Below are 144,179 nucleotides of genomic sequence, written 5' to 3' on the forward strand. Positions count from 1 at the left end.
CATAACTTGAGGACAACTTATGGAAGACTTTAAAACATTAAAAAAATGAGACTCTTCATTTTCATAACTTATGGAAATTTTATGAGTTTTAAAATTCATAAATGAGACTTTTCATATAACTTGAGGACAAGTTACAAAAACACATATTATGAACAACTTTTAGATCAATTTGGATTGAAAACAATTATCACATAATTTTTCTAGCAATCTAAACTAACTCATAAGAGCAAAATAATTCATATCATCAATCTTTAAGAAATTAGCATAAACATATAAACTAATACAAATCTTGAAATTATGACAATTATCTTTTATTTTTTATTTGGACAAGCAAGAACATGACCCTCTTGGAAAACAAATTTCTAAGTTCAAAAAACAGTTTAGGTAATGATCCTCATCCAATAGCAATCCAAAAACCCAAAATTCTGCACACAGGTTCATCACCACGTAGTGGTAAGGACAACCACGTCGTAGTGAGCAGTTAGATGCAAAAATGGCAGAATTTCAACCTTGGAAAAACATGTAGCATCAAGTATAATAAAAAACAACACATGGCTCTGATACCACTGTTAGGTTTTAGTATACTACAACATCCTATGGTGCACATACAACCCTAAAAGCTTTGGATCTATTTTTCTCTAATTATACATGCAATATTTTTTCCAAAGCTTTAAGCCTACAATTAGCATACAAATGATATAAAATACATAAAATACTAGTTAGAAGTTTACCTCTTTGTGTAGCTTGTAGAACTTGATGAATATGGCCTTTAAAAGTTTAGCCCCAATAGTTTGGAAGCCTCAAATGGAATCGCAACATATCATGTACAAAGGTAGAACTTGAGAGAGAATCCTAGCCTCACCAAACCGTCCATATCCTCCAAGAATACATTAGTGGTGATTTTGGCTATGAAATAACATATTTATATGTGGGATTCCAAAGGTCATGGGTTAATCCAAACACATACCCATGGGTTTTATGATCCATCGTTCATGTGTCCCAACTCTTTATGTATCCATACATAAACTTAGTCCAACATGAATCATACATATAAATATTACTAATTACCATAATTAGTCCCCATAGATTTAATTAGTCTCTTTTGATCACTACATTAATTCCAAATTGATTCTCCATCAATACTAATTCAAACATATAATTTCATATTAATATATTATAACTCATAATATATTAATAAACAATATATATAACCTTCTCTCAAGAATCCATCCTAACAAATTGTCCTGATGATATGCAACCCAAATGGACCATGCTACTCTTGGGTCAAGTACATATCAATATTAGTTTTGGGCTTAGACATCCAATCCAACAGTTTCAAATTTGAGTTTCTCTTTTTCATCCATTCTTTGAGAAACATCTACTTTTGTAGCTTTAACTTTATTCTATTTTAACACTACACTGATTATTCAGAGGAGGTACTTCCATTTAAGGATTCATTCATGTAATTCTCATAAGCCTCATGGATTTGTTCTTGAGAATATTTTTTTCGACTGAAAGTGTCTTCCTTTTCCCCCCCAACCAATGATTAATATTTTTAGTGTCATTTTTGCCTTTGACGAAAGATACTTTCGGCTTTTGCTTCAAATCAAGATTTTGGAAATTTTGGACCATCAGGTTTGAATAGTACATTTTTCTTTGCAACATTTGTCATTTTTTCTAAAATTCATTTGTGATGATGGCTTTTGTGGTCGTTGTTGAAAGCGATTTTCGTATCAATTTTGATAACCAAAATGAAAATCCTTTTGAAAAACATCATTCTGTTGAAAGGATTTGAAGTTTCCACATTCTTTTTCTCATTCTTTTTCTTTTTAATAACTTTCGCTTTTGGCGAAAACCACTTTTATTAACAACATTCCTTTTGACATTTTTCAAATTACTTTGAGAAGTCTCTTATGAAGTATGATTTTTAGATGTTTGAGAAAACTTCTTTCCAAAATTTTGATTATCCTTGTATTTAAAAAACTTTTCCTTTTGAATTTCTTTTTATTTATTCCAATAAGCCTTGTTTCGTGCTTTCTTTTTGGAAATTTCATTTTTCAAATCAGATTTCTCAGCTTCTTTATCTTGATTTTGAAATTTCCCTTTCTAATTTTTGAAAGGTACTTCATGTGAAACTGATTTTTCATTCTTTTTGAAATCATGAGTTTTAGCCTTTTGATTACTAGAATCATTAGGGAAAGGTTTCTCAAAATTTTCTTCCTTTTTGCTTCCGATATTTTGGTTTATCTGTTTTCACAACCCAAATTTTGTTCAATTTCTTTTCATTTTCTTTGGAATTTGTTTTTTCCTTTTTTGACGTTGAGAAATATGTGACCTTTTGTTAAATTTGTTTTCTTCCATATTCTGATTTGAGTAAAAACCTGCATCAGTCACGTTTTCATTATCTTCTTTCAACAAGTCATTGATTTTTGGATCAAAATTATCAACATTTCTTTCGTTATAGAAACTTGATTCAGTAGACCTTTAATGCATGTTGGATAAAGAACTATATTCATTTCCAAATAATGTTTCCCTTTTTCATTCAAAATTTTTGTAAATTCCTATGTATCATCATACACTTGAGCATCCACAACTCATGGAATTTCCTTCTCACAAGAATCATTGCCACTATCACTTTCGTTGTTTGTTATTTCCTTGACATTAACTATCCCCTTTTGAGAATCAAAAGTTTTGGTTGTCGAAGAAGACTCATCGTTTAACTTTGTTTTTTGAGTCCTTATTATCTTTGTCCTTAGCTAATGAAGTGAAATTGATGATAGACAATTTCGAGCAATCAACACATTCCTCTTCCTCAATTTCACTGATATTGTCAAAGTCATCTTTTTGTGTCAAATTCTCGATCTTGTTCAAAATTTTGATTTGATCATTTTTGGTCAAAGTCTCATTCACAATAGTAACAAGTTTATCAGTATTTAAATAGTCATTTATAATTACAAGATCATAACCATATGAATAATTAGGAATGGTGGCATAGTCAACTACTTTACTCTTACAGTCGAAAGTAGTCTCACCAGCTACTTTACTGATACAGTCAAAAGTAGTCCCACCAACTAACTCTCTTTTGAAAGTAATGAAGGGAGGCATATTCCTATGTTGTTCAACAAAAATATCAACAGAGTGATAAAGATCTGTTAATTTACCATACAAGCATTTGTAGTATTACAGTAAATGTTATGCTGCTTGACTAACATCATATTATCCATCTTATGACCATCCCTATCACACATGATATTAGTTATTTTAAGTGCTAAACTCTCTATCTTATTGTTCTTATCTTCCAACATATTTTGAGCTTCATAAAGGGATACCTTAGATTTCTCAGCTTCACTACTCATCGAAATCAGCAAGTCATTCAAAAAAGAGCAAGTTTCATCAAAATCGCATAAAACAACATGATAAGAAATTAAAGGAATATTAAGGGAAAAAAACACCTTCTCCACATATTCTTCATCACTTCCCTCATCTTTAGTATTCTCCTCTAATTCATCATCACTGTCTTCCTCATCTTTCCCAGATAATATCTTCTCGCCAGATCCACATTGTGACATCCCCATTTTTACGGCCAGAAAAGACCGATTTTGTTTATGCTTTATAAAAATCAGAGTGCCTCTTTTAATAAAAATGTTGCGGAATTTGTTCCCAGTAAAACATGATAAATACGTTATCAAAGCGTTTCCGAAGAAAAGTATTTTTATTCATTTTAAAATATTTGAGATGTCATCGTCAATACAGAAACATAAGCATAAACAAAACTTACATTCATTATCACTAGTGATCTATATCTCTTTTAAGTCTCTCAGTGTAATGTGACTTCATCTCAACACCTGTAATATAAATAAACTGAGTGGGTCAGGTTGGGAAACCTGGTGAGTACATAGGGTTTTCAACCCACAATAATATAATTATTATGTTTAAACAATCAAATAATCAACCCAATTACCCATCCCCATTATCGTCTTTATCCTTAAGGATCTACCCTAAGAATCAGCTATTTCTCGTTCATTTATTCCTAAGGAGTATCCTAAGGAATAGGTACGAATTCCATCGTTGTAAATGACACATCTGTCAAGCACAACTGCTAGTTCTGTCACTAGGGTGCAGTTGCCAAAATTGTGACATTTTCTATGGGGCGCATCTACCGAAATAGTCCTTTAGGCGCATCTGCCGGGGTTATGAGGTTCTCTATTAGGCGCTTCTGCCGGTAGAGTCCTTTAGGCACATCTGTCGGGTTTGATTGACAGTATCATTTTCGAGAGTCCACTCGCAATACATATCAATGGGTTTTTAGAGTACACCGGTGAACACGTCGTTCACAACACCTACAGGTTGCGAGCCTGCTAGTGTTCCACTGGACTATCTAGAATAGTCTGTGGTTGTCATCCATACTCTGTTGAATGACGGGGCCATCATTTGGGAAAAAAGCTTCTCACATCATCCACCTCTCACCCTAAACTCACGGTCTATTTCACCTCTCAACATATCATCCAACTCATATTTCATCTATTACATCTACCCATGTCTTACCCCAACATTTTCGTAGATATAAAATACATAATAATGTCAGAGTACAAATCCCATAATAACTCATAGTGTGAAAAACAAAGAGTGTGTGTATGATGTGCCGCTACCACGTTAGCTCCTTCCCCTTCGCTGAAGAGGTACCTGAAACCAAAACTGTAAACTGTAAGCACGAAGCTTAGTGAGTTCCCCCATCGTACCACATATCACACAATCACATAGCATACATACTGCCAGGCAATTATGGGGTGCCCGACCTACCCGGTACAGCCATTCAGGGGTGCCGACCAACCCGTACGGCCATTCTGGGGTGCCGACCTACCCATGCGGCCATTCTAGGGTGCCGACCTATCCCATGTGGCCATTCTGGAGTGCCGTCCTACCCATGTCCAGCCATTCTGGGGTGCTGACCTGCCCTGCCAGTCCTAATAACCGACCCTCGGGGACTATTCCACCCCCTACTGCTATTATCACATATATCATAACATAAACATATTATCAGACATATCTGGGGTGTCCGAACTACCCTTCGGTCCTAACAACCGAACTTGGGGACTATTCCCCCTCCTACTACCACTATCACATATAACATATCATTCCAGCATATAAACATATCATCATGTACTGTCAGACATATCTGGGGTGTCTGACCTGCCCTTCGGTCCTAACCACCGAACTCTACTACTATCGCATATAACATATCATGCTAGCATATAACATATCAGGTAGTAGCAAACCTAGATGAATATCACACAGACAATCATCTAACATACGACTCCTACTAGTGGGTCGGCATTGTGGCCGTAGACCCACCGCTACTGGAAGGTAACTCACCTCGTAGTAGCTGCTGATCTGTGTGGGAATCCTCTGACTGCTGCCGCTGCTGCTCCGGAAATCCTCCGGCTATAATTCCCACAAAACACTTAGTCATAAACTGCTAACTGTTCTTAGGGTAAAATGACCATTTTACCCCCCCCCCCCACCACCAATTTAAGTCCAAGCCAAAGTCAACTTCAAGTTGACCCGACTCACCGAGCTGAGTCATCAACTCGTCGAGTCCCTCACTCTTTACTCGTCCTTATCCAAGACCCCACTCATCGAGTTAGGCCGTCAACTCGACGGGTTCTTACCTCATATGAACATCACATGAAAACTCATCCGACTCGCCGAGTTGATGAGCAACTCGTTGAGTTCACCTTCATCTGAAGAACAAGTTCTGTCCTCGACTTGCCGAGTTGACATACAACTCGTCGAGTTCATCTTCATCCTTAGAAGCTTGCCTTGGACTCGCCGAGTCCGTTCATGCACTCGCCGAGTCCCATGAACTTCCATAACAATAGCTTAGTTTAGAACATTGGGTCACTCCTCGGGACTCCCTAAAACCTTTCCACACTCAACTGGGTCCTTTTGACCCATAACTGATATGGGACAGAAACCTTGGACTCGTCGAGTAGGTCACATCCACTCACTAAATCTTCGATTTCTGATGTACATCCCTTGATCAAAAGATGGATTTATGCTTCTACAATCGATCTAGCACGTAAAGTTACAACCTTTACATGCTTGCATGGGACTTTGAGCTTAAAAGGTCCTAAAACAATCTCTTACAATGCATGGGGCCTTCTTTGAGTGCAAGAGCCACTCCTTTCTGCTTTGTAATCCCTCTAAGGACCCAGATCCGAAACATCAACCCCAAACCATGCTTGCAATCATGGTTGGTGACCAAAATGGCTTAGAAAAGCCCTAAACCTCCACAAAATCTGATCTATCAAAGGAACAAACAAGGTATAGACTTTATACCTTCTGTAGACTGCAAACGATGCTTAGAATCGGATCCTTCTAGCCTCCTCTTGATCCTTCAAGCTTTTCCTTCCTTCCTTGGGTCACAAAAGCACCAAAATCACTCCAAATGCCTTAGATTGCTTCAATAATAGCTAGGGTTTTCTATGGGAGTCTTCTGGGAGCAAATGGGACGAAGGAGGCCGAGTTAAGGTGTTTAAATAGGGTGTAAACCCTCGGATTAGGGTTTTTGTCAAGACAGGGCCTACTCGCTGAGTCCGAGACCCGACTCGTCGAGTCCACTGCTTAAACCCCGTGTCTCATCCAGCTTCTACTCGGCGAGTTGGTCCTTCAACTCGCCGAGTCCAAGGCCAAAATGCAAAATATTTTAGAGAATTAATACGTACCGAGAACCAGATGCTACAAATCTCCCCTACTTATCTTAGACTTCTTCCTCGAAGTCTGTTGCTCGATCCTGAAACAGCTCGAGGTAATGCTCCATCATCTCGTCCACCAGCTCCCAAGTCCACTCCGACCCCTTCCGGTGCTGCCATTGCACATTCACGAGTTCCACTCTCTTGTTCCTCAGATCCTTCGACTTCCGGTTGAGGATCGCTACTGGCCGCTAAATGTAATTCAGGCTGCCATCGACCTGAATGTCCTCTAAGGGTACCACTACTGAGTCGTCCACCAGGCACTTCCGCAGCTGGGAGACGTGGAAAGTGTTGTGGATCTGGCTGAGTTCGGTTGGCAGATCCAGCCTATACGTCACCTGGCCCACCCGGGCTATAACCCTAAACGGTCCAATGTACGTAGGGCCCAACTTGCCCCGCTTCCTGAATCGGATAACGCCTTTCCATGGAGACACCTTCAGGAGAACCATATCCCCAACCTGGAACTCTATGTCTGATCGGCGCTTATCGGCATAGCTTTTCTGCCGACTCTAAGCAGTCTGAAGCCTGCTCCGGACCTGCTGCATCTTCTCTGTCGTCTTAAGCACTACCTCATTGCTCCCCATCACCCTCTGGCCAACCTCGCCCCAACATATCAGGGTCCTGCACTTCCTCCCATATAGCATCTCGAAGGGAGGACGATCAATGCTCGCATGATAACTATTGTAATAGGAGAACTCTGCCAATGGAAGGTAGGTATCCCAACTACCACCAAAGTCTAATACGCATGCTCGCAGCATGTCCTCCAGGGTCTAGATGGTCCACTCACTCTGACCATCCGTCTGCGGGTGAAAGGCGGTGCTAAAATGCAGACCTAGCACGTCATGAAACTTCTTCCAAAACCTGGAAGTGAACCGCACATCCCTGTCTAAAGTCACAGAAACTGGCACACCGTGCCGCGCCACCACCTCCCGGATATAGTGTTGGATTAATGTCTAAGTCCATAACTATATTTGGTATGTACTTGACCCGACCCGGCATGGTCCATTTGGGTTGCACTTCACCGACACAATTTATATGGATAATCTTTTGAGAATAGTATGTTTATGATTAATATTAATATATTATAAGTTCTAATATATTAATATGGAATCATATTATTTAATTAGTATTGATCAAGAATTAATTTATAATTAATTAAGTGATCAAAAGGAACTAATTAAATATGGACTCTTATATATATGGAATGGGCCAAGTTCCTTTAGGTTGGGCTAAGCTTTCATGGATAGTCCATGGAGTGTTTAACCCATGGATCCTAGGAAATGAAAGGTCATGGGTATTAGGGTTTAACCCTAATCCTCCACACTATATAAAGATGTCCTTGGTTGGTGAAATTGGCACTAGTGTGTGGTACACTAAGAAGGGCTAGCCAATTTCACTAAGAGAGAACCAAGTATTCATATTCTCTAAAGTCTTCCAAGGTGTCTTGGTGATTATTGATTCCACTTGAGGCTTCCACACTATTGGGGCTAAGCTCTTAAAGCTTGAAGACATCAAGCTACATCAAAAAGGTATGTCATCTAACTAGTACTTTGTAGTATAAGAACTTCATAATATGCTAGTTAGGATTAAAGCCTTGGAAAGTTCTTATTTGCATGTATTATAGAGAAAACATAGATCCAAGGTTTATAGGGTTGCATGTACACCATAGGAGTGTTAGAATGCTCAAAAATCAACATATAGATGTCGGCCAACTTCTCGGCCGAGATGCTCTCCTGAATCGGGATAAAATGGGCGCTCTTGGTCAATCGATCGACGATGACCCAGATCAAATCCACTCCCCGCGCGGTCCTGGGAAGCTTTGTGATAAAATCCATCATGATGTCTTCCCATTTCCACAGCAGAATATCCAATGGCTGCATCTTGCCGTGAGGTCTATGATGCTCAGCCTTGACCTTCGTGCAGGTCAAGAACCACTCCACGAACCATGCCACATCCCGCTTCATGCAGGGCCACCAATAATCCAAACGAAGATCCCTATACATCTTCGTCGCCCCGGGATGAATGGAGAACCGAGATTTGTGAGCCTCCTCCATCAGAACCTGGCACACACCCCCGAGGTATGGCACCCACACCCTATGGTGTAGTGTCAGTAATCCTCGGTTGTCGTAGTCGAAGGAGGAAACCTGCCCCACGATCCGCTCACTGTTCCGATGTTCCTCCTTCATGGCCTCCCGCTGGGCCTCCCGAATCCGCTCCAACAGCGGAGCCACCACTATCATCCTCGAGCAGATATCCTTGATCGGCGCTTCCTTGCGGCTAAGCGCGTCGGCCACCACATTGACCTTTCCCGGATGGTAAAGGATCTCGCAATCGTAATCCTTTACCACGTTCATCCACCGACGTTGCCTCATGTTTAGATTCGGCTGATCCATGAGGTACCTCAAACTCTTATGGTCCGTGTAGATAGTACAGCGAACCCCATAGAGGTAATGATGCCAAATCTTGAGGGCAAATACAACAACCCCCAGCTCCAAATCATGCATCGGGTAGTTCGCCTCGTGAGGCTTCAGCTACCTCGACGCGTAGGCGATGACATGCCCTCTCTGCATCAATATTGTAACAACCCGTTATTTCCAAGCATTATAAACCGAGTCTTGTAACCCCTTTTGAATGTAATGGGAATATCATCGATAAATGAAAGTCATGGATAACATTAAACCGTGAGCATACACAAAAAGAACGTCCAAATCTGACTTCGCATGAGGAAGTTATGATTTTTCAAAGAAATTCCTTAAAAACGATTAGTTATAAAATAAATAATAAAAATAATTTTGGAATTTGCCAACGGAGTCTAAACGAAAGTTGTAGATCGTAGTCTCACCTACGCGTGGATATAAAGACCATCGAAAACGGAGTTCGTATGAAGAAGATATGGATTTTTGAAGTTTATTAAATAAATTAATTATTTATTTAATTCAAAATTCGGATATTATCCGAAGAGGAGTCAGCGTCCTTCTCCGAAGTACGCGCTGCGTACTCCTGTACGCCCCGCGTAACCGAGAGGATTGGCCTCGGATCGTCCACGTCGCCATATCCGAGGAAGCCGACCCGTCCGACCCGACGTCCCATCCGACCCGGCGTCCCATCCGACCCACCTCCCCAGCAACCCGTCCCATCCGACCCGAGAACCCAAGAACCCGTCCCATCCGAACTGAGGCAGTCGAGGCTTCGGTCATGCATGACGTACGCGTACGCAGCGCGTACGCGCGTACGCCCCGCGTACCGAGGCAGACCAGCCTTGCTATAAATAGGATGCGAGGGTTTCCAAGAAAAGGGCTCATTTCTTCTCTCTCTCTCACAGCCTTGCCTCGTTTTATGTGTCCGCTCAAACCCGAAGCTCTGGTCTTTTTGCTCAAATCCCGAGGCTCGATTCTACTCCCGAGATTCCCGAGAATCCCGAGAAAAATCAGTTTCCCTAGTCGAAACTCTGCCCGGTTTTCCACCTTGAAATCTTCAAACTATCAAGTGAGTTCATATCCCCTTCGAACACTCTTTAAATACATTTTAAATGTTTTATACTCTTTTTGGGGAGGAATACAAGTAAACACATGACTAAAATCGTGTGAAACATTAACCTTTTGATATACTTTTCATACTGTTGTTTTAACTATCTTGTGAAGTTATTATGATACAAAACCCCTCACAACACAGCTTTACCCTCTTGGGATATAATATGTTATAAATAGAAATATGTTTTATTTATACGTTTACATACAAAACACATCATATCAAGGGTAGCATTCTTTACTAAGTCATTTCATGCATTCAAAGAACTTATGATTCATGCTTGTCAAACATTGTGAAAGAGGTTAAACTTTGCATACAAACTACTACCTTATTACAGACTTAGTTGAGAATCCATGAGTCGTGTATATCTTCAAACGTTACTTTCTTTATTAGAAAATAATGCTGCAAGTCCTGTCTATAACCAGAGTCTCCCGTTCGGAGAACGTGTCAAATGTGTATAGATCTATACGGGAAGTCATGATCCCGCGCCCTGACTGTTAGCTACAGTCCGTCTTTTGGGGTGACAGTTGTCATAACGCTACGACGCCTGAAGAACGTCGCTACAGGCATATTATGTTTAGTATGGTTATAAAACTCATCGGATATACAATTATTATGGTATTATGCTTTTATGAACAAGTAGTCATTAAAACTATTCTTCATTTAATAAGGGCGATTTTCGTATAGCTTTACTATGTAAAACTATGACACGACTTACAAGCACGTCGCTTGCTTGCGATTTTCGGTCTTAAAGACTGCCAGTTATGTTCAGGAAAATAAGGGTTTTTCCTGGATACAAACCAAACAACTAATAGGAAAATAAGGGATTTTCTCGGTGCAATTAGTTGCAATTTACATCACGAACATTCATATGCATTTCATACTTTTATAGGAAAATAAGGGTTTTTCTGGAAAACATGCAAACACTTTCGAATGGCATACATCTTCTCAAAACACCACTTATGAATTCACCAACTTAAATGTTGACACTTTTTCTTTGAAATAACTTGTATTCACAGGAAACCGCTAGCCAGGTAGCAACTACTTCTGAAGACTAACGCACTGGCGTTAGTAACATATTTTGGATCACCATTTTATATTTGATTTCTTTTGCAAATATGTAACATCTACAATCATGTAAACTTTTCAAACATATTTATATTATGGTGGTGTGTACTTTCCTTTCTATGAACTGTTATGATACTAAATATGACGTCCTCCGCCCCCGAACGATTCCGCCGTTCTGGTTTGGGGGTGTGACAGATTGGTATCAGAGCATCGTTTATAGTGAATTAAGTATATCAAAACCATTTTTTTTATATACAACTATAAACTCAACTGGGCAAAAACACTCTGAGAAGAGTCATACTTTTGAAATTAAATCTATTTAGTTTTTGTAAAGTAAGCATGCATCCATTTAGTAATAAATAACAGTTCCACATCGTACCATATTAGAAGTATTATTAATAAAGTTGTGCAGTACAGGTACGCCTTGGGACACGTAATCGGAACTGGGAAGGATATAGCCTGATCAACTATATTTGTCCGAGAGCCGACTAACGTGTGCCGAGGGGTGTCTACAGTGGACAACAAATTTTAAAAACTTACCAAACCGTTATTAGAATCAAACACAGTAATTTAAATGCTATAGGAGTAATTGCTATTGAAACTAATTTACATGTTTTGCATGTTCCGACTTTATTCAATTCTTATGACCCTATTTCTCGTACAGTCAAATGGCTGGATTTCACCACCCCAATGACCCCTACTTTCCCAACCAAGGCAACGGAGGATGGATCGAAGATGATCCCGAAGAGGATGAGGAACCCATAGAATTGGGTGATGACTCCGGTACTGACTCAGAGCCGAAAGTGATCAATCCACCACCCATTCAACCTCCTGTCCATGTGAGGAACTTCCAAGGACCCACTCCCGTCTGGGGAAGTCACCTACATCATTGGAGCCAACAACAAGGCATACGCCCTCCCTACGGCATGTGTCGGGACTTCTATGATGTCCGCGGTGGAAGTTCGGCTGATCGAGCACTCCCGGTAATGGTGGGTAAGTTAGCCAATCAGTCCTATCAGTCCGGAGTTCAAGCAAGCCGACTCCGGGATATCAACGTGGAAGTGCAGGTTCACACTTCTGATATCCGTAGGCTGGACAAGATACAAGATAATGTCCAACTCCAGTCTGAGGCATTTCAGGCACAGATAATTGCAGCCCTAGCCGAGTTAAGGGAGCAACAAGCCGCTTTTGATCGGCGCCTAATGGAATCGAAGCAGTCAGATGCGGAGTCAAGCTCCAAGCGCAACCTACGTCGCAAATAGTGTCTGCCAGGATTTCAAATTTTGTTATAAATTAGGACTTCGGATAAGAATGTTCTTTTCGTTAAAACTTTCTGTAATCGGAGACCTTTAGATAGGTCAAAAAGTTTTGTCTAAACCCGGATGTAACACAACTATATGTTTTATATATATAGGGCATACCCCCCTTTTTTCTGGTTTTAAATATGTGTATTCCGTTCAACTCATAAGTGCATCCATTCAAACGTTATTAATAAATCAAGCTCAAAACCCATTGTTGATCAAACCAAATTCTTAATCTATTCTAAGGCAGTTAACTCAATATCATTCAACTCACAACCACCAAAACTCATAATATCTCATTTTTTTCCTTTTGACAGAGCAATGCCTCCTCGTAGATCAGCACGTACCAACGCAACCCCACCACCACCTCCACCACTAACTTATGATCCGACAATGGTCCAGGCTGCTATCACAGCAGCAGTAGCAGCAGCCCTCTCTCAAATAAACTCCAATGCCAATGGAGGTACAGGAAGCAGCACGAATCATCCCCATCGTGGCACCGGCCAGGGCCATGTTAGAGAGTGTACTTACAAGGAGTTCTCCAACTCGAAGCCAAAGACTTTTAATGGCAGTGGCGGAGTCATTGCACTAATGCAATGGTTCGAAAAGACCGAACTGTCTTCGAGATCTGCTCGTGCCAAGAAACAAGCAAGGTTAAGTTCGCTGCTTGCACCTTCATAGATCGAGCCCTCACTTGGTGGAAAAGCCATGTGAACTCAGTAACGCTCACTGTCGCTAACGCCATGAGTTGGGAAGAACTGAAGGTACTACTACTGGAAGAATACTGCCCAAGGGGTGAAGTGCAAAAGCTTGAGCAGGAGCTCTGGAATTTGAAAATGGTCGGATCTGACCTAGTCGCTTACACAGCTAGGTTCAACGATCTCGCTGCTTTGTGCCCTACCATGGTCAACCCAGAATCAAAGAAGGTCGAAAGGTACATTTGGGGGTTGTCACCCCAGATTCAAGGGCATGTCCTAGCCTCCAACCCTATCACATACAACAGCGCTAAACGCCTGGCGCAACGACTCATCGATCACGGAGCAAAACAGGGTACCATCACAACAGCCACAAATCCACCTAGGGAGGCTCAGGGACAGAGTAGGCCTTGGAACAAGAGGAGGGGACAAACCCTCCAGGAGAACCCCAAGAAACAACAAGTGATAGCGACCCACGCTATTACTGTACCTACCAACTCTGCCCCCACAAGTTCATACAATGGAAAGCTACCGAAATGTAACCAGTGCAACTTCCACCATCACGGTCTCTGTCATGGCCTTCAATGCACCAGATGCAATAAGAAGGGTCATACAGCCCGCTATTGCAAGGAGCCAACCCAACAATCCGCCCCCACTACTAATACCGGAGTAAGCCGCGCTTGCTTTGAGTGCGGGAGCACAGGGCACTACCGCAAGGACTGCCCGAAGGCAAACAACAGGAATACCGGCGGAAGAGGCCGAGTTTTCGCAATGGGACAAGATGAAGCCATTGCGGACCCTACTGTTGTTACGGGTACGTTCCTTCTCGATAACTCGTATGCATGCATTTTGTTTGATAGTGGAGCGGAAAGGAGTTTTGTGAGTCACGACTTTAAAAGCATGCTAAAACCAATACCACAATCATTAAGTGAACCGTTCATAGTAGAAATGGCCAACGGGAAAACTGAAGGCACTAAAGAGATATACTTAAACTGCACCCTAACTCTAAACGATAATCTCTTTCAAATCAACCTCATGCCAGTCTCGATTAAGAGTTTCGATGTCATCATTGGCATGGATTGGCTGAGTTCGCATCGTGCGGACATTCTATGTTACGATAAGGCCGTTCGCCTTAATCTGCCAACCGGCGAAACCTTCCTTGTCTTGGGCGACAAACCTAGTACCACTCTTAGAATCATCTCAAGTATCCAAGCTCAGAAGCACTTACGAAAGGAGTGTCACGCATTTCTTGCACATGTTGTAGACGTGAAACGCGAAGTCCGGGACATCAAGGATGTGCCCGACGTTTGCGATTTTCCCGATGTGTTTCCCGAGGACCTTCCAGGGATACCACCCGTAAGACAAGTCGAATTCAGAATCGATCTGATTCCCGGAGCTACCCCAGTAGCCAAAGCACCCTATCGATTAGCCCCAGCAGAGATGCAGGAGCTATCCAGTCAACTGAATGAACTACTGGGAAAAGGATTCATCAGACCGAGCTTCTCACCTTGGGGAGCACCCGTGTTGTTCGTGAAAAAGAAAGATGGATCGTTCAGGATGTGCATCGACTATAGAGAACTCAACAAACTGACGGTCAAGAATCGTTATCCTCTACCACGCATAGATGATCTATTCGACCAACTACAAGGGGCGAACTATTTTTCTAAGATTGATCTGAGATCCGGGTATCACCAGTTACGAGTGCTAGAGGAGGATGTGCCGAAGACCGCCTTCCGAACTCGTTACGGACATTACGAGTTCGTAGTGATGCCATTCGGATTGACCAATGCGCCCGCAGTCTTCATGGATCTGATGAATAGAGTATGCCGACCTTACTTGGATCAGTTCGTCATCGTTTTTATTGACGACATCCTGATCTACTCCCGAAGTAAGAAAGAACATGGCAATCATCTGCGACAAGTTCTAGGGACATTAAGAAAAGAGAAACTTTATGCGAAGTTCTCGAAATGTGAATTTTGGATCCGAAGAGTCGAATTCTTAGGACACGTGGTAAGCAAAGAGGGAATCCACGTGGACCCATCCAAAATTAAGGCCATTGAGAACTGGTCAGCACCGAAGACTCCTACAGAAATTCGTCAATTTCTAGGTCTCGCTGGCTACTACCGCAGGTTCATTCAGAACTTCTCACGAATAGCGAAGCCTCTTACAACCCTAACCCAGAAAGGTGTGGCCTTTGACTGGGAAGAGAAACAAGAAAGAGCGTTCCAAACGCTCAAACGAGCCTTGTGCACCGCACCAATACTATCCCTTCCCGAAGGAATAGAAGACTTCGTAGTTTATTGCGATGCATCAAACCAAGGACTCGGATGTGTTCTGATGCAGCGAGGTAAGGTCATCGCCTACGCCTCGAGACAGTTGAAAACACATGAGGTTAACTACACGACCCACGATCTTGAGCTAGGAGCAGTAGTGTTTGCTCTGAAGATCTGGAGACATTACTTGTATGGAACGAAGAGCACTATCTTTACCGACCACAAGAGCTTACAACACATTTTCGATCAGAAGGAGCTCAACATGAGACAACGGCGATGGGTCGAGCTACTCAATGATTACGAATGCGATATTCGTTATCATCCGGGTAAAGCCAACGTAGTAGCAGACGCCCTAAGTCGGAAGGAATATTCTGGTCGCAAAGTCAAGTCATTAGCTATGTCGATCCATTCGCACCTATCAACGCAAGTCAAGGAAGCTCAGTTAGAGGCCTTGAAACCCGAAAACGTGGCAGGTGAGGCCCTTAGGGGAATGGACAAGAACTTAGAAATCAAGAGTGACGGAGCACGCTACCTCATGAACCGGATCTGGACACCAAAGTTTGGGGGATTCAGAGAGGTAGTTATGAGCGAGGCACACAGGACCCCATACTCCGTACACCCAGGGTCAGACAAGATGTATCTAGATCTCAAGCAACTCTACTGGTGGCCAAACATGAAAGCAGAGATCGCTACGTATGTGAGCAAGTGTTTAACTTGCGCCAAAATAAAGGTAGAACACCAAAAACCCTCAGGCCTACTCCAACAACCTGAAATACCTGAGTGGAAATGGGAGCAGATTTCCATGGACTTCATAACCAAACTGCCCAAAACTCAGAGTGGCCAAGATACTATTTGGGTAATCGTCGACAGATTAACCAAATCTGCCCATTTCTTACCTATCAAGGAGACCGATAGGATGGAAAAACTATCAAGAACCTACATCCGGGAGATCGTACGACTTCATGGGGTGCCAATGTCCATCATCTCAGATAGAGACAGCAGGTTCACTTCCAGATTTTGGCAATCATTGCAAAAATCCATGGGAACAAGGTTGGACATGAGTACAGCATACCACCCTCAAACTGACGGACAGAGTGAGAGGACGATCCAAACCTTGGAAGACATGTTGCGAGCATGTGTAATCGACTTTGGCAAGGCATGGGATATTCACTTGCCTTTGGTCGAGTTCTCCTATAACAATAGTTATCATACTAGTATCAAGACCGCCCCATTCGAAGCCCTTTACGGCCGTAAGTGCAGATCACCCCTGTGTTGGACGGAAGTGGGCGACACCCAATTGGCAAAAGGTCTAGTCACTAAAAGCACCCTTACTGGTCCAGAGATCATCAGAGAAACTACCGAAAAGATCGTGCAAATACGAGAACGACTGAAGTCCTCAAGGGATAGGCAAAAGAGCTATGCCGATAGGAGACGTAAACCCTTGGAATTCCAGATTGGCGACCGTGTGCTACTGAAGGTCTCACCCTGGAAAGGCATGATACGCTTTGGGAAGCGTGGAAAGCTAAATCCCAGGTACATTGGACCCTTCGAAATCATTTCGAGAGTTGGTCCAGTGGCCTACAAACTCCAACTTCCAATCGAGCTTAACAAAGTGCATCCAGTATTCCACGTGTCGAACCTGAAAAAGTGTTTGTCCGACGAAACACTTGTAATTCCACTCGATGAAATCGCGTTAAACGAAAATCTTAACTTTGTGGAAGAACCCGTCGAGATCATGGATAGGGAAGTTAAAAGGACCAAGCAGAGTCGCATTCCACTAGTAAAAGTTCGATGGAATGCTAAGAGAGGACCCGAATTCACATGGGAACGGGAAGACCAAATGCTACAGAAGTATCCACATCTCTTCCTCAGCCCCTAAAACTCTTACCTTGTATTAAATTTCGGGACGAAATTCCGTTTAACGGGGGGATGATGTAACAACCCGTTATTTCCAAGCATTATAAACCGAGTCTTGTAACCCCTTTTGAATGTAATGGGAATATCATCGATAAATGAAAGTCATGGATAACATTAAACCGTGAGCGTACACAAAAAGAACGTCCAAATCTGACTTCGCATGAGGAAGTTATGATTTTTCAAAGAAATTCCTTAAAAACGATTAGTTATAAAATAAATAATAAAAATAATTTTGGAATTTGCCAACGGAGTCTAAACGAAAGTTGTAGATCGTAGTCTCACCTACGCGTGGATATAAAGACCATCGAAAACGGAGTTCGTATGAAGAAGATATGGATTTTTGAAGTTTATTAAATAAATTAATTATTTATTTAATTCAAAATTCGGATATTATCCGAAGAGGAGTCAGCGTCCTTCTCCGAAGTACGCGCTGCGTACTCCTGTACGCCCCGCGTAACCGAGAGGATTGGCCTCGGATCGTCCACGTCGCCATATCCGAGGAAGCCGACCCGTCCGACCCGTCCGACCCGACGTCCCATCCGACCCGGCGTCCCATCCGACCCACCTCCCCAGCAACCCGTCCCATCCGACCCGAGAACCCAAGAACCCGTCCCATCCGAACTGAGGCAGTCGAGGCTTCGGTCATGCATGACGTACGCGTACGCAGCGCGTACGCGCGTACGCCCCGCGTACCGAGGCAGACCAGCCTTGCTATAAATAGGATGCGAGGGTTTCCAAGAAAAGGGCTCATTTCTTCTCTCTCTCTCACAGCCTTGCCTTGTTTTACGTGTCCGCTCAAACCCGAAGCTCTGGTCTTTTTGCTCAAATCCCGAGGCTCGATTCTACTCCCGAGATTCCCGAGAATCCCGAGAAAAATCAGTTTCCCTAGTCGAAACTCTGCCCGGTTTTCCACCTTGAAATCTTCAAACTATCAAGTGAGTTCATATCCCCTTCGAACACTCTTTAAATACATTTTAAATGTTTTATACTCTTTTTGGGGAGGAATACAAGTAAACACATGACTAAAATCGTGTGAAACATTAACCTTTTGATATACTTTTCATACTGTTGTTTTAACTATCTTGTGAAGTTATTATGATACAAAACCCCTCACAACACAGCTTTACCCTCTTGGGATATAATATGTTATAAATAGAAATATGTTTTATTTATACGTTTACATACAAAACACATCATATCAAGGGTAGCATTCTTTACTAAGTCATTTCATGCATTCAAAGAACTTATGATTCATGCTTGTCAAACATTGTGAAAGAGGTTAAACTTTGCATACAAACTACTACCTTATTACAGACTTAGTTGAGAATCCATGAGTCGTGTATATCTTCAAACGTTACTTTCTTTATTAGAAAATAATGCTGCAAGTCCTGTCTATAACCAGAGTCTCCCGTTCGGAGAACGTGTCAAATGTGTATAGATCTATACGGGAAGTCATGATCCCGCGCCCTGACTGTTAGCTACAGTCCGTCTTTTGGGGTGACAGTTGTCATAACGCTACGACGCCTGAAGAACGTCGCTACAGGCATATTATGTTTAGTATGGTTATAAAACTCATCGGATATACAATTATTATGGTATTATGCTTTTATGAACAAGTAGTCATTAAAACTATTCTTCATTTAATAAGGGCGATTTTCGTATAGCTTTACTATGTAAAACTATGACACGACTTACAAGCACGTCGCTTGCCTGCGATTTTCGGTCTTAAAGACTGCCAGTTATGTTCAGGAAAATAAGGGTTTTTCCTGGATACAAACCAAACAACTAATAGGAAAATAAGGGATTTTCTCGGTGCAATTAGTTGCAATTTACATCACGAACATTCATATGCATTTCATACTTTTATAGGAAAATAAGGGTTTTTCTGGAAAACATGCAAACACTTTCGAATGGCATACATCTTCTCAAAACACCACTTATGAATTCACCAACTTAAATGTTGACACTTTTTCTTTGAAATAACTTGTATTCACAGGAAACCACTAGCCAGGTAGCAACTACTTCTGAAGACTAACGCACTGGCGTTAGTAACATATTTTGGATCACCATTTTATATTTGATTTCTTTTGCAAATATGTAACATCTACAATCATGTAAACTTTTCAAACATATTTATATTATGGTGGTGTGTACTTTCCTTTCTATGAACTGTTATGATACTAAATATGACGTCCTCCGCCCCCGAACGATTCCGCCGTTCTGGTTTGGGGGTGTGACAGATATTGCGCCTAAACCTGAGATGGATGCATCGCAGTACACAACAAAATCCTCCATGCCCTCTGGCAGGGCTAAGATTAGCGCCTCGCACAATCTCTGTCACGGTGTCTCAAATCCGGCCTGCTGCTCAGGCCCCCAACGAAAGACCACGGCCGTCCTCGTTATCCTGGTCAGGGGTACGGCTATCTTGGACAAATCTTGGATGAATCTCCGATAGTAGCCAGCCAATCCTAGGAAACTCCGAATCTCGGATGGAGACTTCGGAACCTCCCACCTCATCACGGCCTCCAATTTGGCCGAGTCCACTGAAATCCCGTTCTGGTTGACGAGATGCCCAAGGAACTGCACTTCGCGCAACCAGATCTCACACTTGGAGAACTTGGCATACAAGTTCTCCCTCCTCAAAGTCTCTAGAACCTCCCGCAGATTCTCCTCGTGCTCCTCCTGCGTCTTGGAGTAAACCAATATATCATCAATAAACACTATCACAGACCGGTCTAACATCGGTCTACATACGCTGTTCATGAGGTCCATGAACGCGGCAGGAGCATTGGTGAGCCCGAAGGGCATCACCACAAACTCGTAGTGGCCATAGCGCGTCCAAAATGCAGTCTTCTGTACATCCTCCTCTTTGAACCTCATCTGATGATATCCTGAACGCAGATCAATCTTGGAGAACCAAGATGCTTCCTATAGTTGATCAAAGAGGTCATCAATCCTCGGGAGTGGGTAACGGTTCTTCACCGTTACCTTATTCAGTTCTCGATAATCTATACACATCCGATGCGACCCGTCCTTCTTCCTCACAAACAGAATCGGGGCTCCCCAGGGAGAACTACTCGGTCTAGTGAATCCCTTGTCTAACAGCTCCTGCAGCTGTGTAGATAACCCATGCATCTCTGGAGGAGCCAACCGATACGGTGCCTTGCCTATCAGAGCCGCACCAGGGACTAGGTCGATCCTGAACTCCACCTGCCTCTCCGGAGGTATCCCAAGCAACTCCTCGGGGAATACATCCGTAAATTCTCGTACCACGGGCACATTGCCCACTGTCGCCTTACCCGCCTCTCGGGTGTCCATAACATAAGCGACATATCCTGTGCAACCCTATTGAAGGTAACGCCTAGCTCTCGCTGTTGAACATACTGATGTTCCTTGCTGTGGCTCGTCGCCCTGAACTACCAACTCTCCCCCACTTTGGGTCTTGATCTGAACCAGCAGTTGCGCGCAATCTATCACTGCCCCCATCGGGGCTCAACCAATCCATGCATATAATCACCTTGTTCCCTCTCAACGGAATAGAAACCAGGTCTACCAGATAACGCTCCTCGAATAATCTTAGCACACAGTCTCGGAATACAGTCGATGCTCGCACTGATCGGTAATCTGCAATCTCTACCTCTAAAGAGCAATCCAACATGCCCAAAGACTCAAGAAACTTCTTGATAAGCGCAAGAGAGACAAATGATCGGGTAGCCCCCAAATCAAATAATACCTAAACTGGGATATTGTTCACATGGAACGATCCTGAACAGAGCACATACATAACATATCAAAATCACAGCAGCATATCATAATAGCATAAATAAGAAGTCATACTTGTCACCACATCAGGTGCAGCACGTGCCTCCTCGGTAGTTAACTGGAAGGCCCAGCTCCTCACCACTGGAGCCTCAGTATTGGCCTGTCGGCCATCAGTAATCCGTAGGGTCGCTGGAGCTGGCTCCTTCACTGGCGCTGACGCTACTGTCAACTGGGGGTAGTTGGCCTTCTTATGGCCCTCTGGTTGCAGTGGAAACATGGCAACTCATACGTCTGTATAACCGGTGCAGGGGTAGTACAATCCATGCTGAAGTGCCCCGTCTTGCCGCACTTGTAGCAACCCGACGATCCCAGTCTACACGCCCCCTCATGTGGCCTGCCGTATTTCCTGCAGCGGCCCGGTCCTGACTGGCCTTTCGGCCCACCATCTGATCCCTTGGGCTTCTTCCCCGAAGCCCCAGTCGTCTGCCCCTCCTCGGCTTTCCTCTTCCGGACATGCTCCAGATCAATCTCCCTTTCCCTAGCCCTGGCAATCATGGAATCCAGGGTAGGGCACGCTGAAATACTAACATGCTCCCGAATGTCATCCCGTAGCATCTCGTGGTAGCGGGTCCTCCTCATGTCCTCATCTCCCGCATACTGGGGCACCAGCAATGCCCTCTCCCGAAACTTGGCGGTGATCTCTGCCACAGTCTCCGTAGTCTGTCTCATGTCCAAAAACTCACTGGCCAGATGCTGAAGCTCTACAGCTGGCGCAAACTCTGCTTGGAACCGGGTCACGAAATCTAACCATGTCATAGCCTCAACAGCCGAGGCTCCCATAAAATCACCAACTGACTCCCACCAATCCCTATCCCGGTCCCTCAGACACCCTGCTGCATATCGTACCTTCGACCCCTCGGGGCAGAAGTTGGTCAGCGGATCGGACTCAACGTCCGCAATCCATCGTCTGGCAGCAATAGGGTCCTTCGCCCCATGAAAATCCGGCGCACTACTACCCCTGAAGTCCTTAAAGGACAGTGTGCAGGATCCTGATTGGCCAGATGCCATATCACTCCTGAACGCCCTGAGGCGATCCTCTATCAGCTCAACTATCCCTTCCTTGATCGACCCGAAGATGATGGGGGTCGACTCAAGGATGCCTCTGGTGATCTCTGACGCGATGAACTCGCGTAGCCTCTCATCTACTGGCTCAGAACCTGATCTCGAACCCGATCCCTCTTCTAAACTGCCAACTACTGGCCTCTGTCATAGTACCACCATTCTGCAAAACATAATACCAACCGTTAGGGGTACCGATACCTCTAGAGGGATCACATCCACTACAAGTTCCCTGGTATTGTCTCAGCCTTCCTTAATTCGGGTACGGATCCTCTGCTTCCAGTAGTACGGGCCCATACTACCTTCCAAATCTATTCGTACCTTCCTCAAGGTCTGCCTTGACTCCACCAACTCCCTTTCGCTATTGCTAATTCTATGCTATTCCCATTCTAGGCTTGCCCTGAGGAAAATCTCTGGCCCCACCCAAACCGGTCCTCAGCTGCTGAAGGCATCCTTGTAATGCCAATTAGCCATTACCTGAATACCATCACATGTGATGAGGCTCAGATAATCCTCCGAGTAACAGACTCGTCCCTACAACGGTTAGACTCAAACGAGAGCTGTGAAATAGGGCCAAATCCAGCACTCTGAGATTATTCAACCCTGATCACATGTGGCGTGACGTATTCACCTAATGGCTAACTCCCATCACTCAGAGTCCCACAAGGCACAAACCAAGGGGAATTCGGACGCAGGAAAGCTACTCAAGCAAATCTGTCCTCATATGAGAAGTTGAACTAGCATATAATGTTGAGCTCATACTACCAGGCATAACCTAAACAGGCTATCCTACTACTGTCTACTCAATACTAGCATGCAATTCTCAAAAGCTGAAGCACAAAAAGCAGGCACATAAGGCATCAATCCTATATCCTTAGTCCTATTCTAGCATGCTGTTCTACTGAAACTGATAAACATAAGATAACTGGTATAGGTACTATGGGGAATACTTACTTGAGCTCGGCCGGTTGCGCACATCACACACTTGATCCTTCTCAAAACTCTTTTATTTTAGCTTTTAGAAAGTCATTTTCCTTGTAAAAATCTTTTAATCCCTTGGTTTGAGTCCAAACACCCCCGAAGGTGTGTCCGAATCCCTCAAACCAGGGCTCTGATACCAACTTGTAACGACCCAATTTTCACACCCAAAAATTTCATTTTTGATGAAGTGATTTGCAAAACATTTGTAACAAAATATCATCCAACCATATCATTTAATAAATACATGTCTCGTATCTGAAAACCGAATCGTAAAACATAATAACGTCAGAGTACAAATCCCAGAATAACTCATAGTGCGAAAAACAAAGAATGTATGTATGATGTGCCGCTACCGCGCCAGCTCCTTCCCCTTCGCTGAAGAGGTACCTGAAACCAAAACTGTAAACTGTAAGCACGAAGCTTCGTGATTTCCCCCATCGTACCACATATCACACAATCACATAGCATACATACTGCCAGGAAATTCTGGGGTGCCCGACCTACCCGGTACAGCCATTCTGGGGTGTCGACCTACCCGTACGGCCATTCTGGGGTGCCGACCTACCCATGCGGCCATTCTGGGGTGCCGACCTACCCATGCGGCCATTCTAGGGTGCCTTCCTACCCATGCGGCCATTTTGGGGTGTCGTCCTACCCGTGTCAAGCCATTCTGGGGTGCTGACATGCCCTATCGGTCCTAACAACCGACCCTTGGGGACTATTCCACCCCCTACTTCTATTATCACATATATCATAACATAAACATATTATCAGACATATCTGGGGTGTCCGAACTACCCTTCGGTCCTAACAACCGAACTTGGGGATTATTCCCCCTCCTACTACCACTATCACATATAACATATCATGTCAGCATATAAACATATCATCACGTACTGTCAGACATATCTGGGGTGTCTAACATACCCTGCGGTCCTAACCACCGAACTCTTCTACTATCGCATATAACATATCATGCCAACATATAACATATCAGGTAGTAGCAAACCTATATGAATATCACACAGACAATCATCTAACATACGACTCCTATTGGTGGGTCGGCATTGTAGCCGTAGACCCACCGCTACTGGAAGGTAACTCACCTCGTAGTAGCTGCTGATCTGTGCGGGAATCGTCTGACTGTTGCCGCTTCTACTCTGGAAATCCTCTGGCTATAATTCCCACAAAACACTTAGTCATAAACTGCTAATTGTTCTTAGGGTAAAATGACCATTTTACCCCCCCCCCCCCATTTAAGTCCAAGCCAAAGTCAACTTCAAGTTGACCCGACTCACCTAGTTGGGTCGTCAACTCGCCGAGTCCCTCACTCTTTACTCGTCCTTATCCATGACCCCACTCGTCGAGTTGGGCCTTCAACTCGACGAGTTCTTCCCTCATATGAACATCACATGAAAACTCATCTGACTCATCGAGTTCACCTTCATCTGAAGAACAAGTTCTGTCCTCGACTCGCCGAGTTGACAAACAACTCGTCGAGTTCATCTTCATCCTTAGAAGATTGCCTTGGACTCGCCGAGTCCATTCATGCACTCGCTGAGTCCCATGAACTTCAAAAACAATGGCTTAGTCCAGAACGATGGGTCACTCCCCGGGACTCCCTAAAACCTTTCCACACTCAACTGGGTCCTTTTAACCCATAACTGATATGGGACAGAAACCTTGGACTCGCCGAGTCCAAGAATGGACCCGTCGAGTTGGTCACATCCACTCACTAAATCTTCGATTTCTGATGTACAACCCTTGATCAAAAGATAGATCTATGCTTCTACAATCGATCTAGCACGTAAAGTTACAACCTTTACGTGCTTGCATGGGACTTTGAGCTCAAAAGGTCCTAAAACAAGCTCTTACAATGCATGGGGCCTTCTTTGAGTGCAAGAGCCACTCCTTTCTGCCTTGTAACCCCTCTAAGAACCCAGATCCGAAACATCAACCCCAAACCATGCTTGCAATCATGGTTGGTGACCAAAATGTCTTAGAAAAGCCCTAAAACTCCATAAAATAGGATCTATCAAAGGAACAAACAAGGTATATGTGACAACCCGAAGTTCGTTCCGTCGTCGTAGCCCGTTCCGTCATTTAAAATTCATCGTCTTGAATTGTTTCCGTTCGTTTCTAAAATTAAGTCATTAATTTTGAGTTTGTTATTATGATTTAATAATTGTCCAAACACATTAGAAACTCGTGGAAACGCCCCGAATTTTATTTAAAAAAACTTTAGTTTTATTCCATCAAGTTATAAAATAATTTAATCGGGTACGACCAAAAGTCTCACTTATCAACAGTATCAGGTAGAATTCCACTGTGTCCCAAACTTTGAGCATATATAAAGTTAAGAGAGCCTCATTTAAAGCCTTTCCACTCTCTCTCTCTACTTTCTCTCTCTAAAACTCGAAATCAAACCAAAATCATCCCAAATCAAGCTCCAAATCATCAAGGTAACTATCCTAGCTCCTAGTATAACACCTTTGGCCTTCAAATTCGTGAAATATATGAGGAATAGTACCATAAATATGTGTTTACGGTCCTAGAACCTCCTTAGGCCGTGAACACATGTAATAAGGGGTTTTGAGCCTTAAAACCCTTCCAAACCTCATTTGGAGCTTAGATATGACTAAGGGACTCATTTGCATGGACTTAGAACACCTTGAACTCATTATTTAGGGTATAAACATGAGTTTACGGTCCAAGCACATGCTTAGACCGTAAACACTAATTCATGGGGAGTAAACTCATTTTAAGGTGTTAGTTTGCCCCTAAACACCTCCAACAAGCTTCCATGGGAGTATAGAACCTTATAATCCTTCAAGAAATGCACCAAATCTTACACAAATGGGACAAACTTGAGTTTACGACCCAAGAACATTCTTGGACCGTAAACTAATCTCCTTAGACCTTAAACTCATCCAATGGGTGTTAAAGTGCCCTTAACACCTTGTATGGTTTAGAAATGGGTCTAGAACTTAGTATGCTTGACTTTCAACCACCAAAACCCATGAATCTTGGACAAACATGATTTTATGGTTGTAAACTCATGTGTTTAAGGTAGTAAACTCCCAAGAACATCTTCATAGACCGTAAACTACTTTTCCAAGGTCAATTCAAGTCCCAAACACTTCCTAAGCCATGGAATCAACCCTAGAACCTTCCTATGTGCATTGTAATGACCTAGGACCACCAAAACATCAAGGGATTGAGTGTGGGGGAGTTTACGGCCGTAAACTCCTAGTTTACTGCCGTAAACTCCATTAAATGGTCCATATGTGAGTTTAATCCATTCCAATGCCCTAGATTTGATCCTAGCTAATTTTCCCAAGTGATATAAGGCCATTTAGCACCATAGAACACCCTACCATGAGTTTACGTCCGTAAACTCATGGGGAGTGGGCTCTTAGGGCCATAAACCCTCTTATGAGTTTACTCTTGAAGAGTAAACTCCATATCCAAGCCATATATGTCCATAGATGTCACCCGGGTCACTCCAAACACTTGTAATGAAGTGTTTTCGCGTCTTGGAGTGTATAATCATATCTAAATTTTAGTTCAAATCCTAATTAGATACAAATATGTATCCTTTCATATTACATAGGAACCTCACGCGCGTTCAAGCCCCGAACTAACGTTTAGAATCCAATCAGGCACATTCTCCAATCGGTGAGTTCATACCCCTACCCTTTTTCAATGTTTTTCCAATGTTTTCAGGGGGAATACAAGCAAAATTACAAGGAAAACTTGTACTCAAACTTATGACTTCATTTGATCTATTTCATATTTCTTATACTTTTAACACGGAAAACTGTAATAACCAATCGTTCAACTTGCAGAGTAAACTGTCATGTTATTTGTGAAGCTCGTTTTAAAATGTTATATTTTATATTTCATAAATGAATTTCAATATTATTTTTAAAAGCATGAATCTTAAAGCATTAAAGTGTTCTTGATATAACTCCCTGTAGATCCGCGAAGGGATAATAACACACAGTTAGAAACAGAACGAATACGAATACGAATGGGAATAGGAATAGATATACGAATACGAATAGGAATAGGAATAGATATACGAATACGAATACGAATACTAATAGGAGTACGAATACAAATACGAATACGAATAGGAGTAGGAATAGGAATACGAATATGAATATGAAAGCACGCCTTTGGATGACGCCAAGACTTCAGAAATACAGTTAGTGTACGCCTTGAGTGTCACCAGAGTTTCGAAATTAATTTGAAAGTACGCCTCTGGACATCGACTGAGTTTCGAAAACATACGCCTTTGGATGTCGACAGAGTTTCGAAGATACGTCTAATGTACTCTTTTGGAAATCACTAGAACATCGAATATACAGTTATTGTACGTTTCTGAGTGTATCCAAATATTCGAAAATACAACTAAGTATAGTAGATAATCGATATTCGAATGTAGGGTAACTAAGATATCAAAATACCTAACTAATACTATAAGTACGGTAGATACTAGTACATCGAAATCCGAACTAAGAATTAACCACAATGTTTAGGAAAATATGGGATTTTCCTGGGATAACATAACAACTAACGAATGGAAAACTAAACTAATAGGAAAATATGGGATTTTCCTGGGATAACATAACTACTCATAATCGTAATCGTGTAACGAATAATAACTAAACTGTTTTCATAAGAAAATATGGGATTTTCTTGAATAACGTCTTTTTCAGAAAACCAAAAAGGAACTCATTCTTTTCAAAACTAAACCGCTTATGAACTCACCAGCTTTATGTTGATTTTCAAACTGTTTGTATTCTCATGTCCACATTAGATAGGTACATCGCGATCTTTTGGAGAAGACGGAGCGTATAGAAGACTCGTCTTAACTTTTGTTCATATGATATATATGTATAACCTTTGTAACTCTTTGTTTTTCAAACAATGGAAATATTTCTATGTAATGTATTGTTTCCGCCTTAGGTTTCGGGGTGTGACAGATTGGTATCAGAGCCCTTGTTTATAGTGAACTAGTATACCAAACCTTACATGGTATAAGACTATAAACACTAAGGGGCCTAAGTGCTCTGAACTAAAAGTATACCTTAAAATATAAGTACTTTCAAAAGTATACAAGTATACCTAACCGTCGAAATTCGTAACTACAAGTAGAACAAAACATAAGTAAATGGGTACTGTATGCTGCGGTTAGACCTGGGCAGTTATTTAGTCGTGTCTACAATCAATATAGCCTGGCCAACTATATTCATTCGAGATACGGCCAACATGTGCTCGGGAGTGACTGTGGTATGCATCATGCCTAAAACTTAACCAATACCCCAAACAACGAGTCATCGTTGCAGCAAATCATGAAATACTATGGGAGTATTTCTCGAGCCAATCCGTTGTAGAAATCCTCCTTGAAGCATTGTTCCTTGATCATTCCTTTAGCGATAGTTTATCTGCTTTGATAATTCTTTCCTACTTTATCGTTTAATGGAATTCTATATATGTCGTAGTGAGATATCCCTTGTATCATATCTCTTGGTTCAATTCAGAGGACTTATGATCCTCTCTTTCCTGGCTATTCTAGATCAAGATGCCTCCTAGGACAAAGACCCAGCTCAAAGAACAACAACAACCCTCCGCCACCACCACCTCCTCCTCAATTTGATCCTGTCATGTTCCAGACAGCTGTTGTTGCCGCAGTGGCAGCCGCCTTGTCTCACATAAACCCCGGTGGATCATGAAGTGGTCCCCAGCCTCAAAACCAGGAAGGTAGCCAGGGACACCGGAAGGAGTGTTCCTATAAGGACTTTATGAACGCAAAACCCACATTCTTCGATGGCACAGGGGGTGTCATTGCTCTAACTCGGTGGTTAGAGAAAATCGAATCTATCTTCGAGATCTGTGCCTGTTCAGAATCCGACAAGGTGAAATTCGCCGCCTACACATTCACCGATAAAGCTCTGACTTGGTGGAACGGCCGAGTCAAATCCTTAACTTTACATGTAGCAAATGCTATGGGTTGGGAAGTTATGAAGGAATTTATGTTTGCAGAATACTGCCCTCGGGGTGAAATACAGAAGCTGGAGCATGAACTTTGGAACCTGAAGATGAAGGGTTCTGATATCGCCGCCTACACATCCATATTCGATGACCTGGCATTACTCTGTCCGGGAATGGTTACCCCGGAGAGTAAAAAAGTTGAGAGGTTCATCTGGGGATTGACCCAGCCAACTAAATGGAATGTTTTAGCTGCGAAGCTGGATACCTATGACAGCGCCAAATGCCTAGCGCAAACCTTGATCGACCATAGCGATGACCCAGAGGAAGCGGCCACCACTCCTGAGCTGACAGAGAAGAGTGGTGAGAAAAGAAAGTTTTGGAAGAAGAAGAAGAAGAAGAGTTAGTCTTCCCCGGAATCCTCGAAGAAACAACAGATAGTGGCAGTCCATGCTGCCACTACCCCTGCTGCTGTTTCTGTTATCGGTTCCTCAACCCAAGCACCTATCACTGGATATGCCGGTATCCTTCCGTGGTGTAATAGGTGCAGTTACCACCATCATATCCCTAGCCCTTGTCGTGCAAAGTTTTATAAGAACTGTGGCCAAGAGGGTCACCTCGCGCGAAGCTGCAGAGCACCAACACAATCAACCAGTCAAGCTTCTGGAGCGGGTATCGGTCAGTCCTGCTATAGTTGTGGGGAAGTCAGACATTACAAGCGAAACTGCCCTAAGGCAGCAACATCTGCCAACACCGGGCGATTCCTAGCTATAGGACAAAATGAGGCAGCCACCGACCCCACCGTTGCCACAGGTATATTCCTCCTCGATGAATCTTATGCCTGTAATCCTTTTCGATTCTTGTATTGAAAGAAAATTTTGCTAACTATCCATTCAGACACCTTTCTAAACTTAATTCTTCGTTAATAATCGAAACGTGTACCGTCAAGATGACTAACCGGTGAGAAAGAGAACGCTAACGTCATACCCATAGGTTGTACCCTTAATCCGGACGATTATTCTTTTTCATTCGATCAAATGGCAAACTTTTCATGAAATGCTTTGATGCCATCATTGACATGTAATGACCGGGTCTCACTCATGTTGTTATTTTTGGTTTCGAAAAGGTCGTCCCTCTAAATCTTTCCTCTAACCCAATTCTCATGATCTTCGGCAACAAACCTAAATCCAACCTTCGCATCACTTCGTACATCAAAGCTTAAAAAATTTCCCTGAAGGGAGTGCCATGCATTCCTCGTCCGTGTGATTATCGGGAAACGGGAAGTCTGCAACTCTTTCCCTGATGTCTTCCCCGAAGATTTCCCGAGAATTCCTTCTGATCTTCTAGTCGAGTATCGCATCGACCTAATCCCTGGAACTATCTCTTAGCCAAATCTCCGTGAGGATGATGTGTCCAAGACAGTGGTTAGGACTCGATGTGGTCACTACGAGTTAGTAGTGGTGCCCTTCGGTCAAACCATTTTCCCTGGCCATGTAGTAAGCAAAGCAATTATACCCGTAGATTCCTCCCAAAAATCAAGACGATAGAGACTTAGTCGGCACCGAAGATACCCATAGAAACCCGTCAATTCTTGGGTCCCGCCGGTTATTATCATAGACCCACTTAGAAATTTCTTTCAGAATCATCAAAACCTTAGCTACTCTGCCACATGAAGATATACCCTCTTGTTGGACCTTATGTCTTGTTGAAGGTCTTATCCCAGAATGGCATAATATGCATTGGGGATGTGCGGAAAACTTCACCCGTGGTTCATCGGACTTTTCGAAATCCCTGCCGAAATCGGAACCATGAACTACAAAACTTCGATTATCTCAAGGACTTAGTAGCATCCATCCTGTCTTCCACATCTCGAATCTTTAGAAGCGTCTGCCCAACGAAACCATAGTAATCCCTTCGATGAGACCGGAATCAACGAAAGACTGAACCCCCCATGGAAGAACAAATTGAGAGTCAAACGTAGGAAACAAAGCTGCATCCCGACAGTGAGGGTTTGCTGGAATGTCAAGCGGAGTCCCGATTCCACTTGGGAGCGTGAAGACCCGAAGCAGTAGATTCATCCATATCTCTTTTCAATTCATGAACTGTATCTTAATCTTTGAATTTCGGGACGAAATTCCCTCTAATGGGGGGATAATGTGACAACCCGAAGTTCGTTCCGTCGTCGTAGCCCGTTCCGTCTTTTAAAATTCATCGTCTTGAATGGTTTCCGTTCGTTTCTAAAATTAAGTCATTAATTTTGAGTTTGTTATTATGATTTAATAATTGTCCAAACACATTAACTCATGGAAACGCCCCGAATTTTATTTAGAAAAATTTTAGTTTTACTCCGTCAAGTTATAAAATAATTTAATCGGGTACGACCAAAAGCCTCACTTATCAATAGTATCAAGTAGAATTCCACCGTGTCCCAAACTTTGAGCATATATAAAGTTGAGAGAGCCTCATTTGAAGCCTTTCCACTCTCTCTCTACTTTCTCTCTCTAAAACTCGAAATCAAGCCAAAATCATCCCAAATCAAGCTCCAAATCATCAAGGTAACTATCCTAGCTCCTAGTATAACACCTTTGGCCTTCAAATTCGTGAAATATATGAGGAATAGGACCATAAACATGTGTTTACGGTCCTAGAACCTCCTTAGGCCGTGAACACATGTAATAAGGGGTTTTGAGCCTTAAAACCCTTCCAAACCTCATTTGGAGCTTAGATATGACTAAGGGACTCATTTGCATGGACTTAGAACACCTTGAACTCATTATTTAGGGTATAAACATGAGTTTACGGTCCAAGCACATGCTTAGACCGTAAACACTAATTCATGGGGAGTAAACTCATTTTAAGGTGTTAGTTTGCCCCTAAACACCTCCAACAAGCTTCCATGGGAGTATAGAACCTTATAATCCTTCAAGAAATGCACCAAATCTTACACAAATGGGACAAACTTGAGTGTAACAGCCCGGATTTCCAGGTATTTTATTGTTTTGTTTTTTTTGGTGTTTTGAGGGGGGACTCGGCGAGTTGGAGCTCAGACTCGCCGAGTAGGGTCGCGATTCTGGACGCGGGATTCGTCTGGACTCGGCGAGTCCAGGATATGGACTCGGCGAGTCCACGCTGTTTAATGAAACCCTAATTTCTCGGGTTTGGGACCTATTTAAAGGACCTTATGGCCGTCATTTGCACCCAACAGTCCATAGAGAGAAACCCTAGAGTGCTTTAGCGATTTGAGAGAGAAAGGAAGCATTTCTTGACATTTGTGTGTTGTTTAGCAAAGAAGAGGGAGGCTCTAGCCAAGAGGAGGCAAAGGGGACTACTATTCGGTGGATTTGAAGCTTAGCCCTTCAATCTAAAGGTATGATTTCGGCTCATCTCCTGTTTTGTGAAGTATAATTGATTTTAGGGTTTCTTGTGACCTTGTTGAGTTGATTGGACGGCCAAATAGTCCCTTGCTAGTGATGAGACTTCGGATCTGGATCCATAGAGGTCCAGAGAGCCTCATTCATCAAGCTTTATAGAGAACAATGGAGGTTATGACCTTGAGTAGTGAGATTTGTTGATGATTCTTCATATATGGTCATATAGAGGTTGTTTATGCACAAAGTCTGGGGCTTTACGTGGTGAATCATTCTAGGAAGGCCAGATCTATGAATTGTTGGAATAGACCTGACCTTAGAAGCAAGTTTGAGTGATTGCATGGCATGGACTTGCCGAGTCCGATGAGCAGACTCGGCGAGTAGCTTGAAGATTGCCTTGGACCGACCAGTGAGTGGTCCAGTCGAGTCATGGATTGACTCAGTGAGTCAGGGCGAGTTAGAGAGGGTTGTCAAGTGGTCCGAGTCGAGCTGGGACTCGCCAAGTCGTTCTTGAGACTCGGCGAGTTGAGTCGGGGTGGCCCCGCGATTCTTCCAGGTCGAACTCGTCGAGTCAGGGGGAGTACTCGACGTGTAAGAAGGGAATCCTAGAGAGTTGGTGAAAACGTCTAGACTCGCCGAGTTGCCCTCGTGCACTCGCCGAGTCCGGTCAAAGTTGACCGTTGACCGTTGACCAGAGTTAACCTGTGTTGACTTCTTAGGGATAGTCAACCTTAGAGATAAAAAGTGTTAATTAGAGACATATGATGTTATAGGAGGATTATAGCTCGGAGGATCGGGCACGAGGGATTTCAGGAACTGTGAGTCATCGAGATCCGCGAGGTGAGTCTTCTCACTATACTTTACCTCGAGTAGGTAATCAGAGTTATGTGTTAGTGTATGTATGTTATGTGTATGTTATGTGTTGTACTGCATTATTTCTATGTGATTTATGCTGTGCATGATTACAGAGTTGGAACCGGAAGGTTCCTAGAGTTAGAACCTGAGGGTTCACAGAGTTGGGTGCACGGACCCATAGAGTTATAGCCTCGAGTGGCTAATATGTGTTTATGTGGTATTTTGGGGAACTCACTAAGCTTCGTGCTTACAGTGTTAGTGTTGTTGTTTCAGGTACTAGCGATGACCGTGGGAAGGCGCCGGCTTGATCTGTACACACGCAGGGGACTTTGATATATTTACATTGATCTTGGGATTTTGTGTAATGTGAATTGAGATTTAAACCTGATGTTTTATGAAAAATTAATGAGAAATGTTTTTATAAATTGTGAAAATTATTTTAAAATTTTCGGTGTTACAAGTTGGTATCAGAGCCTTGGTTTGAGGGATTCGAGTACACCTTCGGGCGTATTTGAACTCAAACTGAGGATTTAGAATGTATTTTCAAAAAGAGTAAAAGATTTTTTTTAAAAAAAAACGCAGAGCAAGAGATGTGTGTACGATCAGTCAGCGCCCGGACGGTGATTTCCCAAAATACCTTTATATATTATGTGATATTGATATGGTGTATCCGCATGCTAGAGTAAGCTAGGTATTGCTATTAGGACTAGAGTGGCCTGATTTGTGATGCCTTAGCCTAGGGAGATGTGAGCTGCTATGAGATGCTTGAGAGTGAGTAGGTAGCAGCGAGGGGCTTATGAGAGATCTATTAGAGAGTGGTCTATGCATGATAGAGTACTTGAGACCTGGGATCCAAAGAGAAGGACTTGGGGTGTATTCCGGTGCGGTGCGGACAGTAGTATTGGGCCCGTACTACTGGAAGCACCGGGGCGGTGTGCAGCCCAAGTCAGAATCTTTGGAATGCCAAGAATCGAGGAGGAAAGAGTTGACGAGTGTGAGCATACTCGTGTGGATTCTAATTTATCGTATGTTGTATTTCAGAGGTAGATCATGGTGAGGACACGTTTGATGCCCGAGAGCAGTGGTACCAGTGAGGAGGAGATCCGCCGGATCATTCAGGAGGAGGTGGCTGCGGCCATCAGGGCAGAGATACCGGAGATGTTTGGGTCTATAAAGACCACATTGATTGAGACGTTTGATGAGCGTTATGCCGCTCTTTCTGAGGCTGCTGCTGCAGCGGCTACCGCAGCGATTGCTGCTGCGAGGCCGCAGGGTGGGGATGCGTTGTTGTTCCGTGAGTTCAGCAACACAAAACCACCGGAGTTTGTTGGTACTCAGGATCCGGTGGCAGCTATGAGGTGGATATCTGATATTGAGGGGTGTTTCTTCACTTGCTCGTCTCCTGAGCATTTGAAGGTCCGGTTCGCGCTGAACCAGCTTCGCTTGGGAGCGAAGGACTGGTGGAAGTTCGTGACGGCGCATTATACGCCTGCTGAGCTTTCTGCGGTGACCTGGGAGAGGTTCACCACCATGTTTCGGGATGAGTACGTTCCCCAGGTGGAGAGGGAGCGTTTAGCACAGGAGTTTCTGACCCTCAAGCAGGGTACTGAGTCTGTTACAGCGATCACGAGGATGTTCCACGAGAGGGCGATGTTCTGCCCTGAGCACGTGTCCACTGAGCAGGCACGTATGAGCCGCTACTTGAGCATCTTGAGGCGGGATATTCGGGAGTTCGCTGCGAACTCCTCGTACCGGACATTTGCCGAGCTTCAGGCAAATGCCCGGAAGAGGGAGATTGAGCTTGAGACTCAGGCCAGGGAGGAGGCGGAGTCTCAGGGGAGGGATCGGCGACCGGCACAGTCGCAGCCGGCCGCCAAGCGGGCCAAGCCTGCTGATCCCAGACCAGGGAGCCAGAAGGGCCGCACTTGCGGAAAATGCGGCAAGGGTCATGACGGAGTTTGCCGAGCGGGGTCTTGCTACAAATGTGGCAAGGAGGGGCACATGGCCAAGGACTGCCCCAAGGGGTTTGCAGTGTGCTTTCACTGCAACCAGACCGGACACCGGAAGGCCGAGTGTCCGCAGTTGCGCGGAGCATCTCAGGGGTCTGCTCCTGCCGCCATCAGAGCTACAGAGAGTCGGCCTGTGAAGGCCGAGGCGCCGAGAGCTCGAGGGAGAGCCTTCCAGTTGACTGCGGAGGAGGTCCGCGCTGCGCCCGATGTTGTGGCTGGTATGTTTCCTTTCGTGTATTTATTTTTGATATATGATGTTATGCTTATATTATGTTATGCGTAGGTACCTTTCTTGTGAACTCCGTACCTGCTTTAGTGTTATTTGACTCGGGTGCGAGTCGGTCTTTTGTATCTTTGGCCTTTGGTCAGCATATCAGTGTTAGTCGTGAGGCATTAAGTCGGCCTCTGAGAGTTTCCATAGCTGACGATAGAGTGATTTGTGCCACAGAGGTTTTCCGGGGATGTGTGTTAGAGATTTTCGGGGTTGAGTTTCCGATCGATCTGATTCCTATTGCGATGGGTGATGTTTGTGTCATTGTGGGCATGGACTGGTTGAGCCGATTCGGCGCGGTTATCGACTGTGAGCGTCAGCTGGTGACTATACGAGACCCTAGTGGGGGAGTTCTTTCGGTGTACGGCGAGGGTACACGTTCGGGATCAGCCTTTTGTTCGGCCGCTAGGGCGAGGCAGTGTCTACAGTAGGGCTGTAGGGGTTTTGTGGCGTATGTGATGGATACGCGAGCGACTTCCGAGAGACTGAGTTCAGTTGGGGAGGTACCGGTGGTGCGTGAGTTTCCGGATGTTTTTCCCGAGGAGCTGCCGGGAGTACCTCCTGTGAGGCAAGTGGAGTTTGGTATTGATTTGGTTCCGGGGGCTGCGCCTATAGCTAAGGTGCCTTATCGTCTTGCACCTCCAGAGATGCAAGAGTTATCCTCGCAGCTTCAGGAGTTGCTGGGGAAGGGATTCATTCGGCCGAGCAGCTCGCCGTGGGGAGCACCTATTCTGTTCGTCAAGAAGAAGGATGGTTCACACCGGATGTGTATTGATTACCAGGAGTTGAACAAGCTGACGGTCAAGAACCGTTACCCGTTGCCGAGGATCGACGATTTATTTGATCAGCTGCAGGGAGCATCTTGGTTTTCCAAGATCGACTTGAGGTCGGGATATCATCAGGTGAGAGTGCGGGATGAGGACGTCCAGAAGACAGCATTCAGGACGCGATATGGGCATTATGAGTTCGTGGTGATGCCTTTTGGGCTCACCAATGCCCCGGCGGTGTTCATGGATCTCATGAACAGGGTATGCAGGCCGATGTTGGATCGGTCGGTGATTGTATTTATCGATGATATTCTGGTGTATTCGAGATCTAGAGAGCAGCATGAGGAGCATTTGAGGGAGGTCCTTGAGGTATTGAGATCGGAGAAGCTTTATGCAAAGTTCTCCAAGTGTGATTTCTGGTTACGGGAGGTCCAGTTTCTAGGACATCTCGTTAACCAGGAAGGGATTCTGGTCGATCCGGCCAAGGTTGAGGCGGTGATGAGTTGGGAGGTGCCAAAGTCACCCTCTGAGATCAGGAGCTTCCTTGGATTAGCAGGGTATTATCGGAGATTTATCAAGGATTTCTCCAAGATCGCAGTGCCGCTCACCAGATTGACCCGGAAGGGTGTTGCATTTTCATGGGGTCCCGAGCAGCAGACCTCCTTTGAGACACTTCGCCAGAGGTTGTGCGAAGCCCCGGTATTAGCTCTCCCGGAAGGGATGGAGGATTTTGTAGTGTATTGTGATGCATCGATTTTGGGGTTGGGTGCGGTGTTGATGCAGAGGGGTCATGTGATAGCATATGCATCAAGGCAGCTGAAGCCTCATGAGACAAGATATCCCACGCATGATCTAGAGTTGGGGGCAGTAGTGTTCGCCCTCAAGATTTGGCGCCACTACTTATATGGGGTTCGATGTACGATATACACGGACCATAAGAGCTTGAAGTACTTGATGGATCAGCCCAATCTAAATATGCGTCAGAGGAGGTGGTTAGATGTGGTCAAGGATTATGATTGTGAGATCCTGTACCACCCAGGCAAGGCCAACGTGGTGGCCGATGCATTGAGCCGTAGGGCGGAGAGCACTCCACTACGAAATGTATGTTTGAGGTTGACCGTGATAGCTCCAGTACTGGATGCCATTCGTGGGGCACAGTCTGAGGCTATGCAACCGGAGATGCAGAAGAGGGAACGGGTCGTTGGTTTGGTTTCAGAATTCGTTACGGATGGGCGAGGGCTTATGACTTTTCAGGGTCGGATTTGGGTACCATTTGTGGGTGGTACGCGCACTTCTTTGATGGAGGAGGCTCATCGGTCGAAATTTTCGATCCATCCGGGGGCCACGAAGATGTATTTGGATTTGAGGAAAGAGTATTGGTGGCCCTGTATGAAGAGAGACGTCGCATGGTTCGTTGAGAGGTGCTTGACCTGCCGTAGGGTTAAGGCCGAGCACCAGAGGCCGCATGGCAAGTTGCAGCCATTGGAGGTTCCCGAATGGAAGGGGGAACAGATCACTATGGATTTCATCACCAAATTGCCGAGGACGGCCAGAGGAGTTGATGCAATTTGGGTGATTGTGGATAGGTTGACGAAGAGCGCTCACTTTCTTGCCATCAGTGAGAGTTCTTCAGCGGAGAAGTTGGCGGAGTTGTATGTGAGAGAAGTGGTATCTCGGCATGGGGTGCCGATCTCGATTGTTTCAGACCGTGATGTGCGCTTCACTTCCAGATTCTGGAAGAAATTTCATGAGGAGTTGGGTACTAGATTGCATTTTAGTACCGCATATCATCCCCAGACAGACGGTCAGAGTGAGCGGACGATTCAGACGCTTGAGGACATGCTTTGAGCATGTGTGTTGGATTTCGGGGGTAGCTGGGATGCGTATTTACCCTTGGCAGAGTTTTCCTACAACAACAGCCATCATTCGAGCATTGGTATGCCACCCTTTGAGCTGTTGTATGGTAGGAGGTGTCGGACCCCCATTTGCTGGGGAGAGGTTGGGCAGAGAGTGATGGGCAGTATAGAGATCGTGCTTCAGACGACAGAGCAGATTCAGCAGGTCAGACAGAGGTTATTGACCGCCCAGAGCCGACAGAAGAGTTACGCAGACAGACGCCGGTCCGAGCTTGAGTTTCAGGTCGGCGACTTCGTTCTCCTGAAGGTCTCTCCTTGGAAAGGAGTGATTCGATTCAGGAAGAGGGGCAAGTTGGGGCCCCGGTATATTGGGCCATTTCGCGTGATTGCAAGGGTAGGCCGGGTAGCCTATCGTTTGGAATTGCCAGCAGAGTTGGGGCAAATCCACGACACTTTTCATGTGTCGCAATTAAGCAAATGTATTGCCGATGAGTCAGCAGTAGTTCCATTAGAGGATATTCAGGTGGATGCGAGCCGGAATTATGCCGAGAGACCAGTAGCCATCAGAGATCGGAAGATCAAGGTACTAAGGAACAAGGAGGTACCTCTGGTGTTGGTTCAGTGGCAACACCGGAAGGGATCAGAGATGACCTGGGAGCCGGAGCGCGAGATGCGGGAGCAGCATCCGGAGCTATTTTCAGAGCGAGACTTCGAGGGCGAAGTCTAGTTCTAGTGGGGGAGAGTTGTAACAGCCCGGATTTCCAGGTATTTTATTGTTTTATTTTTTTTTTGGTGTTTTGAGGGGGGACTCGGCGAGTTGGAGCTCAGACTCGCCGAGTAGGGTCGCGATTCTGGACGCGGGATTCGTCTGGACTCGGCGAGTCCAGGATATGGACTCGGCGAGTCCACGCTGTTTAATGAAACCCTAATTTCTCGGGTTTGGGACCTATTTAAAGGACCTTATGGCCGTCATTTGCACCCAACAGTCCATAGAGAGAAACCCTAGAGTGCTTTAGCGATTTGAGAGAGAAAGGAAGCATTTCTTGACATTTGTGTGTTGTTTAGCAAAGAAGAGGGAGGCTCTAGCCAAGAGGAGGCAAAGGGGACTGCTATTCGGTGGATTTGAAGCTTAGCCCTTCAATCTAAAGGTATGATTTCGGCTCATCTCCTGTTTTGTTAAGTATAATTGATTTTAGGGTTTCTTGTGACCTTGTTGAGTTGATTGGACGGCCAAATAGTCCCTTGCTAGTGATGAGACTTCGGATCTGGATCCATAGAGGTCCAGAGAGCCTCATTCATCAAGCTTTATAGAGAACAATGGAGGTTATGACCTTGAGTAGTGAGATTTGTTGATGATTCTTCATATATGGTCATATAGAGGTTGTTTATGCACAAAGTCTGGGGCTTTACGTGGTGAATCAATCTAGGAAGGCCAGATCTATGGATTTTTGGAATAGACCTGACCTTAGAAGCAAGTTTGAGTGATTGCATGGCATGGACTCGCCGAGTCCGATGAGCAGACTCGGCGAGTAGCTTGAAGATTGCCTTGGACCGACCAGTGAGTGGTCCAGTCGAGTCATGGATTGACTCAGTGAGTCAGGGCGAGTTAGAGAGGGTTGTTAAGTGGTCCGAGTCGAGCTGGGACTCGCCGAGTCGTTCTTGAGACTCGGCGAGTTGAGTCGGGGTGGCCCCGCGATTCTTCCAGGTGGAACTCGTCGATTCAGGGGGAGTACTCGACGTGTAAGAAGGGAATCCTAGAGAGTTGGTGAAAACGTCTAGACTCGCCGAGTTGCCCTCGTGCACTCGCCGAGTCCGGTCAAAGTTGACCGTTGACCGTTGACCAGAGTTGACTTCTTAGGGATAGTCAACCTTAGAGATAAAAAGTGTTAATTAGAGACATATGATGTTATAGGAGGATTATAGCTCGGAGGATCGGGCACGAGGGATTTCAGGAACTGTGAGTCATCGAGATCCGCGAGGTGAGTCTTCTCACTATACTTTACCTCGAGTAGGTAATCAGAGTTATGTGTTAGTGTATGTATGTTATGTGTATGTTATGTGTTGTACTGCATTATTTCTATGTGATTTATGTTGTGCATGATTACAGAGTTGGAACCGGAAGGTTCCTAGAGTTAGAACCTGAGGGTTCACACAGTTGGGTGCACGGACCCATAGAGTTATAGCCTCGAGTGGCTAATATGTGTTTATGTGGTATTTTGGGGAACTCACTAAGCTTCGTGCTTATAGTGTTAGTGTTGTTGTTTCAGGTACTAGCGATGACCGTGGGAAGGCGCCGGCTTGATCTGTACACACGCAGGGGACTTTGATATATTTACATTGATCTTGGGATTTTGTGTAATGTGAATTGAGATTTAAACCTGATGTTTTATGAAAAATTAATGAGAAATGTTTTTATAAATTGTGAAAATTAGTTTAAAATTTTCGGTGTTACATTGAGTTTACGGCCCAAGAACATTCTTGGACCGTAAACTAATCTCCTTAGACCTTAAACTCATCCAATGGGTGTTAAAGTGCCCTTAACACCTTGTATGGTTTAGAAATGGGTCTAGAACTTAGTATGCTTGACTTTCAACCACCAAAACCCATGAATCTTGGACAAACATGATTTTACGGTTGTAAACTCATGTGTTTAAGGTAGTAAACTCCCAAGAACATCTTCATAGACCGTAAACTACTTTTCCAAGGTCAATTCAAGTCCCAAACACTTCCTAAGCCATGGAATCAACCCTAGAACCTTCCTATGTGCATTGTAATGACCTAGGACCACCAAAACATCAAGGGATTGAGTGTGGGGGAGTTTACGGCCGTAAACTCCTAGTTTACTGCCGTAAACTCCATTAAATGGTCCATATGTGAGTTTAATCCATTCCAATGCCCTAGATTTGATCCTAGCTAATTTTCCCAAGTGATATAAGGCCATTTAGCACCATAGAACACCCTACCATGAGTTTACGTCCGTAAACTCATGGGGAGTGGGTTCTTAGGGCCGTAAACCTTGTTATGAGTTTACTCTTGAAGAGTAAACTCCATATCCAAGCCATATATGTCCATAGATGTCACCCGGGTCACTCCAAACACTTGTAATGAAGTGTTTTCGCGTCTTGGAGTGTATAATCATATCTAAATTTTAGTTCAAATCCTAATTAGATACAAATATGTATCCTTTCATATTACATAGGAACCTCATGCGCGTTCAAGCCCCGAACTAACGTTTAGCATCCAATCAGGCACATTCTCCAATTGGTGAGTTCATACCCCTACCCTTTTTCAATGTTTTTCCAATGTTTTTTAGGGGGAATACAATCAAAATTACAAGGAAAACTTGTACTCAAACTTATGACTTCATTTGATCTATTTCATATTTCTTATACTTTTAACACGGAAAACTGTAATAACCAATCGTTCAACTTGCAGAGTAAACCGTCATGTTATTTGTGAAGCTCGTTTTAAAATGTTATATTTTATATTTTGATAAATGAATTTCAATATTATTTTTAAAAGCATGAATCTTAAAGCATTAAAGTGTTCTTGATATAACTCCCTGTAGATCCGCGAAGGGATAATAACACACAGTTAGAAACAGAACGAATACGAATGGGAATAGGAATAGATATACGAATACGAATAGGAATAGGAATAGATATACGAATACGAATACGAATACGAATACGAATACGAATACGAATACTAATAGGAGTACGAATACGAATATGAATACAAACAGGAGTAGGAATAGGAATAGGAATACGAATACGAATACGAAAGCACGCCTTTGGATGATGCCAAGACTTCGAAAATACAGTTAGTGTATGCCTTGAGTGTCACCAGAGTTTCGAAATTAATTCGAAAGTACGCCTCTGGACATCGACTGAGTTTCGAAAACATATGCCTTTGGATGTCGACAGAGTTTCGAAGATACGTCTAATGTACTCTTTTGGAAATCACCAGAACATCGAATATACAGTTAATGTACGTTTCTGAGTGTACCCAAATATTCAAAAATACAACTAAGTATAGTAGGTAATCGACATTCGAATGTAGTGTAACTAAGATATCAGAATACCTAACTAATACTATAAGTATGGTAGATACTAGTACATCGAAATCCGAACTAAGAATTAACCACAATGTTTTGGAAAATATGGGATTTTCCTGGGATAACATAACAACTAGTAAACGAATGGTGTAACGAATGGAAAACTAAACTAATAGGAAAATATGGGATTTTCCTGTGATAAAAATCGTAATCGTGTAACGAATAATAACTAAACTGTTTTCATAAGAAAATATGGGATTTTCTTGAATAACGTCTTTTTCAGAAAACCAAAAAGGAACTCATTCTTTTCAAAACTAAACCGCTTATGAACTCACCAGCTTTATGTTGATTTTCAAACTGCTTGTATTCTCAGGTCCACATTAGACAGGTACATCGCGATCTTTTGGAGAAGACGGAGCGTATAGAAGTCTCGTCTTAACTTTTGTTCATATGATATATATGTATAACCTTTGTAACTCTTTGTTTTTCAAACAATGTAAATATTTCTATTTAATGTAATGTTTTGTGTTTACTATGCTTACTATGTACATTGGTTGCGATATTCATGACGTCCTCCGCCCCGGAACGTTTCCGCCTTAGGTTTCGGGGTGTGACAGTATAGACTTTATACCTTCTGTAGACTGCAAATGATGGTCAGAATCGGATCCTTTTAGCCTCTTCTTGATCCTTCAAGCTTTTCCTTCCTTCCTTGGGTCACAAAAGCACCAAAATCACTCCAAATGCCTTAGATTACTTCAATAACGGCTAGGGTTTGCTATGGGGGGTCTTCTGGGAGCAAATGGGACGAAGGAGGCCGATTTAAGGTGTTTAAATAGGGTGAAAACCCTCAGATTAGGGTTTTCGCCGAGTCCGGGACCCGACTCGTCAAGTCCACTACTTAAACCCCGTTTCTCATCCCGCTTTTACTCGGCGAGTTGGTCCTTCAACTCGCCGAGTCCAAGGCCAAAATGAAAAATATTTTAAAGAATTAATATGTACCAAGAACCAGGTGCTACACATGCCAATCAGTATACGAGAGCCACCTGCTTAACATGGAACGCCAGCTAGCTAACTTAAGGTTCCGTCCGAGGAATGCCCGTCGGAAGTAGGAGATATTCTACTCATCCTTCTTTTGGTTTAAAGGATAGCTTTCATACTTATGCTCTAAGTAACTCTTTTCCCTGTAAACATTCCTGTCTTGCAAGTACTGATTCACTAGTTCTTTATGTTGTCAAATTGTTCCTCTGTTTGTATGTTGTAGACCTACTCCTAGGTCAAATTTTCCAAACTCTGTGTAATCTTAATATCGACAATGGTGGCAACTATTATATTTCAGTCAAAGATTATCATTGTCAAAAGTATATCTTGGAGAAGTGGCATTCAAATTGAGCAACTTTATCAAGGTCCCATCATTGTTTTGTCCTCAAAACATGAATCATAAGATGTGCTTAGACGATTATTCCTTTTCCCCATCAATTTCATATCAGTCTCCATGAAAAGCTTCAATGTCCTAATCGGCATAGGACGACCGAGTCTCCCATCGTGCCGATGACCTTTGCTTCGAGAAAGCGATTCATCTCAATCTTCCTTCAGACGGAGTCCTCACTGGTTTCAGTGATAAGTCTATTTGAACCTTAGTATCATTTCATGCGTCGAAGCCTAGGAGCATCTACAGAAGGAATCCTATGCATTTCTGGTTCATGTTGTCAATAAGACGCAAGAAGTTAAAGACCTCAAGAGCATCTTTGAAGTCTGCAATTTTCCCGATGTCTTCCCCAAAGACATTCCAAGGATTTCTTCCGAGTGCCAAGTTGAATCCTGTGTTAACTTTATCCTCGGAGCTACCCTTATAGCCAAATATCCATATCATCAAGAGCTGACGAAAATGTAAGAGTTACTCAGCCAGCCCAAGGAGCTGAGCAACCAGGAGTCCATAAACTTATTTTATGTGAACTTTGTTGTGTTCAGTTCGTTTTCTATTCTTTCTAAGACCATATCATGGGGATGTGGGTCGAATCAATGAGAGTCAGATAGCAATGCGGAAAATCCCAATGCATAGATGAACATTTAGGATACATCCAGAGGCAACCATTGTTGCTCACAAGCTTCTTTTTTGACATGTAGCAGAATCATGCCTCCGAAGGAACGTACCCAACCCATCAATAAGACACCAGTCCTTCAGATGGACTCAGCTACGTTCCAAGGTACTGTCACAGCAGCCGTAGCGGCCGCCCTAGCTATTCTTAACGCTTACAACCCAAGTGGGAATGGGAACAGTTTCCACATCTCGAACTGTAGCAACACATCAGGAAACCAACAAGGGCTTATCCAGGAGGACACTCCAACTCCCAAACCTAAGAGCACCAAACGAAAATTCTGGAACAAGAAGGAGCGCAAGTTGTCTCAGAAACTTGCCAAGAGACAACAACCTGTGATAACTCCTACAACCACAACATCCGCCAGACCGGTGCCAACATCAGTGCAACGATATGCTGGAAAACTTCCAAATTGTGAGGAATGCAACTTCCACCATGTAGGAAAATGTTGTGAATCGAAATGTAAGAACTGCAACAGGCAAGGACACACCGCTCGTTACTGTAGAGCACTAGCACCGTCAAACGCTTTGATTTCTAGGGAAAAGGTGGGTCAGGTTTACTACAATTGTGGCGAACCCGGACATTTCAAAAGAAATTGTCCAGGGGCTAAGGATGGTCAGAAAGCTCGCTACGCGAATACCCCGACTCAACACATCACCTCCACTACCGACGCTAGCATAGTTCAAGTGTGTGGTACATATGGCGAAATGGGACACTTCACAATAAACTACCCAACAGAAAAGAACAATGAGGAAACCGGAGGAGTCTGACCTCAGTGAAGAAGGGAGCATCGAAGGACCCTGCCTTGTTTTGATACATTATTTAAAACCCCAATAATTGTTCATAATTGTGATTACATTCTCGTCCAGATTGAATCACTTAATCCTTATAAGGTTTAAAGCCCTACTAAGCAAATCATGATAGCTTAAGTGAGTACGCTAGGGTCATTCGTAGTTATACACGACTTGTATGCACCAAACGATCATAGAGAGATCTAGTAAGAACCATTTCATGAAATTTCATAGTTTCAAAACATCAGAACCCTCGTGTTAGTAGTACCTATTAACCTCGAATCAAACACAGAAAACACCAGAGACATTCACCTCGGGGCATCAATGTTCTAACAAAGCGATCCTTCCAAGCTAACTAAACGCGCGACTCTACGACGTCGTCCTGCTTAGTTCGACTAAGTCTATGTTATACCAAACCCTTTTGTCTTAAATCGTTCAATCGTGAAACTCACGTCGCTCGTGACGACAACCAGATGTGAACTTCAAAGAATTCATCTCTCTTCAAAATCCAAAAGTATTCATACAAAGAGTATCATCCACAAAGAGAAGGACAAAGTAAGAGAACCATCCAGATAATTGAAGATGTGTCATGGGACACACATCTACCCTTAATCGAACTTTCTTGAAGCAACGGCGACCTTTCCAGTATCGAGGTCGCACCGTTCGAAGCCCTCTATGGTCGTAAGTACAACTCCCCTCTGTGTTGGGCTGAGGTGGGCGACACGTATCTAGTCAAGAGTTAAGTCCCCAACAGCACCCTCAGGAGCCCGGAAATTGGTGGACGTGTCCCTTGAAGATCTCACCCTGGAAAGGCCAGATACGCTGCAAAAAGCGTAGAAAGCTAAATCCAAGATACGTTGGACCGTCCGAGATCCTTTCTAGGGTCGGTCCAGTAAACGTATGAACTCCAGTTACCTCGAGAACTTAGCAAATTCCATTCCACCTCCCACATATCAAATCTAAAGAAGTGTCGGTCTGATGAGACATTTGTAATTCCCATGAACCTTAAGTACCTCCATCTTTTCCAAGGCCATGAGCTATATTCTTATTCTTGAATTTCAGGACGAAATTCCCTCTAATGGGGCGATGATGTGACAACCTGAAAACTTCTACCCGGTACATCTAGTCAGTTAGTCTAATTTAAACTCATTTCTGTTAACTCCTAGCATTGATTAAGGGCTCATTTAAGCATTTAAAGCCTTAAGTACAACCAAAGTTTGAATTAGGGATGGATTGGTTTAAGATTTAGGGTTGCAAATAGGCCAAACACTCCATCAAAAGGAGTGTGTGGCCGCACACCCGAGTGTATGGCTGCACACACGAGTGTGTGGCCGCACACCCGAGTGTATGGCTGCACACATGAGTGTGTGGCTGCACACCCGATTGTATGGCTGCATACATGAGTGTGTGGCCGCACACCCGAGTGTATGGTTGCACACACGAGTGTGTGGCTGCACACCCGAGTGTATGGCCGCACACACGAGTGTGTGGCCGCACACCCATCCTCCAGTCGCACACTCATCCTTATTTATATAAGGTGACCCCTTCACTCATTCCTTTCATTTGACTACACTCTACTTTCTCTCTCTAAAAACTTCATCCAAGAACACTCTAAGGGCCTCAGAAACGTGAAGAATTTCATCATTTAGCTTGTTATACAGGTAAAACACCTAAATCTAAGCCCGAAACTCTTCATGTTCTTCGTGTTCTTCATCACTTGAAGGTGTACGGCCGCACACCTTCATAAGGTGGCTGTACACACCTCAAAAACCCTCCAAAGTGAGAGTTTTGGCCCTCTATCTCTTAATTGGACTTGGTTTGAGCCTTGAAACACTTGAAAATCGACGTTTGGAGCATAAACGAAGAGTGTACGGCCGCACACTCCCATGTGCAGCCGCACACACACCCTCTGTCCGGCCGCACACTCCTGTGTGCAACCGCACACACAGCCTGGCCACACACCCTGGCCGCACACATACCCTAATGACCATACACCTCCTTTGTTTGATCACATAAGGTCCCGACAAGCATTTCCAAGTCTTTAGGGTGGTTTCCCGTCATGTTTTTTCATGTAATACCTAAATCTAATACATATATGTGCTATTATATGTTACTAGGATCCACTTGAGTGCGAAACCTCAATTGACACTCAACACTCGTAACCGATCATCCGCTCGAATCATCCGTCAAACAGTGAGTTCATACCCCTACATTTTCCGTGTTTTTAATGTTTTCAGGGGGGATAAAAGCCAAATTCAAAGTATTTTATTAAGTTTTAAACTTATTAATGCAGTCCAATGATTTCCACGTTTAATAACATTTTCAGATATTTTATCTCTTTTTGTAATATGTTGAGCATAAGGGAAACTACTATTTTGGAAATCTAACTTCATAGCTTTCAGAGAGGTTTTTACAAAGCAGTTCTATATCAACTCTAATAAACTATAACGGGTATAGTTTGGGATAACCCTCTAGGCATCTCTACTTAATCAGATTTCATAAAAAGAATATGTATAAACTATGGCAGATTTAGTTTATGATATATGTTTTTCTCAAAAATTAAAGTACATTTATTCAAGGATAATTACCGTTTTATGTTGATTTCTCGCTAGTAAACTAGATTATACAGAATTGTGAGGCGCTACTTTAATAATGTACCCTTAGGTGTATAGTGATAAATCCTTTAGTATAACCAGAGTCTCCTGGATGGAGAGCGTGAGATTTGTGAATAGATCTATTCGGGACTGACAATCCCACACCAGAACTGCTAGTTACAGTTAGGCGGGCACGCCTGTGGTGAACAAATGTCATTTAGCTTAACTCCTGAAGAACGTTATAAAGGTCTCTCAGTCATATTAAGTATGGTTATACGACTCGCAAATAAGTATAAACTAACTTTGTTTACGGACTCTCTTCTTCATTTGTTTTATTTTAAGTAATAAAACTACTTTTATATATGTTGTTAGAAATCAAGGACTTCTAAAGTGGCATCTCTACCTCTAGGACGGATAACATGTTTTTCTAAAACTGATGGTTTATTTTCTACTAATAGACACTCTTTCAAGACCGCTTTTCATAAGAAAATACAGGATTTTCTTGAAGAACACTTTTCAAATGGATTCAAAGAAAATTTTCTCACTAAAACTAAAATGCTTATGAACTCACCAGCTTTATGCTGATATTCTTTCAAAACTGCTTGTATTCTCAGGGAATTAGTAGACAGGTACTTCCAGGAGTTCGGAGAAGACGAAGATTTAGAGTCGCGTCTGTCTATTTACTTTTACTATGAATAAAAAACTATGTATTAAACAATGTAAAGCTTTACACATATGTATTCAATGTTTGGTTGTGTTTACTATGCTTGCTATTATACAATTGTTGTGATATTACGCATGATGTCCTCCACCCTGGAACGATTCTGCCATCACGGTTTCGGGGTGTGAAATCTCATTTGTGTTAGCATTCAGATCAGATCTTATGATTTCTCGAGTTTGGATTTGTGATACTTTGAAGATGAATATTATTTTGGCAACATGACGTGACACTTATTTTTGATTTTCCGATCACATTTTTGGCATTGCTAGACCATGTCCTCAGATTCACATTATTTATCATTTGGACTTTATTTTTGGATGCTTCACATTTTTAGCAGGTTATCAGATATTAATTGGTGCATTATCACTTGAGTTCAGTATATTGAAGACATTGTGTGATTTGATATTGGGCTCTTCAATTCAACAGTCGAGAGGGAGACTATGAACATGATTAGTTTTTGGGGACTGGTCACATTCGAAGATTGGGATTTCATATTTTTATTTAGATATTAGGTTCCTCTATATGTTCCTTGATGATAGAGATTCCATTGCCAAATTTCGAGATTGACAACTTCAGCTTTTCCGAGACACTTCAGCACCAGACCTACCGGACCTGCTCGTCGGGTGTTCTGTCTTTTATCAATGCCTTACCCTCACCATTTCTGAGCATTTAGGGGGAGATTGTTGGAGCATGAAAATGCTCGACAATGATGAGTGTTTATTAGGTTAGAATATTCCCTTGTATTAAAAGCATATTCCCTCCATTAGTATATAAAGTGGAGGTAAGGGTCATTTGTAAGTAAGTGTTCACTATGTAGACATTAGTTTAGAGAGAGTTTTGGGTGGGCATTCTCCCCATCCATGACAGTTGTTCTTGTAATATTTTGTATCTCTCTATCTATCCACTACAGTTTTACTCACATATTATGTTCTTCATTATTCATATGATTATCTTCTTGATATTATATTTCAACACCAATCCAATCGACAAAATGGGAACCTACAAGTGGTATCAGAGCGTAACCATGAAGATCTCATGATTAGTTCATGGGAATGATCCCGATTGGTTTATTATCTTGAAGATTTTCTTCATTTATGAAGCATTGTTCAGCCTTTGCAACTGAAAAATCTTTTGTGAGTTATTTACTATTTTGTTGGTGATGTTGCTAGAAAAATAAATATCTTGCTGCTACTGTTCATTACATTTTGCTGCTGTTAAATCTGAGTTTATGAAGAATAACATTTTGTGCTGAAAAAAATGTAGTTTCTTTTAAAAAAAAAGTGGTGTTTGATCTTGTTATCCCATGCAAAAATGTGTTTAGAAAAAGAAAAAAATATGGTTATTGGGTAAAAGATTGAATAGATGGTTATGAGTTCGGACTATGTGATTTTTAGAGATTTTAGTTATTCATTTTGGAATGTACAAGTAATTTAGTTGTGATACAATGCTTAGATGCATGTATTTTCCGAAATGAAAAGGAGTTAGGAAGATCATTTTCCGAGATGACATGGCTTTTAGTGTGTTTGGGTTCAAAAATTCTTAGATTACAAGTGACATTTGTTGGTTGTACAAGTGTTTGAAGCTTTGATCGAAAGCATCTCTTTATCATGTGGTACAACAAAAAACATCTCAGTGCTAGCGTGTGACGTTCACTTTCTATTCATCTCACGCCATCTCACCAGCCGGGTCTCACAATGCTTTAAAGACGAAGCCAAAGCCAGCAGTGGTCGGCCCCACCTCCATGGAGACCTGTCTCCTCATGTGTTTCTGCTCACCTTTCTCGATTTTCTGATAGCTAGCCACATCCAAAGTCAAACAATGCAAAGACTCACTCTATTTTCCAACCGGGTCCCACATCAAACAGTAGTTAGAGACTTCCAACTCAACCGACCAACTTGTTTTTTGTCAGCCCATCAGACGCATCCTACTACCAAACACATCAAATTTTATGGGACAGTGGAGACATCATTTTTCAACACCCACTAAAAGGTCAGCTCTTGTCCCACTTGTTATTACTTTTGTCGCATGTGAACTTCAACTCCGAGATGACTACCTGTTCTGAGACTTTCCATATGACCCCACCAGCACCTTGTTTCACCAATTTAACATTGCCACCTCAAATCTTTTTGTCCCATCGATTTTAATTCTGAGACCAAGTCACAATATGGATCCACATTGTGAATTCATATTCCAAGATTTCGAATCCAAAACTCAACCCATCTTCCTTTTGATTTCGGACCCTCATACCCATTTTGGACCTTTTATTATTTTCATTTCGGATCCAGCACATCTACCCTATCTAAGTTCTGACACACCAAGCCCTTATAGATCCACATTGTGAATCCATTTCCGAGATCCATATTGCCATACCCATTTCGGACCTATCCATTTCGGATTCACACCTTATTATGGATCCACCTTCAATCCATTTCTTCATTTCGGATTCACATCTCTAATGTGGATTCACTCTCTAATCCATTTCCAACATTTGTTTCAATTCCGAATCCTTTCGCATATATTCTGAATTTTTTTTTCTTTTTAAAGCCTTTTTTATAAAAACCAATTTCCATTTTATTTTTACCCAATTAATTCTTTCATTTTTCTTTTAATACCAATTATTTTTTTAATACCAATTATTTTATTAAAACAATTTTTTTTTGTAAAACCAATTTTTTTTAACACCAATTTTATTCTATGGTTCATGACTTCATTCTTCTTGCTAATTAAGAGTGAAGACACAATTTGATTCATAGATTATTATTTGTGTGCTCTTTCTCTTTCTGAGCTACTCGCATTTGCAACCTCAGATTTTTATGCGTCATAGACTCAGATCCACAGATTTTTCGAAGTTTGGATCTTTTCCGAGGTTTGCATTTATACTCCCTTCAGACCATTATTTGGGAGTTCGGGTTTGCATTTCGGTTATCAGCATTATTGTTCTTCAGAAGTGGGTTTATCATACATATTCTACAGTGTTTGTTAAGTTCGGCAATACATCACCAAGTCTACTCATAACCCAAAAATAATATCCTCGTTTTTACTGGTAGATCCTCACATCAAGGGGGATTGCGCGATGCTCCATCATATCCGACGTATTCTCTTGCTTGGTTTCATGATTATTTGTATCTTTATTGCATGGTCGTTCGAAAATAAGGGAGAATCATGAGCATCCATTCTATTTTATTATTGGAGTTTTGAGTTAGAGACATTTGAAGACGGAGATCGATTTAGTAGTGTGATGTGGCACTGATTTTTTATCTTTACAGATCGAATTTTTGGCATTACTATATATTCTTCGGATTACGATTATTTATCTTCAGACTCTACATTTTGGGATGTCTCATTTGTGTTATCATTCAGATCAGATCTTATGATTTCTCGAGTTTGGATTTGTGATACGTTGAAGAAGAAGATTATTTTGGCAATGTGACGTGACACTTATTTTTGATTTTCCGATCAAATTTTTGGCATTGTTAGACCATGTCTTCAGATTCACATTATTTATCATTTGGACTTTATTTTTGGATGCTTCACATTTTTAGTAGGTTATCATATATTATTTGGTGCATTATCACTTTAGTTCGGTATTTTTATTCAGAGATTGGGCTCTTCGGTTCAACAGTCGAGGGGGAGACTATGAACATGATTAGTTTTTAGGGATTGATCAAATTCGAAGATTGGGATTTCATATTTTTATTCAGAGATTGGGTTCCTCTGTATGTTCCTTGATGATAGAGATTCCATTGCCAAATTTCGAGATTGACAGCTTCAACTTTTCTGAGACACTTCAGCACCAGACCTACCGGACCTACCCATCGGATGTTCTGTCTTTTCTCACTGCTTTACCCTCACCATTTCCGAGCATTTAGGGGGAGATTGTTGGAGCAGGAAAATGCTCTACAATGATGAGTGTTTATTACGTTAAATTATTCCCTTGTATGAAAAGCATATTCTCCCCACTAGTATATAAAGTGGACATGGTCATTTGTAAGTAAGTGTTCACTATGTAGACATTAGTTTAGAGAGAGTTTTGGATGGGGATTCTCCCCATCCCGGAGAGTTGTTCGTGTAATATTTTGTATATCTCTATCTATCCACTACAGTTGTACTCACATATTATGTTCTTCATTGTTCATACGATTATCTTCTTGATATTATATTTCCGCACCAATCCAATCGACAAAATGGTAACCTACAACCCTACCCTTCAAATCCCTTAAATAAAGACCAAAACCCAGAAAATTAGGGTTTACACTCTAGCGGCCACCACATTGTGGCCATAACCTTGCTACATCGTGGTGCACAAGAATGATGTGTGTTTCATAAGGTCATGACCACGTCGTGGTGTATCTTCTACCACATCGTGGTCATTACAAAACCCACATTTTACTTCTTTAATTGCCGAAACATAAATGAATCATTTACCTGGAGTGGATGTTATACCAACCATGTTTGTGATTTATGCTTTCATCCCCATCCTTTGGTGTCCTTTTGGACAACCACAACCACACAATACACACACTCGATGTACACACACATGTCAAGCGGATGACGGGAAGTAGTTCAAGGAAGTGGGTCAAGAGTATTATCTAAGTGACAATGGGTAACCGGTTTACCCTTCGGAATTCCCAAAAGGACTATTTAAACGTGAAATAAGTCATTTATCCCCCTATAAAGCCATAAAATAAGTTTAGGGACTGATTAGACAAATTTCGAAAACATTGTAGGGCTACAATGTCATTTCCCCCATCATATATCATGATTGCTTATAAGGTATGCAATTGGTACAATCATATTTAAGTCCAATCTTCAAATTGCAAATTGATGGAGTCAATTATGTATCCAGTTTGCTCATTTTCATTGGAGAAGATCCATCATTTGTTTTCCGATTGTTGAGAGTTGGTGGAGTTGTGGGCTCGTATTGCGATCTAGTGTGGGATTCAACTCATTAATCCCATTTCTCTTCATTCTTTAGTCTCCTAGTCTGACTCGGTTTAGTCTCCTAGTTTGGCTCTGGCTCAGTTCAGTTGGTCGAAGGCCAGTGGAAGGCGTTTGATGCAGCGGTATTGACTACTTTCTATTGTATTTGGAATTTTCGGAATTTCTTAATTTTTGGGATGAGCGCACCTAGGAAATCTGTTATTTTTTATGATGTTGTAAACTAATTATTTTTTTGGATTTCTAATAGGTGCAAAAAAGCTAAGTTGTTGTGGGTTTCTTGGTTGCAAAACCCAACCTTAGTTTTTACTTCTTTGTAACTAGTCTTTTCTAACTTCTTTCTAATAAAATTATGTCGTTCCAAAAAATGTAACTAAACGTTAGATATCTCTTTTTATAATTTTAACATCTAACATCTCCTCGATTAGGCTTATTTGTTATAATAAAAGTTGCTAGTATGGTTGTAATCGAGTCGAGTCAACTCCCGAGATACTCAAGACCGACTCGAAAATTACTTGAAATTGATTCAGTTCAAATCAAGGCGAGTTCAAGCTCAAGCTACTCAAGTATACTATCGAATCAAGTTCAGGTATTGGAATGCTTGGCTCGTGAAGCTCACGAGCTTAATCGAGCTGAGCCATATTTACACTTTTGTCTCTTATTTTATTCATATTTCATATAATAGAGTTGAATCGAGCTTGCAAGCTTATTCATATTTCTATTGCAATTTAATGTTATTTTATTTATTTAATAATTAATCTAGTCAAGTCGAACAATGCTCGAAAGTGTCGATTACTTTATCAAGTTCAAGCTTGAAAATTAAGGCTTGAGTCTTTCGAGCTTGGCAGTAACCGACTCGACTCGACTCGATTACACCCTAGTTGGTGGTACATAGGGGAACCAAATCCAAAAGCCCTTTTATTGTAAGACGATGTACAAGCTGCAAATGGGTAACAGTTAACTGTTTTACCAAACGCAACTTTTTTTCATATAAAAGTTGGTTAACTAATAACAAAAGCAACGAAAATTCAAGACAAATCGTAAATAATAACTTTTCCTTCACATTAACGGACTATAAATATAAACACACATCTTTGAAATTAAATGAAAATGCAATCACTCAAGAATCAAGACACAAAATGCTCAACTATATATATGGAATTGGGCTAGCCTGTAGTGTTAGCTAGGAAGTTGAAAACAATGAGTGAATGTCTTAGACATTAAAGATTTTGAAGGAATCAACAACGGTGTTTAATTTGTCTTTCATCTTCCCCCATCTTCTCTCGTTTGCCCCCGTTGTCAAAGTGTAAAACTTCCCTGCCAAAAAAGAACAGACAGACTGTGACTATGACTGTGACTATGACTGAAGGGGAGAAAATGTGTAAATATTTATATATACCGTTTGCGATGACGATAGTACTGAGAGCATGGCGAGTGAAGTTTGGGGCTTGAGCCACAAATTCAAAGGTGTAATAAGCTTTCCCATCCACGTCATGCTGCGAAATGAAAATGAAAATGGTGATAAATTTAAGAAACCATTAAAATTAATAATGGAGAAATGTGAGATAAAATTACGGATATAACCTCGGCTGCAGTAAGTAGCTTGGTCTTTTGTGATGGGGGAGCAAGAACCTTCTTAATTAAAGCTGCAGCAACCTCTTGTGGGGAACCAAGGTCTCTTATGTCCTCTTTGTTTGTAGGGAACACAGTAACACTTACATTTTCTAGAGGTTCAATAACATCTTTAAAAACCTTGTCTTGCCCTTCAATAACAACCTCCTGCTTCAATGAAAAAAGGAAATTGAAGAGCATTTCATTAATGTTTTTCACCAAACAGATTTATAGAAATGAGGAAGTAAAAGAAAAAGAAAAAAGAAAAAGAAAAAGAATCAAGCCTGCCATCCAAAGGGATAGATAAATGAGTATCCATCACTCTTATCAGTGACAGGTAAAAATCCCTTTGCATTTTCTGCAGCAACTGAGAGCCATATCAAAAGTTTACTCTTAGAAACCCATGAATTATTTAATCATTCAGACAAACAAATATCTATCAGCTTTAGGCCAAATAAATCATAATCATTAATCAGCATGGAAGAATACGTACATGCTGTTGATTTCTGGTATGACAAAAGAAACCAAGGCACTATTGTTACCCCAGTGGCAAGTAGTTGGCGCCTCCCTGTTTTATCTGTAAAAAATAAAAAATAAATAAATAAATAAATAACCAGGTTAAAATATCTCTCTACAGATGTGTACCTTGGAGAGTGGTTGAAGGGGACGATATTTGCTCTGCTCTAACAACAAAAGGCACGCCTCTTTGGAAGCGACTGTTTGTATTCAGATGAATACATGGTAACTGTTGCAAAGACAACATTGTCTTTGGTTTGCTCTGCACATTGCACAACAAACCAATATCCAAGATTTGGGTTTTTCAAATGTAAAATAAATACGATAACATGTGCATTATCAAGGTACTTTCATTCAGGACTTTCATCGAACACCAGGTGGGCATTGGGAACTTCATCATAACAAAATGGAAAAGATACAGGGTAATAGACAGACTCATGACGCTATAACGAAGGTAACGTAGTGTTACTTCTCATTGATACATATACAGATACATAAATTGGAGTTTCTTTTGCAATGTATTGCTCTTTCTGTTCTCGAATAACAAATTTACATAATTCTTCAATTTTAAACATAATGAGGAGATGATCTAATATCACTCACTCAACCACAACAAATATGCAATTTTCGCTAATGCATTTCCCCAAAATCAGATAATCCACTATTCTACTTAACAAATTGGGAGTGAAATTAACTAATTTGGAACAACCTATTGGATGGATAAAAATTAAAACATAAGAACACATTCATACATGAAATGGGTAAAGAAGAATTACAAAGAAAAAATTCATAATTTGTACCTTTTTTTGATTTTTTGGCCAAAAAACCCAGGAACTATGGACAAAAGATGAAGTCTCTTGATTTTATGGCAACCACATCATCCTACATATATCGTATCTCTCTCATTCTATCCACTTCCTTATATGCCTCTCATATTATTTAGATGCAAAAAGACTCTTATACCCTCTAAAATTATGGAAAAATAACAAGTCCAAAAGTCGGGTACTTGGGTAGTGTCGTCTTTCTACATAACAATATACACAACCCGGATTTAACTTTCGGGTCGGATGAAATAATCCGGGTCAAGTCGTTTTAGGTTTCGAAGAACGATCTTAAAATCTTGAATTACACAAAGCTCTCCTCTTTTTTCCTTTCTCCTGCTCTGAAACAGCGATGCCTAGACCGTCTCCGCCGTTAATGGCGGCTCATCTTCGGATCCTGCTCCGCCGTCGGTACTTCTCTTCATCACTTCCACCTCCACCGCCGCCGCCACCACTGCGATCAATCCACCATTTTCTCCACCCCCATAAACCCTCGCTCTCTAAACCCTACTCTCTTTTTACACCTTTTCCCCCGTTCTCTAAATTCTTCTCTTCCCAAACCCAAATCGAAACCCCACCTGAAGATTCACAAGACATTGCACAATCTCTCTCGTATGAGCTCCTCAAAGACCCAAATGAGCAATCTCTCCCTCTCCCTCATCGCCTTGACCTAAGCTTCTCTCATATCACTCTCACCTCTAATATTATTCTCACTGCACTCAATCTCTCCCCGGAATCGGGACGCACAGCACTCGATTTCCATAAATGGTTATCCACAAGAACTGACTTTAAGCTAACTGACGAAACTTTGGCTTATTTCATCGATTACTTTGGTCGGCGTAAGGATTTCAAGGCAACCCACGAACTTCTTGTAGCCAGCAAAGGTATTTCGGGCGTTAAGACATTTGAATCATCCATCGATCGTTTGGTTAGAGCTGGTCGACCGACGCAGGCGGTTGCATTTTTTGATAAAATGGAGAGTGATTACGCCTTCGTGAGGAATATGGATTCGCTGAAATTCATCGTGTCTAAGTTATGTGAACATGGATTTGCTAGTTACGCTGAGAAAATGGTTACAAATGTCGCGAATGAGTTTTTCCCAGATGAATTCATCTGTGATACATTGATTAAAGGTTGGTGTGTTGATGGAAAGCTTGATGAAGCTCGGAGGTTATCACAAGAGATGTATAGAGGAGGGTTTGAAATCGGTCCAGTGGCATATAACGCCATTCTTGATTGTGTGTGTAAGCTTTGTAGGAAGAAAGATCCCTTTCGCTTACAATTCGAAGCAGAAAAAGTATTGATCGATATGGATGTGGCTGGTGTTCCAAGAAACGTGGAAACTTTCAACGTCTTGATTAATAATCTTTGCAAAATTCGTAAGACTGAAGAAGCAATGAATTTGTTTGATCGAATGGGTGAATGGGGGTGTCATCCAAATGAGAAAACATTTCTTGTTCTAATCAAGAGTTTATATCAAGCTGCAAGAACAGGAGAGGGTGATGAGATGATCGATAAGATGAAATCTGCTGGATTTGGTGAAGCACTCGATAAGAAATCTTACTATGAGTTTCTCAAGATTCTGTGTGGAATTGAGAGGATTGACCATGCGTTGACTGTTTTTGCAAAGATGAAGAAAGATGGTTGTGAACCTGGGATCAAGACTTATGATCTATTGATGGGGAAGCTTTGTGCTCATGGGCGTGTTGAAAAGGCGAATGTTCTTTTTAAAGAAGCTGAAAGTAAGGGTGTAGGAGTTGTAGTGAAAGCTTATAAATTGGATCCAAGGTTTATGAAGAAACCAAAAATGGTGAAGGAGAAGAAGCGGGAGACATTACCAGAAAAGATGGCTAGGAAGAGGAGAAGGCTTAAGCAGATCAGGTTGAGTTTTGTGAAGAAGCCAAAGAAAGCTCAAAGGCGAGCTTATTGAGGGATTTTGAAGGTGTGATATGAAATATAAATCGGTACAATGATCTTATCATTGAATTTTATTATGTTTCCCTTGTTGTTTTTCATTTTGTTATTTGGCAAACATTAGAACACTGAACACCTAGTTTTTTTTTTATCAAAAAATAAACCCAAGATAGTGTTTCCCTGTTGCTCTAGACATTGTTTTTATCCATTGGCAAACATTGCAACAACCACTTTCAAATTCCACATGTATGGAAGGAGGTTAATTGTCTTTCATGGATTCATGAGGGAACAGAATGCAAAAGCCTTAGTTTTTGACCAAATTAACACAGTCCAAGATTCGAAAAGAAGATCATAGATACATAGATACAAGATGCAATAGTTGGTCTGTTACAAGGTTGAAGATTCAAATAGTTTGTTCATGATTTGACACAATATATGTATGGCTTGTATTATTATGTCAAGATGACACGATAGGTACTCCGATCAATTTGAATTGTTACTTGATGGAAGTAACTTTAGGGTGTTGTCAATTGATTTTCTCATTAGATGAGAGACCTATCCTTATAACACAAATATTCTGCCTCATAATCTTTCCAAGAAGATTAAGTATCATAATGAGAATAAATCTATTCTTTGGTCAAACTATTCCGTAGTATCATTGTCTTTTAACATGCCTATAAAGATCAGATCTCCAAGTAAGTTTTAGTATTCTTGATCTGTTGGATTAACTTGATTTATGTGTACATAACAATAGTGCCTTAAAGTTAAAAAGCTTGAGGTTGCCTACTTGCCCATGCTACCTCTACTACTCTAAAAAGAGGAAGGGTAAATGTTAAGGATGGAGAGTCTAAGGATTAGAAAACGAGTAAAAGTACGAGTTTGATTCCTAGCAATTTCAAGGGTCCTCCCCGATGTAATTTTTCCGCTAAAAATGGCACTTCCAATTGGATTGCCGTAAGTTGAACGAATGGTCAACAAATAAATGTTATCTTGATACTCATATAATTTACGAATCACTTGATGTCAACATTCCCGTTTAAATACATGGTGGATTGATTATGGTTCCATGGTATGCATTTAAAGTTCTCTATAAGGATTTCATATACAATCTCGAGATAAGAAATAAACTAAACGAATGGAAATGATTTGAACATGGAAGCTAAGGAACCTTATCTTTAATGTTAGAAGGTGGATTCTCTTTGAATTTTTATGTATCGAGCATAGCTCGAAATTCCGTATGTGTACATAAGTTAAATGATTATTATTATTCATTTACTTCCAGTCTTTATAAAATTACTATTTAATTAAATTCGGAAATCATTGATTTTTGTTGTTTGGAGGGAAACCTATTTAGATTATGTGTGGATGGCCAAATCTCTATTATTGCTTGATGTTAATGCGAATTCACATAAGATAAGGCAAGACATGGAGACTTAACTATGTTATGGCATCAATCAAGCGTTGTCAAGATTTCAATCTTGATTGAAGGGTCTTACAATCCTACATTTGAAAAACGTAAAAGATCGTATTGATATAAGATCGCATACGAGATCGTAGGATCATGATTGAGATTGGGATTTGGTTCTATATTTAAATGAATTTATAACACATAACAAAAGGCAGCAACAAATAGAGAGAAACTCAATACTTGTTTATTACTAAAATTAGGGGTGTCAATTTATGACACGACACGACAAAAATACACGAAACGAAACGAAATCGGGACGAAATCAAAATTTGAATTCGTGTTCGTGTCAAGATTAAAAAACATGATGTCGTGTCGTGTCGTGTTCGTGTTCATAAATCGACACGATTAAGCATGTGGTTATCGGGTTTTTCGTGTTTGTCATTTTTATCGTGTTATATATCTTTAAGTATGAATGAAATACACTAGTAGTTATGTAATATGATATGTCGTGTCGTGTCGAGTTGTCGTGTTTTAATTGGTTCGTTTTTGTGTTAATGAAAAAAACACGACATCGTGTAGTGTCGTGTTCGTGTTATACAAAACTTTGTTGTGTCGTGTCGTGTCAGACAAAAACAAATAAAAACACGACACGACTGCCCGACTTGACAGCCCTAACTAAAATTCAAGATGTCTTTCAAGGCTTACATTGAACCCTTTATAAAGATCGCATACGAGATCGTATGATCGTGGGATCGAGATCTAGTATTGCCTTTAAATGAATTTATGACACAGAACGGAAACAAAAAATAGAGAGAAAATCAATACTTGTTTATTACTGAAATTGAAGATGTTTTTCATGACTTACAATGCACGATGCTAAATTTGATAGGTACAACCAAACTTGGAAAACTCATATCAACAATAAGTTCTATTAAATAACCTTCTAAATAAGAAAAGAGAAATTCAGAAAATAAAGAAAACAAATATTTTGTCATAAAAAACAGAATAAAACAAAAACGAAAAATATCGAAAATTAGGAAAAATTGATATTTGGGGGCCTAAACAGTGGGATTTGAGGGTCGACCCTTTTTGTCGACTTGTCAGGAGCTTCGGCCCGTCGATTTATCACACGTCTCCAAATTCGTTACGGATCAAAAGTTATGTTCATTTCAAGTTGGCCTCTTTTGGCCCGTTTATCTTTCTTCCACTTGTCCATAAAAGCTTCAACCAAATCATCTATGTGGTCCGCATCAATTTATAACTATGTTTTCATTTTTACAGATTCCTAAAACATGAGTTTACTATTTAATTTTTAAACCAACAATTATGTCATTTTTGGTGGATCTTAAGATCTCAATTCCTGATGTTGCAAAGCTAAAAGCAATCATACATATGATCCCAGTCTTAACGACTTTGGCATCAACATTGCTACGATATATCACAAGATACGAAGTTCAAGGGAAATACAAGGTGTGAATATTTGAACTAATAATCGACATTTGTAGACCTTTTCCTGATGGAGATCTTAAACCATGTCAAGAATGAAGGCATTGCCAAACACTCAAAAGAGTCGAACCAATCTAAATGTCCAAGATTAACTTCATTAATTTACATCAATCTTTTTTTGGTTTAAATTTTCATGTGTCAAATATTCATTTCTCATATCAATCTATATGGACACAAAATCACATCACCTTTGACCCATATTTCTTGTTTATCACATGATTACAACTCACCAATGTAGCCAACTCAAAGTCACCGAGCCACTAAGGAGTTTCCTTCCAAAATCTTATTGACCGGTCAATACCACATGACACAAACGCTGGCTCAGTGGGTGAGTGTTCGAGCCACCTTGGTGCGCCAACATGGTTCGAAGGCCATCTTGCCACTTTTTCTGCACTAACAGCATCCCATATAACTATCTGTATATCAAAAAACATAACATCAGTTATTATAAATCATATTCAATTCAAATCAAACCATAAAAAATAACAACCTCGTTGCTAGGTTCATCAATGCACAATACAAATTCTTCCGTATCATTAAAAATAGCCTGAAGAATATAAGACAACAAGTCCATGTCAGCAAGCAAGTCAAAAAACTTATTTGACACGTCAGCATTTTGTAACGGCTTACCTGGCATCGCAACTGTGTATGTGTAGCTCCAAGATAATGCTTCACTAATCTCCCTGTTCCAACTTCCCAAAGCTTCACAGATGAATCCTTTCCACATGAAAGAACATATCTAAATAAAAAAAGGAAAAAAAACCCAAATATAATGTGTCGTTTTTCACATAAAATGATAAAAATAAAAATATTTTACCTTTGATCTTTTGTAAAATTTGCACTAGTGGCCTCAGCTGACCCATGTGCACTAAGTATAGACCTAACAACATTACTATTCACCCCATCCCATATTCTAATAGCACCATCTTTCGAAGCTGTTACATACATGCCACCTGTACATGAATATCTCACCTACAAAAAAACACCGATTGTTTATTTTATTTTTTTTTTAAAATGTGTTTATTGGTTGTACCTGATTTATTGCACTTGTGGCACCGATTTCTTGTACATTTGCTGAGAGATAACACTGGAAAGTATTGATGTCATATAAATGTGGGACATGATGATCTGTCCCTGCAAGAAGAAAATCTCCAGAAGGATGAAAAGATACAGATCGAACATTGTGAGTGTCCTGAAAAAAATTTAAAGAATGAGAAAATAAAAAAATTATTTGTAAGAAATTTAAATTATGTGTTTGTGATGAATTATGAATTATGCTTTATGATAAGATAAGAAATAAACCTGGATAACCCTGAATGCTCTTTTTGCAACTGTCTTGGAAAAGTCAAAAAACCTGAATTGTGGTGAATATTAATGTAATTGATAATTTATAGGCTTTGAGATGCTATTTATTAAAAGATTAAACAGTTATGGATTTAGGATCATACTTTATTGTGTGATCTTTGGCCCCAGATATCAAAATAGTATTGTGAGGATGGAAATCTACATCGTTTATTGGCTGCATAAATATAAAAAAAAAAATCTTTTTATTTTTTCTTATAATAATAGTTCAGTGGCTAAATCAATAAAATGATGAAATGCTAAGTTTAGTCAAGCATTCTGAAGGGGGTAAAAAGGGGAATTCAACAAAATAAAGAGCATCTCTGGTAGTGGAAGGGTAATTTAGGCATTTTAGGCTTTTATGGTTGTTACGAAATTTATTTTTGGAATGCAAGGGCAAAATGGTCATTTAGTCTCCTTCAAACGGTTTATTCAATCTAAAACAGAAACAAATCTCATGTATACAACACTTTATCTAGACAAACATCATTACCCATTAAGCCATTTTTCCCTAAATCCTTTTTTTTTTGCCCTTTTCAAAAAAAGTTATCAACTTTAAAAAAAAAAAAAAAAAAAAAAAAAAAACAATTTTTTTTAAATGAAGAAAGAATTACCTGTAGATGGTCGTAAAATGTCCGTACTACAGGTCTTACAGGACCATCTCTTCCCTCTGGCAGCAACATCTGTTTGATTTTTGCCACCTGTAAATAAATGACAACAAATTTGTTACATAATAATGTTTGTATTTATAAATGTTGGGTTAATCCAGAAGACATGGGGGGCAATTAAGTAATTTCGAGTATCTATTATTTTTATTTACTTTTACGTAAGTCAGGTTGAAGTAATCAAAGGCCATGTAGGCCATTTTCCCTCTTTGTAGCTTAGTAGTCACGTGGGCAGTTGTTTCCTTATTTCTAGCATGAAGTTTAGATAAGTAGCAGGTTGTTTTCCCGTTTTTGATAAAGCATAAATAAAACTCAGAAAAGTTTGCCCTAAAATTATCTCTCTCTTTCTCTGTTATTTTAGTACTGGGGTTATCTGTATACCCCACAATTTGGTATCAGAGCTCACGGTATATGCCTAAGTACCAACCAAGAACCCACGGAAGGAAAGGAATCAGGAGGTGCATCTGACCCAAGGCCAAGATGAAGATGAACCAGCACTTTTGTTAGCTAAGTTTCAACCAGTTGAAGCCCAAGAGGAAGTGTATCTGAACGAACAACATGTAGTACCAAAGTTAAAGAGTTCAAAAGATATAGAGAACCGGACGAAAGTATGGTACCTGGATAACGGGGCATCGAACCACATGACAGGCGACAAAGATAAGTTTCAGGAACTTGATGAAGGTATTCGGGGTTACGTAAGGTTTGGAGATGCGTCTAAGGTGCGGATAGAAGGCAAAGGATCCATTGTCTTTCAATGTAAGACAGATGAAAGACGAGTGCTACAGGAGGTGTATTTTATCCCAAGTCTATGTAGCAATATAATAAGCTTGGGGCAATTAGCGGAGACTGGTGATGAGATTCTCATGAAAGGTTCGTTTTTATGGGTTCGTGACAAAACTGGAAGACTCTTAATGAAAGTAAAAAGATCCCCTAACCGTCTCTACAAGATCATTCTAAATGAGGCAAAACCAAAGTGTTTGCTAGGGAGTAGTGAAGAAACATCATGGTTGTGGCATGCCCGCTTAGGGCACGTGAATTTTCAATCACTTAAAAGGATGGCAGAGAAAAAGATTGTATTGGGATTGCCCAACGTGGAGCAGCCTGTACAGCTGTGTAAAGGTTGTATAGATGGTAAACACTCTCGAAATCCATTTCCTACACACACATTTTATAGAGCCAAGGCTAAATTAGAACTGATACATGCAGATCTTTGTGGTCCGATCACGCCTTCTACACCATCTGGAAACAGGTGTTTCCTGTTACTTGTAGATGATTTCAGTCGTGTGATGTGGTTATATTTGTTAAAAGATAAGGATGAAGCATTAGGGGTATTTCGAAAATTCCGTTTGCTTGTTGAGAATGAAACGGGTGAAAAGATGAAAGTGTTACGAACAGACCGAGGAGGCGAGTTTTTCTCAAAACAATTTGAAGCGTATTGTGACGAATCAGGCTTAAGACACCATTTTACAGCACCATATTCGCCACAGCAAAACGGCGTTGTCGAAAGGCGTAACCGCACGGTTGTGGAGATGATACGAAGCATGTTAAGTAGCATGGAGATTCCGAAGGTTTTGTGGGGAGAAGCAGCACGACATGCAACTTATATCCTTAACCGTGTGGCAACGAAAGCATTGGGAGACAAAACACCTTATGAGGTGTGGTCCGGGCGGAAACCAAATCTAGAGCATGTTAGAGTGTTTGGGTGTTTAGCTCATGCAAAGCTGATGCGAGGGAACTTGCAAAAGCTTGATAATCGTAGTGAGGTATTGGTACACTTGGGAATGGAAGCAGGAAGTAAAGCCTACAGGTTGTTGGACCCAAACACGGGAAGGATACGAGTGAGTAGAGATGTGTATTTCGAAGAAAACAAGGTTTGGCCATGGGAATCAGCTAAGAAAATTCGAGCAACTCCTGGAGTAATTCTCACATTTGGAACCATGGTACAAGATCAAGAACATGAGGTACAAGGTGTTGACCCACTCACTCCTTTAAACCATGCACCAGGTGATGACTACGTAAGTGAAGAAGTGGTTCACGAATCCCCATTAGAACAAGATACCCAGTCAAGTGATCATCAACAAACACCCATCCCGACAACACCAACAAGCTCAGTAGGGTCCACTAGTCCAGCCTCATCATCAACAGGAGGCGGTGCACCAAAGCGATACAGAACCTTGGCTGAATTATATGAAGAATGTGACGAGCTTTTATTTATGCAAGACATGGATGAACCCGTTAATTATTCCATGGCTTCTACAAAAAGAGAATGGGTCAAGGCGATGAAGTCGGAACTTGAAGCAATTGAGAGAAATCACACATGGAAGCTCGTTGATTTACTGGTAGGTCGAAAGCCTATTGGCTTGAAATGGGTGTATAAGTTAAAAAGAGATCCGCAAGGAGAAGTCTTGAAGCATAAGGCGAGACTAGTCGCAAAAGGGTATGTTCAAAAGCAAGGGTTGGATTTCGATGAAGTATTTGCTCCCGTCGCAAGAATTGAAACAATCCGAATCATACTCGCCATAGCAGGTAAACACGGGTGGCCGGTTTTTCATCTCGATGTCAAATCTGCCTTCCTAAATGGAGAGTTAAAGGAGGAAGTATATGTGTCACAACCCGAAGGATTCGTAAACCCAAAGGAACCTGAAAAGGTGTTGAAATTATCCAAGGCTCTCTATGGCCTTCGCCAAGCACCTAGAGCCTGGAACTCATGTCTCGACAAAAGTCTGAAAGCTATGGGTTTTCAAAGATGCCCTCAAGAGTATGCAGTGTATACAAGAAGCAAGAATGGTAAGCTCTTAATCGTTGGAGTTTATGTGGACGATTTAATTGTGACAGGTAATTGTAAAGTGGAGGTGTCTAAATTCAAGCAACAAATGAATGATGAATTTGAGATGAGTGATCTTGGTACTCTCTCATATTACTTGGGAATAGAAGTAGCTCAACATCAAGATGGCATAAGTATAAAGCAAACAGCGTATGCCAGAAGTATCCTCACAAAAGCTGGAATGACAGAATGCAATCCTTCTCTATATCCCATGGAACCGAAGTTGGAGCTTACCAAGGATGAAGAAGGCACACCGGTAAACCCAACGGAGTATAGAAGCATTATTGGTGGACTCTGATACCTTACACACACCAGGCCTGACATATCCTACGCAGTGGGCATGGCGAGTCGGTTCATGGAAAGACCCACTGTACAACATCAACAGGTAGTCAAGAGGATACTGAGGTACATCAAAGGGACCATCGATTTTGGTCTGATTTATGAAAGAGGAAAAGATGAAACTGAAATCATTGGGTATTCAGATAGCAACCATGCACGAGATTTGAATGATAGAAGGAGTACAGGTGGCATGGCATTTTATCTAAATGCAAGCTTAGTAGCATGGGCCTCACAGAAACAAAGATGTGTGGCTCTCTCATCATGTGAGGCAGAATTCATGGCTGCTACGTCAGCAACGTGTCAAGGGATATGGATCCGTCGGCTAATAAAAGGAATAACTGGTGAGAAAATAAAACCGGTGACCCTCTACCTCGATAACAGGTCAGCGATTGACTTAGTTCGAAACCTGGTTTTTCACGGACGGAGCAAACACATAGATACAAGATACCACTTTATCAGGGAGTGTGTAGAAAGGGGAGAGGTGGTCGTCAAGTTCGTATGCAGCAAAGAACAAAAAGCCGACATATTCACAAAGTCTTTAGCCAAAGTCAATTTCATAGAGATGCGAAGACTCCTTGGGGTGAAGGACACGAAGAGTTCTGGATTAAAGGGGAGTCTGTTGGGTTAATCCAGAAGACATGGGGGGCAATTAAGTAATTTTGAGTATCTATTATTTTTATTTACTTTTACGTAAGTCAGGTTGAAGTAATCAAAGGCCATGTAGGCCATTTTCCCTCTTTGTAGCTTAGTAGTCACGTGGGTAGTTGTTTCCTTATTTCTAGCATGAAGTTTAGATAAGTAGCAGGTTGTTTTCCCGTTTTTGATAAGCATAAATAAAACTCAGAAAAGTTTGCCCCAAAATTATCTCTCTCTTTCTCTGTTATTTTTAGTACTGGGGTTATCTGTATACCCCACAATAAATTGGAGCTATTATAGATTTATAACAAAAGATTATTACCTCAAATAACTTAATTGAGGTATCTGCACTTCCCGTTGCAAGAAACCTTCCATCAGGACTAAATCTTGCACATCTTGCAACATTCTACACCATAAAATAAATGTAAAATGACCTAACTATCCCCCCAACTTTAATCTTAACTTCATATGGTCCATATGGAAGCATATTGCATACCTTATGTTCTGAAACATGTCTTGTTTCGTGCTTTGGGAAACTCTTTGAGGAGCCTTTTGTATCATGTGCAGCACTGTTTGATTAAGCGATAGTTACGATGAATGTAAAATTACCAAACTACCCCCAAGAAAATTTGATTTCAGAAGTACCTGAAATCAACAGAAACAGCTCGGGAAGGTGGTATTGAGCCATATGCTGAGGGTATTAATGCGTTTGAATCAAACAATGTAGATGAAGGTACTCCTCCTCTCAGTGTTTCATCTTTTTCCACTGTAAGACCCTGTTTACTTTTCAGACATATCATTAAGTTTGAGGGTAAATTTGTAAAAGAGTAGCCATCGTTTCTACATTAAGTCAAAAAAAAAACAAACCTTGGCAACCAGTTCAAGGAGCTTGTTGGGAGAAGCTTCAATGTTAAGTGGTGTCATTGTAGCAGAAGCAACTGCACTTGCAGCCTAGAAAGAAGTAAGTAATGCAATTGAAAGTTTGAAACGAATCGGCTACAAAACTTGTAGTAAATCAAACTTGTGTTGAAAAGTTCGAATGCATATCAATCTTGTAGTTACAGTCTTACAGAGTTGGTAGTATGATTCACATAATCGAGATGTAAGTTATCATGATTACAAATCTAGGGATTAGAGGGATCGAGAAACTAAAACTAAAATCAATTGAACGAAGAACAAAACAGAGCGCACAAGGGCAATACCTGGGTGAGATTGTTGTCTCGAAGATGAGCAACGATTAGATTATTTACATATCGGTAAAGCTTTCCTTCCTGCAATGTCTGCTCCAAGTTGTTGGTATCCATGTCGAATCGTAGGTCGTAAGTTATCAATCGCCAGTTAAAACCCTCTAAAACCCTAGCTGTGTGCCTCTATCAAGAAGTGCATGGTGCCACTGATGGAATAATTGAAGATTTAAACAACAATACAAGATTTTGTGACTTGAACGCCATTATTGAAGGTGATTTCAGATGGGTTCGGGTATTTTGCGCTTAAAATATAAGATGCTTTCAATTTGGTCATGGCTATGGAATATTCATCATCGTAATTGGGAAAGTTTTCGAAAGATAAACAAATTTTGAACGATATAAAACGTTCCAATCACTAACATCAAGAAATAAACAACCTACAATTTTAAGCTTGTTAACATGAAATAGAAAATCAAGAATTTTGAATTTGTAAAATCATAAAAAGAAAGAATCTTGAAATTAATAACATCCAGAATAATAATTGTCTTAAATTTGTTAAGTTTGAAAAAAAAAAAAAAAATGAGAAATTTCATCTTACTTTTCATGTGAATTTTGCAAGTTTGGGCCAATTTTAGAGCTCACATGGGACTCTATACATTAAGCCAGGAAAATCTATTAAACACCTGTGTAGTTGGGATTTGCTCATCTTATTTGGACCTACAAATGGTTTCAACATAATACTTAAAATCTTAAATATTAAAGCCCAACATTTAACATTTCAACTACAAACCCAATGTACTCCTCGAACAGGAAAATCTATCAATCTATTTTATTAGAATTTGCATTCCTAATAATCTTAAATAAAATTACTGAACAGTTAATATTAATGAAACAATCACAAACAAAATCACTAAATATGATATTTATCAATTTACTCAACATTTTTGACATTTTCTTTGAAATCCCAGTTCTACATTTTCTATGAAATACCACGAATTAAACTTTTTGCCTAGTTGATGTTTAAGTATCTTCTCATACTAGCTTTCAAGTAAATTGTGGTGTTTTCGTTTTTATGGTTATAGAGTACTTAATTACGCCCCGAAAAAACTGATAATAAACCTGTATACTATAAAGGCTACTATGAATTACTAAAATCAAATGGTCGAGATTATTTACGAATTCCAAACCCAAATTTTGTAGTGTATTAAAAAGAACATATATATATATATATATATATATATATATATATATATATATATATATATATATATATATATATATATATATATATATATATATATATATATATATATATATATATATATATATATATACTCAAACTCAAGTGTTAAAAAATCAAAGCCATAACATGTCATAGTAAAACAATATCATAGTACAATCCCCAAGGATTTCGTAATACAGGAAATCATATTGTGATGCGCTGCGATTAAACAGGCTCCTTTCCTTTTGAAGAAAAAGTACCTGAAATCAAAACTGAAAAACCGTAAGCACGAAGCTTAGTGAGTTCCCTGAATAACACATATCATACATATCAAATGGGCCATACATGTCATACATATTGTGAGCCATACATATCAATCATATATCAAATAAGTTGTTATGTACCGTACATAGTCTTGATGTTATGCCACGGGCCGCCACGTGGTCTTTCTTGCCAAGTCGGGGGCCACCCCCTGGGTCTTACAGACAAGTGCCAAGAGCCGCCTCCTGATCTTCCATGCAAGTATCACAAAGACAACTAGCATATATACTACTCTACTTAGCTAATGAGCATATAGTGTGCCAGGAGCCACCTCCTGGTCTTTCATACATATTGCCTAGGGCTAACCCCCGGGTCTTCCTACCATACATAATAACATACTGTGTACCAAGAGCCGCCTCCTGGGCTTTCATACATAATGACTAAGGCTGACCCCCGGGTCTTCCTACCATACATAAACTAAATGGGTCGGCATTGGTGCCTTAGACCCATACAAATAGTGAGGAGACTCGCCTCACAAGCTGACTGCCGAATCCCACGAATAAACCCCTCACTGCTAGCTGGCAGATCCCCGAACGGCTGATCTCTCGACTCCCCAGCTACCGCTCATCATACAACTTAGATAAGTCTAGGATTCTTATAACTTAACCATAAGTTCTCACTGAGGTAGAAGACCATCCCACCCCTCGCATACTCTTGTCCAAATGCCTTCATAAGTCAAACTAGGTCAAAGTCAACAGTCAACAGTCAAATTCAATGCTCCAAGTTGACTCAACTCGTCGAGTCACCCCCTGACTCGCCAAGTTCCCTTGCTACTCCTAGTTGCAAAAACACGAACCAACTCGTCGAGTCCCTTCACAGACTCGTCGAGTTCCTTCTGTACAGAATCGGGACAAACCAACTCAACTCGTCAAGTCTCTCCATGGACTTGTCGAGTTCCTCAGTCTGTTGGGCCTTCTTAATGGATTAAGCCCCTATTCTTCATATCTAAGCTTCATACTTCTTATATACACTGAATATGTCATTTTAAGGGTAAAGTTTCCAGCTTTACCCGTTAATACTCTCACTTAATGGCTATAGCTCAAACCCTAGTCCTTTAAGACTTAGATCTTGATCCAAATTTCACCAAAACTACAAGATAACTCATGGGGTTGTAGATCTGGACTCTAGGGTCAATAAAATCATGTAAAGCTTCAAGCTCTATCTACATGCATGGCCTTTTGGAGCTAAAAAGACCAAGGTAGAGGCTTAGAGGTTGCATGGGACTTCCATGGCCATAAGGTGGCACCTTTATGCCATGAGAGTCCCTCTAGACAATAGATCTGAAGTGTTCCTGTCTTGGGACGTCCAAATCCCAAGAGTCAAGCTTCTTGGACCAAAACCCATTAGAAAAGGTGCTAAGAAGATCTAAGTACTCAATGATTAAGGTGGAGACTTTCTTACCCAAAAATGATGAGAAAAGCAAGATATTTCTGGATCTACTAGCTTCTTCTTGATTCCCCCAAGCTTCTCTTTCCTTCCCAAGCTTCAACACTCACAGGAACACTAAAAAATGGCTCACTATAGCATTAGGGTTCGAGATCTAGGGTTTGGACAATGGAGGCTGGAAATGGGGCTGAAAGGTGGAGAATGGGATGCTTAAATAGGGTACAAAAACTCGGATTTAGGGTTTCCCAAACCCAGACCAACTCGTCGAGTTGGTCCCTCCAACTCGTTGAGTAGGTTTCCCAACCCGCGTCCCAAATTTATTCCTACTCGTCGAGTTCTCCTCCTTGGACTCGACGAGTTGCCTTTTGATTTGGGGTTTTTCTTTCCTTAATTAGCCCTCTGGATTCCGGGTGTTACATAAACTTTCAAGACTATTCAACTTATACAACTTAATTTGGCTTTTAAAATTCCCTTCAACAAATGTAGTTTGCCTATAAATACTTACTTCTTCATCAACACATATCCTAAACCAAAAGAAAATCCTTTTTTTGACTAAATACTGCTCCTTTTTTCTCTATTTTGATGTAAACCCAATTCGTATATTTTCAATATAATATTGAAGTTCAATAATCTATAATAAGTAAGGTATTATCTAAATTATTACTTGATTTTGAAAATGTACAGAGCCAATTTCACTACTAGAAAAACAGCCTTTTACGACGCTCATTGCGCGTCGTAAAAGGCTCAGACGACGCGCAAATGCGCGTCAAGGAAGGCCCTGTCATAAAGAGAGACGACATGCTTTTGCGCGTCGTCTATAGACAACGCGCATTTACGACGCTCATTTACGACGCGTAATTACGACACGCAATGCGTATCAAGGAAGGCCCTGTCATAAAGGAAGACGACATGCATTCGCGTGTCGTAACCTTACGACGCGCGTGTTAATGACACGCAATGCGTATTAAGAAAGCCCCTATCAAGAAAGGCCATGTCATAAATGAAGATGACATACATTTTTGCGTATCATAATTTTAAATGTTTAAAAAAAATATTATTTATAGATTTACTTATTTTCAAATTAAATTTGTATTTAATGTTTCATAATAGAAAATATAATATCATATACAAAAAATAGAATCCATTGCATAAATATGGAAACAAATATATACCAAAATAATCAATTTGATCCAATAACATCATGTCAAACAAGTTATCAAAAATTGAAATACATTCATATTAATCTGATAGTACATTGTTATTAAGGGGTTTTCCCTAACTATATAACTTGATACTACATCTCTCACTATATAACCCGATCCTTCATGTCATTGGTTTGCCACCTGGTGTACCACATAAAAATGTTGAACTTCGTGTCATGGGCGGCTGGCCACCTGGGGTGGCTGGAAAGTAATTACTTGCTGATAAGATAACAATGCTTTAATCCAAGACGAGTCAAGAATGACTAAGAAAAAGAATCAACTAAACAAGCAAAATCTTGATTTGATTTATGTTAGAAGTTAAAGGTACAACCCTTTAGAAGGCAGCTGGTACCCCAAGTGTGAGGTGTGGAGGCCTGTGATCCATTGTCACCTAAAACAAAAATAATCTTGAGTTAGAAACAACACAGAACATCTGAGATGGAAATTTGTCACAACTAGAAATTTTGTGTCTTGTAATCACTATACTCAAGTAAATGTTGAATCAAAAACTTAAGAGCATGTATGATGCTTATTATATGACATCAAAAATTTCAATCAAATACATCACACAAGTACTACAAATAGTCAACAAGCAATTGGAAACCCTAGAAGTTCTTGTTTAGGTCCATTTTGGACTAGGACTTCCTTATTGGACTTAATGGACCAATAAGCTTCCAATTTGACTATCATGGGATTAGAACCTTTAAATGGGCTCTAATTGGACCCACATTTATTTATTTCAACGTTTTGGGCCATATTGGGCCTAGAATGAAATAAATTAATAATTATGATCCATGAATAACCTAAACTAGCCCAACAAAGTGTAAAAATCATATTATATTTTTTTTGGGTCAAAAATCATACAACTTAACTCCTATGTGGGCTTAGGGGCAATAAAGCCCAAAAATCTTTTCTCCCTTCCATATTCTCGGCCCAAGGCCCAAATCCAAGAAGAAAGGAGGGGTTTGACTTTCATTGCCACCTCTTTATTCTCTCATGGATCTCCATGCACAAACTCATGTTTCCATGCACACATCACTTCACTCACTTCTCTTCCCCTTCTTTCTTTTCCTTTGGCCGAGAGTCTCCCCAAACACACACATTTCACAACAAAAATCTCTCTAAATCACTCAAGACTCCTCTCTTCTTCCTCACCCAAGGATCTCGAAATTTTGCTTGTGTTTCAAGAGGATTTCACAAGATAATCATCATCCTTTGAAAACTCCTTAAACTCGAGATCTTCAAGGAAAAGTTGTTAGGGCCGAAACACACTTCAAACTTCTTCCAATCCTCTCCAAAACCGAAACCACACCCAAGGTGAGCTTCATACTCCCTATTTTTCTGTTTTATAAGTTTTATAGGGGGGGATACAAGTGAAAGTGTAGATCTATATGTATATGTATGCCTTGTATGATTTCTATGCTCATATGTGTGTTTTTGTGTGATTATGATGTTAGATCTAGCCATAAAACCCTAAAAATTGAGATATACTTTATGTTAAATGATACTAGCATAAATTATATTACTACATACAAAGTATTCCATGAAAAATAGCTAAGTGGCTTAATAACATCTTCTTTGGGCTAAAAACTCATTTTTGGACACAAAATGTTAAAAATATAAAGTTAAAGGGCCCAAAATGACATATTACGAATTCTGATGGGTGTGATGAGTCAAAACAGTTTTAATAATGTATTTTCTGGAAATATACTCTTTTGGAGGGTTAAAAATATAAATTTCAAGCTTAATGGGCTAAAAATGACATTTTCGGCCCAATAGGGCCCAATATGCGAAATTTTCCAATTTGAGGGGCTGAAACTGTGTTTTTCTGTAAAACAGTGGACTATCAGTGTTCTAAGTCCTTTTCAAAGGTTAAAAATGCTTTTCATAATTAAAAAGGACCAAAGTTGCAAAAAATTTCCAATTTGGGCCAAAAGTGTAAAAATTGCGAAAAAGAGAGGTTACAGCCGAGAAAATTGCATTTTGAGGGACTAAAACTGTTTTCAATTAAAAATGTGCTGAAAAATATCAATTTCAATAAGTTTTGATGTTAAAATGCCAAGAAAAATGGTTTAAGGACTAAACCGGAAATTAATTTACTTAAAGGGTTGAAAAAGTAAATTACAAGATAAAGAGGGGTTGTAAACAGAAAAATTTCAATGTTAATTCGATACATCCGTTGTGATCAAATACTGACACTGCGACTACCGACGAATTACAATACATAATAACACCAACAATCGTTATCAAACGAATTGATTCGGTCTCAAATCAATAACAAATCTGAAACTACTAACACGACGACAACTGGATTCATACATGGAAAATTTGGGAATTTAATACACACGTGAGAGTGCACAGACGTCAATACATCATCTTTGGGCCCAAAAGTGTAAAATCTTGTTTGTTGGGCCTAGCTAGCCCAATGACCTGATCTTTAGGCCCGAAGACATCAACCTTACGAGTTGTTGGGTCTTACATGATCCAACACAGCGTAAAAGGACTTTCAATGGCAATGGGCTGCTGGACCCCAAGGGTCCTTCGGTACTGCTAGCAAAGTCGAGAATTCACCAAATGCGAGTTGGGCTAAGGGCCCTTCGCATTCTCTATAGCCTTGAACGACGTAGGGAATTACCTGGGGCTTCGCACTCATTTTTTTCCCCTCGGTCGTGGGGCTACATGAGTCCGGGTGGTTGGGTTAAGTGAATAGTGCGAGCGACGCCTGAGGGAATCGTTTGTACGGTTGTCAACGGGTCATTTTCATTAATGCACGGTTACAACAATTCACAATCCACAATTAATCCAACGTCACCGGAGCTCAACGAATACACCTGTCGTAACGAAATAACGAAACATAAAATTATTTAATGCAAAGTAATGGGAAAAACTTCGGGTTTTCCTAGGATTTTCAATTATTACACCTACGAATTACATACCGAGTTTTACAAATCGTACTCTTACATTTATAGAAACAAACAAGCATACTGTCGGATCTTCACACCTTTTATACTATACAATTTTCAGAAAATATCGGATTTTCTGGTGGTTTTCAAAATGATACAAAACATTGGATTTCAAACATTACTTATGAACTCACCAACATTTCATATGTTGACGTTTTTCAAAATACTTGTATTCTCAGGTAACAGATAAAGTGAAGGAAGAATTGTACTCTATGTAGTCTTGCTGTTGTTTAGTTAATGTCGAACAGTTTACTTTTGGGAATGTAATATTTTGAAACTATGTACTGAATGTAAACGCTACTAGTTGTAATATTCCAATGCTTGGTATTGTATGATGTTATGTTTCATGTATATTCATTGTGATGGTATTCAATTGAGTCACGACAGCCCCCGGACGTTTCCGCCTTCTGGTTCGGGGGTGTGACAAAATTCAAACTGATGGTAACCTAAACAAACATATAAATAAAGGTGATAATATATAGAAGAAATTCAAACTAATGGTAACCTCAGCTACATGAGTGAACCATCTGAGATGGAATCTACGGTTCTTCAGCCGCAACTAATTACTTCAATTCAATCTTTTGTATTAAATTATCAAAATTACTATCTACAGTTCCATACCTTATATTCTGATGCTTTTCAATTATAGAATCAAATTTTGTTGATCTTTGTTGCAGTTCAAGCAGAAGGCTTCCTTTAGATTGAACAACCATATCCTTTATTCTCCTAAAATTGAACACCTATGACATGTTATCAGAAATTTCATATAAAACTAAACTTGAGTGCTTTTAATAACTCCATGAGGAAACTGATCTTCTTAAAACCAATGCTATGAGTAAGTTTCCACAACATACTTTCTTTGAATTGTGCAATGTGCATTATATTTATAGCATCCTTCTACTTCCATTTATTTTTGGCAAACTACAATGTTTTAAACAAACAAATGAAAATGAGTTTCTCATATATAAATATATATATTTTTTTGCAGGGAGTTCTCTATGGGAAATTGACACCCTACGCCACCACTACTGCCCTTCTGTGTCTAGGTATGTATGTATGGATAACTAAATCAGGACAAATTTGTAGAAGTATTTCTACATTCACCCAAAAAGAAATGCTACTGTTTATTTATAGTTGAAGTCCAATTTTGTGTTTGTGTAGATTTGTTTTGTCGCTAGAAAATGATTTGACAGTTAGATCCAAGACAACTGAAGTTGCTATAAAGGATTTTAGTTCGGGTTCATATGCATGCATATGTCATTTGCTTTAGTATTCACTCACCTGTTCTCCAGATTGTATATGATATGATTTTTCATGATCAAACTCAAGCCCTAGAAATTATTAATGCAAAGACCTTGAAACGCCCTGTTGAAGTAATCAAATAATCTTCAGAATTTTTATTAAAAAAACAACAGTAATAATTTTATTTTATAATAAAGAGATATGTATATAATAAGAGAAGAATGTAGTCAAACCACATCTTATAAGAGAAACACGAGGAATCCGTCGAAAAATGATAGGGGTATTATCGACATTCACGTAATAGCCACCAAATACAATGAACACTATCATGAGAGCCGGGCCCAGAGCCAAAATATTTCATTATATATTTTTGCAGGAGAAACAGAAATTGGAAGTATTACATTTTCTATGTCTGTAAGTAAGCATACTTAACTTGTTTTGTATAAATTATAATAATGTATAGAGTTTGTGACATCTAAGTCACAACTAGAGCAACAGAAGAGGGATGAAGTTTTTCTGAAAGACGGAATACCAACATTGTTTGCAGGGTGATGTGTTCATACCTTTCCAAAGTTTATTTAACAAAATGAAGAATCCAGTCACCAGTGACACCTGTACAACAGCATAACAAGATTAAAATATATTATCAGATACTATCAGATAGTACAACAGTTGCCATAAAGAAGTCCAAACTAGCAGATCAAACCCAAACCCAGATAGAGCAATATATTAATGAAGTGGTTATCCTTTCTCAAATCAATCATAGAAATGTGGTAAAGCTGATTGGATGTTGCTTGGAAACAGAAGTCCCATTATTGGTTTATGAGTTCATTCCAAATGGCACACTCTCTGATCACATCCACAACAAAGGCAAGTCGTCAGCTATTACATGGGACATCAGACTTAGAATAGCAACAAAAACAGCTGAAGACAATGGTGCAAGGAACACGAGGCTACTTAGATCCTGAATATATATAGACGAACCAGTTGACAGATAAGAGTGACGTTTACAGTTTTGGGGTAGTGTTAGTGGAACTGATGACTGGAAAAAAAGCTCTTAGCTTTGATAGGCCAGAGGAAGAGAGGAACCTAGCCATGCATTTTCTATCTACTTTAAAACAGGGACGACTCTTCCAGATTCTTGACGACTCCATCAAAAGCTGTAGAATTTTTTCACAAGATAAATAGTTAAAGGTCAAAGAAACATACAGATGCATAGGAAGAAAGAACTTACATAAGTATCAAGTTGTCTGATAAAACAAATTATTATCCATGTGCCAATACGAACTGTTGTTACATGAGAAAATCAACAACCTTGATCTGGTCAAATATCTCCCATGTTGCCCTATTATCTCCCTTTAAGGACCGGATGTTATTGCTCTTTAAGGACTGGATTGTCCTGGTTCAAGCATTTTATCGAACACTTGGTATGCATGGTGAAACTTTCTTTCAAATTTCAATATCAACTGGTTGGGTATCACTGAATATTGTTGTTGGGATATGACATAGGCAAGTCAGTTGCCCCACATCTCATATTGCTTGCATAATCATCACTAAACTGAGATAATGTGCCGAATCCAACCAAATGTTAAATCACAACAGAAGGAACATACCAATGAATGAGTAGCAAAAGAATTTAAATATGATTATTCCCTGTGGAATCGCTAACAGCTCCATACATGGTCCATGATGCAGATTCAGGGGCAGAAGATGAGGCATAATATGATTGTGCTTGTCCATGGCTTGAATCAACAACGTGATGCTTAAAAATCGAAACAATCAAAAATGATTTTAGTTGAAATGCACCATTATTAAAAACCAACGAATGACTAGCAAAAGAATTTAAATATCATCCATAGGCATCGATTAGTGTTATATAAACATGTTAAAGTAATGTTTCTGCAGGTGTCTTAATGCCTACCTCAAGTGAATTCGGGTCCAGGGTGGTTATGGTGTCCGTAACTCCTTGATTCATCATAGCATCAAAAGCATCCTCCTGTTAAAAGAAAAAAACATATATTAGCTTAAAGCCTTAAACCTGGAACTTTCATGAATCTACAAACGAACCTAAGAGAAAGACTTATAATCAACAATAACCAATAAAAGCAAAAACACTAACAAATTCACTTGAAACAACAAATCAACCTTACGAATATCTAGAGTCAATTGCAAGCTTGTAGTGCAAAACACCTTGTTGCCGACGTCTGTGTTGATTCGAGTAGATGATTATAAACAAAAACAAGAAATTTAAAACGGGTATTATAGAGATTTGTATGTTCGTAGAGATTTAAGAACTATGGAAAGATCGAAGAGAGAGGTAAAAGGGGATTAGTGAGGAGATTCAATCGGGTGTATACATTGGGTCCAATTTAGGGTTCCCGAATGTTGTGTGGAAGTGGGTTAAAGTCGGAGGTTTGGTTGCGACGAGTAATTTATGTTTCCGTAGCATCAAGCTCCGATTGTACATAATCCATAGTTCGACCTGATATTAGGGCTTTTAGACTCCAAAAAGTTATTGTCGGCAATATTGAGATTAGCCCTCGATATGATATTTTTCCTTTAATCAGGGTGGTTTATCCCCAATATAAGGAGAGTTTTTAGGGTTCAATGGTGGTGGCAATGGAATGCCTTATGGTTTGAAGAGATAAGGGAGGGAGAGAATGAAGGGAGATCTACAAAAGAGAGTGGAAAGCGGGGTACTTCAAAATTTTAGAAATTTTAAGGATTTCATTTCCCGCTTTAAAAACCCGTGTTTAAGTAAAAAATTATAAAGCGACATATGTAGACGACGCACGTTTAAGATAAGCGCCCTCCGTGTTTGTAATTTTTTTTTGTTGAACACTAATTGTAGGGCACGCAAAAATGCGCGAACTAAATTGTTCAGATTTCTAAAGATCTGACATTATTTATAGGGCACGCCCTTTTGCGTATCATTAATCAGAGCGTGTCATAAAAAGCGTGTCATTAAAGGTCTGTTTTCTAGTAGTGTTTGTTCAATGGATATTTACCAAAAAATTTGTTTTTTTTGTTGGTTTGTTCACTTGTAGTTTTTTAATGATGAATAAAAGTAGCTCTTAGGTTTGAGAACTTGCTACCATCTATTTTAAAAATTGTTAGCATCTATTTTAAAAATTGACATGTGCAATGTTTTATGGTTTGAGTTCTGCTTAAATGTGATAAGTCATAATTTGCTGAATTGATTTATAAACACTCTAAGATTGAACGAATATTTATTTGCTTAAAATGTGATAAGCATAATTTGTTGAACTAATTTATAAACACTCTAATATTGAACGAATATTTAGGTTGAAAATTCCCTCACATTTTGAATAATATGCAAGTTTTTGTGCCAATGTTCATATTAAGATTTAGAAATTCACTTTAATGAGATGATGAGTTTATCGTCTTTTGAGGAAATTGTTAGTTTTGTTATTGTATATTCTAAGATGTTTTAATGAAATATCCAAATGTGTTGATGCTTTTTAACGATGATGCTAGAAACTTTACTATTTACCGTCGTTAATTGTTGTTGGTTTGTTGTACAAGTTGTATCTCTTGGTTTTTAATTTTATTGATGTTTTCCATTCATATGTTTCATATTCTTGAAAATGATCAATGCAATGATTTTTTTAAATCAACACTAAAAGAGTAAGGAATCAAACACATCAATTGCAATAAAACAATAATTTTTATGAAGAAACACATGACTTATCCTACATGCACAACTTAAACCTATAAAATGTTGTTAATAATTAATAATAGAAATGATAATAAATTTTAAACTATAAAAGAAACACTTAACAAGAAAAATCAATACCAACATCGTTAAAATGTGTATTTTTTTTAATTATTCAAGAATCTTGGTTTTCAAATGTCAACTTAATGCATAATATTCATTTAAAAGTTACATAAACTTTCAAACTTTCCACTAATTAACCACACATATTCAATACATAATACTCATTTGAAAGTTAGACAGACTCTTGAACTTTTGACTAATTAACCACACATACTTAATTTTTTAAAATTAGTTAAATCATTCTTTTTAGCCTTGTCAATTTGATTTTTAATACATTAAAGTCATTTATTAGTTTAAATTAAAACTAACTAATTAATTTTCAACCTAATATATACTTAACTTATTAGTTGAAATAAATATGATTTTAAATGACAATCATAAATTAAAATATCATAAAACTATTTTTCTAATAGTTAAAAGATATTTATATTTTTAAATATAAAACCTAATAGGAGATGAAAGGTTCATTTGGGACAAGTTAGCTCCATTAAAAGTGTTGTATCTCGAGGGTGGTGGCTGGTAGGATTTCAGTAGCCATGGAGTTGTCAAGGAGAAGGATCCAATTTTCCTCGGTTATTTGTCATATTTGCAACACAGGGGTGGAAATGGTAGATCACGTTCTAATTAGTTGTCCTTTTGCAACAACTATGTTAGAATGGATCCTAAAATAGCGTGACATTCTTCGAGACAATTCGCGAATGTTAGTGAACTTATCAACTTTGTTGCGTGTTGGGGGGAATTGTCTCAAGAAACGAAAGTTATTAATTGTTAGTGTCTACGGTCTCCTTTGGTGAATCTGGAAGGGTAGGAATGATAAAGTACACAACAAGATTCCACAATCTCCTATGAAGGTGGCTAATGATGTAATATCACTGGTGTATTCTTGGCATAAGTATATGGGAAAACATAATACATGTTGGTTGGATTGGGTGTGCTGCTTATTTAGGTGTGGTTATATGTGAATTGTACATAGTGTAATCCTTTGTAGTTTTTGGTTGTGTCTAGCTCCTTGCTAGATGTCAGTCCTTTTTAATATATTTCACGTTTCCAAAAAAAATTAATCGTCAATACGGGACTAACCTACTTCGTAGATATTTTACCTTTTAGATTGGATATATTGAGTTCTAATACGTTATTGAATTTTACTAACGTGGTGATATTTACTTCTAGTCACTAACTACACGTTTAAAAATCAAGATTTTAAACAATATAATTATATTTTGCGTAATGCACATAAATTCGCCTAGTTAAATATATAGTATATTACACGAATCGTCCATATGTTTTGGTCGGCGTTTTGTCACTGACTTTTGTTTTTCACTCGGATCACCTCGATTAGTTTTAAACTTGCACGTTTAATCCCTGCCAAACATGAAATTGCTATATTTTCTTGCCTATTATTATTTTTTATTATTACATATCTATTATTTATAATTAAAAAAAAAAAAAAAGAAATGAGCCCACCCCACCCCTAACCCTTATCATGAACAAAAAAAACGGTCTCAGACCAATCTCAGAAAAAGACCGAGACCAAACTAGACTGAAAAATATCGGTTTGATACCGTCTGGGACTAATCCAGAAAAAGAAAGGATCGTTCTGAGACCGCCCCAAAAAAGACCAAACCTTTCAAGACCGATCTAGGAATACACCGGAAACCAAAGTTTATATTTGTATCCTTTTTGTGTTAATTACACCTTTTTTAATCAAACATTACCCAACTTTTTATCTTCTTTCTTTTTATTAAGTTTTAGTGTATCATTTTTTGTAAATTCTAATCTATAAATTTGTAGATAATTAACATTTGTTAACAAAAAAACTTGAAACCGAAACAAAAAACCAAAAAATATCAAAATGGAACCGAAAAGGAGCAAGCAAAGACCGCGTGACTGGACCAAAAAAGACCAAGACCATGCCTAAGAAGATTGGACCGAAATAAAACTAGCTTCACACGTTCCGAGAGTGATCCGGAAAAAAAAAAAAAAAAAAAAAAAAAAAAAAAAAAAAAACTGCTTCAAGACTGGCTCAAGACCAATTCAGGACCACTAATGCACATCTATACTTTTACAGGTTAACTCCTTCCACTACCCATCTCCCCTACATCGAACACTTTGTCCCCCGCCGACCACCATATTCGATCATGGTCCAACATCACCACCCATAACCGCCCTTGAAATCATCCCTAGTAACACCCTCATCCTCACCACTCACCCGCCGAAGATGAATTGAATATAGAAAAACAAATCCAAATAAACTAATTGGACCACAAATGACCACAAATATGGAGAAAAAAAACAAATCCATGTGCATTCAATTTGAATGAAATCCAAAAAATTAATAAGCACAAAACTAGCTCAAAAGAAATAGATCAAGTATGCAAACCCTCTAAATAAATAAAATAGCCCCACCTTCGACTCCAATATGAAGATTAAACTCTCACCCGTAACCTCCATGCTTATCTTAAAACATGTTTTGAAGAGAAAAAACCCTAGTTGCAACTATTTTGTGAGAATGAAGAGTCATCGACAGAAAGTTGTGTTAGTGTAGATGGATGTCTATAGCGAGGAAGAAGATGTCAGTGGCAATGTAGATGGTTTTGCAAAATGGATGTTTGTTGTAAAACGGTTTGGTTCCTCGAATGATGATGTCGGAGGATGGGATGTGAGTGGCCCTTTTATTAAATAATTATATTTTTTTTCTTTTTTTTAATAGAGACAACCTCATAAATGGTCCCTGGTATTGAAATGACGAAAATGTCCCTCACTTAACGGCAGAAAACTGACGGAGTTAGGCGGAAGGGCTAAACATTAAAAGTTTTGAAACCACAGGGACGATCCATGAGGTTTTTTAAACTTAAGGACTAAACTTGATATTTTTGGAAACCACATGGACCGTTTTTGAAGTTTTGTCATATATATATATATATATATATATATATATATATATATATATATATATATATATATATATATATATATATATATATATATATATATATATATATATAAAGTCCAAAGTTAGGAATAGTGAACAAGCATGCTTTTTGTCAATTTTGTCTCCTAATCTTTAGTCATTTTGACACCTTTAGTCCTTGCAATAAAATTTTTTATATTTTTTAGGAACCTTTTACTATTCAAAGTTTGGCCACAAAACTTAAAGAATTGACAACTTTGGTCACTTTTCTAAAAACTTGATAATTTCAACCCCTTTAATTCTTTAGCCATTTTGACACTTTTGGTTCTTACAATCTAAACTTTTATATATTTTCATAAAAAACACAAAAAAACGGCCCGGAACAAAGTCCAGGTATGTCCTCATATTTAATTTTTTTGTTTTTTCCTTTCCCTTGCACTTTCTGCCGTTTGTCATTTTTTTCTTTTAGTATATTTTTTATATATTGTTCCGCATATTTTTTTTCCTGCCTCTATCTATCTGTCTCTATCTATGAAAATTAGGGGTCGAATTATATCATCTGCATCTTTTAACAAAAACGATACTCAAATCAGACGCACACGATTCATACGGAACATGGGCAACATATCTAGTTGATAATTAGGGATTGTGTTTTTTCATCATCAATATATCTAATCTAGTTAAATTATTATCTTTTAACATGATGGAACTCTTGAAGAAGATGAGTACAATCAATAATGCCTCAAGTCTCCATTTTTCTACCATTTTTAATTTTTTTTTTTACATCTTTATTGACCAATCTCTTATTTTTTCTACTTCCTTTCGACAATGTTTGCATGCAATTTTATTTTTTTCCGGCGTCTCTTTTATTATCCTCTCTTCGGCTCTCAATAGCGACTATAATCTACATTATTAGTGAAAATTCCAACAACGATAAAAAGAAATAATAAAAAAAAATTAATGTGTCAAAGCGGGAAATTGGTTGTTAATGACTTAATGCCTTAATGAGACATTCAAAATTATTGTTTTCACAACGGTAATCATAACTATTGGTATTATTGTAGAACCTTGTAACTCCTGTATTTTTTTTCCTGCATTCTTCATCGACTTAGAAGACATTTCCTGAAAAAATAAGATATTTCAAAAAAAATAAAAATAAAAAGACGTAATGAAAGTCAACTTAATATGAATTAATCAAGAAACTTGTATAGCTTTTACAGTAAAAAAAAAAAAGTTTATTTCCCAACATTTTTGGGTATTTGCGCCATACTTATTGCGAAACGTAATTACATTAATATTAAATGGGAATAAAATTGTAGTTTAGATTGAGAAAGTATTTGGCAAATCATGTACTTTGCAATGTATGTACTTTATCATGAGTATTGTGAGATATTTTTTAGTCTAAAAAATCTATTTTGCAGCATAAAATAATTTTTTATTGACTATAAATTATTTGAGAAAATTTGAAAAAAGGTATATATATTATTAAAGAGATAGATACATGCATATAACTAGTTTTGTGATATTTTTTAATGTTTGGTAAAAACTATAATAAATTACGTATTTGGTCCTTATGACTAGACCAAATTCATATTATCGGTCCTAATATTGATTTGTTACATGGTTCATCATAGTGGTTTGTATTCCTTGCACTAGTGGTCCATAGGCTGTTAAAACTAACCCTTTGGTTGTTACTTTTTTAAATGTAACCGTTTTTCCTTTTCCCCGCCCCACCCCTACCCCTATAGCGACAAAAACTATAACATTTTAAAATTTTAACAGATTTGTTTATTTAAAATACTAATGACTACTAACCCACCCATCCCCGTTCTTACTAGTCCCTGCCAACCATTCCACAACCACCACCAAAATAGGCAATGTACTTTCATGGACAACATCTAAAGGCAATGTATTTTTAGGGGCAACATCACCAACATGAGTCACTCACCACCAATTACCAAAACATTACTCCTACCACCACCCTACTATTGCCACCACTTACTCCTTATACTACCATCACAACCACTACTACATCAATCTTGTCATCATTTCATTGCTTTCACCTCCCTTATAAAAACCACAATATCACTCCTACCACCATCATCACTACCACCACTATCAATTTGAAATCCCTAAACTCAAAAAAGAAATCAATTCTTACTTTTACACAACATCTACGTAATACCATACCAAAATACATTCTTTTTAACTTGCATTATTCTAACAATAAAAAAAATGAATACAAACATTACAAAGAAATAATGGACACAAACATTACCAAGCAAAATATAGACACAAACATTACCAATCAAACATAATACATTCCAAATTTTACCATTATCAAACCGCATAACATAATTTAGGACACATACATTACCAAGCATATTGAAAGACATTGTTTTGACATGAACATTACTAACCAATATTAAACTGGACATAATCCCAACAATAACAATAAGAAAACATGTTATTTCTTTGAATAAACTCATACATTATTTTTGTCCTCTTCTTTTTGGAGCCGTAACATTTCTAATGGAAACATAATTTATTTCCTTGTATAATGAAAATATAAGAATATTATCCTTATTTTCTCCAAAATCCTGCTCACCCACCATCCATCCAATATCTCCCATAGAAAGTCACTCACCAGAATTTCAAGAGGAACCATCATAATTTACTCCACTAAGATAGTCACCTTGAGGGGTCTGTTACCATCATCATTTAACAGGATTCGATAGTAAACAACGACCTCTTAAGCAGTTAAAACAACAATGACATTGGCTAAGTAGTAAGACTTTTTAAAGCTTTTTTCAGTGTTAGATAATTCAACTCTATCACCTCACTTTAACGACATGATTCAATTTTGACAACACCATTTCGATTTCAGTTTATACAATGGTATGATTAGGTTAAAACAAAGGAGACAATAATGGTGTGTGAGCGACGATAAGATGAAACGGAGGGGTAGGGAATGTAATACATTATGGGCTATCTAACAACTAGGGTGAATTGATCTTTTCAAAGGAATCTAACAGCTCTAACTAGACGGAGTTATGGTCAAGGACCTGGTGTAGTGAATGCAAACCATTGGGATCAGCCATACAACAAAATAAACACTAGGACCAATAATGTGTATTTGGGAAAACCATAGGGACAAAATGTGTAATTTACTCCAAAAACAATCTTATGTTTGGTCTTTAGACTTTGGAGAGAATAATGGTGTCGGCGGAGCATGTTAACAGGTGAGCTGGAGTCGTGAAGCTCCATCTCGTACCACGTTAAAAGAGATGGGACCCTCTCGTAAGATACATCTCCAACATGCTTTTGCTATATTGCCTTTTTTCCAAACAAAAAAAATGTTTGTAAAATCTATGGATTTTTGTAAACTTTTTAATTTCTAGGATGAAAAAGACATCAAACTTTGTAAACAGATAAATAACTGTCCTGATAAAATTGATTTTTAAGAATAAATTTACTTAATTATTTTTTTTTATCATTTAATAATTTTATTCATTTAAAGACCAAAATACAACCACTACTCCATAGGTCCCATCAATACACTTCTTATTCTTTATTTTAAACAATTACTGTTAGGGGTGTTTGACAAAGCTTAAAAAATGAGTTTTTTGATTTATTATCGGTTTATACTGGTATAAGTCAAAAAAAAATATTTGGTTAAAAAAATAACTTATAGCTTTTGGTAACATCTAATAAATCAAAAAGTGTTAAGTAACCTATCCCTTACTTATTAAAAACTTCTTATTTCACCCAAATAAGTTATAAGTCAAAAAATCATAAGTCTTTTTATATAAGTTTTGTCAAACACCCTCTTAATCTTGGTAATGTAATATATGTTTACTATAAATATCAGCTCATCTCAATTTTTATGTCAATGAAGTACATCGTGCCTTACTATCATGCAAAATAGTGGAAATATTTGTTTTCAAATAAATGTGTTTCTTTTTAATATAAATGTTGATAAAGTGTATATATTATTATACTTTATGCCATTAGTTAAAGTTTTATTAAGTTAGACCATATAAGATGGAATATTTATTTGTGAAAGAAAAGTAAATATGGAGAGGGTGACCTTTGATAGATCCGACAAAAGTCAATAATACAGCCATATGGACAGCAATATCTCTTTCCACGTACGTCTACCCAATCATCGTGGCCCACCTGTAATTGGCCTGTCAAAACAATTTGAAATTAAGTCCATAATTTCCAATTATAAAAGCCAATTACAAAAATGGAACCTAAGTTTTACTGTTCAAAATCGAATATCTAAATATCTAGACATCTTGAATTTTTTATAATGAATTGTGAAGTCTAAATTGGTATCCAGAATTTTGAATATAGATCCGGATATCCAAAATGTTTGTGTTTTTTCATTAATCTAAATAAGTGGTGAAATGCTTGAGCATAACCATCTAAAACCATCTTATCTTTTTAAGTTAAAAATTCCAAACCAAAAAACATAATAGAAAAAAATACAAAACGAAATCCAACAAAGCGTAGGAGAGATGATTGTTTAATGTTTATATGCTCTTTGTCTAACAAAAAACTAATACAAAAAACCACATGACATGATTTTGAGCATCCCTCAAAATATACAATGTTTTGAACTAGATAATCATATATGTCATAATTACGCATTGAAGGCCAGATATGTCGTATGCTTAGAGTATGTCAAATAAATATAAGAATAATTCGATAATAAGTCATGGTATGACTTATAGGAGCATTCTAAAATAGTTGCGAGAACTAGAGAAATATTTCTAATTTGTGGAGTATTTGAAAAAAGTTATATTTAAGCTGATAGACATATGCTAAACTTCCATATAGATTTAGATGTTTCTCAATCACAAGTGGGCGTGTCCTCATTTTAAATGAAGGAGAAAGTTCCATGGATTGTGGTTCCATGTATGTTTTAATTACAGTTATATATTAGAGTTAGAATAAATTGATATTCGGGGAACCACATATGAAGATCCTTAATGTTTAGTCCATTTATGACTATGAGTAAACCCATTATGCAAGTATTGGTATCTAAGTCATATTTAAGCATCTAAAACATTCTTAATTGTTTCTCTATATACGAGTTATGTATATAAAACTAAAAATGTTAGTATTCTCAAAGTTTATACAAATCACGTTTGTCAAATCTACTTAACAAAGTGCCTTCATTAGCTAAAGCATGAAAAGTCATGCTGGTGCTATAGGAACTTGTTATAAGTGGATACATTTGATTAAAATTGGTATTTGGATATTGGAACCATAAAAGCAACATACATTGTAGTGAATTGATATTTTGGATGTAACATCCCGAAATTCAGGTGCATCTCTTAAACCCTTCTTCTTTTCCAAGTTGTCAAGTTTAGCCCCTTAAGGAAAAACTATGGTCATTGAGTACACTAGGTGTACTGAAGAGTACGCTGCGCGTACTCATGCACTTAGTTTAGACGCGGACTCGCCCAGGTACGTTGGGTGTACCCAGGGTTACACTAGGCGTAGCGAGCCCAGATGCAAACCCTAAATGTGGCTTGTGGACTATAAAAGGAATGATATGGTCTTGTCCCTAGCCACCATTCCACAGAGAGAAACCATAGGAGAGCAATATTATCATTCTAAAGCTAGTGTGTGAGTGTTCTTGAGCTAGAAAGTGCCTTTGTGTGTTAGTGAAGAAGACGAGGAGGTTCTTGTGGAGGCTAGAAGTTGGAGTACAAGCTTGGATCTGAGTTCTACAGAGCATGGTTGTAGAACTCGCTACTCGGTACCTACTCGGCCGACTACCGAGTAGCGAGTACTCGGGAGTACTCGGGGAGTACTCGGATTCGGTAATTCATATAGAAATATTTTTAGGGAAAATATATATGTAAACATCATAAGTTAAAACCATAAGTTGAATGAAATATATAACAAAATTAGATACATGTAAATACATAAAAACTAAAGAAACACACAATGGTCCCAATTCGTGAATAATTATTGAAAATTTAAGATATATATGTAGTAATAATCACATATGTGTGTGTTAAGTAATAAATCATTAAGTATACCATACATATTAATCATCGAGTTGGCCGATTTTTACAACAATGTTCACTTCAACAAGAGACCGATCGGGGAGTACTCGGATTTTGTAACTCGCCTCGGCAAGGGGCCGAGTAGCGAGTACTCGGACGAGTACTCGGCCAACTCGGCGAGTTTTACAACACTGCTACGGAGGGAGGAGCTATACTTGGAGCTAAAAAGCTCAAAGCTTTCATTGCCATTCTTGATTTGTGCTTCATGGACCAATTTTTATGGTTTTTGGTCCCAAGGTGGAGACTTTATGAGCAAATGGTCTCCATAAGCTTAGATCTGCCATATTTCAGAGTAATATGAGTTGTCGGTTCATAAAAATACAATCTTGGACGTAAATATTAAGTCATGCATGAGTTTAGGGCTTAATGGGGAAAGAGGTTATATGTTTGAAGTGAATGGTGACCTTTACAGCCATGCAAAGGCTTAAAGGTTTCAACTTTATGGATTAAGTGACCTCAGAAAAGTCAGATCTGGAGTTTGAGTTTATGTCGTAATCGTTTAAGACCAAAAATCCATAAGAGCATGAAACTAAGACTTACGTTGGGCGTAAATCTCAGTATGCGCAACGTAAGGGTTTGAGACCCCGATTCTGGATCGCCGGAGTACGCCCCGCGTACTAGAGCTGGTACGCGTCGCCTACTGCCCATGTTGACTTTTAGGGTTTTAGTCAACATTTGGACTTTTGGGTCAAGGAGGGGTAAAATGGTCTTTTACCCTTATGTGGGATTGTAGAAAGGGATTTAATTTAGCCTTTGAGAGCCATTATTTATTTGAGGATATTGTTTATGTGATTAGGCGGGGGCTAGATCAGTATATTCGTGTGCGAGATTATCCGAGTTACCGAGGTGAGTCTTCTCACTATACATTACCTAGAGTGGTATCTATGTGTAGACTGGAGGGTCTTGTGTGCTATGTGTATGTATGAGATTATGTGCATTGTGATATATGTATGGTATGTGTTGTATAGACCGGACCGGAGGGTCCAACAATATAGACTGGACCGAAGGGTCCATCGATATAGACCATACCGAAGGGTCCAACGATACAGACCGGACCAAAGGGTCCAACGAGCTATGACCGGACCAGAGGGTCCAACGAGCTACGGGACTGGAGGGTCCCGCTAAGATACATCGACCGGAGGGTCGTACTGTAGCCTCAAGTGGTGTAACATCCCAAAAATATAGTCTAAAATATTCGTTTTAATTTAATAATAAAAACCATAATCGATAAGCATCATATAAAAATCATAAGCAATGTATCTCAAAATATTATAACAACTATCAAGTATACTAGAGTATAAACATCCCAGACTGAACAAATGGTGTGTGCACTACAATCTTCTCGAGCTCCTCTTTTGAAAACTGAGTACCTGAAACCAAAACTGAAAACTGTAAGCACAAAGCTTAGTGAGCTCCCCCGAACTACCACATACCATACGATAACATATAAAGCACATATTGGGCCTTGCCCACTGCATCGGATCGAAATCCGGAAACTGCATCGGACTGAAGTTCGGAAACTGCATCGGACCGAAGTCCGGAAGCTGACCAGGGCCTTGCCCTCTGCATCGGACCGAAGTCCAGAAACTGCATCAGACCAAAGTCCGGAAACTAACCGGGGCCTTGCTCTCTGCATCGAACCGAAGTCCGGAAACTGCATCGGACCAAAGTCCGGAAGCTAACCAGGGCCTTGCCCTCTGTATTAGACCGAAGTCCGAAAACTGACTGAACATAGCATAGCATAATCATAACTACTAGCATAAACACATATAATGCATACTGATTCGGACCGAAGTCCGGAACACATAACACACAAACATGCTTGAATCACAAAGACATCAAGCACACTGAACTACTGCATCGGACCGAAGTCTGAAACTACTAGTGACTAAACGGGCCGGCATTGTGCTTGTAGACCCGTTCCAACTGGAAGGAAAACTCACCTCACACTGCTGAAGTCCCGCTGACAGAACCATAGCTGCTCGCTGACAGATTCCCGATCTGTCGATATCAAAATAACACCCATTTAATAATTAGGTTCTAACACATATTCATAATCCATGCTTGGGGTAAAAGACTACTTTACCCCGTAACTTAGCTTGACTTAAGCCCAAGGCCCAAACCAAAGGCCTGAAAGTCTAATAATGGACCAAGGCCCAATTTTCCAAATTGGGCCCAAACCTCTACATGGACTTCCCTTAAGGCCCAATTGTTCAGTCCAGTCCAACATGTCTCATTCTAAGGGCCTAATATCATACAACCATCTAGGGCCAAACTATGGCCCAATTTTCCAAATTGGGCCTAATCCTTAATACGGGCCTTACCCTAAAGCCCAACTAATTACTCTAGTCCATTTTCAATGATCAGCTGCCTCATTTCCTCTCTTTGCTCGGCTAATAGAGCTCTAAGCATTTTCATTGTGATAGGTTCAGCTACCGGCACTACTTTAGGTGCACGCTTAACTGCTTGGGGCTCAGGCCAACGACTCTTGTTATTATTTCCTAGCCCAATATGTGTCCTCACCATGACGTTCTATACACCAAATCACGTGTTCAATGTATAATGACGAGAATATAGATAGGGAAGATAAACGTATAAATCTCCTCATCACTCCAAAAAGTTATATGTCAGTTCTAATACTGTAATTAAACATTTAGAAATCTAAACACATAAAATTTCCAGATCCGGTTGGCAATAGACCATAGATGCGAACATCCTAAAGCATCTAAAGGCATCCTAAGAAAGATAGCTATAGCATGTGTAAATCATTTAGCACATAGAAGCAAATTAGGCATCTATCCCAAAGTAACCTAGTGCTCATGTCTATTCAGGTGTACTACCTAAAATATACTAGACACTCATCTCACGACCATCGCTTAGCATTCCAAGTTTAAGTCTAGAAATAAATTCTTACTCCTAGTCCGCTTAAACTAATGCTCTGATACCAAGCGTGACATCCCCAATTTTCACGGTCAAAAAAGACCAATTTATGCTTATTTTAAAAATCAGAGTTTTAATTTACAAATGTGAAATTTGTTCCATTAAATATTCCTAAAGGGATGCTTTTCATTGATTTATTAAAAACTCAGGATGTCATAACTGATACAAGAAACATAAGTATAAACGAAGACTTACAATATCTTAATATAGTCTAAAGTTCCTCAAATCTCTCAGGCATCATCATTATTATTTCCAGTGATAGAAAGACACTGAGTGGGTCAGGTTAGGAAACTTGGTGAGATACATAGGGTTTTCAACCCTACAATATTATAATTCTTAATTATATAACCATCAACATTCAAATAGCCCAATTACCCCATTTCCCATCACTTTCACTTACTAATCCTATTATGATGATCTTGAGGGATCTCTCCTAAAGGATCTTTATCAACGGACAACTATAATTCCTAGGTGATTAGGCACGATAGTATGATAATACTCGCGACAACACGACAATACATTAATACTTTTTGTATAATCGCGACAGGTACATCAGTACAAAGTACTTAGGTTTAGCACAACAATACAAAAGTACTTGGGTTTAGCACGATAGTACAAAAGTACATGGGTTTAGCACGACATAAAAAAGTACTTGTGATAGACATGATAGACATGACTTATTATCTCACACGACTCTCTCTCTCTCTAACCTATCACAACCACTATTTCACACAACCATATCACAACCTCTTATTTATTATTTTGTACAGCCGCGCACTACCCAATCATCTAATTAAGTGTGTTAAACATACCAATAAATCAAGTAGTAATCATATTTGTACAACTACATTAAACACAATAAAGATAACGCACATAGCATTTGAGCATTTAGAATACTTATATCTATGTGTAAGCTTGGAAGTAACTATGTACTCACTTTCTAAAGGGATGACTAGAAAATTCGAGCAGAGCTTCGCTTCTAGCAACCGAACTTTCCTTTGACGTGACCTAGTACCATTATCACTCTGACTTAGTCTAATATTCTACATGACTAGAAAGAATCTAGACCTATCAATCATTATAATGAACGTTGATAGTTTTATCAAATAATTATGAGCCATGCAAGACAATTGGGAGACAGGACCATTTCAACATATAGTCTTACTGAAATCCAACAACCAAGCCGACGTGAACTTTCTAGACACCTCTCCCGTAAGTAGATCACTCAATATATGACTTGGAATCACTTATAAATCTTAATTATCAGTTCATAACAACGAATATGTAACGACCAAAATTTTCAAAATAAAATTTTCATTTTTAATTATCCAAAACATGATTCCATCATTCACAAAAACCAGTTACAATTGTTTCCAAAACCATATCAATTACAACTTTATTTCAAAAAATCAGAGTGTCCTATAAAACGCCCGAGTGAGAGTGCGTGCCGCGCCATCAAGCCTTGCCCTTGCCCTTAGGCTCAGATGTACCTGAAACAAATCCACAAATTGTAAGCTAATGCTTAGTGAGTTCCCCAGAGCATAACGCACATACAATCCACATATCACATATCATATTAGCCATAAAGCTACATATACCACATAAGCCATGCATACAACATATATGGATGCCTTGGAAACCCTCTAGGGTCTTACTCCGGGTGCCTCGGGAAGCCTCTGAGGTCTTAGCCCAAGGATGCCCTGGAAACCCTCCAGGGTCTTACTCCGGGTGCCTCGGGAACCCCTAAGGTCTTAGCACACATGCCTTGGGAACCCCCTGAGTTCTTTACCGAGGATGCCTTGGAAACCCTCCAAGGTCTTACACCTAGGTGCCTCGGGAACCCCCCAAGGTCTTTCATGCAAGTGTCACAAATAACCAGCATATCACATATTCCATAACCCACTAACACATCACATAACAATTAATGGGCCGACCTTGGTGCCTTAGAACCATTGGTTTGGCGAGGAGACTCACCTCCATCTATAGAATCCGAAGGCTGCTCTCCTAATAGTCCATAGACACCCGTGTTGAACAATAATAATATTACTCAATGTTAGGATCATACACCATCTAAGTGGAGAACCCAAATCTCCAAGTCCTTTCACAATGGCCCAAAAATTCTTCCTTACTTAATGGGCCCAAAGTCCATATCCAAAACCATTAATGGGCCTCATGGCCCAATAAGGCCCAATCTTAACATCCATGGTCCAAAACAGATAAACTGGTCCACTAACCCCCAAACATGACCAGGCCCAATGACTAATTGAGGCCTAAAAGCCCAAAGGCCAAAACAAATCCAAGTCTATTTTGTAGTGCGTACGCTTAGTGTACCACCCTGGTATGCACAAAGTATTGAGTCCCTGGGCCGTATGCGTTGCGTATGCTAAGTTACACCCAGCGTACTAACAGATTAAGCACTTTCTTCCATTAAGTGCTTAATACTCGATTTTCTCATGTCCAGTAGTCAAATCTAAGCTCATTAAGATGACCTAGGGCATAAAGTTGGCAACTTTAGGCCTTTGCATGTCTCATATGTTCCCACCAACCCATTAAGACCTTTCCAAGGGTCTTAATCCATGCATGAGATCAAAACACTCATCAAGACTTCATTTTTATGCTATGAATGGACCAAAGGACCTCAGATCTAACATTTCAAGCCTCTAGAGTTGTTCAACTCACAAGAGGAGATCCAAAACCAACAAAAAGGACAAAACTAGAAAACCTTAGCTAAATCTAATGAATAAGATGGAAAGATCAAAGCTTTATACCTCCAGAAGCTCCTCAAGGTAAAGTAGATGCAGATTCTTGATGCCCAATGCCACTCCAAGCTTGCTTGACAACTCCATCTTCTTGAATGGACACTAAAATGGCCACAAATGCACTCCTTAAGCTCAAAACACACTCTCAAATGGTATTAGGGTTTTCAGAGATGTTTGAAGGTGAATGAGGCTTATTAGGGTGAGGCTCATATAAGATAAGGATGCTTATATAGGTCTCAAGTCCGGGAATTAGGGTTTGAACATCCGCCACGTACGCCCGACATACTTTTGGTATGCCCAACGTACGTGCTGTCCCTCCACGATCAATCATACATAGTACGCTAAGTGTACCAATGAGTACGCCCAACGTACTTAAGGGACTTATTATGGAATTTTTAAAATCTTCAAGGGATTTAAAGGAAATACCTGATTTGGAGTGTTACAACTCTCCCCCATTTACAAATGTGAATAGATCGGGGTAATGCTCCCGCATCTCCTCCTCCGGCTCCCATGTCCATTCGGAGCCCCTTCAGTGTTACCATTCCACCTTTACCAGCTTCAATTCCTTGTTCCGAAGACCCTTGGTGTTCCTATCCAAAATCACAACGGGTCTCTCAATGTAGTTTACGCTCTCGTCTACCTGAATGTCGTCCAGAGAAACGACTGTAGACTCGTCAGTGACACACTTCCGAAGCTATGACACATGGAAAGTGTTGTGAATCTGGTTAAGCTCATCCGACAGCTCCAAGCGATGTGCTATCCTGCCCACCCGTGCTGTAATCCTGAAAGGGCCTATATATTGTGGCCCTAATTTGCTCCTCTTTCGAAACCTGATGACCCCCTTCCAGGGAGACACTTTCAATAGCACGAAATCCCCCACTTGGAACTCAAAATCTGATCGCCGCCGGTCAACATAATTTTTCTGACAGCTCTGCACGATTCGCAGCCGATCGTGCACCTGTTGAATCAGTCTGGTAGTCTTGAGCACCACCTCAATGCTCCTCATGACTCAGTGTCCAACCTCGTCCCAACAAATCGGAGTCCTACATCTCCTGCCATACAACATCTCAAATGGAGGTTGGTCGATACTGACATGGCAACTATTATTATATGAAAACTATGCTAGTGGAAGGTACGTATCCCAACTCCCTCTAAAATCCAACACACATGCTCGCAGTATATCCTCCAGTGTCTGGATCGTCCTCTCGCTCTAGCCGTTTGTCTGGGGGTGGTACGCGGTACTAAAATGCAACTGAGTGCCCAGTTCCTCGTGGAACTTCTTCCAAAACCTGGATGTAAACCGAACATCCCTGTCAGAGACTACTGATACTGGCAATCCGTGTCTAGCCACCACTTCCCACACATAAACATCCGCCAACTTCTCGGTGGATATACTCTCAGAGATCGGAATAAGATGGGCACTCTTCGTCAGTCTGTCTACGATTACCCATATGGCGTCCACACCCCTCGCCGTCCTTGGTAACTTCGTGATGAAGTCCATAGTGATCTCTTCCCATTTCCACATGGGAATGGGTAGCGACTGAATCTTGTCGTGAGGCCGCTGATGCTCGGCCTTGACCTTCCTGCAGTTCAAATACAACTAGGGATTAAAGTGGGTCCAAACCCGGAACCGGTTAACGGGATTTTTTAGAACTGGAAACCGGACCGGTATATTGGATCCAGTTTCGGTTCGGTTCCAAGTATGGTAACGGGTAAAGTGGGTCTAGAATCGGAAAACCCGAAAACATCAAAGTGGGTAGGTTGGAACCGGATAAAGTGGGTTCAGAACCAAAAAAACTGGAATTTTTCGGTAATTAATTACTACTTCGTGGGTTGAACTTTGAAAACTTTCATATTGATATCCCGACTTTGGGGGACTGTAACTCATTGAATATGAAACTAAAACTAACAAAATTATAGTCTAAAATCATGTACAAACTCTAAAATACACTTTGGAAAAAACCGCATGTCAATCCAACTTTAAACTAATGAGATATGCATGTGTTAACATTTTCATAGAATACAAAGTACAAAAACAAATAGATGAAAAGTTAAAGAATTCTAGTTTTGATATCCTGACTTCGGAGGACTGTAAATCATTCAATATTAAACCAAAAATGACAAAATTATAGTCTAAACTCATTTACAAAATGTAAACTAAAAGCTGGAAAAAACCACATGTTAATCCGACTTCAAACGAATTTGATATGCATGTTTTAAAACATTCACCGAATACAAAAAAACTAAGAAACTAAAAACTTCCAGCTTTGATATCTCGACTTTGGGGGACTCTAAATTGATGAATATAAAACTAAAAATGGCAAATTTATAGTCTAAAATCATGTACAAACTCTAAACTACGTATTGGAAAAAACCTCATGTCAATTGGAGTTGAAACGAATGAGATATGCATCTTTTAAAATTTTCTCAAAAACCGGTTCCGGCCCTAAAAGTGGTTCCGGTTCCTAACACCGGTTCTGGTTTTTAGACCCGGTTTACCCGGACCCAATGGACCCAAACCCGGATTACCCAGAACCCGGATAAAGATAATTTTTAAACCCAGAACTGGAACCAGATCTAAAGGTTCCGGTTCCGGTCCGGTTTTCCGGTTCTAAATCTCATCCCTAAGTACCGCTCCACAAACCAGGCGATCTCCCGCTTCATGCAAGGCCACCAATAACTCAGTCTCAAGTCTCTATAAATTTTCATAGCCCGTAGATGTATAGAGAACTTGGACTTCTGAGCCTCCTCTATTATCTTCTGTCTCACTCCTCTAGTCACCGGTACCCACACTCGGCCATATTGTGTCAAAAGGCCACATGTATCCTTGAAAAACAAAGGATATTGTCCCCGAATCCGCTCTATCTTCCAGTTCTCCTTCTTCACCCCTCGACCTGAGCCCCCTTGATCATATCCAACAATGGATAGATCATAGTCATCCTCAAACAAACATTCCCAATCGGGGAACCTGCTGCCTTGCGGCTCAAAGCATTGGCCACCACGTTGGCCTTTCTAGGATGGTATAAGATCTCACAATCATAGTCCTTCAGCACATCCAACCACCTCCTCTTTCGCATATTGAGGTTCTGTTGATCCATCAAATACTGCAAGCTCTTGTGATCAGTATAGATGGTGCACCTCACTCCATACAAGTAATGCCTCCAGATCTTAAGGGCGAACACCACTGCCCCCAATTCCAGATCATGAGTAGGGTAATTCGCCTCATGAGGCTTCAACTGCCTCAAGGCGTAAGTTATCACATGCACCATCTGCATCAGTACTGCACCTAACCCAAAAATCGATGCGTCACAGTATACCACCAAATCATCTAACCCCTCGGGTAGTACCAGAATCGAAGCCTCGTATAACCTTTGCCTCAAGGTCTCAAAAGCCATCTGCTGATCCGTACCCCATCGGAAGGTTGCATTCTTCTTGGTCAAGCGGGTCAAGGGCACAACAATCTTGGAGAAATCGATCCTGGATAAATCTCCGATAATAGCCCGCTAGGGCCAAGAAGCTACGGATCTCGGAAGCATTCTTCAGTACTTTCCACTGCATCACTGCCTCTACTTTAGCTGGATCAACAGAAATACCCTCCCGACTGATAATGTGACCCCAAAATTGTACCTCCCGCAACCAAAAATCACACTTGGAGAACTTGGCATACAACCTCTCTGCCCTCAGGGTCTCCAATACCTCCCTCAGATGATGTTCGTGCTGCTCCTTGGTCTTAGAGTAGACCAGAATATCATCAATAAAAACGATAACCGATCGATCCAACATTGGTCTACATACCCTGTTCATGAGATCCATGAACACTATTGTGGCATTGGTGAGCCCAAACGACATCACCACAAACTCGTAGTGCCCATACTGAGTCTTGAAAGTTGTCTTCGGTATGTCCTCATCCCGAATCCTCATCTGATGGTACCCCGATCGAAGATCAATCTTGGAAAACAAGACGTACCCTGAAACTGATCGAACAAATCATTGATCCTTGACAACGGATAACGGTTCTTCACTGTTATTTTGTTCATATCTCGGTAATCAATGTACATCCTGTGTGATCCATCCTTCTTTTTCATGAACATGATCGGTGCTCCCCACGGGGAACTGCTCGGACGGATGAACCCTCGATCTAGCAGCTCCTGAAGCTGCTTAGATAACTCTTGCATCTCGGGCGGTGCCAACCGGTATGGTTCCTTCACTATCGGAGCGGCATCCGACATTAAATCAATTTGAAACTCCTCCTACCTCTCCGGAGGCACTCCTAGTAATTATTTGGAAAAGACATCCCGAAACTCCTGTACAACCGGCACACTGCCCACATACGTCGTGGTCTCAACCCTCATATCTGAGATATAAGCCATAAATCCCATACATCCATGTTGCAGAAATCTCCTTCCCCTCGCAGCTGAACAGATAGTTGGCCCCTACGAGGCCCTCTCTGTAACATCCCAAGTTTGGAAGCAAGAGTTCAGGGGTGTAATGTGTAAATGGAAAAGTAGACTCGGCGAGTTGGAGCTTTAACTCGTCGAGTCGGAACGTATGTTGGGCACGTGATACGTGACCTAACTCGCCAAGTCGGTGGCTAGACTCGACGAGTCAGTGCTGGGAAGAGAAAACCCTAAATCTTAGGGTTTGCACCTTATTTAAATGATCATGTGTCCTCCCCTCAGCCTCCTTATACCCTTGAGAGTCAGTAAACCCTAAAATTGAGTGTGAGCCATTGGTGAGAGTTTTTGAGCTTTGGAAGGTGATTCTAGTGAAGGAAACTTGTAGATCAAGAGGCTAGCATCAAGGAACTCGTGTAGATCTAGAATCTACTTCATATTGGGCATATTTATGAGGTAACAAGTCGTTACCTTGAGCTTTACCCTTCTAGATCTTTTCATGGATGAGGATTTGGGGCTTTTTAGCATGTTTGGAATCCATTTTGGGTTTTGGGACTAGATCTGGGGTTGCAACTTCAGATCTAGACTTATCTTGGTCCATGGAGGAATAAAGTAGCAGCCTTTTTGCTCATTTGAGAGCATTCTTGTCTTGAACCTTCTTTCTAGCTTGTGTTGAGCCTATATTGCCTTACATGCACGTAAAGTTGGAAACTTTACATGTGAAACTAGCCCTAAGAGTCCAGATCTATGAGTTGGAAGCAGTGAGATGGTCTGAAATTGTTTGAATAGGGATGGCTTAGTAGACTTGGCGAGTCTGTTATTGGACTCGACGAGTTGGGTCACAAACCCTAACCCATCTGGTTATAATGCAGATTAGAGAGTTGAGTGGACTCAGTGAGTTGGACAGGCTAGGACTCGGATTGAAGGGCTCGACGAGTCATGGGGTGACTCGGCGAGTCAAGTCGCAAATTGTGGGGTTTCTGAGTTCATGAACTCAATGAGTCCCTAGGTTAACTCGGCGAGTAGGGTCAACCAGGAAGGTTGACTTTGACCAGGACTGTGACTTTGACCAAGAGTTGACTAGTTTGACTTCAAAGGGTATTTTGGTAACTTGGGCTCTGATGGTTATGGTTTCAATGAAGTTTTAGGCGGTGGTGTTCGTAGCGGTGGTCGGGAGTTTTGATCTCATCTCTTCAGATCGGCATTTTGAGGTGAGTTATCCTTACTATATCGACAGGGTCTAAGGTACCAAGGCCAACCCTTTCTCGGATTGTGTATTGGTATTTGCTTGCTATGTTTATTGATCTTTTAGATCTGCGTCCTGGTAGTTAGGGCGGTATTGTGTTGAGTGACCCGGTTTAGGTCGGTATCCTGGTATATAGGATGATGCTATGTTTAGTGACCTGGTTTAGGTCGGTATCCTGGTTAGGATGTTGTTATGCTATATGTTCTGTTAGATCGGTTTGTTTATATATGGACTGTTATATGATTATTTGTTATGTGCACATGATTGATTGGTATGGGGGTTGGGTTGAGGCGGGTCCTGCTTCATGCTGTAGGCCAACATACCCAGGGCGGACCAGATAGACTGCAGACCCAGAAGGGTACATAGTCAGGCCGAAGGCCCGACAAGCGGTCCGGATAGGCTGAAGTCCCCACGAGGGCGGTCCAGACGTGTCGAGGCTCGGAGAGTGGGCCAGATAGACTGAAGGCCCGATGCGGGCGGTCCAGTCATACTAAAGACTCAGAGAGTGGACCAAGTGGACTGAAGGCTCTATGTGGGCGGACCAGTCACTCTGTAGACTCTAGATACATGGTTGTTCTATGTTTGTTGTATAATATGTTATGGTTATATGAGGTTGGTATTTTGGGGGTAACTCACTAAGCTTTCAAGCTTACACTTATCGATTATTGTTTCAAGTTCGGCGGATGACCGCAGGAAGGCAAAGGCGTGATCGTACACTTCCCTCGATTTATGATTATGATTTATGGGAGCTATGATGTGAAACTATTTTGAAAACCTTTCGTAATAACTATTGGTATTTTACATGTTTTTGAAAGTTTAAATTTGATATGAATTTTATGGGTGTTACACTCTCACCCTGTATAAATAGTTCTCCCCCACTTGGGTTTCGAACCTCACTAAATGGCGCTCATAATCAATCATGGTCCCGTTGGCCCCCAACCAGTCCATCCCGACAATCACCTTTAGTCCCCGCAACGGTATCGAAACTAGATCGACACGAAACCTGTCTCCAAAAACATTCAGGACACAGTCCCGATACATCCTCGTAGCACTCACTGTATGTTCATCTGCAATCTCCACCTCGAGCGGGGAATCCAAGGTTCCCAGCGCGTCCCGAAACTTCCTGCTAAGCGCAAGAGACACGAACGATCGGGTAGCTCCTGAATCGAACAAAACATGAGCATACATACCATTGACCAAAAAGGTCCCTATACATAAGCATGATATACACATAAGCAATGCAAATAAATAAATAAAGAGCAGGTAAGTAAGTACATACCAGCCACGACGTTTGGCTCTGCTCGAGCCTCCTCGGTGGTCAACTGAAACACACAGCTCTTCACCACCGGAGCATCCGCCTTAGCAGGGCGACCATCAGTAATCCTCAATGTGGTAGACGCAGGTGCCACCACCGCTCCTCCCCGTCCCTGCAACCTCGGACAATCGGCCTTTTATGGCCAATTTGTTGCACTGGAAACAAATCAAGCCGTTTTTGGGGCAATCTCTGCTCACATGGCCCTGCTGATTACATGTATAACATGTCAGAACTGTCCCCCGACAAACTCCACCATGAGATCTCCCACACTTGGCACACCGGCCACGGCCCTACTGGCCCTTACTCGATGAATCCGAGGTCTTAGGCTTTTTAGCATGACCCACTGCTGTCTGAACCTGCTCAGGCTTCCGCTTGCTGCGGAATTCCAACTCCATCTCCCGCTCACGGGCCTTCTCAACCATCTTATTAAGGGTTTTGCACCCTATGAAACTCACAAACTCCCAGATATCATCCCTCAACATGGAATGATACCTCGTCCTCCGCATGTCCTCATCGGTAGCATACTATGGAATCAATAATGCTCGTTCCTGAAACTTGTTGGTGATCTCCGCCACAGTCTTGGTGGTCTGCTGAAGGTCATGAAACTCCCTCATAAGTCGTTGTACCTCAATTAGTGGTGCAAACTCCAAATCAAACCACCTAACAAACTCGATCCATGTCATCTCAGCCATACCGGCTCCTCCTACCTGGCTAGTAACCTCGCCCCACCAATCTCGGGCTTTATTTCTCAGCATACAAGAAGCAAAACCCACCTTTGCTGCGTCCGAGCTAGAACTCGTGCGTTGGGCATTCTTGATATCCACCATCCAATGTCGGCTAACAATAGGGTCACTGACCACGAAAAACTTTGGCGCTCCGCACGCCTTGAACTCCCAGAACGAGTGAGTTCGAGCCCCGACTTGGCCCGCAACAATATCGGCTCTAAATCCCCTAAGCCTCTCCTTCATAATCTCCATCATACCCTCCTTGACCATCCTAAAGATAACTGGGGTAGCGTCAAGAATGCCCCTCGTAACCTCAGTTGCGATGAGCTCACACAACCTCTCATCGATGGGCTCGGTACCATCGCCCGACCCAGATCCAGATCCTGATCCTGATCCACCAGCTCAATGTCGTATCGCCACCATATTGAACTGCAATACCATAAAACATAATGATCAAGATGTCCATAACAGGGATCTTCCCACACCAGTCCTCCTTAGAGCTCACAGGTCTAGCATTGGTTTGGGTACAGGTCCTGTGCTTTCAGTAGTACGGTCCCAATACTACCTTATGCACCTACCTGTACCTTTCCCCAAGGCTCTACCTGACAACTCCACTTCGTCCCAAAATAAACCATATCCTGCAGACTATCGCATATCTCAAATCCTAGGCTGTCCTAAGATTTGGCCTACTTACATCAATCATACCGGTCATAACAGCTTGCCTTTATGCATGCAAGTTATACACAGAAAAAGGATCAAATAGACTTTCGAATAATAGATTCTACCCTAGGACCACAACCAAATAAGGAACAGGAAATAAGGTCAAATCAATCATTCTAAGGCTATAAGCTCTCGACCGTATACAGTTTTAAAAGTATACACATAGCAAGTTCCATACAATCATCAAAGCTCAAATATCAGTATAACATGGCTAACATATTGGGGAACTACTTACTTGGCCCGACTGATCACGCGCGTTGCACTCTCATCTTTTCCTTTCTTTAAAAACTTTTCATTTTATCTTTGAAAACAATTTTACCATTTCCTTAGTTTGAGTCCCGACACACCCGAGAGTGTGCCCGAATCCCTCAAACCAAGGCTCTGATACCAACTTGTAACGACCTAAATTTTCATTTTTAATTATCCAAAACACGATTCCATCATTCAAAAAAACCAGTTACAATTGTTTTAAAAACCATATCAATTACAACTTTATTTCAAAATATCAGTGTGTCCCATAAAACGCTCGAATGAGAGTGCATGCCACGCCATCAAGCCTTGCCCTTGCCCTTGGGCTCAGATGTACCTAAAACAAATCCACAAACTGTAAGCTAATGGTTAGTGAGTTCCCCAGAGCATACCGCACATATTACCAAAAGTGGCAAAATATTGAAACTTTTGTGGCAAAAATTTGAAAAAATTAAAGAGCGACCAAAACTGTCAAAATTGCTAAAGAAGTGTGGCAAAACCCAAATTGATTAAACTATATTACTATACTATTCCTTAAGTTGCTTTATATATATATATATATATATATATATATATATATATATATATATATATATATACACACACTAGGTTAAAACCTGTGGAACCCAAGGGTAATAATTTTAAATAGAATTAAAAAATTGTTTATATAATAAAATAATATATCATTAATTTAGAAAAACTTATGAATTGTAGTATTGTATTTTTTAATAACTTTGTAATTTGTAACTATTTAATTACACATGTAAATCCACATATTTTATAAAAGTCGTGAGTTTATATAATGCAACATATTATTTGTATGAAACGACTTATAATAAATTTAAACTCGTAGAAACCACAGTTGAAAAGGAAAAACAATATTCATAACTTATGTATATTATACGTTATTAGAGTAAAACAACTTTAAAACATCCATTATGTTTGACAAATATTTTTTACCCTTTTAAATATAAATATAAAATGACAAAAATACATTATATATATTATTAAATTATTCTTTTCTATCTAAATGTTTATCAAAGCAAAATAAGTTACATTAACTAACTATTAATTTTATGAAAAAAATATAACAAAAAAATATTTGTTTGTTATTTAACAACTAAAGAAAGTAAAGTTCATGGTTTTGAAAATATGATGAAACCCATTACAATATGTGATAAAGAATCTACCCTAATAAGTATGAATGTTTTTGTCATTTGCAATCTTCTAAAGCGGTTTTTTCTTATTATTTTCATTTATCTTTTTTCATTTGGCAATTATGGTATTTTTCATTTTTCTTAAATTACATAAAATTTACTAACTAATTACATTATTAACCAAAATTGCCCCTGCAACCTCCAATTGTGTTTACCTTAAAACTTTAATATTGAGGTCATAAGCACAAATTTTATTTTCTTTTAATAGGTCTCATTTTAGCCTTATACTTCTTAAACTAATAGGTTAAAGAAATTCCGAGTCAAAATGACCTTATTTTGACTCAAAAATACCATTTTGTCAAATTTGATCATTTTTAATGGGTTTTTTTAAGTAATTTGCCCACTTAAACATAAAAAATAGCTTTACATTTATACGAAACAATTAAAATAAAAAATATTTTTTTTCAAAATTGTCATTTTGATCATTTCTTCATGTCAACTCAATGTATAGTTTAAATGCTTTGTTAATGTTTGTTCTTTAATAACAGGAAAAATATGATAAAATAAAATAATACACCAATATACCCAAATTGTCCCTGCATTCTCCACTTCTGTTTACTTTAAAATTTTATAATGACAAATTTTCATTTTTTTACCTTTACTCATAGAAACATATAAACAACAAAGTACGATTTCATGATTTTATTTTTTTAAAAAGGGAAATTTTATACTTTATAATAACAATGACCATATTCTCATTTTATTTACAACACATACACACATTTCATACAATTGGTATGACAAATACAAAATTACATAAACACTCCATGCATGAGAAATACATAATTGCATCTGATCGAAATTTGCCCCTTTTAAAAAAATAACAATGAAGCAAGGTACTTTGGTGTTTTTATGTTTCTATGAATACATGTAAAAAAAAACTAAAAAAATGAAAACAATTATTAAAAGCAGTTGCAAAATAGATGTTAAAAAATAACACCAGGTGAATTGGATAAGTTCACAGCTAAGGGTAGCATTTTTTTAAAAATAGAATGCTATATTTTTAGACATTTATATAAAAATAAATTATTCATTATTCTACTTTAGTTTAGATCACCTGTAATCACAAAATGAGACCACAAGCAGAAAGTTTGATATTTTTAAATAAGTCTCATATTAGCATTATACTTCCTAAACCGCTAAGTGGAAGAAATTCGGAGTCAAAATGACATTTTTTACTCAAAATGACCTTTTTGTCCAATTTGGTCATTTTTACTTTTTTTTTCTTCGTAATTTACCCACTTAAAACAAATTATTTTTTGTTCAAAATTGTCATTTTGACCATCTTTTTTCCTTTTTTGTCATGTCAACCAAATATACAGTTTAAAAGTTTAGCTAATATTCATTGTAGCTTAAAAGTTTGGCTAATATTCATTGTTCTTAAATAACAGGAAAAATACAATAAAATTAAAACAGCAGACCAATATACCTAAATTGCCCTTGCAACTTCCATTTATGTTTACTTTAAAATTTTAATATTGAGGTCATAGAAAGTTTATTTTTTTTAAATACATTCCATTTTGGCATTATACTTCCTAAACTGTTAAGTTGAAGAAATTTGGAGTCAAAATGACCTTGATTTGATTCAAAAATACTTTTTCGTAATTTGCCGACTTAAACATAAAAAACAAAAGTACATTGATATGAAACAATTAAAACAATATATATTTTTTTGTTCAATATTGTCATTTTGACCCTTTTGTTTCCCCTTTAATTCATGTCAACCTAATGTAAGTTTAAAAGTTAGGCTAATGTTCGTTGTTCTTTAATAACAGGAAAAATAAGATTAAATAAAAAAAAATACCAGTATACCTAAATTGCCCCTGCATTCTCCATTTTCGTTTATTTTAAAATTTAATACTGAGAGTACGTTGCTATTTCTTGACAGCACCGGTTATAGCGGCCATTTGTGATAAAATCAAATGGTATTTCCGATGACCACCAACTCAAATAAGTTTATGGCACAGGGTGGGGTTATAATGGTTTTTATTACAACAAATTTTCATTTTTTTTTTGTTTTCTTGCCTATACTCATAGAAACATACAAGCAAACTACTTTTCTTGACTTTTTTTAAAAAGGGGGGGGGGGATTTGTACTCTATAATTACACCATATTTTCATTCGTTTATTTTTTTTAAATTAGTTTTTGGATTCAAATGATCAAACATGCATTGATGGTAAATCTGTTCAGGGTAATAACATTAGAAATGTGTGTTGTACTTACATTTTAAGTCATAAGTGGCAATAATATAATTTTTTTACCCATTAGAAATTCTCTTTTATTAAATTGTACAATTTCAGTTTGATTTTTTTAAAAAAAATCTTTTTTTGGATTCAAGTGATCAAACATGCATTCATGGTAAATCAATTCAAGGACAATATGGAGGTCACTTTAGTCTTTTAGATGTGTATGTTGTTAAACAACTTAGAGTCCAAATGTAGATTCCTTTACTGATATCTGTTAACTAACATAAGGTTATTACACTCATCCTTTCCCCCTCACAGACAAATGAGAAATTCAATCACACGACAATATCTCTAAAACATTTAACCTCCCAGAAAACAATATCAAAAGCATCATCATTACCTCCTGAAAAGATTGCCAATGGTATACATATGCCTCAGGCTAATGGTCTAAGTAAGGAGCCCTTGGTTACATGGGTTCACAAAAACTTTCAGGTTTATTCAACAACTCTACTAATCATTAATAGATCATATTATAGCATCGCCAATGAAAGCTATTATCCTAGTTTATCATAAAAACTTTCAGGTCCTACATTTTTTTTGGACAGAAAAGTCTCGATTATTTAACATTTTGCCCAAATTAACAAAAAAGTCATTTTTTATTTTATTTTTATAGGAAATGAAATACTTTGTGATTTTCCCAAAGTAATGTGACTCTTCTGCATAAAACCCTATCAGTAAAGCATAAATAAAATTAGTGAAATTATGATGTGGTATTATATGATGAGGTTGTCCTATTTTTTGAATTTCAGGGTATACTGACAAATGAAACAAAGTGTTTAAGATGTGAGACTGTAACTGCAAGAGATGAAATATTCTTAGATCTGAGCCTTGATATTGAGCAAAACAGTTCCATTACAAGTTGCCTAAAGAATTTCAGTTCCACTGAGACCTTAAATGTTGAGGATAAGTTTTTATGTGATAACTGCTGCAGGTTTCTCTACTTTCTTTCTCAACAATATTTTATTTTTGTGATAATGGTTTTCATTTTTATGAAGTGTAAAAATGTTTTGTGGGGGCCCATAGTTTGCAGGAAGCACAAAAGAGGATGAAGATCAAGAAACAACTGCATATTCTAGTGATACATTTGAAACGTTTCAATACATGGAGCAGCTGGGAAGGTACAAGAAGTTGTCATACCGTGTTGTGTTTCCCCTTGAGCTGAAGCTAACAAACACCATGGAAGATGCTGACTGTGAGTAATCTCTATTCGTGGTGATGGTCCATGTTGGCAGTGGGCCCAACCATGGGCATTATGCGAGTCTGGTGAAAAGCCACAACCACCGGCACTTCTTTGATGATGAGAATGTGGAGATGATTGATGATTCAGCAGTTCAAACTTCATTTAGTTCGGCTTAGGAGTATGCAAGCAACACTAACCATGGATACATCTTGTTTTATGAGAGCCTTGTTGGAAATAACAACATCACCTATTGAATCAAATTCGATCGTATGTTATGCTATTTTTTCCTTTTTCTTTTTTTTTTCTTTTGTTCTGGACAGAATCAACAAAAATAAACAAAATTCAACTACAAATTGGAGTGAAGAACTTACTTCTTGGAGGAAGAAGGATTTTGGGTTCGATAAAAAATGAAGAACGGATGCCGACGTATCGATTTGTTGTCTCCCAAAATATTTAAGTGATACCCGATATTAAAAAAACTAATGTTTCATTCAAATCACCTTATGGCAGTTGGGGTCAATGGTCATCCGTTGTGTCACCGGTCGTTCGGTTGTCCCCTATATTGAGAAGAGCGATATTTTCTTGAGGCGACAGAGGGAGAGGTGGTGGAAGATCCTGGTCGATTGGTGATCGTCTCTAGGGCTGACAATTCTCGACACGACCCGCGACATGACCCATGACACGACACGAAATAAATGGGTTTGGGTAGAGTTGTTCAACCCGTCAACCCGCCAACCCTGTTAGGGTGCAAAGTCATGCTTGGATGTAGTGTTTTAGGCTTTCCTCTTTGTATGTGTAAATGGGTTGAGTCTTTCCTATAAATAGGAAGTGAGTGACTCCCATTATGTAAGTGAATCCATTTAGAGTGTTAGACTAGAGAGAGAAACTTGTACAAACCTATTTTGTATATTCTTTCTAGATCTAATAAGAGCTTACAAAGATTTATTTACTCCTTGTGTTCTTGAATTTGTATGATGAATCACTAGATCTTTCCTAATTCCGCACATGCCATCATAATCAACACCACTACAATTGGTATCAGAGCGGGTGTTCTTGATTTGATCAAGAATTGATCCTTGATGGCTTTCTTGATTTGGTGATTCATTTTATGATCTTGGATCTTCGTGTTTTGAGAGTGTTTTGTGTTCTAGAAATCGAATTTTTCCTTGATTTGATCCATAATTCGATTTTCTCTCTTTAGAATACTTGTTTGTTTCACTTTCTCTCTCTAGAGATCTCCTTGATTTACACTTTCTCTCTCTAGAAAACCCAAGTTCATATCATTTGATTCGAAAGAAAAGAAGCAATTATGGAGAAATGGATGATACATAGTGAAGATGTTCAAAGTGAATGCTCATTTGAATATCTTCTTTATAGCTTAACTGTTGGATTGAAAAGTGAATATGATATTGTTATAAATGGAGAAAAGAATGAAGTTGGAGAATTAATTAGTTGTCCAATTTTTCGAACCAAACATTTGTTTTATCGTTTGGTTACAACATATCAAAAGAGACGAAGAAATAGAAGAGATGGAGAAGTCATAAAAGGAATTTCTCGTGCTGAATGCAAATATGGAAGCAATAAGCTTGAATATTATGCAGATTGTCGTGAAGCTTGGGATGGTGTTCTTGATGATGATGATGTTCAAGAAAAAGGAGTTCAAGTTGATTTTCAAGTTGAAAAAGTTTTTTGTTTGATTGGAGTTCAAACCGATGATATTTTGTGTTCTTGTGATTCGTTTGAAGGAATGATTCCTTATCGGAAGCCGGTGATGCAAGAAAATCACAAATATCAAACTCCAAAAGATTTGATTCAAATTCACAAAGTTGATGTTGTGGAAAGTGGGTTTGTTCATGAGATCAAGTCTTCAAGATGCAAAAAGATGAGAAAGAAAAAGAAGAAGAAGATCAATCGCAAAAACAAGCGGGTTTACTCACAAAAATCGTCAAATGTTGTGAAGCCGAAATTCGTGAAGCAAATTTGGGTTCCAAAGCAACAATCTCCAAATGTTGTATTGAATTTGAAGTCAAAACCCAAAAGTGTTAGTGGTTCTTTGAAGATGTTCTTGGATCGTTGAAGAACATAAAGTACACGAAGAACGAGTTATACATCTCGCATGGTGGGTGGTACAATGTTCGATTTGGAGATTTTCTCATTCCGACAAAAGAACCAAGATCTTCCAAATTTGATTCGTTCGTTGAAAACGGAACTCGATTCGTCAAAAAAGTATCTCAAATTCTTAAATGGATTCCAAAACGTCCATGATTTCGATTCATATTTTTCGTTTTTCATTTTTGATCGACTTGCTTCGTTGGATCTAATCCGTTTTAACCCCATTGATGATCCAATAATTTTTTTTAAGATCAATTCTAACTAAAAACAAAATCAAATTTGCGTCTACTGTTCATTGATCCAAAATTCATTTGATCCTCATCGTGAGCCCAAATCGCGATCATATTGTTCATCAATCTTTCAGCCCAAAATGTGTTTAATCCATTACAATTGTGTGAGCCCAGTCGGTTGAAGTAGTTAATTCAATAACCTTGTTGCTGATCTCGTTCTTACAACACACATCTCGTACTTGTACCATCGATTCATCATCTTCATAATCAATTGTTATTGAGTTCTTAATCTCGTTTTCTCATTTTTTTTCTGATCGATGTTGAATGCTAATCTAAAAACGAGTCTCGATTTCATATGATTTGGAATATATTGAAATCGATTTTTTACAAGTTCAAGTGAAGTAATTGTCAAATTGGTTCTTGATTTTGATGAACTTGTACAAAGAACACATGAATGTGATGAAGAACAGTCGGATAATCATGTTTTGATCCAAAATTTGTTGTTTGAATCATCAATTTCTTGTTTGTTGATTGTTGACTTCGAAAAGTCAAACTGTGAAAAAGTCAAAGTCGAGATTTAAGAGATGAATCGATGAATTAGAGGCCGAAATTTGTTAATACAGGTTGTATTTGGGATGAAGATGTCGAAATCAAGTTAAATTTGGGTTTAATTTTGAAAGTGATTGGGATTGTGTTCTTAATGTCGAACACAGTGAGTTCGTTCATGTTTGCTTCTTGAACATGATTTGAAAATCAAATGGCTATTTGGATAAAAAGGCTTGATGTCGAACACGTTTTATTTGGAAGATGGAGCCTTGAGGTTCGAATCATGGTTTGTATGTCGATTTCTGTGTTTCAAAGGCTATGAAATCGAAGGGTTGAACGATTAAAGATTAATTTGGAGTCGATGGATCTGTGATAGTTTTGGAATGAACTGGAAAGATTTTGGAGTCAACATTTGAAGAATTGAATGATTTTGATATGCTATTGGTTCGATAGTTGACTGGAACCAAAAGAAATTTTGATGTCGATTGTTGATTCTTCAAACATGATTTCGCATTTGGTTAACTGGTTTGAAGGCCAAGAATATTCGCATTTGGGTCTCAATTGAGTTCGCATTTGAGGTTGTATTGATTAGGCTTCGCATCTAAAATTGGATGATTGGGTTTTGAAGGTCAAAGTGTTTTGTTCGCATTCATGTTTCAGTATGCGGAAGTTGTTCATTCGCATTTGTTTTTGCAAGTGATTTGGGAAGTTGACGCTTAATATGCGAAGAATTTGACTGGAACGTGCGAAGTATTTCACTGTAAAACGTGAATTGGGGAAGAAAACAAATAGTTTCGAATTTGGCCCCTTATATTTTCACGAAATGGCAAAATCAGCCCAGTTTCGCAAGTTTGAAGAAAATGCAGAAATTTTCAAAATGAGTACCTGCAGTTTCGTAACTTCGCATATGGGTAATATAAGCTGAGAAATTGCAGAATTTTCAGTTCTGGTCCCTGCAGTTTGTGCGAATTTACGCTTTATGCCCGGTTTCACAAATGGGCTAGAGTTTCGCATATTTGATTGTTTTTGGCGCAACGGGTCCCTGCAAGTTTCAGAGAGTGACAATTTCTACCCGGTTTTTGAAAAATCTTGCAACTTTCACCCAAAAAGTAAAAAATTTTCATAAATTGGAAATTTTTTGTGGGTTTTTCGTGATTGTTTTTCCGTGCAAGATTTTTGGTGATTCATTTTTGGTACACATCAAGGGGGAGTATCGTGAAGACTATTCCTCGGGCGCTTCTCATCCTTAGTGAGTTTTATAATCATTTTTTTATTATAAAAAGGGGGAGAATGATGGTTATTCGAAGCTTCTCAGATTGTCGAATATTCATTTGCGGATTTGAAGACCGGTGTTACTTCGAGAGGGAGTTTGGTCTTGATCGCGCTAGCTCGTTGGAGATTGAAGCCGGACATCTAATCCTAACTTTGAGGGGGAGAATGTTAGGGTGCAAAGTCATGCTTGGATGTAGTGTTTTAGGCTTTCCTCTTTGTATGTGTAAATGAGTTGAGTCTTTCCTATAAATAGGAAGTGAGTGACTCCCATTATGTAAGTGAATCCATTTGGAGTGTTAGACTAGAGAGAAAAACTTGTACAAACCCATTTTGTATATTCTTTCTAGATCTAATAAGAGCTTACAAAGATTTATTTACTCCTTGTGTTCTTGAATTTGTATGATGAATCACTAGATCTTTCCTAATTCCGCACATGCCATCATAATCAACACCACTACAAACCCGCTAACCCGTTTATTAAACGGGTCATATATGAGTTTCTCAAAAAATAAACGGGTTGACCCGCCAACCCGTTTATATTATTAATAAAAAAATTATTTTATACTAAATGTATTTATGTATCAAGTATTAATATTTAATAAGTATTATATAATATATACCATTGATTCATAGACCATTTGACTATTTTGACATGTTAACTCGTTGTAGATGGTCTAAAGTCGTAAGTCGTAACCTATAAGACTAAGTTTGTAACATGTTTCTATGAATGTTTTTAATTTCCATTTGGATGTTTAAAACTTAAATGTATAAAATTCAGACCACGAACCCGCCAACCTGTGAACCCATATAAATAAATGGGTTGGCGGGTCATATATGGGTTTATGTTTCAAACCCGTCAACCCATGACCCGCCAACCCGTGACCTGTATATTTAAATGGGTTGTGTTTGGGTTGACATATTTTGACCCGCCAACCCGCCAATCCGCGACACGTCAACCCGAACACGACACGATTGCCAGACCTATTCGTCTCTCTCCCAATCGGTCTGTTATCCACTTCAAATTTTACCATCGCTTCATCCTCTTGTTCCGCAATCGGAGCTTACCAAAAAGATCAAAGAAAAAGAGTCGGATGGAAATTAGAGGTTACAAAGCAAGAATGTTGAAATATTAAAGGGGCGACTGATTTTACAACTGAGTGAATTAGGGATTTGAAACCCAAATCACAGCTAATCAAGGGACCGAGATTTGAGGATGACTGAAGATTTAGAAGATAAATTCCTGATTTTCCTATTGAAATATGAAAATTGAAGAGGAAAGTATTTAACTGGTAAATGAACAAATAAGGGCGAGAGAGATAATTTCGGGATTTCAGTTTGATAAAATGAGCGGAAAAATAAGCTAGGAGAGGGCTTAGAGAATGACACATGATAGAAAAGTACTTATTTATTATGATATATATATATATATATATATATATATATATATATATATATATATATATATATATATATATATATATATATATATATATATATATATATATATTAACTAGAAAACTTTTAATTTAATTTGATAAAAACTATCACATACTCAGTGGCGGATTTAGGGGGGTTCCGGGGTGGCACCGGCAACCCCTAAATTTTTCGGCCGCAGTGGAAAAATTTTCGAAATTCTTAAATTTTTTTATTTTTTCTACTATCGTGCAACCCCTAATCTTCCTGTGCAACCCCTACTATGAAATCCTGCGTCCGCCTGTACATACTTATTTTCTATATGCATGCCGAAAGACCTCCTTGGCCACCCATGTATTTAACATCTAGTTTATGTAATTTTGTTGATATATTGGTATATAACTAATAGAATATTAGAATCCTTATAATAATACTTTCATCACCTAGTTTATGTATTTTTTTGGAATGTTCGACTATAGCAAGAACTCCCGAATCTAAAACCGTTTGGCCTTTCAGTTTAGTTTCAACAAAGAATTCTTATGCATCATATTTAGTTTGTAATGCATGCTTTATTAGAATTAAAAAAAAAAAAAAAACAAAAATAACCGAACATTGCATACAACTTACATTATAATCGTACCCTTTTAGCAAAATGCAAATATAAAACAACGTGCATATCATAATGCCTAAGGTACAACTATTTGTCGACTACTTTTTTTTTTCTTCCAATTTTACTTGTTGAATCGCCCCTACATTTTCTCCTTCATAAAAAAGTCCAAAGTCCAAACACAAATCTTCCTCTACTTATACCCTTCTTCCTCTACGTTTCTTCCCACAAACAACCCTTCATCGATCTCATCTTCGTCTTTCTCTATCAACGAGAATGGCTTCCTCTGTAACCCCCACCCCCTTGTTGAAAGATGAACTCGATATTGTTATACCCACAATCAGAAACCTCGATTTCCTCGAGATGTGGAGGCCATTCTTCCAACCCTACCATTTGATTATCGTACAAGATGGTGATCCTTCAAAAGTCATCAAAGTACCTGAAGGTTTCGATTATGAACTCTACAATCGTAATGACATCAACAGAATTCTGGGACCTAAGGCTTCTTGCATATCCTTCAAAGATTCTGCTTGTCGTTGCTTTGGTTATATGGTCTCCAAGAAGAAGTATATCTTCACCATTGACGATGATTGCTTTGTAAGTCACATTTTGTCCCCCATTTTCGTTATATTGCTTTCATGTTCTTGATGTGTTTTAGTTTTAAATTTCTTATTGCGTAAAGTTCAATTTCTATGTTTAAATTTGATCAATTTCGGGAATTTAACTAGTTTTAGGGTTTAAGATCGAAATAAATTCCACAAGATCCAGTTTTTTGTGTTTCGATTCGTTCAATTTTGTGTTTAAATTTGAACGAAAATTGAAAATTGTTTGATTATATCTGGGCTCGATAGAATTTTGGGCGATCTAGGGTTTTAAGAAAGTCTTTTAGGGTTTTGACCGCAGATCTGCTTTTTTCTGTTTCAAATTTTGCTTTATATGCAATCAATTGTGTTTTTGACGTCCCGATTGATTGAGAAACCCCTGATTATGCCATGATTTCCATGTTAAGTAACAGTTGTGATGGATCTTTATTTGTACTAAATTGGAACTTTGCTCTTTTCACTAGCGATTTTGTCCGTTCCTAAGTTTGATCTATGTTCTTAGCTATGTATGCATTTATTTGTATGTACATATGTAATGCCATGGTGGATCATCTCGTATAGTGTTAGAAAAATGCATGATGCTTACAACATATAAAAAGGGTATTTTAGACATTTGATTTTTTGACGTTATTGAGCTACAACGAAATGTTAGTAATATACATTGTTTTGTTGATGTTGATTCAATAGGTTGCTAAAGATCCATCCGGAAATGACATCAATGCCCTTGAACAACACATCAAGAACCTATTATCTCCATCAACTCCATTTTTCTTCAACACCCTCTACGATCCATACAGGGAAGGTGCCGATTTCGTCCGTGGATATCCATTTAGTCTTCGCGAGGGGGTCTCAACCGCCGTTTCTCACGGCCTCTGGCTCAACATACCGGATTATGATGCCCCCACTCAACTCGTCAAGCCTCGTGAAAGGAACACTAGGTGTGTGACCGTGTCCCTTTTTGTCTTTTTTCCACAATCTCGGATCTGTTCCATAAAATAGGTCATCCACTTTGGGCCCTACATCCTGCAGGGCCATTTCTGGATGACCTCTTGGAACAGACCGACCATCCATGGGCTAGACTTTATATCCAGTCTAGCCCATTGGTAGACAGTCTTAGTCTTTTAGTATTTTTCAGTAACAATATTTTTTAAAGTCTAATCCTTTGTGGTTACATTTTAATAGATTTGTGGACGCGGTTATGACCATACCAAAGGGAACCCTCTTCCCGATGTGCGGAATGAATCTTGCTTTTGACCGTGAGCTGATCGGTCCGGCAATGTACTTCGGTCTCATGGGTGACGGTCAGCCAATCGGGCGCTACGACGACATGTGGGCTGGTTGGTGCATCAAGGTAAATAAAATGATGTTTCAATTTTTTTTTTTTAAATGGTAAGTTTCAAAAAAGCTCTTAACCTTTATGTTTTTTCTTGTCAAAAAGACTGTAAAAGGCTGAAAATATAAGGGGACGTTTCTGAAAATTTTCCTTTTTAGTAAACCTGTTTTTTCTGTATTTAGTCGTTCTTTCTGTATTAAGTAAAAAAGTATTTGGTGAACCTGTATAGGTGATCTGCGACCACCTAGGGTTAGGTGTGAAGACAGGGTTACCATACATATGGCACAGTAAGGCTAGCAACCCGTTTGTGAACTTGAAGAAGGAATACAAAGGAATCTACTGGCAAGAGGAGTTGATCCCATTTTTCCAAGCTGCCACCCTGCCAAAAGAATGCACAACAGTTCAGAGTTGCTACAAGGAGCTTTCAAAACAGGTGAAGGCTAAACTCGGGAAGATTGATGACTATTTCAACAAGTTAGCTGATGCCATGCTCACATGGATTGAAGCATGGGATGAGCTCAACCCTTCTACTTCTCAGAAGCTTTCTAATGGGAAATAGACCAATTTCAAGTTTAGTTTAAGTGTTTAACTACTATTGATTTTTCACTTATACAAGATATTATTATGAGTTTTTTTTTTCTTTTTTCTTTTTTGCGGTATGGATTATTATTGATTATGGAGGATGTTAGGTTTGTTTCCCTCTTTTATAACATAGTGTTTTTTATTGTTATTGATTTGCATTATTGATTAAGATTTTTGATTGAAACATTTCAAGAGGCCATCGTGCTTTTCACTTTTCAAAGAACTTGGTCAAAGATCTTAAAAAATTCCTTTTATCATTTGGAAAGTGATCGATTTAATGATATTAGACCAAACAACGTGTATTTTGGGTGGTTGAACAAGCATACCAAGTTGTCACTAACCTTTAGAACCGAACCCACAGACAATATGACTTTTTTACAAATTCTGAACTAATGTATGAGTAAAAGCATTTTTCTCCACGTGGTCCAACATATTTTCATTTTCCACATTGCGAAGACCCTCTTCTATAGAAGTTAACTTTTTCCCCTTTACTTGATCCAACATATTTTCTTTTTCTCCAACTCAGCTCCACTATAAAAGGATGACATCTCAAATTTTTCTGAAAACTTAAGAATTGTGTTGAAGGGCTTTGAAATTGACATAAAATAAATGTGAAGACTTCTTAGAACCCATTTCAAAAGAGTGGTTCTACCTTCAATGGGTAAACTCATTACTCATGGATAAATTGACTTTCTAACTGTAAAGTTTATTCTTGAATTCCACACGAGTCATGTTATATCCAGCGGGCAAACGAAGGAAGTTGAATATGAATTTAAATAGGGAGACAACCTACAAAAGATGCAAGATGTTTCACTTGTTCATATAAAGCCCAAACTCCTGAAACGATTCTTTTTTAAAATTATTTTTCAAAAATGACGCTAGGTAAAAGCAACGCAACACACAGAAAATCTTTATAGCGTTTTGTTGGGATCACTCGCCAAGAAAAATAAATGAGAAAAGCTAACCCATTTTTAAGTTAAAATAAATATTTGCAAAAGAACCTTAAACTTTTTCTAGGTTGATTAGTTGTGCATTCGCCAAGAAAGAGTATTTGTGCTACAAGTTTTATGAGGGGTGGAAACATTTTCACTTAAAACCAATTTCTTTTTCATTCTTCCATCCTCGTCGATGAAATAAACCCATTAAACTATTTTATTTACTTCTTTCAACAACCTCACTTTAAGGATTGATTGGTCCGTTTAGGATTTCTGCCTAAGTTGGCAAGGTTGCTTATTGATTGGACCTACCGGACGAGCTCAATCAGATTCACAACACCTTTTATGTATCTCAGCTTCGTAAGTGTGTTGTTGATGAGGCCATAGTCATTTCCTTAGATGATATTCAGGTTAATGAGAGTCTGAATTATGTGGAGAAGCCCATTACGGTTCTGGACAGAAAAACTAAAGCCTTTTGGAACAAAGAAGTGAAGTTAGTAAAGGTGCAATGGTAGCATCGAAGAGGCTCCGAATGGACCTGGGAGCCGGAGGACGAGATGAGAAAACATTATCCTGACATTTTTGCATCAACAGACTTCGAGGATGAAATCTAGTTCAAGTGGGGGAGATTTGTAATGCTTGGTTTAGGTATAAATTATTCTTTAAATTTTGAAATTTTTGTTGGAACTCGACGAGTTGGGGAGATCCAACTCGTCGTGTTGAGAAGGATTGTGGTCGTGGGTTTTAATGACCCAGCTCGGTGAGTCGGGGTGTCCCAACTCGACGAGTTGGCGGCTGGGATGAAACCCTAAATTTAGGGTGTTGCACCCTATTTAAAGAACTTTAACCTCATTGGCTAGCCTACTTACCAGAAACCCTAGATTCGTGTATCTCCTTGCAAGTTTGAGTGTGTGAGTTTGTGGTGAGCCTGGAAACTTGATTTTGGTGATTTCTTGGAAGGAGCTTTGAAATTGAAAGTGCCTAGCTTGGAAGGAGGACTTTAGTGATGGGTTTTGAGCATTCTAACACTTCCTAAGTGTACATGCAACCCTAATAAACCTTGGATCTATGTTTGTCTAAGATACATGCAAATAATTATTTTTCCAAGGCTTATATCCTAACTAGCATGGCATGGGGAACTTGAATCAAATAAAGCTAGTAGAAATACTTACCTTGTAGTTGTAGTTGATTGCTTGGAGTTTTTGAGCCTAGCACCAATAGTGTGGATGCCTCAAATGAAAGTCACAAATCACCACAAACTTGGAACTTTGAGAGAATAGTCACCACTTCTCTTGAAATCGGCCCTCACCTCAACAAGTGTCAACTAGTATGATTTCAAGAACCAAAGCCTCCTTTATATAGTGTGGTGGATTAGGGTTACATCCATGTAAACCCTAATACCCATGTCTCTTCATTTCCATGAGATCCATGGGTTAAAGCTCCATGGAGTATCCATGGACTTTTCCATGCAAGCCTAGCCCATTCCAAATAAGCATAGGCCCACACTATATAAATATAGAAGCCCATATTTAATTAGTAATATCTTTGATCACTAAATTAATCCTAGATTAATTATAGATCACTACTAATTAAATAATATGATCTTATATTAATATATTAGAACTTATAATATATTAATAAATCATAACTTGTACTATTCTCAAATATTATCCATAAATTGTTCGGGTGAAGTGCAACCCAAATGGACCATGCCGGGTCGGGTCAAGTACATACCAAATATAGTTATGGGCTTAGACACTATATCCAACAATCTCCCACTTGGATAAGTCTAATAACTATAGTTGCAAGTATGACTTCAGGAACCGATCAGCAATCGTAGCTCTTTAAACTCTGTTGAACTAGAACGCGCCATTTAGATAAGTGATCATATAATCCTCTGTTCTAGATATCAGCCGGACAAATACATGGAACATTGTCTTGCTTATTGTCCAGCATTTGTTTCCCGATTTCCGATTTGTTTGACATAGAACTCAACTGAACACATCAATTTAGTTCTGACCGGGCCCGGTACATAGGTCAAAACAAAATCATCGAGGGGCCTAGATATCAGCTTCTAATCCAAGAAGGAATAGATAAACTTCGACTCATATGTTTGTTCTACCACTCATTGAATTACATACAAAGGCACGTTTTATAACATCGAGTTACCAATGCGTTTTCGTACAATCAATGCATAACCAACTCGTAAGTAACAAATCATATCTCTAGGTTTGAAGACTTATATGATATTACCGTCTCACGATCACTCGAGATAAAATTCCATGAAGTGATTCCAGTGAGCGTGGGTTGAGTCCAATGCTCAGAACTTATGAGCACTCATGATTGTTGTAGCCATGTCCAACACCTTAGACCTCTGCAACCAATCATGACAGTCTTGATTCATACCTACTTCCGACATATGACCGACTGTGGAGGTTTGAATAATATGATATACCAAACATAATTATTCTGGAAGTCAAAACATGCAAAAGAAATATAGTAAAAGATCGACAAGAGATAACAACACTTTACTCATAAATAAAACACCTTTTATTCATCATCAAATGTCAATTACACTTTACAAATTTCATAATTTATCTAACTACTAAAACTTATATCATCCTTTAGTCCTATGCACCGAGCATGCTGGAGATGCTTAACCCTACTCAGTCCCTTCGTGAGGGGATCTGCTGGGTTCTCATCCGATGATACCCTCTTCGCCACGAGGAGTCCTTCTTCGATTCGATGTCTGATAAAATGGTATTTTTTTGTCGATGTGTCTGGATCTCCCGTGATCCCTTGGTTCCTTGGCTAAGGCAACCGCACTATTGCTGTCACAGAAAATCTCCATTGGCTCTTTTATAGCTGGTACAACTCCAAGGTCTCCGATGAAGTTCTTTAGCCATATCGCCTCCTTTGCTGCCTCGCTTGCTGCTATATACTCTGATTCACAAGTGGAATCAGCCACTGTCTCCTGCTTGGAACTCTTCCAAGAGATTGCTCCTCCGTTTAGGGTAAAGACCCAGCCTGACTGAGAGCTTTGAAATTGAAAGTGCCTAGCTTGGAAGGAGGACTTTAGTGATGGGTTTTGAGCATTCTAACACTTCCTAAGTGTACATGCAACCCTAATAAACCTTGGATCTATGTTTGTCTAAGATACATGCAAATAATTATTTTTCTAAGGCTTATGTCCTAACTAGCATGGCATGAGGAACTTGAATCAAATAAAGCTAGTAGAAACACTTACCTTGTAGTTGTAGTTGATTGCTTGGAGTTTTTGAGCCTAGCACCAATAGTGTGGATGCCTCAAATGAAAGTCACAAATCACCACAAACTTGGAACTTTGAGAGAATAGTCACCACTTCTCTTGAAATCGGCCCTCACCTCAACAAGTGTCAACTAGTATGATTTCAAGAACCAAAGCCTCCTTTATATAGTGTGGTGGATTAGGGTTACATCCATGTAAACCCTAATACCCATGTCTCTTCATTTCCATGAGATCCATGGGTTAAAGCTCCATGGAGTATCCATGGACTTTTCCATGCAAGCCTAGCCCATTCCAAATAAGCATAGGCCCACACTATATAAATATAGAAGCCCATATTTAATTAGTAATATCTTTGATCACTAAATTAATCCTAGATTAATTATAGATCACTACTAATTAAATAATATGATCTTATATTAATATATTAGAACTTATAATATATTAATAAATCATAACTTGTACTATTCTCAAATATTATCCATAAATTGTTCGGGTGAAGTGCAACCCAAATGGACCATGCCGGGTTGGGTCAAGTACATACCAAATATAGTTATGGGCTTAGACACTATATCCAACATTTAGATCCTGAAACTCTTCATCAAAAGCAACCTTTTTGAGGTATAAAGTCGGCACCTTGCATTATTATCATTTACATCTCTTTGTTTGAAGTTTTAGCATGATTTTGGGATTTTGGTTGGGGTGTCCATGATGTTGAAGGTTCCAGGGGTTATTATGTTAGGTCCGACCCCTTCATGACTTCTCTTGGCTTAAAGTTGCAAACTTTATTTGTTTCTAGGTCCCATTCATGCAATAAGTCCCTCATTAAGACTTTATTAATCTCTAGAGTGTATTTTTAGCTTGCATGGTGACTTTCCAACCTTTGGACTCCAAAACTATGTTTTGGGACTATGTTGTGAGAGTTTAAGGGCTTAATGGGTTAAGACTCACTCTAATGAGCCTAGGGTTTGAGTTTGGCTCTTTATGGATGGTTCTTAAGGGTAAAGTTGGAAACTTTACCCTTTTAGACATCATTTTGGAAGAGATTTGAGATTGGGACTCCCTGGATTCGATGGAAGTAGCTTAATGCATAAAGATGTTGGATTTCTAGCAAACTCGGCGAGTTTATTAGTGAACTTGACGAGTTGATAGGATTTTTCCCGACCCGTGTAGTTAGTGGAGAAATCGACGAGTTGAAGGGCAACTCGGCGAGTTAAGTCAACTCAGGTCATTGAATTTCACTTTTGACTTTAGTCTTTGACCAAGTTTGACCTATAAAGGTTTTGGGGCATTTGAGTTGTATTTAAGGGGTTTTTATTTTAGGGTTTGTGTAAATCTGATATTCGGAGTTCAGACCTAGCCGACTATCGTGTAGTATTGAGGTGAGTCTCCTTACCATATCAATGGGTCAAAGGCACCAAGGTCGGCCCATGTTATTTAGCTAAAGTGGTTATTTGCGAATGTACTATCAATGTGTTATGTATGTACATGAAGACCATGTGGGTTTCCCATGGCAGTTAGTTAAGACCATGTGGGGGTTCCCAAGGCAGTTAGTCAAGGCCATGTGGGGGTTCTCATGGCAGTTAATTAGGACCATGTGGGGGTTCCCATGACACCCTGAGTAAGACCATGGAGGGTTTCCATGGCATCCTTATATGTTTGTATGCATGACTTATGTGTTTTTATATGGGATATGTTATGGAGAACTCACTAAGCATTAGCTTACAGTTTATTGATTGTTTTAGGTACTTCTGGATCAAAGGGTAACGGCCCGACATGATGGTGCAACACGCATTCTCCAATATTTAGTTATGGACACTCTGATCTTTTGAATCATTAATCGATGTAATGGATTTTTGAGAAGTAAATTAAGATTGGAATTTATAATTAAGGGACGTGGGTTTTAATATTTAAATGAAAATTTTTATTTGAAAATTTGGGTTGTTACATGTTGGTATCAGAGCCTTGGTTTGAGGGATTTGGGCACACTCTCGGGTGTGTCAGAACTCAAACTGAGGAAATGATAAAATTGTTTTCAATGAAGAAATCAAAAGTTAAAATTTATTGAAATCGATTTCTTTGTAAGAAAAGGGGGGAGAGAGCAATGCACATAATTGGCCGAGCTCAAGTAAGTGTTTTCCCCAACATGTTAGCCATGCTATAGTTATATTTGGAAATTGATAATTGAATGGATCTTGCTATGTGTATGCTTTCAAAGTTGTATATGTTTAGGATCGCACAGTCCTAGAATGATGAATATGCATTATTCATGCTCCTTGTTTGGCTGTGGTTTAGGATAGGAGCTTTATTTAACAGTCTATGTGATTTTCTTTGTATATAACTTGCATGCATAGGGCAGCCTATAATTAGAGTTTATGCGGTATTCTGTGGGTTATGTTATTGTTTTGGGTGAATTAGAGGTATCAAGTATAGCCTTAGGGAATGTATAAGTAGGTGTGGAAGGTAGTATTGGGCCTGTACTACTGAAAGCACATGACATGTACCCGAACCAATGTTGGACTTACAAGATCTAAGGAGACCGGTGAGGGGTATCCCCTTCAAATTCCTTATAATTTTGTCAAGTGGTATTTTCAGTTGAGGATGGTGATGATCACTCAAGGTTCAGGATCAGGATCAAGTTCGGGTTCAGGATCCGGTGCAGAGCCCATTGATGAGAGGTTGCGCGATCTATCACAACTGAGGTTACATGTGGCATCCTTGGCGCTACCCTGATGATCTTTGGTACCGTCAAGGAGGGTATCATGGAGATCATGGAGGAGCAGCTCAGGTCTTTTCGAGTCGAGATTGCTGTAGGCTCAGCTTCTTGGAGCTCAAGATGTGAGAGGAGGCTGCTCACGACGTGAGATCAGCTCTAGTGACTTTTCATGTTTGAGTTGGCTGAGTTGAGTTAAGATGAGTTGGAATCGTAATGAGTAAGCTCTCACGATGTGACCAAGGGTTGGTCATGACATGAAGCTAGATAACTGACATTCTGGGCTATTAACTTTGACTTTGACCATTAACTTTTGACCTGGGTTGACTTTTGGTCAAGATAGCTAGTTTTAGTGTGTAGTCTAAGGTTGGAACCTGTATGACATGATAGGAGCGTTGTAGCAGCGGTTGAAAGGCTTTTAGCTGTCATTTAGCTTATTCATGATTCAGGTGAGTCTCCTTACTGTACCCGTGGGTCGAAGGCACCAATGTCAACCCACAAGGATCTGTTATATGCTAGATGTCCTTGTGACTCGTGCATGGTATGTTGGGCTAGGCCCATTATATGACAAAATGGGCCTGTTTTTATGTTGGGTTGGGCCCATGAATTAGGAAGTGCTAGCCCAATGTATGTTATGTTGGATGCTAGCTATCTTTGTGACTCTTGCATTGTATGTTGGGCTAGACCCATTGGTTAGGAAGGGATAGGACCATTATACCAAGTGAGGGCTAGGCCAATGGTATGTGGTATTTTAGGGAGCTCACTAAGCTTTGTGCTTACGGTCTCTATGGTTATGGTTTCAGGTACTTCCAGTTCGAAAGGAAAGGACCAGGGTTAATTGCAGTGCAGCCATCCATGTTTCTACACTTTATGATTTTAGGAATTATACTCTGATAATTATTCTACTTTGACGTACTTCTAAATGGTTGATAAGAATAAATGATGTTTTGTGTTGAATTAAAAATGATTTTTTTTACCTTATGATTTTTGGAATGTTTCAAGTTGGTATTAGAACCTTGGTTTGAGGGATTCGGGCACACACTCGAGTGTGTCTGAACTCAAACTCAGGATTTATAAAATCTTTTAAAAGAAAATGATTTCTAAAAAGATTTTTTATAAAGAAAAATGGGTGTGATGCGTGTAATCAACCGAGCTCAAGTAAGTGATTTCCAAAATACCCATACATGTTGCTATGTTATATAATATGAATGTTTACATGCTAGGATAAGTCGGGGATACTTTCATCAATTGCATGATAGATTGGCTTGGTACATGATGCCTCATAGCTTAGAAGGAATTGGATGCTATGATTGATTTGGAATATGTATTGATAGAACTTATTGCTAAGCGTATGCTTTAAAAATTATATACGATTAGGATCATATAGCCCCATAATGACTGATTTAGCCTTATTTCCCCGTTCCTTTTTTGGTTGGGGTCGTAGGGTATAGTCTTTTATTCGACAGTCTATCTGATCCTGTATTGTGTATAATTTTCATTCATAAGGCAATGGGCAGTCAGAGTGGAAGTTCCTAGCATGGGTTGTAGTAAGTGATTTTGGGGTGTCCTTTGTCTGTTCTGTATCTTGGAGCGTTACTGCATGAATGCTGCTTTCTTTGTGCTTTGTAGAACTCTTAGTGATGTGATTTAACTATTAAGTGAATATGATACGTCAAATGCTATAAATCTTAAATAATCTCAGAGTGACAAATTTGGCCCTATTGCACAAATTGTGTTTGAGTCTAATCGTTGTAGGGTTGAGTCTTTTACTCGAAGAATTATCTAAGCTTTGTTGCATGTGATTGTATTCATGAAGTATTTAGCTAACATTAGTGGGAGTTTTTCAGCAAATAATGGCAGGGTGAGGATGAGGAACCTATGAGAGCCTAGGAAGTGCTTTAGAGGGTTTGGTTGTGCTATTTAGCATTCATGTGTGTGAAACTAACTAGTTTTATCCTACTTTTTTTAAATATAAATTAGACACACAAAAGGCAGTGTACCTGTCAATTAGTGGTATAGTTTAAGCAAGCAGGGTATCGAACACAAGGAACGGAAATTATAAGACTAACTACTAGGATTATCTAAATAAAAACAAATAATAAAAGGAGGGTTTTCTCTAGTTTTGCAAGACTAGAAACTTAAATACTCAACTAACACTTAAAGAAAACAATTAACAACTAAGCAAATAAAATTCAACTAAGTTCAATGATAAAGAGGACTTCTGTTTAGGTTTGAATCATTTGATCCTATGGTTGATTTTATAGTTAATGCAATGGATTAATTTTTTTCTTTGGCTACCGATTAAGGTGATTAGGTTCACGTTCGCTATTACTAATCCTTAGAAAATAGATTAATTCAAGCAGTGGCCATTTGTCTAAATTAATGAATTTCCTAGTTTATTGGTTCGGGTTAAGTAAGACTTGTAATGGTTAATTAAATTGATCGTTCAATTAACCTCTTGTTGATGGTTCGTCACACAAGTTCACACATTAATTTATCTATTTTCTAGTTAACCCTAGTTTCACATTCGCGATTCCTAGGCATATAACAATGTTCTCACATAGATCATACGAAATTAGCAATTAAGAGATGTTCATGCAACTTAATATGCTGGTTAATTAACTGGAAATAGTTGTAATTAACACATAAGGTTCTTTAACAAGCTTAACAAAACAATATCACCAAATTAAATTAATCCTAACCATAAAATCAATCCATATTCACAAAATCATCTACCCTAAACAGAAGACAAGGGTTTTAGTTCATAATTACAGTAAAAACAAACTCAAAAATGAAATCCATTGGTTTAAACATGGTTCAATCAAAAGTTAAAGTAAGGATATACTTGAATTGCCTTTAATCTTCCCAAAATCGGATGCTTAGACTTGATCTTCGAGTTCCTAGGGCTCCAGTAGTAACTTCAATCGCAACTTAGCCTCCAAGGGTTTCCAAAGAGAGCCTCAATTCGGGAATTTGACTTCTATTTATAGATTTAAGAAAACAGGGTCTACTCATCGAGTAGGTAACCGACTCACCGAGTCCCCTTTGTGGAATCTGTGTACGGCAAGGACTTTGTGTTTTGCTTCGCAAACATTCGTGGGTACTCGTCGAGTAGTCGTTTAGACTCGTCGAGTCCTTCAGTATTTGGCTCTTTTTTCTTCTTTCTTCAGTTCCCGAGCTTCCGATCGCATCTCCTACTTCCTTTTGCTTCCGAGCATATCTTTTGGACTGAAAATACAATTTAAACACAATTAAGTACCTTTTGTCCATAATTGCAATAAATTAGCCAATAAATAATAAAAATTTATACTAAATATATAGCTAAATATGCGCATATCAAGCATACTTGGAGTACCAGTTTGAGACAGTGACTTGGAGGATTCGAGATAACTCTTGAGGAAAGTATGGATAGGTGTGGAAGGTAGTATTGGGTCCTTACTATTGAAAGCACAGGATCCATACTCGAATCGAGGGGAGCCACGGAGAATACAGGAAGCATGTGAGATGAGGATTCTTTGAGTATGTTCTGATTATTGTATGGTTGCTTTTCAACATGGTGATGAGCACTCGTGGAGGAGGATCTGGTTCTAGTTCAGGTGCTGGCATCGATCCGATAGATGAGCGGATGCGGGGTTTATTGCGTCAGAGATCACCTACTGTATTTTGGAGTAGACTCCAATGAGTTTCGATTCGTTCAAGGAGGGAATCTTAGAGATTATGGAGGAGCATCAGGATGCATACCATTATGGGATTATGAACTTGCTAGATGAGCGAATCAGGGCTTTTTGGGTTGAGATCGCGGCAGGACAATTGGGACCGTAAACTCCCTCATTTCGGCAGTTCAAGGCTTGTGGAGTTCTAGAGTTCTTTGGGTCTAAGGATCCAATTACTAGCCGCCGATGGATCGCTAACATGGAGACTGCTCAACGGATGAGCTTCTGCCATGAGGGGGTGAAGGTGGGATTTGCATCTTGTCTCTTAAGGGACCGAGCCCATGATTGGTTGGATGAGATTAGTGCGTTGGGATCTGCAGCCGTGGTGGCCATGTCCTGGGAGGAGTTTGTCACGAGATTCAAGGAGGAGTTTTCACCAGAAATTAAGGTGCAGAAGCTGGAGAGAGAGAGTTTTAGGACCTTCGTCAGACTCCTGAGACTATGGCACAGATCATTGCCAAGTTTCGGGAGAGGGCCTTGTTGGTCATGCAGTATGCGGTGGACAAGCAAATAAAGAAGGTGAGGTATCATGATATGTTGAGGGATGAAATCAGGGAGTTTATGATTTTTTCAGGGTTCAAGACCCTAAATGATGTGATTTCTAGAGCCCGAGAGCGAGAGATTGACCTAGAGCATCTCAGGAAGAGGAAGCCAGAGCAGATTCAGATCGCAGTGGGTCTGACGAAGAGGCTTAGGACTTAGTATTCACGTTTGGGAGGCCAACAGGGTCGGGGCCATTGTGCCAAGTATGGGAGGACCCACGAGGGAGCCTGTCGGGATGCAAGAAGAGGATGTTTCAGTTGCGGTCAAATGGGTCATTTCAGTAGGGAGTGCCCTTGGGAATCAGTTCCAATGTATTTTCACTGCATCAGGTGGGCCACAAGAAGGTCGAATGTCTGAGGTTGATGTAAGTCCCAAAGTTTGTCTGATGTATCAATCCGATCCACTTGATGGTGTGGAATCCCAATCAAGTGGATGATGCAAGATCAAATGGAGAAGAAGAAGAAGAAGAAGAATAAGATGAATTTATGATGTATTGATGATAAGATTGATGATCTTACAAGAGATTCATACACACACACACACACACACTCTTCTTCTCTCTAACTTTCTATCTCTAGAATATGCTCCACCACTTGTGACTCTTCTCCAGGCCTACCCCTCACCCCTACATCTATATATATGGACAGCAAACCCAAGGCCCAAATCCAATGCTAGACCAAGAACTCATGGGTTTTCGGTCCAAGCTACAATTAAACCCAAGGCTGTTTTTGGTCGTAGACCGAAAAATACAATTGCCTAGAAAAGTAAAGTATAAACCATATTTTTGACCCAACAATCTCCCCCTTGGTTTATAGCTTTCTTTTCTTTGACCCAACAAACTCCCCCTAAAAATGTAGCTGGCTTTTCTTGTCAATCTTCATTTGGAGCTTGACTTCAACTTTTTATCTTCTATTTCTTCACAACTTCAAGATAAACAACTGAATCTTCTAGGTGAATGACTTCATCCTGAACAATTGGGATTTTCTTCGAAATTTGACTTTGAACGCATGTTGGGTGTGGAGGCTTCTTGTATGGATTCTTGAAAATTTGCGCTTTCAGCTTGAGAATCTTCAGAGAGAACAACAGAGAATGAATCTTCTGGATCACTTCAGCAGGTACAAGATAGCAGCAAATTGATTGAGGAGGCTTCAATGCAATCTGTCACATAATCTTCAAGTACAAGTTCACCTTGCTTCTAGGTTTGAAAGATTGAATGTTGAAAGAATAATCTTCATTTCTTGTTCCTTCGAATGAGAATTCTTTAATGATCCCAGATGCGTCTTGAAAAGTAAACGTAACTAAAAGTCCACGTGGATCACAAAGTTATGAAAACCCTTCTCACCACAATTGTTCAAGGACCCAGACTTGACTCAGAAAATCTCGATACAGTCTCCTTGAGTCTCATCTACATCTGAATTCACCTTTCAAGACAAATGAAATTTGAGAAAAAAACAAAATTAAAAACAAACTAAGCACACAATATTTTTGGATTTTTCATATTTTTTCTGAAAAAGAAATAAAAACAGAAGTAAAAATATTTTTGGATTTTTGATTTTTTTGAAAAAATAAAACGGAAATGACAATATTTTTGGATTTTTGGTTTTTTGATTTTTTTTAAAATTTTTTAATTCCCCCCTAAAATTTATGCAGAGAGGAAAACTATGAACAAATTTAACAAAAACAAAAATATTTGGGATCAAAGTTGTCAAGCAATTCAATATCGTTTATCAGCACACACTTGCATGTCTAGATCTGGTCAATCACCAGTATTGTGGTCCACTTAAACACAAAGGATATGGACAAATTTGACAGATTATAAGTGACCATACATTGTGATCTTATTCCTAAATTGACCATTTAGCTGACGACGACCAAGGATATTGTTGTCCATTTAAATTCAACAGTGGGATCTACAGACAACTTATTAAATGGTTCAATTTCAGATTTACTAGAACGTGTTCCCCACTTCCTGACCACGGTAATCAAGAACTTCCAAATAACTCCTTACTTTAGGAGAGTATTCAATCATTAAGAAAGAAGTCATATATAAAAGTGCATATGTTGTATCCCAGGTCAGATGTTTTCCAATCACGTAGAGGGAACAACATATGACTAACATAGATAGAGGGTTAGAGAGATAGTAGGGTGCAAATGCTGTGTCCGAGGTCGGATCTTCCGATCACGCAGATGGGACATCATATGGCTAACAGATAGAAAGAATTGCATAGACAAGAAGATGCATAGAAATAGAGTTGCATATGTTGCATTCTAGGTCGGATATGTTCCAATTGCGCAAAGGAGACAACATATGGCTAATAGATAAAAAGCAAGAAAATAATTTCCTACAGACCTACTTTATCAAAACCCCCCAGTCGCCCTATCAGTACCCGAATTAAGGACATGAGTCCATACATCGAGGAAATGTTAAGCCATAATTATATATATATATATATATATATATATATATATATATATATATATATATATATATATATATATATATGATTTTTAGTGTATCCTGTAGGTTCCCATGTTTATCTCACTGCTCAATCTACCCGATCGTCGTATTGTTAGTCCAAATAGAACTATATAAGTCCATATTGTAAAGTCCTTTCATTGTCAATCTATGTCTAGTCCTTTTGAATCCTTTGTGCCTACCAGCACATTGAACACAGAGTCTAGACAATTTGGCTTCAGTGCATTACACGAATTTCATATTGCCCTTTAGCATTAGACTTCATATCACTTCCCTAAACAATACCTACTAACAAAAGACTATAAGAAAATAAAAAATTATCTTCAAAGGGAATCATTGTAAGAAAAACTTAGGAGTATCGAGAAGAAAACTTAAACTGTAAGTCAACAATTGAATTTGCATCCAGCAGGTCTGAGAACAACACCCATATTTCAATCTCAGAACAGATCCAAAAATTCTTCACATCGTTAAGCACAAACCCCATGTGTGATCCTCTCCTTTCTTCCTTTCCCACAAAGGAGACATACTCTCAAACTAAGTTCTGAGTGTTATACAGTAGAGAGATGTCCCCTATCATGTGCTTGGAACATCCACTACCAACAAACCGAAGTCTGATGATATGCCTCCATAGCTGCTCCAGCACAGAGCAGGATCAGTTGGTCTTTGGAACCCAGTCCATTTTGAAACTGGATTGACCTTTGTCATTTGTGCAAGGTGCTCTCTCCCATGACATATCCTGCTTATCACAAACAGAAGATGAAGAAACGTTAGAATCATTAGGTGATTTGGGAGAATGAACCTTTGGAACCCATCTGTAGTCGGGTTTAACCAGTTCTTGTTCGATCGGATGGGTGGCTCAGTACTTGCTTTTGAACTTGAAGTCAGCCGTTGAGATGGCTTTGACCTAACCGGTCTTGGTTTCACAGGAGCATCTCTTAAATTTTGCTTCTTGGTCGGCATTCCTTTCTTGTTGTTGGGAGTTGATTTCTTGGTCTTCTTTGCATTCCAGTCACCATTGTTTGAACGTGGCCTCGAAGGATTTCTTTTGAAAGATCTCCCTCTTGGCGCATTCTCCCATCCATGTGTATAGTATGGAACGTATGCACGATTAGGACAATTTCTGGCAATGTGTCTAGGTGTTCCACACTGAAAACATGTCTTTTTCTTTACTTAGAAGTTGTTTCTGCCTGTCCCTTGTATCACACCCTTGCCATGTCTCTGATTGTTCCCACAAGCACACTTGCAGCAAGCCGACTGTTTCACTTGTTCTGGTGGCATGTATTTACCAACGTCAGGTTAATTAGAAGCAACATATTCAGAGTTTAAGGAGTCATTGGTTTGACAGTCAACAAAATTTGTATAACTATAATTAGTTTTGTTCTCCTGTTCGTCACCCTCTACTACTTTACCTGTACAGGAAGTAGAATCATTAGTATCTTTTATCTCAACACCCTCAGTTGGCCCAGATTGTTCAGTCTTAACTGAAGCTGGAATAGTGGTTTGGCTATAGTGAGCAGGTATTTCTAGGGGTGTTCGTTTGGATGGATCGGTTCGATCCGATCCAATTAATTAAATCTAAATTGATTTCGGTTTTCAAAATATGAATCAAAATAGTCCAAACTAAATTCAAATCCGATCTGATCCGATCCAATTACAGTTCGGTTGGATCGGTTTTTATAATTCGGTTTTCAAAAGCCATAACATTTTAAAAGGACATAGAATTGTAATTTTTGGATATAATGTCTAAGTCCATAACTATATTTGGTATGTACTTGACCAAACCCGACATGTTCCATTTGGGTTGCACTTCACCCGAACAATTTATGGATAATCTTTTGAGAATAGTACAAGTTATGATTTATTAATATATTATAAGTTCTAATATATTAATATAAGATCATATTATTTAATTAGTATTGATCTATAATTAATCTAGGATTAATTTAGAGATCAAAGATATTACTAATTAAATATGGGCTTCTATATTTATATAGTGTGGGCTAATGCTTATTTGGAATGGGCTAGGCTTGCATGGAAAGTCCATGGATACTCCATGGAGCTTTAACCCATGGATCTCATGGAAATGAAGAGACATGGGTATTAGGGTTTACATGGATGTAACCCTAATCCACCACACTATATAAAGGAGGCTTTGGTTCTTGAAATAGACTAGTGGACACTAGTTGAGTGAGAAAAACAAGATGGCCAATTTCAAGATAGTAGTGACTATTCTCTCAAAGTTCCAAGTTTGTGGTGATTTGTGATTTCCATTTGAGGCATCCACACTATTGGTGCTAGGCTCTAAAACTCCAAGGAATCAACTACAACTACAAGGTAAGTATTTCTACTAGCTTTATTTGATTCAAGTTCCCCATGCCATGCTAGTTAGGATATGAACCTTGGAAAAATAATCATCTGCATGTATCTTAGACAAACATAGATCCAAGGTTTATTAGGGTTGTATGTACACTTAGGAAGTGTTAGAATGCTCAAAACCCATCAGTGGTATCAAAGCCTAGGCTTGTTTGTTTGATACTTGATGCAAAATATTGGAAAAAGTCGAAAAACTTGTTGTCTGCCTGATGAACTCGCCGAGTCCATGGGGGGACTCGCCGAGTTCATGTGTATCTTCAACCTACTCACCGAGTAGGTTCATGCACTCGGCGAGTAGGAGCCACAAAGTGTAGATTTTCGACTTTAGTTGCTGGAAATGGACTAGAAACATTACCCTAAACTGTTTTGGTACTTGAAAACTTGTTTTAGATGGTGTAATGTCTTTGCTAATCCATTTACAACAACTTGTTATCAAAATTACAAAGTTTTTCATGAAAGTGTTCATATTCATGTTCTTGATCTTATGATGTTTAGATGATCATAGGAATTATTTGTAACCTATGTGGTAGGTTAATTCATGATCATTATGTGTTTTAATGGAGTCCATAACTTGTCCTCAAGTTATGGAAAACCAAAAGTTACTTGAATTAAAACCATTAAAAGAACACAAGAGTTAGAAAAATGAAGAGTCTTCATTTTTATTACTCTATTAAACTCATAAGTTACAAGAAATGAAAAGTTTTGAAAGTTTATAAAACCTGCCCTCAAGTTTTGGAACAAGTAAAGTCATATTAAAAACTTTAGTTCCAACCCTTAGAATTTTAAAAGTTAAAACTCAACCCTTATACTTATAATATTATAAGTTAATAATATATATGTATAAGATTAAAGTCTTCTTACCGCTAGTACGCCTCATTCACGAAGCCGGTCTATAAGGTGGGTATAAGGTTGTTGCCTATAAAATGGTAACTTAATGGGTGTCCACTCTCACCCACCGCTTGCTTGACTGGTGGAGGGTCATTAGCCGAACGGGTAAGATAAGGACTTATAAATTCTCATTAAAAGTATGATGAATATTATAAAGTAACTAAATATTTTATTAAATTCCCAATCTTAGTTACTTTAGGAAAAATGTGAATAAGGTGCTAATCCATGAAATTACACTTTACACTTTGTCTAAGTCGTTAGTGGAGCGTGTGTGGTTAACCGACACACTAACTTGGACTTAACAAGGTAGGTAATGGGTGACTTAATATTTATCATAGTATCGATGGAGCGTGTGTGGTTAACCGGCACATCGATTGAGGGGTAATTTATTAAGGGTACCAAGTAATTTGCATGGTTACTTCACACCTCGTTTTGTGATCCTCGGCATCCCAGTCACAAAACTTGGAGGGCACACTCGAGATTGAAACATGCCTTTGAAAAGTTCATTGAATCTCAAAAGAATCTAGGAGTTTCTAAAAACCAAATTAAATATTTTTAATATTTCGACTTTGGTGGAAATTGGTGAATCATCATTCACCTACCTTTCAAATATGTTATTACTTAGATTACGGCGTACCTCTTCTAAGTATAATATATTGTGATTGGGTCCTAGCCTTAATATTACATTTGGGTGTTTTATTAAGGACTATCTCTATATCTAAACTAATTCTTTCTTTCTTCTCTTACAAGATGTCTGCAAACAATGCTGCTTTTGGCTCTAATCCTAGTGGCTCCTTTTCTCTTATGAACTTGTGTGGGAAAGTCACTTTTGATGGATCCAACTTTAATGAATGGATCAGAAACATCAGAATGATTACTCGCTACGAGGACAACGAATATGTCCTCGATAAGGAGCTTAAGGAGATTGATGAGACAATTGCTACTCCTCAAGAGATCGCTGAGTTTAGGGCACATGAAAGGGATGCCACCAAAGTGGCATGCATCATGATGGCCACTATGACCGCGGATCTCCAAAAATCCTATGAAGATTTCTACCCCTATGAGATGCACCAAGACTTGATGGAAAGATACCATCAAAGTGCTCGTCAAGAGAGGTATGAAATCATCTCCTCCATGATAACAACTCGCATGAAGGATGGTGAACCCATCACAGGCCACATGCAGAAAATGCAAAGATTTGTGGACCGTTTGCTGAAGCTTAATGTGAACTTCCCCGAGGAGCTAGCAATATATATTATTTTGCACTTCTTACCTTCATGTTATGATCAATTCCGCATGACATACCACATGAACAAGGAAGAGGTCACTCTCATCAAACTTCAAGGACTCTTAAAGACCACGGAAAGTGGTCTTAAGGGTAAGGCGGTTGTTACTACTCCTACTCCTACCAACTCCGCCCCTGTCTTGGCAATCGGGAAAGGACGAGGGAAGAAGAGAAAGAGTTCTTCGAAGGGTACCAAGGTTAGGACCCTTGATGGCTCTTCTTCAAGTGGAACCAAGAAAGGTTTCATCACTCCTTCTTCTGACCCAAAAGAGGTTGAATGCTTTTATTGCCATGAAAAGGCACATTGGAAGCGGAACTGCCCAAAGTACCAGCAAGATGTGAAGCATGGGAAAGTTAAACCCAACCATGCAGGTATTTACACTATCTTATCTATCAACTCACCCCATTCTAATTCTTGGGTCCTTGATACCGGTTGTGGTATTCATATATGTTCTGATTTACAGGGACTAAGAAGAAGTGAGGATGTGGAGCAAGGAAGAATAAACTTGATTATGGGAAATAGGAAAGCTTCACCTGTCACCAAGATTGGAGTTTATACTTTATCGCTAAGTAGTGGGTTTAGTTTAGATTTGAATAAGTGTTGTTATTCGCCAGAAATGGCAAGAAATACTATTTCCTTTCATGCATTGTATAAACAAGGTTTCACCTTTTCATTTGATAATGAAGTTGGTTCGATTAATGCTTTCTTTAATAATGTTCTTTATTTTAAAGCATTACCTTGTGATGGCGTGTATGAAACAATATATGTGGTTGATAACTTAGGAAATAATGTATTGTGTATTGATTCTGTTAATAATAATAACTTGGATAAAGCATCATTATGGCATTATCGTCTTGGACATATAAGCAAGAAACGCATAGGCCAACTCCAAAAGGATGGAGTCTTGGAGTCGTTTGACCTAAAGTCAGATGATAGTTGCGAATCATGCTTACTTGGAAAATGACAAAGACACCCTTCACAGGCTCTTGTGAGAGGGGTGAAGGTTTGTTGGACCTCGTACACACGGATGTGTGTGGACCATTGAAACATGCCACAAGGGATGCTAATCGTTATTATTTGACTTTTACTGATGATTACAGTAGATATGGGTATGTCTACTTAATCAAGCATAAGTCAGAGACTTTCGAAAGGTTTAAGGAATTTAAACAGGAAGTCGAGAATCAATTGGGCGGGAACATTTAGGTGCTTCGATCCGATCGAGGTGGTGAGTATCTTAGTTCAGAGTTCCTTGACTATCTTAGGGAATGTGGGATTGTCTCACAATTGACACCTCCCAGGACACCACAGTTGAATGGTGTAGCTGAGAGGCGTAATCGAACCTTGTTGGATATGGTTCATTCCATGATGAGTCGAGCTTCGCTACCAATCTCGTTTTGGGGGTATGCCTTAGAGACTACCACCCATATTCTTAATCTAGTCCCTACAAAGAAAGTTGCCAAAACTCCTCACGAGATGTGGACTGGTAAAGTACCCAACCTAGACCACATCAAGATTTGGGGTTGCGAGGCTTTTGTGAGGCGCAAGACTCATGATAAGCTAGAACCCCGAAGCGAGAGGTATATTTTCATCGACTACCCACAAAGATCCTTTGGTTACCTCTTCTACAGACCTAGTGATAATGTGGTCTTTCTAGCAAGAAGAGGAGTCTTTTGAGAGAGAGAGTTTATAAGCCAAGGAGACAGTGGGAGGCAAATTGATCTTGAAGAAATTCAAGAGTCAAGCGGTGAAGGAACTTCAAACCCTAGCCCTCAACTTAAGGAGGAAACTCCTGTTGAGCCAATTGACGAGTCTGTACCTTTGAGGCGTTCCACGAGAGTTAGGAATGCACCTGAGCATTACTATGGTTTCCATATTACTGCGGAAGGTGAGACACTTATTAGTGATGAGACACTAGTAGGTCTGGATGAACCTAACAGCTACACGGAAGCCATGGCAGGCCTTGAGTCTGCTAAATGGAAAGAGACTATGGATAGCAAGATACAATCCATGTATGACAATCAAGTTTGGAACTTGGTTGAGAATGCACCAGGTCGTAAGACTGTAGGGTGCAAATGGATCTTCAAGAAGAAGAACGACATGGATGGTAATGTACACACTTATAGGGCTCGGCTGGTTGCAAAGGGCTTCTCTCAAATTCCTGGAGTGGATTATGATGAGACCTTTTCTCCAGTAGCCAAGATTAAGTCTATTAGGGTTATGTTAGCCATAGCTGCATTTCATGACTATGAAATTTGGCAAATGGATGTCAAAACCGCTTTCCTTAATGGAAAGTTGACTGAAGATGTTTACATGAGTCAGCCAGAAGGTTTTGTCAGCAACGAGTACCCTAATAGAGTGTGTAAGCTTGAGAAATCCATTTATGGATTAAAGCAAGCACCTCGCAGATGGAGTCTTTGCTTCAATAAAAAGGTCAAGGAATTTGGCTTTTGTAGGAGTGAAGATGAATCTTGTGTGTATGTCAAGGCTAGTGGGAGTATAGTTAGCTTTTTGGTGTTGTATGTGGATTAATTACTACTCATAGGAAATGACATCCCAACTCTGCAGGAAGTTAAGTCCTGGCTTGGGAAGTGTTTCTCTATGAAGGACCTTGGTGAAGCTGCCTATATCCTAGGGATAAGGATTTTGAGAAACAAGAGTAAAAGACTAGTTGGACTTAGTCAAAGCACCTATGTGGACAAAGTGTTGAAAAGATTCAACATGCATAGCTCCAAGAAAGGTGAATTTCCCATTCAGAGTAATGCCAGATTGAGTAAGACACAAAGCCCTAGTACTGAGGCTGAGATAGCAGAGATGAGTCGACTACCTTATGCTTCAGCTGTAGGATCGATCATGTATGCTATGACATGTACTCGACCTGGTGTAGCCTTTGCTTTGAGCATGGTTAGCAGGTATCTGGGGAACCCTGGAAAGGCACACTGGACTACGGTAAAGAATATCCTCAAGTACCTGCGGAGGACTAAGGACTGGGTCCTTACTCTCGGCGGGAGTGATGAATTGAGAGTTGTAGGGTATAGTGATGCTAGCTTCCAGACTGATAGGGATAATTTCCGCTCTCAGTCGGGCTGGGTCTTTACCTTAAACAAAGGAGCAATCACTTGAAAGAGTTCCAAGCAGGAGACAGTGGCTGATTCCACTTGTGAATCAGAGTATATAGCAGCAAGCGAGGCAACAAAGGAGGCTATATGGCTAAAGAACTTCATCGGAGACCTTGGAGTTGTACCAGCTATAAAAGAGCCAATGGAGATTTTCTATGACAGCAATAGTGCGGTTGCCTTAGCCAAGGAACCAAGAGATCATGGGAGATCCAGACACATTGACAGAAAATATCACTTCATCAGACATCGAATAGAAGAAGGAATCCTTGTGGCAAAGAGGGTATCATCGGATGAGAACCCAGCAGATCCCCTCACGAAGGGACTGAGTAGGGTTAAGCATATCCAGCATGCTCGGAGCATAGGGCTGAAGGATGATATAAGTTTTAGTAGTTAGATAAATTATGAAATTTGTAAAGTGTAATTGACATTAGATGATGAATAAAAGGTGTTTTATTTATGAGTAAAGTGTTGCTATCTCTTGTCGATCGTTTACTGTATTTCGTTTGCATGTTTTGACTTCCAGAATAATTATGTTTGGTATATCATATTATTCAAACCTCCACAGCCGGTCATATGTCGGAAGTAGGTATGAATCAAGACTGTCATGATTGGTTGCAGAGGTCTAAGGTGTTGGACATGGCTACAACAATCATGAGTGCTCATAAGTTCTGAGCATTAGACTCAACCCACGCTCACTGGAATCACTTCATGGAATTTTATCTCGAGTGATCGTGAGATGGTAATATCATATAAGTCTTCAAACCTAGAGATATGATTTGTTACTTACGAGTTGGTTATGCATTGATTGTACGAAAACGCATTGTTAACTCGATGTTATAAAACGTGCCTTTGTGTATAATTCAATGAGTGGTAGAACAAACTTATGAGTCGAAGTTTATCTGTTCCTTCTAGGATTAGAAGCGATATATGGGCCCCTCGATGATTTTTTTTGACCTATGTACCGGGCCCGGTCAGAACTAAATTGATGTGTTCAGTTAAGTTCTATGTCAAACAAATCGGAAATCGGGAAACAAATGTTGGACAATAAGTAAGACCATGTTCGATGTATTTGTCCGACTGATATCTAGAACAGAGGATTATATGATCACTTATCTAAAATGGCGCGTTCTAGTTCAACAGAGTTTAAAGAGCTACGATTGCTGATCGGTTCCTGAAGTCATACTTGCAACTATAGTTATTAGACTTATCCAAGTGGGAGACTGTTGGATATAGTGTCTAAGTCCATAACTATATTTGGTATGTACTTGACCCGACCCGGCATGGTCCATTTGGGTTGCACTTCACCCGAACAATTTATGGATAATATTTGAGAATAGTACAAGTTATGATTTATTAATATATTATAAGTTCTAATATATTAATATAAGATCATATTATTTAATTAGTAGTGATCTATAATTAATCTAGGATTAATTTAGTGATCAAAGATATTACTAATTAAATATGGGCTTCTATATTTATATAGTGTGGGCCTATGCTTATTTGGAATGGGCTAGGCTTGCATGGAAAGTCCATGGATACTCCATGGAGCTTTAACCCATGGATCTCATGGAAATGAAGAGACATGGGTATTAGGGTTTACATGGATGTAACCCTAATCCACCACACTATATAAAGGAGGCTTTGGTTCTTGAAATAGACTAGTGGACACTAGTTGAGTGAGAAAAACAAAAGGGCCAATTTCAAGATAGTAGTGACTATTCTCTCAAAGTTCCAAGTTTGTGGTGATTTGTGATTTCCATTTGAGGCATCCACACTATTGGTGCTAGGCTCTAAAACTCCAAGGAATCAACTACAACTACAAGGTAAGTATTTCTACTAGCTTTATTTGATTCAAGTTCCCCATGCCATGCTAGTTAGGATATGAACCTTGGAAAAATAATTATTTGCATGTATCTTAGACAAACATAGATCCAAGGTTTATTAGGGTTGCATGTACACTTAGGAAGTGTTAGAATGCTCAAAACCCATCAGTAATATGATCTAATTTTACAAAAGAAGCAAAAACAAATTATTTATTTGTGATTTAAATTTATAAACAACTACGAATGCATATTATAGTTATTATTTAATAAATAAAAAACTTTTGAGAGAAAGTACATATTAATGTCTTTTATTAGGTAAAACCTTTTGATCTTATTTAAAAACAATTATAAAATTAATAAATAATTATAGATATATTGAAAATAAATACATAACAAATTGTTATTCGGTTGTTTTGGACTATTCGATTCTTATTTTATAAACCAAAACCAATCCGAAATCCAAAATAATAATTCGGTTTTGTTGAAAACCAATCCAAAAATCCGAATATCCGAACCAAATAGTCCAATCCAAATTGTCCAATTGGACAATTCGGTTTTATCCAAATAGTGAATAGCTCTAGGTATTTCTTCCTCGTTGGTCTCAAGGGGTGGGTTATAATTGTTATTGAAAGGAGGTGGAACACTATGATACCCTAGACCCTTGGCTTGATTATCTTTAAATGTTAATTGTTTCTCTATCATGGATGCAACTACCTCACTTGACACATCAAATTTCTTAAAGTTGAATTCAACATCTTTATATTTAGCTTTTGATGCATCAAGTTCGGCATTGAAATTGGCAAGTTTTCCCTTAACATAATCATAATTCACACATTTATTGTTGTATTCTTCTTGAAGTTTTCTAAAGTCCTTGGTTTTGGCCTCTAGTTGTGCTTTTAGGGGTTTTCGGCCTTTCCTTAGGGTATAGCCTTCATATTTAAGGTCCTCATTTTCTCTTTTTAATATATTGATTTGTTCACGAAGAAACTTAATCGTAGTTTCACAAGATTGAGAGCATGAAACTTCATTGACCCGGATGTTTACGAAACTCATTTTTTTTAACAAAAATGCCCTTTGACTATAAAACTCAAATGTCAACCTTAAAATTCAAGTTTAAAAAGTCAAACCGAAAAGCTAAATGTGAAAACTTGAAAGTTAAACAAAAAAGTCAAAGTCAAACTTGAAAGTCAAAGTCAATTTTTGAGGTCAAAAGTCAATTTAGAAATTCAAAAATAAAAATCAAAATTTTGAGTTGAAAATGAAACTTTAAAATTTGAAAAATTGAATTTTGGGCCAAAATTGTAAAAAACCCAAAAATAGGAACCGAAATTGCGAAGCTATTTGAACTAAACCGGGAAGACGTATAACATGTGGCTTGCTAGATGGATTGGTAAGGACGTGGGTTGTATGTGTGAGAGACCCAGGTTCGATCTTTGCTACACCCCAGATTTTTGAATAATTGTTGCTGACCGAAAACTCCTGCTGACTGCAAACAAGAGAGGACCGAACACGTGCGAGACTGCTGACCGAACATGTACGCAATGTCCGAAGTTGTAAACGGTTCACGGCTGTAAACGCTTCAGACCTCAAATGAGTTTCCGACTGCAAACCCTTGCAAACCCTAGTTGTTGACCGCAATCCGCCACCACCCCTCGTTGGTTACAACCAAAAAACGCAATTTTTCACCTTTTTAGCTCCAAAACTTGACCAAAAACTCATTTTATGAAAAACACGAAAAAAAAATCCCCACTATTTTGTCAAATACTATCCAAAAATGTAAAATCCTTCAAGAAAAAGTGCAAAAACGCTCCAGATCTTGCCAATGAGATTGATACAATCCAAGCTTTGATACCAAGTGTAAGTCTCAAATTTTGTGTGATGTATCAATCCGATCCACTTGATGGTGCGGAATCCCAATCAAGTGGATGATGAAAGATCAAATGGAGAAGAAGAAGAAGAATAAGATGAATATATGATGTATTGATGATAAGATTGATGATCCTACAAGAGATTCACACACAGACACACACTCTTCTTCCCTCTAACTTTCTCTCTAGAATATGCTCCACCACTTGTGACTCTTCTCCAGGCCTACCCCTCACCCCATATATATATATATATATATATATATATATATATATATATATATATATATATATATATATATATATATAGACAGCAAACCTAAGGCCCAAACCCAATGCTAGACCGAGAACACATGGGTTTTCGGTCCAAGCTACAATTTGTAATATCCCGAATTTCAGAAGTACGATTTATGAGTTTAAAGTGTAATTTAGAAGTAGGGACTCGACGAGTAGGTATGCTTACTCGCCGAGTCGGAGCGGGTTTGGGTCGCGAATTAAGTGACCAACTCGCCGAGTCGGAAGCTGGACTCGACGAGTTGGTGTTGAGATGAGAAAAACCCTAATATTAGCGTTTGCACCCTATTTAAAGGACTTAATGTCCTCCCCTCATCTCCCTTAGCCCCCTTTGAGATCCAGTAAACCCTAGCTCGTGTGTATAAGGCCATTGGAAGGAGATTGAAGCTTTGAAGAGGTGTTCTAGTGGGAGAAACTTGAAGATAAAAAGGGTTGCATCAAGAAAGTAGTGTAGATCCAGAATCTACTGCAGTTTTGGGCACATCTTGGAGGTAATGAGCTGTTACCTTTCCTTTGTTGCTTCTAGATTTATTCTTGAATGAGATTTGGGGCCATTTTGGTATGATTGAGATCCACTTCGGGTTTGGAGTCCAGATCTGAGGTTGCTACTTCAGATCTAGACTTGTATTGGTCCAGAAAGTCATAAAGCATCAGTTATTGAATTCTTACCCTTATGAGACACCCCATAACCTCTTATAACTTCCTGATCAAGGTCAGAGTCGTCACTCAAGGTCAACAGTCCATGTTGACCTTTACTCGCCGAGTGCACTCGGCCACTCGCCGAGTTCATGGAGCACATCCCAACTCGCCGAGCCACCGGAGTTACTCGTCGAGTTCCTTCGAATCCCAATCGATCCTTAAGGGCCACCCGTCGAGTTTCCCCCTTGCAATTCGACGGGTACACACGTAAGTCTATCCAACGGAAAAGCCATCCGACTCGCCGAGTTGTTCTTCAACTCGTCGAGTTTTATGGCGATCTTCATCGGACTCGCCAAGTTGTTCATCCAACTCGCCGAGCTCAGTGACCATCTTCATGGGACTCGCCGAGTCCATTCAGTCCTCTTTCCATACAGATTTGTTTTGAGCCATGCAGCGGCTCCAAATCACAGATCCAAGCTTCTAGGGCATACTTATCATGTAAAGTTGCAAACTTTACGTACATGCATGGCTATATGGGCTCCAAAAGTCTATTTTAAGTTCTTAATGGAGCTTCTAGTCCAAGAGGGACTTCATCTACAACCAATGCAACAACTTTATGACTCTAGCACCCAAGGAGGGTCCAGATCTGTAGTTACAACTTCAGATCTAGCCTATAGCTCAACATCCTAACTTGAAAATCCATAAAAAGCCCTAGAACTCAACAAGAGGAAAGAAAAGGAAGCAAGAATGGCAATTTGATACCTTCAAAAGATGCTAGCTGAGGCAAAACCCGTTTCCCCCTCATTTCTTGCTTTAATTTCCTTTGCACTCTTAACTCCCTTCCTCCAAAATCCTCTCTTCCAAGCTTTAAAACCACTCCAAGGGACACACACACGAATTAGGGTTTATAAGGGCTCTCAAAGACTGTAAGGAAGCCCAAAG

General features: G+C 39.3%; 4 protein-coding genes and 1 long non-coding RNA gene across 5 annotated transcripts; 2 read left to right on the top strand and 3 right to left on the bottom strand.

The window, feature by feature from the left end:
* Positions 1-54,757: 54,757 nt before the first annotated feature.
* On the bottom strand, positions 54,758-56,784 carry LOC111902360 (psbP-like protein 1, chloroplastic). The gene is made up of 7 exons (XM_023898205.3): positions 56,644-56,784; positions 55,973-56,105; positions 55,821-55,904; positions 55,612-55,694; positions 55,301-55,495; positions 55,116-55,212; positions 54,758-55,033 (listed from the first exon to the last, which is right to left on the bottom strand). Exons 2-7 carry the CDS (start codon positions 56,088-56,090, stop codon positions 54,930-54,932), a joined length of 681 nt encoding a protein of 226 aa, XP_023753973.1. The 5' UTR covers positions 56,091-56,105; positions 56,644-56,784; the 3' UTR covers positions 54,758-54,929.
* A 175-nt stretch (positions 56,785-56,959) lies between these two features.
* On the top strand, positions 56,960-58,769 carry LOC111902359 (pentatricopeptide repeat-containing protein PNM1, mitochondrial). Its single transcript, XM_023898204.2, has one exon. The coding sequence runs from the start codon at positions 57,017-57,019 to the stop codon at positions 58,592-58,594; it is 1,578 nt and encodes a 525-aa protein (XP_023753972.1). The 5' UTR covers positions 56,960-57,016; the 3' UTR covers positions 58,595-58,769.
* A 2,802-nt stretch (positions 58,770-61,571) lies between these two features.
* LOC111902358 (cleavage stimulation factor subunit 50) lies at positions 61,572-68,980 on the bottom strand. The gene is made up of 13 exons (XM_023898203.2): positions 68,500-68,980; positions 68,165-68,248; positions 67,943-68,073; positions 67,794-67,866; positions 67,620-67,703; positions 63,448-63,534; positions 62,941-63,011; positions 62,795-62,846; positions 62,526-62,684; positions 62,310-62,464; positions 62,123-62,231; positions 61,983-62,039; positions 61,572-61,908 (listed from the first exon to the last, which is right to left on the bottom strand). Exons 1-13 carry the CDS (start codon positions 68,599-68,601, stop codon positions 61,753-61,755), a joined length of 1,320 nt encoding a protein of 439 aa, XP_023753971.1. The 5' UTR covers positions 68,602-68,980; the 3' UTR covers positions 61,572-61,752.
* Positions 68,981-108,474: 39,494 nt separating this feature from the next.
* LOC111902357 (uncharacterized) lies at positions 108,475-109,538 on the bottom strand. The gene is made up of 2 exons (XR_002853755.3): positions 108,980-109,538; positions 108,475-108,855 (listed from the first exon to the last, which is right to left on the bottom strand). It is a non-coding gene; the product is annotated as an uncharacterized LOC111902357 (long non-coding RNA).
* Positions 109,539-114,936: 5,398 nt separating this feature from the next.
* Positions 114,937-117,453, top strand: LOC111902356 (probable UDP-arabinopyranose mutase 2). Its single transcript, XM_023898202.3, has 4 exons — positions 114,937-115,385; positions 116,078-116,328; positions 116,573-116,741; positions 116,953-117,453. Exons 1-4 carry the CDS (start codon positions 115,065-115,067, stop codon positions 117,280-117,282), a joined length of 1,071 nt encoding a protein of 356 aa, XP_023753970.1. The 5' UTR covers positions 114,937-115,064; the 3' UTR covers positions 117,283-117,453.
* The last annotated feature ends 26,726 nt before the right edge of the window (positions 117,454-144,179 follow it).

Source organism: Lactuca sativa, chromosome 5 (genome assembly GCF_002870075.4).
Source record: "Lactuca sativa cultivar Salinas chromosome 5, Lsat_Salinas_v11, whole genome shotgun sequence".
Lineage (NCBI taxonomy): Eukaryota > Viridiplantae > Streptophyta > Magnoliopsida > Asterales > Asteraceae > Lactuca > Lactuca sativa.

Coding starts and splice junctions, on each gene's coding strand:
- LOC111902360 (XM_023898205.3), bottom strand. CDS start 56,090: ATGTTGTCTTTGCAACAGTTACCATGTATTCATCTGAATACAAACAGT. Junction 55,905..55,972: donor CCCTTCAACCACTCTCCAAG/GTACACATCTGT, acceptor TATTTTTTACAG/ATAAAACAGGGAGGCGCCAA. Junction 55,213..55,300: donor AGCTACTTACTGCAGCCGAG/GTTATATCCGTA, acceptor TTCATTTCGCAG/CATGACGTGGATGGGAAAGC.
- LOC111902359 (XM_023898204.2), top strand. CDS start 57,017: ATGCCTAGACCGTCTCCGCCGTTAATGGCGGCTCATCTTCGGATCCTG.
- LOC111902358 (XM_023898203.2), bottom strand. CDS start 68,601: ATGGATACCAACAACTTGGAGCAGACATTGCAGGAAGGAAAGCTTTAC. Junction 63,535..67,619: donor CCTCAATTAAGTTATTTGAG/GTAATAATCTTT, acceptor ATTTATTTACAG/GTGGCAAAAATCAAACAGAT. Junction 62,232..62,309: donor AATTTTACAAAAGATCAAAG/GTAAAATATTTT, acceptor TTTTTTATTTAG/ATATGTTCTTTCATGTGGAA.
- LOC111902356 (XM_023898202.3), top strand. CDS start 115,065: ATGGCTTCCTCTGTAACCCCCACCCCCTTGTTGAAAGATGAACTCGAT. Junction 115,386..116,077: donor CCATTGACGATGATTGCTTT/GTAAGTCACATT, acceptor TTGATTCAATAG/GTTGCTAAAGATCCATCCGG. Junction 116,742..116,952: donor GGGCTGGTTGGTGCATCAAG/GTAAATAAAATG, acceptor GAACCTGTATAG/GTGATCTGCGACCACCTAGG.